General features: G+C 54.4%; 3 protein-coding genes across 8 annotated transcripts; 1 reads left to right on the top strand and 2 right to left on the bottom strand.

The window, feature by feature from the left end:
• Window positions 1–40,036: 40,036 nt before the first annotated feature.
• On the bottom strand, window positions 40,037–76,913 carry LRRC74A (leucine rich repeat containing 74A). The gene is given in 18 exon segments (XM_036017509.1): window positions 40,037–40,102; window positions 40,168–40,268; window positions 47,820–47,959; window positions 52,751–52,833; window positions 52,996–53,103; window positions 54,581–54,727; window positions 57,170–57,265; window positions 60,194–60,388; window positions 60,860–60,945; window positions 65,166–65,247; window positions 65,626–65,675; window positions 67,892–67,988; window positions 68,909–69,016; window positions 71,495–71,667; window positions 74,423–74,630; window positions 74,633–74,713; window positions 74,716–74,757; window positions 76,893–76,913. Coding segments are annotated over 18 exon segments (1,884 nt in total).
• Window positions 49,977–102,750, top strand: ANGEL1 (angel homolog 1). 6 transcript variants are annotated; one of them, XM_036012546.1, is made up of 11 exons: window positions 49,977–50,254; window positions 80,047–80,161; window positions 83,769–84,344; window positions 85,258–85,484; window positions 85,945–86,014; window positions 86,616–87,049; window positions 89,300–89,423; window positions 89,728–89,838; window positions 99,277–99,346; window positions 99,864–100,027; window positions 100,752–102,750. In XM_036012546.1, exons 2-11 carry the CDS (start codon window positions 80,059–80,061, stop codon window positions 100,907–100,909), a joined length of 2,037 nt encoding a protein of 678 aa, XP_035868439.1. In that variant the 5' UTR covers window positions 49,977–50,254; window positions 80,047–80,058; the 3' UTR covers window positions 100,910–102,750. The 6 variants fall into 6 exon arrangements, with proteins under 6 accessions (XP_035868439.1, XP_028363121.1, XP_028363119.1 ...); XM_028507320.2 differs by lacking the exons at window positions 49,977–50,254; window positions 80,047–80,161 and adding an exon at window positions 80,938–81,004; XM_028507318.2 differs by lacking the exons at window positions 49,977–50,254; window positions 80,047–80,161 and adding an exon at window positions 80,959–81,094.
• Window positions 102,751–108,367: 5,617 nt separating this feature from the next.
• VASH1 (vasohibin 1) lies at window positions 108,368–125,272 on the bottom strand. The gene is made up of 7 exons (XM_028506692.2): window positions 124,020–125,272; window positions 118,694–118,782; window positions 117,439–117,495; window positions 115,788–115,862; window positions 112,842–113,223; window positions 111,096–111,208; window positions 108,368–110,232 (listed from the first exon to the last, which is right to left on the bottom strand). Exons 1-7 carry the CDS (start codon window positions 124,314–124,316, stop codon window positions 110,160–110,162), a joined length of 1,086 nt encoding a protein of 361 aa, XP_028362493.1. The 5' UTR covers window positions 124,317–125,272; the 3' UTR covers window positions 108,368–110,159.
• Window positions 125,273–139,751: the final 14,479 nt, after the last annotated feature.

Raw genomic sequence — 139,751 nt, 5'->3', positions numbered from 1 at the left:
GGGCAGGTTCCCAGGTGACCAGGTCTAAGAAAGAATATGTAAGATCCTGTGAAATCTGCTTTGTTTAGAATGCTCTCAATTGAATGATAAAGGTCCAAGGAAAAAGTAAGTTTGTTCCTTAAAGTTTTTATAGCTCTTTGACCCTGACTCAAAATAGGCCCTCAGAGTTCCTTGTTATCTATTGTTTGATCCTTACTTCCTGGCAATGAGCAATGAGCTTTACCTGAATTCTTATGCAAACGAACCCAATAAAAGCCTGCTCAGGCCCTCTCCCTTAGGGGCACTCTCCACTAGAGAGAGTGGCCATTCTGTCCCTATTCCCCCACAGGACTCAATTGTCTCTGTGTATGTTTTTCTCATGTTTTGACGAGCCATCCGCAGTGTTCCGAGGTCACTGCCGGTCGGTGGTTGCATCACATCCTCTCACCAGGGCCTCGGGTGAGGTCGCACCTGGGGTGGGGAGGGCGGGAAGGGCCGTCCTCAGACCTGGTCCCTGGGTCTGGGCACACTAGGCGTCGCCTGAAGGAGTCCTCTGTGAAAGGGAACAACAGAGCAGTGGGCCTGGGGACAACGGGCAGGTGTGAAGTCGGTGGTTGGTTCGGTCCCCCGGGCCCCAGTTTTCTTCCTGTGTAACATGGGAATGACAGTCCCCCTTTGCAAGGGCACTGCTGTCAGGCCTGCACGACATGTGACCAGAAAGCGCTACTGACACGTGGAAGCTGTTCAGTAAATGTTAGCCAGGGCCACAGGGGTGCCTGTGGGGTACTGATGGGGCAAGGGTCTCCCGGAGTCTTGGTAGAAACAGCTGGAGAAAGCCATGCCCCACCCGCTCCCCAGCCTCCCCCAGGTCACTGCCAGGTGGCTGGAGTTCTTGTTACGGAGGTGTGCCCCCGCTTCTCTCTCTCTCCCCCCCACCCCAGGCCGGGGTGCTGGCCTACACCGAAGCTGGGGGTGCAAGGCCGACTAGAGGAGGGGCGGTTTCCAGATTACATGCCCCCATCACAGATCCCAGAAATCAGGGCCAGCAGAGGGGAGGGGGTAGCAGCTGGAGCGGGGAGGAATCGAGAGGGGAGGGGAGTAAATTCCGGAAAATTACCAGGATGACTTCCTGCCTGGGTGGGCCTGCTGTCTCTTCAGGTCCTTTCCTTCAAGCCCCCTTATAGGAAACAGCCCATCAGCCCCCAGGGGGTGGGCAGTCACCTGGAGCTGGAACTCAGGCAGAGAGGCCTGGGGGGTCCTTGGGGGGCCTCGGTTGTCCTGATGTTGAAGGAGCAGCAAGAGCATTCTGGCCACTGGCTACAGTTGGTGAGCCAGTCAACAAACAGCTCTGCTCCAGGTCAAACGAGCAGCAACTCTGGAAAACCGCGTGTAGAGGAGGAGGGGGTGGGCATGCCCAGGCCAGTCCTGGGTGAAGGCGATGGGGAGAGCCATCTGGGACCACCGATGTCCCCTCGGCATGGGACTTACGTCACTGAGAGGTGGAAAGGAGGCAGCAGCTGCCATGTCCCGGGAAGGCACTGACCTTTAGAACCAGAGACAGAAATAGCCCGGGGGGAGGGGAGAGAACCTGCGTGGGAGAGACATCCAGGCTGCGCAGGCCAGGCCCAAACGGGGGGGAGGGGGAGAGAACCCTGTCAGCACCAACGGCACCAGACACGCTTTCTCTCCCTCACACCCCACCTCCAGGAGGAAACCGAGGCTCAGAGAGGTGTGGCCTAGCTTGTAGTGGGCAGAGTTGGATGGGAGCCAGGCCTACCTGATCTGACAGTCCCTGCCACCCCATTGCCTGCGACGCCCCCGCCCCCACCTTGCCCAGTTACTGTGGCCGTCTCGGGGTGGGGCGACGTTCTCAGCTGAACCTGGCCTCGTGGCCGCTCAGATGTGGGCGAAGAGGAGAACCTCTCACTGCGCCCTGGAGGTGTAGAAAGGTGAACCTCAACTACTTCTATTTATTAAATGGTGCCTGAACCCCCGCATCTTGACAGCCTGTGACCAACTTGCCTTCTCTTCCTTGCTCACATAAAGGGGGGGGGGGGTAGTTCTGCTACCTCCCCCAAGTCGTGCTGGGCTCAGGGCTGGGCAGGCAGAGCCCCTGGAGACCCCTCCCTTGAGGCAGTGGCAAGGACGAACCTTCGGAAAAGGCCCTAGCTCAAGCTGAGGTCTGGGAAGGAGAGAATAACAGGCTCAAAATAACTGGATGACTGGCTGGCTGGCCCTCCCTCCTCCCTCCCCACTGACAGCTTCCCAGCCTGCAGCTCCCAGCTGTTTCTGCTTATCTGAAGCCAGGGAGCCTGGTTGCCTGGTTACCAGTGCTTCTGATTAGCACTTGGGTCCTTCTGGGGCTGGCGGGGCTGCTGCATCCCCAGCCAGCTGGGCGTGGCATGCCCAGGCCCTCCTGAACCGGCATGGGAAAGGTGGCACAGGAGGATTTGAGGGTAGGCCTGGGGAAGGCTTACAAAGGGACCCCCCTTGCCGGGAGCTGGCTCTTGGGGTGTTTTGGAGCCAGAGAATCTGGGCCCTTCCACTTGTTGGCTGGGTGACGGGTCACATTAATCTCCCCGAGCCTGTTTCTTTACACATGAAGGGGGACAACTATTTCCTGCCTCAGGGAGTAGTTGGAGAGTAGATGTGACAGTCACAGGAATACTCTACGTGTTTAACTCCTTGCCTTCGTCTGCCCCAGCGGGGTCTTTCTGGACCCTGCTGTCCCCGAGGCAGGCCACCTGGGCTGCCTCAGAGGAGCTGGTACCCCTCCTGCCTCCTTGCTCCAGGAGGAGGCCCTGCCACACCTGCCTGGTGCTCCCAGTGCTGAGTTAGGGCTGGGGAGGCAGCCCCAGGAGACAGGTTAGGGAAGACTGGGCAGGACAGCAGCTCAGGGAGCAGGCAAGCGGCCCAGTGCCGTGAGTAGCCCGTGCTGTGGGAGCCTGCCGGAAGCCCTGGGCCATCGGGGCAGAAACTTGACCAGAGTACGTGTTTTTCTGATCTCCTTGTGCCCAGTGGCCCCAAAAGGACCTTCTTCACTTGAAAGGCAGACTCCAGGGCTGTGAGCAGGACCAGAGAAACGCCAGTCCCCTCTGCAGGGAGGGCTTTCCCCGGACTCTCCTCTCAGCTCTCCTGAAGTCCTCTCCAGAGCCAGGCCTGGGGAGTAGGCACTGGTCTGGCTGAGAATGACCCCGGGGACCCTGGGAGATGCGAGTGGCTGCCACAGACCCTCTTCTTGACCCCCTTGACTTAAGAAAAGGGCAGAGAAGAAAAGGGACAGTGGGAGGAGCAGGGGGAGGACACCATTTCACCACGGCCTTGACTTTCTTACTCCTGAATGGAGCATGAGGTCAGCCTGTGCTTGTCGGTAGCAGAGAAGGGAACCCATGAATACTGCGGAGAGAAGCACAGGGCAGCTAGACATTGGCTGTTGCTACATCGAACCTGCGAATGGGCCTTGAGTACCAATGGAGGAGAGACTGGGGGCTGGGGTGCCAAGGGAAAACGTGCTCCCACCCTCGGGGCTCCAGGCAGAGTCCTTCTCTTGGGCCAGGTCCCCTCACCAACTTCCTGTGGCATCGGCGGCAGACCAGGCCCAGTTGCTGGGCCTCACCGCAGGCCTGGCCTTGCAGCTGGTTAAGGTGCCAGGAGGCAGTGCCCACTTGTCAATACCTTCCCAGAGGCACCATGGCCAGCAAGGAGGGCAGAAAGCAGGCTGGGAGATGGGCAGTGGGAGAGTCCGGAGTTGGGGGAGGGTACCCTTTCAGCAGCCTGGGGGCGGGGGCGTTCTAAAGGAGGGGTATTGCTTAAGAGTCAAAAGGAGAAAGCAAATGTCCTCAGGAGGAATTTGGAGTAGGTCTGGGAGGGAAAAGCACCCACGTCTCCACATGCCCAGAGCCATCGTGTGCTGGGAGGCCTCGGAGTTTCATCTCCGGACTTTTCTCCTGAGTTCTGTGGGAATCCATGGAGCATTCCAACAGCACAGAGGCAAGATCCGATGTGAGTGAGCTCTCCGCTCGGGCTGGGCACTGCAGGATGGCCAGGGCGTCTGGGAACATAGATAATGCTACTGCCATTGAGAGCAAGACGCTGTTGATTCCATACTCGCTTCCACGTCCAGACTTCGTGGTCATGCCATTTGGGAAAGAGGCACGCAGGGGCCAGGTGAGGGCTCGTCGGAGCGGTCCAGGGTGAGGCCGGAGAGGCAGGGGCCTGGGCCTGGGCCTGGGCCTGGGCTGAGGGTGGGCGCTGGGTGACTGGCTTGGTGGGGGTCAAAGGAGATCCCCTGGTTTCTGGCCTGGGTGACTGGGTGCTGGATGGAGGGGGTGGGCTGTCACCCAGAAGAGAAGTCCCGAGGCTTCGGAGCTGGGGGATGGAGGGAAGACACTATTTCTGAGAGACGACCAGTGGCCGCTGGAAAGTGGGTCAGAGGCCTGAGGCCAGGCCTGGAGGCTGCAATGGATGGACCCTGAGAGTGCGGACAGGCCTTCGGTGCTGCCGTCAGCCTCAGCCTCCCCTGAGCCCAAGAGGAAAGGGGCTGGGGAGGCTCTGTTACAGTCCTTCCAGCTGGGGCCTGGGGCTACGGGTAATTCTGTCCCCTAGCACAGCCTCTCTGCCCCCAGGGCACCCTCTGCTGCCTTTGCGTTTCCAACCTCTGAAGCCCAGGGCACCCCTGAGGCCCTTCTTCTCAGTGCCTGCCCCCCCTGCCGGGGCCTTGGGGCAGCCCTGTGAGACACGTTCCTGAAGGCAGCCCCCAGGAGAAAAGCGTCCTGCTCCCCACACCTCCTTCTCTGACAGAAAAAAGCCCTGAGGGCGTCCAGGTCCCTGGCAAGCCCCAGGGGTGCCCTGGGGTGTCATCTCGGGTGGTGGGGCTGAGCACCATCCTCGTCCCTCGGGATGAGTGTTTTCTGGCCTCCGTTGCCTCCCAGCCCCCAGGGGCTCCGGGGCACCCTCCTGCCGGCACCCAACTCCACACCCTTGTACCACAGAAGAGGGTTTCCCACAGTCACATCCCAAACCACGTGTGTGTGAACATAATCTAATTACAGGAGCCAGAGCAGCCCCAGAGAGAGCGACCACCCTGCCCTGCGTGCCCCAAGGGGGAAGGAAGGACACAAGTTCAGCTGAGATTGGGGGGCAGGGAGGCAGCAGACTCTTTGGAAAAGCCCAAAGAGTTTGAAAAAACTCTTTGGAAGAGCCTGCATTTTCCAAAGCAGACTCTTTGGAAAATGCAGGAAGAGGCCCAGAACGGTCGGGAGTCTGAAAAGAGGAGGCTCTGGGGCTGGCAGGAGACAGAGGGTCCTAGGGACCTGGAGAAGACCGGTGGGTGTCAAGCGAATGGGAAATAGAGGAATGTGGATAAAGCAGCCTCTGCAGGGAGTAGGACTAGAGTATCATGTATTCACACACACAGGCTTCATTTGTGTGCACACCTGCTGCGCCCCAGAGAAGCTCTGTGGATGATGCAGAAACAGGACACAGCCCTGGTCCGGGAGCAGCTCACCGCTGTGAGGGGCAGAGCCCCAGAAGACAGAGCTCTGTCCCAGGCTGGAAGGGTGTGAGGGCGGGGCTCCCTGTCCTGGAGGCAGTGGGCCCAGGTGAATCTTCCTCGAGGGAGAAGTAGCATGCCTCCGGGACAGGAGCAGCTGTGTGCAGGGCCCTGGGCAGCTGTGGTTAGGTCCTGGCCTGAGAACGGTTTGTGTGTGTACACATGTGCGTGTCTGTGTGCCTACAGGCACGGGACAGCACTGAAATGAGATGGGGCTGCACAAGTAGGTAAGAGTGGCCTTGCCAAGAGCCCCGTGTTTTCTGCTGCAGAGCTCAGCTTGAGTGCAATGGAGCACGTCTCGATAACACGGAGTAACAGGGTGAGGTCTGTGTTTTGAGGACAGATTGGGGTGCTAGAGGCGGGAGCTGAAGAGCAGCTGGTTGGGAGGCCCACGCAGGAGTCTGTGCCCGGAGCGATCCCGCACACGTCTCTGGGCTCCTCAGCATCGAGCGCTGTCCTCCTCTCCACAAAGAGGAGTTCGCTTAATCATCATGACATTTCTATCGAGTGGACGCTGCTATTATCCCCGCTCTGCAGGCCAGACAGCAGAAGCCCGGGCGGGGGGGGGGGTCAAGTAACGTTTTCAAGTTCTTGTGTCCAAGCAGGGAGGCCCGACTCAGTCTGTGCTGAGCGGAAAGGCCCTGGCGGCCAGGGTGGCGAAGGTGGCCCAGACGAGCAGGATGTCCAGGTGGGAAAGTCAGGCTAACCTGGAAGCTCCTTGGGGCTGGCAGGGGTGAGAGAGGGGGAGAAAAGACAGATGAGGGTGAGGGAGTCCACGGGGTCAGATACGACCCCCTCGAATTCATGTGCGCTGGGAACCTGTAATGGGACCTTCTTTGGAAGCAGGGCCTTTACAGATGTAATAAATTAAAATGAGGTCATCCCAGAGCAGAGTGGGCCCTAAGTCCAAAGACCTTATAAGAAGAAGGAAATTTGGACACAGGCACAGAGAGACATGGGGGGGAATAGGCCACGTGACCATGGAGGCTGAGATGAATCCATCTCCAAGGCCAAGGATTTCTGGCAGACATCAGAAGCTGGAAGAGGAAAGGAGGGATCCTTCCCTAGGGCCTCCAGGGGGAGCACAGCGCTGCCGTCACCGCGAGCTCAGACTTCCAGGCTCCGAAACTGGGGAGGAATAAATAAATGTCTGCCGTTTTCCGTCACCCAGTTTGCGGCCGTTTGTGCGGGTGGCCTTGGGAAACGATATTCTCCTCCCGTGTCACAGAAATAGACTCAGAGAAGAGGATGGGGGCATTTCTAACTTGGTCAGGTGACATTCAAAACATGGGGAAAGGCAGGCCCGGCCCTGGAGGGAGCCTTGACGGAAGAACGCAGTGACGCCCGGGAGGTTCTCGCCAGCCAGCGCGGTCCGACTGTGCAGCCATGAAAGGTCTGGATGAGAAGGAGACGGGGCGGAGCCTGAGAGATGAAGCGCGCGGGCGCGCTCAGACGGGAGAAGGACACGTTCAAAGCTGGAGGAAGGGCACAGCACCAAGGGCAAGAACACGGGAACCATGGAGACGGCCTGCAGCCCCCCACATGGGGCTGAGGCTTGTAGAAAGGGCCAAGAGCAAAACAGTCTTCTGGGAGGTGGGGGGTGGGGGGAAGCAGGGGCGTTTTAAAGTTTTGCTGGAATCTGAAAGACCTGCTTGGGGTGGGGGCTACGTTAGCCTTCATAGATGGCAGATGATACTTAGATGCTCTTTGTCATTGATTGTTTCTATCCGATAATGGACTGGGAAGCACCATTCTTTTCTTTCTTTCTTCCTTTTTTTTTTTTTAAATGGAAAGGGTAGCATTACTATTGGTAAGAGGGCATCAAAACCCAGGATTAAGGTGATGAAGTATGTATAAGGGAATGAGATCCCTGTCACAGGAGGCATTCAAACAGAAGGCAGGGGAACCTCTCATCAGGGATGGTACAGAGGTGGTTCCTCCGAGTCTGTAGAGTGGGCACAACCTACTATTCACTGGTGGGTCTTCTGATCCAGGGTTCTCCTCCGTCACAGCGAAGAGAAACCAGAGTGCCCGAGAAGTATTCCTGCTCCGCTCTGGTGAGGATGCAGCAGGCAGACAGCCTTGTTTCAGAGCCTCAGCTCAGACCGGGTGGACCGGGCAGATCACAGCCTTGTGACGTGGTGCTTTTCTTGCTGGGAGGGCTTTGTGACCTTAAAGGTAAAAACCGAACTTTTCAGCTTTTTAAAACCACCAGGCACTGAACGCAACACCCCGTCACGAAATCTCCTGACCTCTCCCCCATTTCATGCCCACCTCCCCACCTCTGGCTTCCCCCTCATCCCTGACCTTGCCTGTCCCCCTGTGTGTTCACAGGGCGTGGCGGGGGGCTTGCTGCAGAGGATCGCAGAGCAGCACGGCCCTCTCTGGGGCGGTGGCAGCAGCGGCAGCGGGAAGAGCAATCTCCCTTTCTCTTCCCGTCCCTCCCTCCTCTGCTTCTCCTCTTTGTTCTCCTCGGGTCCCTCTCTCTGCCTTTACAGCTGGCAAGATTAGCAGGCTGGGGATGAGCCAGGGCGAGCCTTCGCTTCCTCTGTCGTCTGTCTGTCCATCAAATGGGGAACATTAGCATGATCTCTCAGGCTCCCGAACCCCCTCAATCCAGGGGGTTTGGGTTTCCAAGGTGCCCGGCTCCACTCCTGGTGTGTTGACTGTTGACAGCAGGTGGGGGGAAGAACAGAGCAGTGTGCCCTTGACTGAGGACAAGAGCCTGCGTGACGTTTTCTTTGACCTTGAGCATGCCCTACATCTGCTTTTCCTCTCTGAGGAGACAGGGCGCTGGAACTTGCCTCTTTGGCCCTGGCAGCTTGTCTGTATGCGGCTTTTGCTTTCGAGAGTCCTCTAGCACAACTGAGTCCCAGACCCAGTCTGGGCCCTGAGAGACAGGGTGGGTGGGGGCGTGGGGCAAGGGGTGCCGGGGCGAGGCCTGGTGCCAGGGCGTGTCCTTGGGTCCCTCAGCACCGTCGTTGTCGCCTCAGTGTCCAGCAGAGGCCAGTCTCACTGTTAGCCTGCCTGACCTGGACTGTCAGCCTTTGTCTCCTGCTCTGACTCAAGGTCCCCGATGCCTGTTTCACGCCAGAGTGGAGAGCCAGCTCACCCCTCCGGGCCTCCGCGTGCGGCACGGGAGGCCAGGTCAGATGGTCACACCCCTCCTGCAGTGCTCAGGGGCAGGAGCCTCTGACTCGCTCTGCTCTGTGCTCCGGCCTCTTTTAAGTTCCCTTCCTTCCTTTTTCTTCTCTAAAAGCAAGCAACAGACATGTTCTTTATTCTTTTTATACATTTAATAGAGAAGAAGAGAAGCACACAGGCTGTGGTTACCGCCGCCACCTGAAAATCAATCACTATCACCACGCTGGTGGATATGATTTTTCCTCTCTCCCCGCCAGACACTGAGGACTCATCAGTGGCAAGTCAGGCGGGGTTCCTACCCCTCAGGCGTCTCCGTGTCAGTGGGGGAGGCCGCACGTGATCTACACAACAACTACTGACAAACAGGACGGCTCTCTCCGCGTGTCCTCGTGCCCCGTCTCCATCTCTGCTGCCATTGATTTCCTCCCCGAGAACCCTTCTTTTTCTTCTGCACACGCACACGCTGTGGCAGAAAAAGGCTGTGTCTGCAACTCAGAGGTGCTGGGCATGGCTTGGGGGGGGGGTGGAGAAGACAGCCCCCACCTGTGGGAGGCAGGGTTTGCTTGGGTCCCTGTCCAGAGTCCTCAAGGATGCTGGTGCCTCAGACCTTGTACCAGAAAAGCCACACCCCGCCATGTGAGAGGATGCACCCTCTCGGCCCTGAGAAAGGTCTGGGGACAGGGGCTGGCCCGCATGGCGATGGCCCACCCAGGGGGGCCAGGACCCAATTTGCTGTAGCCACAGTGCCCAGGGCCTCCCACTAGCCTTTCTTGCATCTCAAGTGAGATGCAGGGGGAAGGTGGGGGGTGGCGAGATGGTGAAGAAAGAAGGGAAAGTGAGAGGGGAGGAATGGGAGGGGAAGAGAACCAGCCTTGTTTCCGTAGCAACCACACATGTGAGCCAGCTGCTGTTGCCATAGAAACAAGGAGAGCCTGCTCTGAGGCTGCACTGTCTCAGGGGAGACACGATTTAAAAAAAAATAATAAAAATACCCTTTGATAAAAATAAAGAAAAAATAATGAAAGCCACCCTCTCTGGGATTCAGGGACACTGCTGAGTGAGGTGACAAAGGAGAGAAGGGGGCCGGGCTGGTGGCCAAGCGCTGCTGCCTGCCGCAGAGAAGTGCCGAGTCAGGGTTTCAGAGCCAAGGGCTCCCAGCTCACCCCCACTCGGTGGGCCAGGGAGGGAGCCCCCTCAGGGTCCCAGGACAGGCAGAAGCAGCTCCTGGAAACCCAGGGGCTCTCTGGAGAAGGGACAGGTTCTATGGGGTGGCTGAGTGCAGCCCGCGGGGGTCCTCATGAGCCAGTGCATGGAGATGGGGAAGGAAGGGAGAGACAAATGGCCAAGTTCAAGCCCCTTCAGCTGAATGAGGAGTGTCGCTGGTGCCTTTGCCTCTTTCTTCTCCTTTCACTGTCCCCCTCCCCCACTGTGCTCAGCTTCCCAGGTTTTGGCTGTCTCTCAGGGGACCGAGCCTAGATAAGTCCCAGCCAGCAGAGGTGGACAGAAGCCGTCAGCAGCACCCACGAGGCAGCCTCCCAGTTTAAACACAGGAGAGGGGAAAGGATGGGAAATGCCCGAAGGGAGCTGTGCCGTCTCTCCAGCAAAAGCCTCGCTGGCCTCACACATCAGTGTGGTGGAGGTGGGGCAGCGAGGCATGTTCATGGGCCGCTTGGTTTGAGACCGGGTACTTGACCAGGAGATGCTCTTGGTAGGGTCAAGTTCAGGGTAAATCAATCAAGAAGCGGTTCATACAGGAAGGTAAAGGCTTAAAATAACCAGGGCGTTAACCCAGGGTTTCTGAACTGCAGGGTTCCGGGCAGCATAGCCGGGCCCCTGGCCAGACAGGGGAGGCAAAGGGCGGCTTCTGAGTGGTCGCCGATGGGCATCTCCTGGGGAGCATCTCTGCCTTTACCGCTTCTGTGCGTTTCTTCTCTCACAGAGCACTTTCCCCAATGTCATCTCACTCGCGCTCCTCTCTGGCAACACTGAGAAACAGTGTAAGGATGAGGGCACAGTCTCAGGGAGGTCAAGGTCACACAGCTGGAAGCAGCCCAGCAACAATTCGAACCCTGGCTCCAGAACCGAGGCCAACCCGAGGCACAGAAGGGCAGACGCGATGCTGCCTCGGGGCCCATGGCAGCAACGCAGAGCCCTGCAGCTCAGGGACACGTTTTGGGAACGTGATCTTGCTGCTTTTGTCCTGGAGCCCCATCTCCTCTTCTCTTGGGGACTTTGTGGGGCCCCAGCCCAGGGCCCTGGAGGTGAGGGTGAATGGCAAGAGGGATGATGGGAGGCTGGGAGGATGGGGCTCTGCCCTCACCTTCCAGGAGTGCCTCGGACCTCCCATCAACTGCCCTTCACCGTTCCCCTCCTTTAGTTTCTGAGGCAGAGACCACGTGGGCCAGTTGCCATGGAAACTGCGGAGTTCTATTTGAAAGCAAGGCAGGGTGTAATCTGAGCTGGCTGGGGGAGGGGTGCTGGGGCTGGGTCTCGGAGGTGGGGCAACTACACCTGTTTGGCACAGGACCTCTGAGCTCGCCTCTTCCTGCCAGAGACCATCTTTCAAAAAAGCCTCACTGTCCTTCTTTCCAGAAATGACTTGCCTCCCTGGTCCCAGGGCCATTGCCCTCTTTTCCCCTGAACGCTCTGAAATCTCAGGCGGCGGCCACGCAGGCCCTGCCCTGATTCCCCAGAGGAGGAGTGGTTATCCCGTTATGCAACACAGGGCGGCGAAAACCCGCGAGGTCATCCGTGCCACACCGGGGGTAGGACAGGACCTCGGGGTTATCGGGGTTGCAGGCTGTGCATGCGGGGTGGGCGGGGACAGCTGTGGGACGTGGTGTTCCAGAGACCGGAGCCGGGAACCCCACCCCCTTCTCCCCACTACTGAGGCAGGGCCCAGCGCTGATGCAGGAAATGGGAAGGCTGAGTCTGTCCAGAGGGTGAGAGGAGGGTTTGCCTTGGCCTCCGTTAGAATTTCCCCACAGTGACACCGAGGTCCTCGCTGTCCGCTGCTCAGGCCTGGCGTAGGCGGCAGTCACTCTTGCTGTGATGCCCCGTCTTGTCCCAGCTGACGGCAGAGCAGTTATGAATTTTGCTTCTCCACTTAGCTGTGTGACTTGGGGCAAATCCATTAGCCTTGCTGAGCCTCAGCTGCTGCTTCCGTGAAACAAGAATAAGAAAATAACTGCCTCGAATCATGGAGAGAGCATGTGGATGGGTGCCGGGGGGAGGGGTGTGTGGGGGAATGGGTGAGGGGTAAAGGGATTAAGAAGTACAAATAGGTAGTTACAGAACAGCCATGGGGATGTAAAGTACAGCACAGGAAATGGAGCAGCCGAAGAACTTACACGCATGACCCACAGATGTGAACAGTGGTGTGGGGATGGCCTGGGGGAGTGGGGGTGCTGGGTGGAAGGGAGCAAAGTGAGAAAAATTGGGACAACTGTAATAGCATAATCAATAAAATATAATTAAAAGTAAATAAAAAAACTAAGTGTTAAACTGTGAAAAAAGAAACTAACTGTCTCGTATGGTTGCTGGAGGATTAAACGAGACAAGTATTCAAAGTGTTTAGCACAGCGCCTGGTGTCAACGAAAGCAGGAGTATGATTAGTATTATTGTCCATCCCCCAGTAAGCCCCTTCTTCTCCACAAAGCCTTCCTTTCTCTAGGAGGGAGGAGCGGGTACGCTGAGGACCAGTCACGGAGCGTGGTCTTCCATGCGTTTTCTCCTTGCCTTCCGGAGACAGCCCTGCCAGGGCTGCGCCCCTCCTCTCACCTCCAGTGCACAGGGGTGGGCGCTGAGGTGCAGCCAGTGTCTTGCTCCAGGCCACTGGCTAGTACATAAAAAGAGGGCCGAGACTCCAGCTCAGAGTTCAGCCGGTATTGTTCCAAAGCCCTGTGCTTTTCCTGCCACGGTGTGTACCTCGTATATGGGCGACCCCCCACCCCACCCCGCCATGTTCCTCCAAGTTGAAAGCAGCTCTTCTTGCCTCTGCTTCCTTTTTGCCTCCTCACACTGCTCCCTGTGCACCAAGGCAGAGACTGAGGAGATCAGCAGAACCAGGGAGGGTCGGACTCAGCCCCAGCCCCACGGGAGTTTTTATGCAGCAGAGGGCTGGCAGTCAAGTGGGGTGCTTGTAGGAGGCAGGTGATCTGGCACAGGAATCCCCAGGTAGGGAGCCGGTTTGGGGGCTGGTGAGAGTTCTCTGGATACTGACACAAATTCTCCCCAATGCACTCTCATTTTCTGCTTAGCTCTGACCTTGGACTCTGGATCCCAGCCTCCCCGACCAGGGCTGGTGAGACCTGGATGGATGACCTTGACCTAACTTGGTCTGTTTGGGGACTGGAAGTGTCTCCGGTAGGGGAAGAGGAGACAGCAAAGGCTGGGGAGAAGAGAGAGAAAGGAGAAACAGAAGGGAGGAAGGAGGAGGGACGGAAGCGGAGAAGGGGAGGGCGAGAGCCCGCTGGAGGAGAGGGCGGAGGGAAGGATGAGCAGGGGAGCTGGGGGAGGGAGAGATTGCGAAGTGTGATTCGGAGCTCTGAGGAAGAAGAAAGGATGAGAAAGCAAGAAATCGGCTTCAAGGGAAGGATGAAAGGGGGAGGGCACTGTAGCCGATGGGAGAAGGAGAGCAAGGAGAAGGGGCGGAAGGGAAGGAGGAGGGGAGAGAGAGCTGGGGAAAGGACATGAAAGGATGGGGAGAGCCAAGAGCAAGAGAAAGAGGAACAAAGGCAGAGACCCAGCAGCTGCCGAGTCTCCCCTTCTGCCAAGTGGAGGCCTCAGAGGGCCGCGCGGCTGAATGGACTGGGAGCCAGCCATGACTCAGTCTCAGGTCGCTCCCGCCTGCCTTCCTGGCTGGCGAGGCGGCTCCACAAGGGAGGGGACTCCGTCCTCCACCATCCGCCCCTTGTCTGGTTGGCATCCTCTCTGAAGCTCCAGGATACTCCCCTCTAGGGCCCTGTGGCTGGTGCCTGCCTGCAGAATTCTCCCAGGTGCACTGTTCCAGACAGCCCTTCTAGAACCTTCCAAAGGGGCAGAGACCAGTAGATATGTGCTTTGGGGGGCAGGTAGCAGATATGCATGTAGCCCAAGGAACTCCCCCTCCTCTCACTGCGTTGGGCTCCACCCTAGGAACTAAAATGCACCCAAAGCTTAGCAGGAGCTAAAGAGGGGACATGTTTCTCATTCCATCCTCACAGGGACCCTAAGAGGTTTGCACAATTGTTTCCATTTTCCAGAAGGGGAAGGAGAGCTCAGGCTATTTGTGGCGCTCACATGGCTACTAAGAGGAGGGCCTGGGCATCTTACTGGTGGGAACAGAGGTCTTGGCCCTAATGGGGTTTAAGCCCCGGGCACGGGCAGGGGCTGGAGGGTACAGGGGCGGAGGCTGGCAGCTCTGAGGCACCGTGGAGAGCTAATGAACTGTCATGGTTTGCGCAGGTCTCAGAGGTCTGTGCCTCAATCTCCCCATCTGACATCACTGTTGCTGTAGAAATGTGCCTGAGGGGGAGGTGACAGTGGAGCCGGGACACAAAGTCACTGAGGGTCCCTTTGAGGCTGGCGTCCACTTGGAGGGAGGAAGATCTGGGGGCATGGGAAGACACTGTGTAAATAGCATGCCCCTCCCACCAGCCCCAGCAGCATCTCCAGGGAAGGCCAGGTGGGGGTAATACCACCCTGCTTCCACTGGGCTTCCGAGGCCCTTTCTCTGGAGCACTTTCACACAGGGGCGCACTCACACACACCACTCTCGTCTGCACAGCTGCCGACCAAGGCACATCGCATTCTCCTGGCTTTACTGTAGACTGCAGGTGGAGGCCGAGGTGAGCAGGTTCTGCCTGGATGCGGGGGCAGTGAGGTCAAGGTCTGCCCTCTGGCACCTTGCAGGCTCTCAGGGAAATAGCAGGCACTCAGCACCCACTCTGCACCAAGGCCTCAGCCTGTCTCCCACCCTCACAACACCCAGGGGTCATCCTGAAGACCCTGAGGATGCCATTGCTCCCTTGGCACCGCCTGGCAGCCTCTCCGTCCCCCTCTGCAGCCCGAGTGAGGAGCTATGCCTGGCTCCCTCCCCACTCCAGGGCCCTGGTAGATTCCCTGTCACCTCCAATCGGGGTCCATGTTAGATCAAGGGTTTGGAAAAGGGCTTCCCCTCCTCCCCTACCACCCCCAGATGGCAGCTCCCCTTCCCTAGGGACCAGGGATGCGGCAGCTCCAATAGCCTGCAGTTGCCATGACAACGGCTGTGCTTGGGTTTCCGAGGTTGGAGGGGGTGTGTGTCAGGGAGGGGGTGTGTGCGTGCATGTTTCCGTTTTCAGCCCCAAGGGAAGGGGACTCAGGGAATGGGATCCCACCTTCCTCGGATGGGGTCAGCCCCTCCTTCCAGCTCCGTCCCAGGTATCTCAGCTGCACCCCAGAAGCAGGGAAGATTGCAAGATAGACAGGGACACCGGGCCGCAGAAAGATGCCCCAGATGGAACACAGGAGGGGGAGGGTGGAGACGGGCATCCACACTGCCGTCAAAGGAAGAAGGCCCGGATGTGTGCTGGGAGCCGTAGGAAGCAGGGAGCCAGGGCCACGAGCGGCTGCACTGAAGGATCCAGACATCCAGAGCCTCAGAAGGGGAGACCCAGGAAGGGGCAGGCCCCTTATTTCTGCCATCCTGCAACGCGGGGGGGGGGGGGGGGGGTTGGGGGGGCAGGGGGGGAGGGCGGGGGCAGCCTCCCGCTGTGCTTCCCCAGCAGAGAGAAGGCCCCTCTGCTCTTCCAACATGATCTGTAATTTCCGGCAGACATTTGAGGTCCCTGACATCTGCATAATGTGGGCCAGTCTCTTAGCAACGGGGAACAGCTGTCTGGCATTTCCAAGATTAAACTGTAACTATACACGGTCCTTGCCAGGGGGAGGGGGGAGGGGGAAAGGGATAAACACTGCCTCCTGGCATTTTCAAATTCATTTAGCTTTTATTCATTTCCTGCCTCCAGTAAAGAGGCCAGGGATTCAGCCCGGGCCAGGCTGCTGCTGTCCCTGCCTCCGCCGCTGCTGCTGAGGTTGCGTGTGGCTCCTCACCCAGATCCGTGTGCTTACGGGAGGAGAGAGGAGAGGGGGCAGCACCGGCCCTTTTTGTTTTTACCGTATTTATTGTTTGTAGGTGCCGTGACCCTGGCACACGGGGCAGGCGCAGGTGCCGCCCAGGAAGAAAGGCCGTGTGGCCCATCAGTTAAAGCTCCCAAGGTGGCTCCAACCCAGTTTAATTTCACCTAGCTCCCTGGCTAGTAGTTGTGTGACCTTGGGCTGAATCCCTCTACCTGTCTACGCCTCCATCTCCCCAGCTGCAAAAGGAGAGAGCTCTCCCGCCTCCGTGGGTTCCTGGGAAGATGAAATGAACACGCACTAGCTGCGCCCCTCTGTTCCTCCAGCCACGCCCCTGCCCCATCCTTTGTGTTAGCAGCCTCGGGCTCTGCTACTGGGCCACAGAGTCACAGCCTGTCTCCCTGTATCATTTCTCCAGGCAATGACACCTTTGCCCCATGGGACTTAAGCAGAGCTCAGCAGTCCCCAGCAGGGTCCCTTCTGCTGCCTGGCTGGAGGTGTGCTGCTCCCGTGGCCTGCTGGGGCCCGGGCAGCTCCCGTGTCCCAAACCCTCTGCTGCCAGCTCCTGCCATTTGGCTGCAGCTCCTGAACTGGTGAATGCGGTGTTTTGGTTTTGCAGCAAGAAGGAAAAATGAAAGGGCGGGGTGGTGTGGGGTGGGACGGGAGCGGGCGAGGGAGAGGGAGAGGGAGGAGGAGGGGAAAACCCTTTAGCCTCCTGTACTGGCCAGTTCCAGGAATGTGTTCTGGGACATCGGTGCCAAGGCAGTGACCCAGGCGAGGCGGCCAGGCCGGGAGGAGGGAGAGGCCGGCTCCGGGACGAGAGAGAGAGCTCTCCTCCTCCCGCGGCTGCCTCTGCTGACTCATCTCGGCTCCAGCTGGCAGAAGCCTCTTCTGGGGATGGCTGTTGCTAAGATTCCTCAGAGATGACTGATGGTGGCTCCTTGAGCTTGCTGAAAACATGTTTGTAGACGGCACGCAAACACACACACTCCTGCAGGCTCGCACGCCTCGCCCGGTGCCTACACACGCATGCTTGTGTGGGAGCGCACGGAGCAACAGAATGTGCATCCTGTTCCCATCGCTTGACGCGACACTTGGTCTCAGTGAACTAATGCGTGCACCCGTGTGAGGACCGGCACCGCCCCCACAGCAGGGCAGAGACGCGCCACCGGGTCCACGGGCAAGCAGCTCGGCAGAGGGAACCCCAGTGTCTGGGCCTGCTTCAGCCCGAAGGAGCCTGCAGGCTGCCCCGAAGCATTCTCGGCCTCTCCCTCCCCTGCTCCCTCGGGTTCTCCATTTCCTTCAGGTTTCTGGGTTGCCTTCATTCCGGTGTCATGATCTAACCTTCCCTTCCCCCTCAGCCTGCCAGGGTTTTTAAGTTTGTTTGTTTATTTATTGAGGGGAGGGAGGAGGGAGGGAGCAAGAGGGAGAGGAACATCGATGTGTGGCAGAGACTTCAACTGGTTGTCTTCATTTGCACCCTGACCAAGGACCGAACTTGCAACCCAGGCAGCTGCTCTGACCTCTGACTGGGCTCGGGGGTGGGGAGGGGGGCGGGAATCCAACCAGCGAGGTCTGGGTTTGCAGGACAATGCTCACCCGAGCCACACGGGCCAGGGCTGGCCAGCGTTTTGATGTCTGCTGTTGCAGACACTCAGCTGGGAGCTAGAGTCCTCTCGAACTGGATTCCTGGCCTGGACCCGATGGCCCCCGGAGGCAGGGGAGCTTTGGGGGAGCCTCAGTGCTTTTGTTTTCCATGGAGAGAGAGGGCTGCTGTGCCAACTTATGGGTGGAAAGTGCTGGGCCTGTTTCTGGACTCTGCTGCCGCCAGGACTCTGGAAATGCCTGTTCCTGCTCCGTGAGCGGCGGGCGGGGCAGGGCTTTGGCTGGGGTGAGCCTGAGCACTCTGTGCACAGCAGAGAGCCCTGGACTCCAGCCTCCGGGGCCCGGTTGCCAGTGCTGCGTGTGACCTTGGTCACATTGGGTTCTTGCTGCCTTGGTTTCCCCACCTGCTGGGCTGAAATTGGACTCCTTGCTGAGTCTGCCAGGGTTTTTAATGCGACAGGGCTTGGCAGGCGCTTGGGCACCAGACGAGGTTGTTTGTCACGGGTTCTCGAAGGGGCGGAGGGGCAGGTGGCCCGTGCCAGCGTGGCACCCACACTCCTCCTCTTACCAGCTCTTCCAGCTCAGGTTCAAGTGTGGCTGCTTAAAGGGACCCACCTCGGGCCTATCCCAGGAGTGCTCAGGCCGTGATTCAGCGGCGGTTGTTAAGGAAAGCCTAGTACCTGGCCTCAAGGGAGAGGCCACTGTGGCCAGCCTGGATTCAGCAAGCTCAGCAAGGCTCAAACCAGACAGAAGAAAAATACCCGTCTGTGCTCAGGGCTTTCATTCCTAAAATAAAGACAGGGCCGGCTCCCTGCTGGTTTTGACGCGCAACTGATGCACGCAGGCTGGGGGTGGGAATTAAGAGAGTGAAGCAAACGAGGAAAGTAAAAACGAGCTGCACAAACAAAAAACCCTTTGTGCGGAGTCAACAGCCTCCCGTGGGCTCTGGGTGTCAGGAGCTCTCCACAGGGTGTGCGTTCTGCGTAGCGCCACACGGACAAACGGTCCCAGGGCCGGCCAGCGCACCGCATGGTGTTCCGAGCATGCCAGCCGCCACGCTCAGGGCCCGGCATGTCCGGTGCCCGTGCACCCAGCCCACCACCCAAGCTCCCCACTCCAGCCATAGGACAAAGCTGGCACCAAACAGCTTGCTGGCTGTCCTATTTCCACCAGGAGGTAGCCAGAGCTTCTACATGACTTACCTGCTGGTCAGGCTTGGGAATGACAAGGTAAATCAGTAAAGAGCCTGTGAGCTGGAAGCCCAGAGGGGTGCACTCTGGGCCTTAGTAGCCCTGTCTAGCCGAGGTGGGAGGGCTAGGAAGCCAGCAGAGAGTCATCACAGTGATGCATCTTGATCTGGCTTTTGCTGCATGCCAGGGGGCTTTCTTCCTTTATCGCCTGTGTCCATCTGTCTCGTCTTCACAGTGGCCCCTGGATGAGGCAGCGTCCTCGTGCTCGTTTTCCAGATGTGGAAACTGAGGCCCACCGATGTTAAGAAGCACCTAGTAAGTAAATAGGGCCAGGATTCCAGCCATAGGCATTGGTTTCCAGAACCCAGCCCTTACCGCATTCCCTTCATTGTCTCCAGCTGATTGTCGGGCTCTAGTCTGCACAGCTGACACGGGGTCGCCACCTTCCCTCGTGCTGCCACAGGCCTGTGCTCTGATATTCCTCTGCCTCTGACCCTCGGGAGCTCCCACGCCAGCCAAGACCAGCCTTGTGGCCACTGTCATTAGCCTGTTCACTGCTGAGTGACGGAAGGCATAGGACTCCACCCCGTGGACCTTCTCTCCTTCCACACAGCATGAGGTCTAGGGGACCCCCGGGTTCCTTTGGTGCTGGGCCATGCAACAATTCTGAGAAACTCCTCTCTCCCAGGGCTCCCAAGCACAAACGTGCAGATGCTACTGACATTCCTACTTGTGCACACACATGCATGTGCACACAGACACATGCATGTGCACACACGCACACACACACGTGAGCACAACATCTTGAACAGGTCCCGGACACTCTGTGGAAATCGGGCAGAGCTTCCAGTAGTCTCATGGGTGTGTTTCCTAGTAGGAAAGACTGGGAGGCAGCTATGAGCGAACATGTGAGACTGAGGTCTCCCACGCTTGTACAGTTGTTGGTGGGCTCTCACAGCCGGCTGCTGACCCTTCTGTGGGGCAGGTGTTCAGGGCAGCCCCAGGCAGAGCCCCAGGAAGCTGAGCGGAGCTCATGGATGGGCTGTGCTGAGGGTGGAGGGAGCCTCCAGTGCCACCCAGTGGCTTTCTGGGAACGAAGGCGTGCCTCTGCAGACAGGCTGGGAACTGTTCTCCTCCTCATGCTCACCTCACTTCAGCCCGTGGATAGAGGACACCTCCGTCCCCAGGCTGGCAGACCCTGATGTGTGCCTGCGCAAGGGCTGTCCCGGTGGCCTTGAGGCTGGGGCCAGGGCCACTGCTCTGCTCTGCTCTACCGGGGTCCTGCCTTTGCCTCCCAGGGGAGTGCCAGTGCCGGAGAGAGCCTCTCGCCATCACCCCTCATCCCGCTGGTGACACAACGACACCTGGTGGGTCTTGGGCGCCATCACAAGGAGACCCCGGAGGCCCCGCGTGGGCTGAGCCCTGGTCCCAGCATTCAGCAGGACATCTGAGGGGGAGGGGTTGCTGCAAGCTCCTGGGCTGCTGTCTCAGTCCATCCCCTCAGGGGCTAAAACCCACCATTCCTCCCACTCCCCCCTTCTCCCCAGCGAAGCCAGAGTCCTGGGTCCTGGGGACCGCTGGGGACCGTAGGTTACTTTTGGGAAGATTTAATTCCCCATCACACAGGGACTTTTGGAGGCTTGGCCAGGTTGGGATGTTGTGGCATTTGGCCACTAGGGTGGGATGAACCTTCCAAAAAGGTCTGGGAGTGATGGGGCTTGGGGTGAGCCCTCACCTCCAACATTGGAGGTAGGGGGAGGTGTTTGGGCCCAAGGCAGATTCCGCTGCCCTCCTCAAGGTCGAGGTGGAATCCCTGGCAGCCCCTGACCCAGGCTGTACACGGAGGAGGACCCCCGGGGCGGACTCATTCCCCACGACTCTGCTCACACCGCCCACACTGGGGCCTGTGCCAGCCTGTTTTTAGAACCACAGAGCGACCGGGATTGGTCTGAGCAGCTTTGTCATCCACCTCTTATTTTCATGACGTGACTCAGGCCAGGTCACACCGCTCCTGAAGGGAACACGCAGGGCTGGGGTGACAGGCCGCTTGCCCCGGACTGCGAGAGCTGGGCAACCTGAGTCCATTCCACAGCGCAGCCTGGCAGGCGTCCTAGTGCCAGGCTGCCGGGCCCCGGCTCTGACTCGTGCTGGTTCTCCCAGGGATCCTGGGCAGTGTCTTCCTTCCTTCTCTTCTCCGTTTCTCCGAGTCGAGGACTGCTGGGTTTGGAGTTCAGTTGTGCAGTGTTGCTGTGTGACCCTGGCTCCTTCCTCACGCTCCCCGTGCCTCAGTTGGCTCATCTGTACAATGGTCCTACTGCTCTCTGCTTCGCAGGGTCATTATGAGGACCCCGTGAGCTAAGGCAGGGGAAGTGCTTAGAACGGTGTCCAGGAGGTGCGGACCGCCGAGAACTCTGGGCTAACCATGATTCTCCCACCCCCACAGAAGGGAGCACATGGGCCTTCCTGGGGCGGGTGGCAGGCAGTGCGACTTGGTCAGCTCAGGCTGTCGTAACACAATGCCACAGACTGGGAGGCTGAAACTACACACATTTATTTTCTCACAGTCCTGGAGGCTGCGAAGTTGGAGATCAGGGTGCTGGCAGGGGCAGGCCCTGGTGAGAGCCCTCCCCCTGGGGTGCAGACAGCCGCCTTCTGCTGTGCGCTCACAGGGCCCTCCCTCTGGGCCCGTGCCTGGAGAAATCTCTCTCTTTGCCTCCTCTGGTAAGGACACCGAGCCTGTCGGATTAGGGCCCCACCCTTTTGACCTCATTTAACCTTACCTGCCTCCTGAAGGCTCTATCTCCAAATGCACGTGGGGGTTTGGGGCTTCGGCGTGTGAATTTGGGAGAACACACTCAGCCCACAGCGCAGTGGAACGCTGCTCCGAGAGCCCGGATCCCGTGGGCACGCTGGGGCTGGCTTCCTGCTCAGCAGCTTGAGTCAGTGAGAAGGACAGTGCCACTTGCCAGGCATCGGCCTGGCCTGGTGGGCCATTCTTAGCCACGGGTCCCTGCAGCCCCAGGGCCAGCGGATGCTGACCTCCCACGATGAGGGCAAGTGTCAAGTGCACAGCCCATGCCCATGCACGCTACAGTCCCGAGAACCCCTGCTTCCCACCTCTGTGGAGAGCTTGCTGTGTGCTGTGCATGACAGACCCCACTTGCCTGTTTCTTGGGGCGCTATGTGGCCGGGGGCAAGGCCATCGTTTTTCAAGGCTGCCATCAAATTTGAGCTTAAAAAATGCGCATGGGGGCACTGGGCCATGGGTTAGGTTCGGAGAGTGCTGCACCACAGGCTGGAGCTAAGAGGCTGTCAAAGCCCATGGCAGGAGAGATGTGCCAGGGTTCTGGGGCATGCTGGCTCAAGCTGGAGGCATAAACCGGCAGATTCTACCCCACCATGGGCTCAACACCTTCCTCATAGCCCTCCTGCTGTTCCGTTGTAAGTTAAAGAAACCCACACCAAACATGCTTGAACAAAAAGGCAATCATTAATCCAGCAGATACCTGCAGGCACAGTTTGATCCAGGGGTTTAAACAATGCCATCAGGGCTTTATCTCCCTCTTGTCTCACTCTGTACACTGGCTTTATTCTGTAGACGATCTTTCTTCCTGTGCGAGGAAGACGACAGCCGGTAGCTTTAGACTCACATCTCTCCAGACTAAATAAGTCCCTGGAAATATTGTTTCTGTCTTTCGTACCTTTGGGTCTTAGGGAAGAGGCTTACCTGGCATGCTGGGGGCCAAGTCCATTAATGAAGCCATCAGCACAAGGGTCCTCTGAGTGGGAGGCTTGGCCCCCACCCCTGCATTCTTGGGAGCAGGCTGGGGCACCATGACTGGCAGCCACATCGGGACCACCTGGGGAGGGAGAGAAGCTCTGCAGGGAATCTAGAGGGTGGGGGAGGGGAGGGGAGTTGGGGGTGCAAAGCCATGGCTGCCACCCTCTCCTCAAAGGAGCTTGCCCAGGAGAACTTTCGTCTTCAAATCAGAGTGTCAGTTCAGGAATGTAAAGTGTATCACGTCTACCCAACTCACTTGACAAACGAGAGAGCTCAGGCCAAGGTAAGTGCTTTGCTCAAAGTCATCTTCTGTTCCCCTGCAGAGGCATGACATCATTCCTGGCTCCGTCTCTAATTATTCCAGGCAAGAGCCAAGTGCAGTGGCCAAAGGGTTGTCTGAGAATCCCCTCCTCCCCCAGAGGAGCTCAGCGGAGAGCCAGGAGGTGAGGAGGGTATTGGAGGAGGCTCCTTGCTGATCGGCCCGAGGCATTTGTCTCATTTGTCTCCCGGCTCTCCCCCCTTCTCAGGGTTGTAGGCCAGGAGCCCCCCACCCCTCTCTGCCTGCTGAGGCCAAGGAGACTGCAAATGGCTGTCAGGCTCTGAGAAGGTGTGGCTGCGAGACTGGCTAAGAACAAGGGGAGAGTATACAGCCGTGAGGTGGACCTCACGTGTGTCCGTGTGATTCATCGGAGCGTCTGGAAGTCATGCTAACTTCCCCACAGGGTGTGGGGTGGGCTTGGCACAGCCTGGTCCACTCTGGTCAAGTGGGATCGTCACCCACAGTCATCTCGGGGACGTCTTCCTCGGGGGTCCTCGCCCAGGGCAGGATGTGAAGTCAGGAGAGGGAGCAGGACGGGAGGCAGCTTCTCCCTCCTTCTTGCTGCATGATGTTAGCTTCTCTCCCAGTCCCTGTGCACTTGGCCACCTGGCCCCGCTTCCACATGCCTTGTGTGACCAGCCCACTTCCTGCCATACCCATGTCATTTGTGCACCTGTCCCCCCGAACCCGTCCCGCTTTTCCCTAGCCCTACCCGAGTCTCCAGACCTGGTTCAGGTACTGCCTTCACTAGAATTACTCGAACTCAGTGATTCTCTACTTCAGCATTGTCCTTCAGGGGACATTTAACAATGGCTGAGGCATTCGGTCTGTAACAAGGAGAGGGAATGCTACTAGCATCTCATGGGTGAGGATTACTGGCAGGGATGCTGCTAACCCTCTGACACCGCACAGGACAGACCCCTGGCAAAGGGTTGTCCAGCCCAGAACACGAGTAAGGCTGAGGTCCAGACGCACTGAAGGTTCAAGTGCCTGGGGCGGTGCTCCTCAGCTCTGACCCAACCCCTCAGCCTGAGCCTCCTTCCCAAGGGAAGCCAGTTTGCCTGGGGTTCAAATCCCAGCTCCCCTGCTCACTAGCTGTGTGACCTTAGGCAAGTATCTCAACCTCTCTGGGCTCCTGTTTCTCATCTGTAAGATGAGTCTCGTAAGAGTACCTACGTCATAGCATTGTGAAGATTAGATGTCTCTCTCTCTCTCTCTCTCTCTCTCTCTCTTTCTCTCCATATATATATATCAAGAGTTTAGGATGGTGCCTGGCTTGGAGAAGGCACTCACCGTGTGCCAGCTCTCATTCTTTCGATCAGTGGTTCTCAGGATCAGCCCTGCCCTGGGGAGGGTTTTGGAAATGTGTGTGTGTGCGCCTTCAGTGGTGGAGGAGTCCTGCCTGAGCATTTGCACATTGAAATACATGTTTTCCTGGCTGGCGTAGCTCAGTGGATTGAGCGCGGGCTGGGAACCAAAGTGTCCCAGGTTCGATTCCCAGCCAGGGTACGTTCCTGGGTTGCAGGCCATGACCCCCAGCAACCGCACATTGATGTTTCTCTCTCTCTCTGTCTCTTCCCCCTCCCTTCCCTCTCTAAAAATAAATAAATAAAATCTTAAAAAAAAGAAATACATGTTTTATTAGAAACTCTTTTTTCCCTTTATGACACAGTTAGGGTAATAGGTTGAGTAAAACATACTATGTCTGTAGGTAGGTTTTATGGTGGACAAATTTACCTTCAGGTTGTTCGATTATTACAAAATACTTAAAAATAAGTTTCAAAAGCAGTGCTGGGTCTTGGGGCTGAGAGCCGCAGTCCTAGGTGACTGAACTTACACCGCACTCTTGTTTTTGAGCCGGGGCATCCCATCTCCAAACTGCAGACTTGGCTCGAAGTTCCCCATTTGAGCAGCTCTCCCCAGCTCTCCCCACCTCGCCATGCGCACCCAGGATGATCCCAGTCCAGCTCTGCCCTCTCCCCAGCCCCCTCACCTGCTGCTGGTTGGAGCCCCCGCCATGCCAGTTCAGGCCCTGAAGAGTAGAAATCAATCAAGTGTCCATGCAGAGCTGGGCAGCGGGCACCCACAGCGGGGCCGGGCCCAGCCTCGCCTGCCTGATGCCAGATCTCAGAGTCTGATGTGTTGGATCTCAAAGAGTCTGATGTGCCTTGCAGAAGGAAGTAGCCTCCCTCCCCGCCCTCCAGCCTGCCGGGCCCCAGGGTCCAGCACTTCACAAGTGGGCCTCGATGCCAGCCCCTCCTCCGCAGAAACCCAGCCTGGTCTCTTTCTGTCAGTTCGTCTTTGCTACAAAGTGATTGTTGTAGGGAAAAGCAGACCAGCCACAGGAGAGAAAGCACACCTACTTCTGTTATCTGGAGAAAGTTGCTGCTAATACTTTGGGCTTTTTTCTTGGACATCATACTTCTGTATTTTATTTCATTTGATTTTATTATTTTACTTTATTTTTTAACAATTCATTTGCACATGCAGTTTAGTAACCTAGGCCCCGCTCCCCCGCCCGCTCCCTTGCCAATTATATGTCTTGAACATCTTTTCAGGTCATTAAATGTTCTCCTACCCAGCAACGTCCGCGGCAGCCCAGTGCTCCGTAAATAAGCCATGATTTGTTTAACCAGTCTATTGATCGCTGGACGTTCTGTGCTCACTCTTCACCTTGTCTGTTGCCAGCCCTCTCCTTAACAGCTGCGTGATATCCGGGAAGTCGCCTCCTCTTTCTGAGCCTGGGTTTGCTCGTCTGCCCATTGAATCCCCCAGTGCCCCACTCCCCTGGGCATCGCCTCAAAGGTCCCCAGTGGTGAGTGACGAGGGGCTTCGTACCCCCCACAGTGTTTCCTCCACGTGATCTTTACCCTTTTCTCTGCTACACCCTCTTCCCCTTGTTGCAGGAGCTCCCAGCTCATCTGGGCCACCCTGAAACATTGCCCCAGGGTCTTCCCGTGACTGTCTGCCTCCCGGCTGGCTGGCCAGGCTCCGGTCTGTCTTCTGGAGGCAGGAATGAGAGCTCATCATGGACTCTGGACCAGAAACTAGCACCCGGTGGGGACTGGACCAAGATGTCCGGGCCAGCCGTGTCCATGGCTGTGTTCGTATCTGGCCTGTCAGGCACCGGCCTGTCTGACCATCTGCCCCTTGTGCAGAGCTCCCTCCGAGTGGGATCAGATGCTCTGGCCTCCCCGTGATCGACACGATAAGCCAGGGACCCGAAGTGCCGGGAGAGGTGAGGAGGGGCCACAGGAGAGATGACCTGGACGGACGGGGAGGCAGGTGTGGCCTTGCAAAGGCCGCAGGTTGGAAGAGGGGCCTCCAGGTCATGGGAGGACCTCACCAGACGAGGTGCAAACATCCGTCCCCCAGCAAGTTCAGAAATAGTGCAGAATCAGTGTAGAAACCCTTCCTATCGAACTTGACTCAAGTAGGCAGGGCCGACGACGTGCCAGGCACTGTCAGAGGGGGCTGGAGCGAAGACATAGGCCCTGTGTCCATCCCCCTCCCAGGGCAGCGCTGTCACTCTTTGGGCGTACACTCCCCTACCCTCTCTCTGAGACAGGCCTTCTTAAGTGGCGTGGTCAGCACCACTCCTCGCCTCTTGGGGGGCAGGGGGGAGCCCATCAGCCTGGAGAAGGGGCAAGAGAGTGGGCCCGGGAAGCTGCGGGTCAGCCGGCAGCCCAGTGTGATTGGGGTGCACGCTCTGCTGTGAGCAGCTCCTCCTGCAGGGGCACCGGCAGACGCCGAGCTCCATCCCTTCACTACGGAGTCTACGCTCTTGTCCTTTTTTGCTTCTTGTGAATATTTTTTAACTGTTCCCCACTCTCTGGTTGTAGCACACTGATTCTACACCCAGGGTGATTTTGTCTGCCAGGGACATGTGGCAACGTTAGGGACATTTTTGGTGGACACCGTGGAGGGGCTGCTGCCGGCATCTGGTGGGTGGAGCGGTGCCGGGAAACACCCTGAAGTGCGCAGGACAGCTCCCGGCAGCAAAGGACTAACTGGCCCCAGATGTCATCACACTAAGGTGGGGAAACTCCCGTAGCTTCTCAGCTCTGGCTGCCACTGTTGTGGTTCCTCTGGTGGTGTCTCTTCCCATTTCTACCGTGGGCCGAGGAACCGGCTCATCGAGCTCCCAGGGCTGGTTCCCACATAAGAGAAAAGAGGTGCAGAATCCAGCCCCATGGGCTACCATGAGTCAAGTGCATGAGCTTTGTGAGCCTGACTCGGGCAGGGGTGGGGCTCAGTGTTTCTAACAAAGGCAGGGAGGAGCCAGAGACAGGGGTCCTGGGCCGCCCAGAGGGCGTCCAGACACCGAGAAGAGACTCTGGTGCCTGCAGGGCGGCGTCCTCCCTCTGCGCTGGACACTGGCCTGCTTCTCTTCTTTGGTTTCTGCCTCCTCTGTCTGGCCACTGGACCCTGGGATCTTTGGCTTTTGTTCCCCAATGTTCCAATGCACAGCCACCCCCAGGCCTTGCTTGCTGTGCTCTGAGATTTGGCTCCTCCTGGCCCTCGCCCCGCAGCCAGGCGGGTGGAACAATGGGCTTCTCTTCTCCTTCCAGGTTTTCCACAGCTGTGGGAAGGCAAGGGGGTCGCACTGGTGACCTTTGGGTCGGCAGGGCTTCACCATATTTGGTTTGGGAATGCTGCTGTACACATGACGTGCCAACACTCTGCTCTTGGCTCGGGCTTGCTCATTCCAAAATGTTAAGGACTTCTTTGGTTGTGAGTGATGGAAATGAACTCTGGCTGAGCTAAGCAAAACAGGAAATCTATTTCTATTGGAAAGACCCCAGAGGTATCTCAAGAATTCCAGGACGGGCTGTCACTGGGCCTCAAGGAGGCACTGAAACCAGGGACCGGGCCCCGTGGGAGCAGAGTCCTTCCTCGGCTTCCTCCTGCCCTCTGCTTTTTGCCTCCCCCCCCCCCCACCCCCCATCTGCAGCCCTGCTTTCTGGCACATACAGACCTTGGGGTAGAAAACCCAGTGAAAACAATAGCAGCTGGGTTTCCATGTCCTCCGTTCAAAGGAGCAACCAGGCCCTGCTCAGCTGGTTGAAGCGTTGTTGCATACACCAAGAGGTCATGGGTTCGATTCCCAGTCAGGGTACATACCTAGGTTGCAGGTTTGATCGCATGTTCAATCCCCAATTGGGCACTACGGGAGGCAACAGATGGATGTTTCTCTCTGTCTCCTCTCTCCTCTCTCTTCTAAAATCAATAAATACATCCCCCAGTGAGGATTAAAAAGAAAACATTCAAAGGCTCAAGTGGCTTAGGCTGAAACCTCTTGGTTCTGATTCAAAATTCCTGGGAAAGGACTCGGACTGTAAATCTGCAAGTAAAACACTGGCATCCACGGTGACGTTCATCTTCATGGCCAAGACGGGACACTGGAAGTGAGCTTGTCAGAGATGCAGAGGATGAGGCGCTGTCGAACGGCGGGGCTGGGTGGAAAGGAGAGCAGAGAGACTCTGTGGGGCGGGTCTGCCACGGAGGCGGCCTGGATCAACTCGCCTCAGTCCAACACCTTTTGGGAGAAACTCCTGTAGCTCCTGTCCCCAGGGAGTCCCCGCTCGGAGGAGGGAGCTGGACGGAACACTACAGCCTTAAGTCGGGATGTCCAGAACGGTGGTATGGACAGACTGCCCCGTGCATGGCAGGGAGACGGCGTGGCTGACTGCCAGGTCACAGTAGCTCAGGCACAGCCAGAGGAGGGGACAGCTTTTGAACAGAGCCTTGAAGGATGGAGGAGACATCTGGGTGGCTGTGCAGGGGAGGAGGACATGCCTGCCCTCACGGGGAGCCCTGGGAGTCTTGGGTAACTGCAGATACAACGGCCGTGGGAGGATGTCTCCTTCCCCTTTTCTCACAGCCCCCTCTCGGCACAGCTCCTCTCGTGGTTTCCTATCGCTGCTGCAACAAATTACCACCTGAATGGCTTCAAACGGCATGAATTTATTCTCTTATGGCTCCAGAGGCCAGAAGTCCAGAGTGGTAACCTGGAAAAGACACCGGAGTTGAGGCTGCCTGTCACCTACCAAACGCAATAAGCAGAGACAGGGATTGAATCTTTATGGGCACTTTATTCATATTCCTGGGGATCTGAGAAGATGGGGGATTCGTACCCTAACAGACCATCTTAAATTCCATTGTAAAATGGCCCTTTTTATAAGGAGAACAAAGTGTAGGTAAGGGGTTTGGAATTCAGGGGAAAGTTACTTGGATTCAGCATTCTCGCCCTGGGCGGTGGTCTTTAGCTGTGTCCTGGGCGGTGGGCATCTCACCCTGGAGCACAGTGGCTCAGATATCATCTTGAACTGCTTGCAGTCCTCCTGGGGCACACAGGTGGAACCTTCTCTGGTCTCCTGGAGTCAGGGTGGGTCACACCTTCAGTTCCTGGAACAAAAGCTGTTATGTGCATCGATTACTAAGCTTATTAACTATTACTTAAACTAAAAATTTCCAACTCTTAAGTCCCCTGTCAAAATGAGTCTAATCAATGGAGTGAACCCATTGGGCCCAAGGAGTGTCTGTTTCCTTGCCTCTCCAGCGTCTAGGGGCCACCTGCCTTCCTTGGCTCATGACTCCACCCTCCGTCTTCAAAGTGCATCACTCCAGTCTCTGCTTCCGTCACCTCATCTCCTCTGCTGTCTTTGACCTTCTTGTTTCCCTCTTATAAGGATGGCTGTGATTACACAGAGTCCCTGGGTCATCCAGGGTAATCTTCTTACCTCAAGATCCTTAATCACACCAGCAAAGTCTGTTTTGCCCTGTAAGGTAATAAATTCACTGGAAGGACAGTGCCCAGGGCAAGGGAGCTAACTAGCCCCATTGTCCTCCGTGCTGTGAAGACACAGTGGAGATCTGTGTTCCACTGGGGACTACATTTTAAAGGGGACATTATAGCAGATCCTGGGAGCGTTTTTCCAGGAGGGGAGGAGATGAGAAACTTGCCACATGATGATTAGCAATTACAGGAAGTAAGAGGAGAATTTACATTTGTTGAATATCTAAATGATAAGGTACTTTGCATGGAGGTGATCTAATCATTCCAGAAAAAGACATTCGTCCTCTTTAAACAAATGAACATACAGGAGGAGCTCAAAGAGCTTAAAGATGTCTCCTGAAGTCACGCAGGTAAGGAAGGAGTGGGGCTGGACGTGGAGTCTAGCTGACCCTTTCCCCTTCCTCCCCCACAGTCAAGGCTTCAGCCTTGCTACAATGCGGCCTCTCCATGTGAGAACTTTGGGGAAAGCTTTTGACACAACTGCTCCTTGCCTACCCAGTGCCCTTTTCTCTCTCTCTTTTAAACCGATAACACCATTGTTTTATTTGGGGCAGCAACGAGTCCAGATTTAAACACATAAATAATAGATGTACTTCTTTGCAACTAGTGGAGGTCATGAACACCATTCTGGCCCGTGTGACATAAACACAAGTCTGCTGGATATTTCTGGGGAAGTTTTGTTTGCTGGCGGCTTTCCTTTTTCTTCCTGCTCGGAGTGTGGATTGGAGTCTGGAGGAGGAGCAGCCACCTTGCAACTGTGAGGCAACCCTAAGGATGAAAGCTACCTGTTAAGGATGATGGAGCAGGAAGATAGAAAGGAACTGAGACATTGAAGACCTCATGCAGTGGTCACGCCAGCTCTGGGCTGCCCAGACCTGGCCTATTGTAAGGTCAAGATCTACCACTGCATTTGGTTAAGCCACTGAAGTCTGGTTTCTGATCCATGCACCTGAACTCAATCTCTAGTGATAAAAAGGGACATGACATCTCTCCTTAAAGGCCTGAAGGACCATCTTTTAAAGTGGGTTTGGACTTTTCCTATGTTGCTAGGGACTGGGGAAGCTTTGGGGAAACAGAAACTGGCTCGGTCAGATGGAGGAAGAACCTTCTAGCTATGCTGTTGGTTCTTAGCTCATTGGAGAAGCTGACAGCAAGCCGGGGTCAGTCCTCCCCCATGGGAGAGTTTGAGTAGAGACTGGGTGGCCCTCACTGAGGCTGGAGGGAGACAGTGTTTGGATCAGATAAAGGCTGAGCTAGATTGTTGGGAACTGCCCTGCCTGGTTTCAGAAGCTGTAACCCCTCCATGGCTAAGGCTGAGTGAGAGACCTTGGGACCCTAAATCACTAAGGAAGCAAAACTTATCTCCCTGGCAGGAGCACCGCCTCTGTCCACTTTACTTCACCCTGCCTGGCCCCCAGTGCTTGACCAGTTAGCCAATGACAGCTAAGATTCCTCAAGAAAAGTATGACCCAAGACAGGCACAGCCATGTGGGGGCCCTCAGGGAAGGACTTGGGGGGCTATGGAGAAAGGGGGTGATAAACCTTTGCCCCTCAGCTTTGACATGGCCTGAGTCCTCATTCTGTCTGTAAGAAGTCTCCTAATCTCTTGGCTGCCTTACTTCCCCTGACTGGCTTAAACCTGAAACAATGCTGGGGGTGGGTGTGGTGCTGTTCTGGAAAGGGCAGGTTCCCTAGGGTTATCAGGCCTAAGAAAGAATGCATAAAATCCTATGAAACCTACTTTGCTAATATCCTCAATTTAAATAATAAGGGTGTAAGCATGAAGTGAGTTTGTTTCCCCAAAGCTTTATGGCCCTTTAGCTATCTGACCCTGACTCTAAATAAGCCCTCACAGTTCTTTGAATGTTATCTATTGTGTAATCATTTCTGTCTGACAATGACTGATGAGCTTTACATATACACCCTGTATTCCTATGCAAATTAAACCCAAGAAAAGCCCATTGAGGAACAGGGTTCCAGGCCCTTCTCCTCTGAGCGATCGGCTACCTTTCCTCTCCAAGCAGGTCACATCTTGGTAGACTTATTCTCATCTGTGGCGGCTGGGGGGACCCTGTGGGTGGAGGCCCCCCCCCCACTAGATGACATGCACATATCTGAGCACAGGCGAGGCTCAGCTGTGTCATCATCACATGGCCTTTCCAGTTATGAGTCTGCAGGATTGTGCAACGGGACTTTCCCCAGATGCACGTTAAGGGAATAAGCCTCCTTTGATAAAACAATTACCAGCTCTAGGCTAGCCCTGGGAAGAGAATCCCAGAGGCTGAGAGGTCCTGGCTGGATCAGATAGCCTGACTGTCTGACCGTGTCTTCCACTTCCTCCATGTTTTCTCCAAGGACATGTGTCATTCAAAACTCCCTCAGTTATAAGTGGCACAAAACCCCCCAAAGGGAATTACTTGATTGAGTCAATGAACTAAAAATCTTAGGGTATTGTTTTCAGGTATGGCTGGATCCAGGTGCACAGAGAATGTCATCAGGAACCTCTTTCCTTCCATCTTTCTGTGCTGCGTTTCCCTGAGCAGATTTCATTCCCAGTCATGCTTTCACTGAATGGTGGCCAGATGGCTACCGGCAACTTTAGGCTTGCATCGCAGCAGTGAGGTGGCACTTTTTCTCCAGTTATTTAGCAGAAGTGCCCACTTCTCATCAAACGTGGTGGTCAAGGACACAGTGCTCACACCAGCGAGGCCTGGGTCATGTGCTCCCCCGTGGATCCTGGTGGAGGGGAGCCCTGCATGGACTCCAGGAAGCCTTCAGCTTGGATAATACTGCTTTCGTCCTCCAGGCTGCTACAGAAACTTGCCACAGTCCAAACCCTTCTGGAGCCTGCGGGTTGCCTGCCACCCTCTTCCTATGTGCAGGTGGGGGCACTCAGCCCCCACCCCCAAACGCTAGGAGTCCTGCCTCCAAGGAGGCGAGCGCTACATGTTGGTCCCGCCAACTGGCTCTTGACCCGTGGCAGTTCCCTGCTCTGCATAAGCCATCCCTGTCATCATAACTCTCCAAGATGCCCCTTCTCCCCATCCCCGCTGCCTTTGCCTTGGTTTAGGCCAAGACTCCTCCCTTCTGAGGTCCTCCTATACCTTCCTAACGGGTCTCTCGGCCTAGAGGCTAACCAGCCACGTATGGGAGCATTAACGCTTGTCTGCAGGTCATGGGCACTCCTCCTTCCAAAGGGGAGGCTGGTTCCTCTCCCCTGGAGTGCAGGCTGGACTTACGCTTCTAAGAGAGAGACTATGGTGGAAGTGACTGTGATTACGTCGTAAAAACATTGTGGCTTCTGGGGGATGGCAGCTCTGGCGTGGCTGCCATATTGTGACGGCCCTGAGGGGAGGCCCGTGTGGGGAGGAACTCCTGCTGCCCACAGCCCTGAGAGCCGTCTCGGAAGCAGATCGCCCAGCCCCAGTCAAGCCTTCAGACAGCTTGGCTGTGACCTCAGCAGAGTCCCCGAGCCAGAACCTTTCAGCCAGGCTGCTCCCAGACTCCTGACCCGCAGAAACCAGGTCGGGCCATAAATGTTCATTGTTTTAAGCTGCTGGGCTTCAGGGAATTTGTTATACAGCGATAAATAACATACATTAGTAACTAATACCCTCCAAACAACCGCCAAAGTAATCTTTCTAAAATGAAAATCCAGCCCCTGGCTGGCGTAGCTCAGTGGATTGAGCTCGGGCTATGAACCAAAGTGTCGCAGGTTCAATTCCCAGTCAGGGCACATGCCTGGGTTGCAGACCATGACCCCCAGCAACCACACACTGATGTTTCTCTCTCTCTCTCTCTTTCTCCCTCCCTTCCCTCTCTAAAAAACTAAATAAATAAAATCTTTAAAAAAAGAGGATAAAAAAAAAAGAAAATCCAATCACGGAATTTTCCTCCTAAAATCCTTCTGTGGCTACCTGCAACTTTCAAGGTGGAGCCCTAACTCCTTCGCTGAGCAGACGAGGCCCTCCATGTTCCATGTGGTCTCTCTGCGGGACGTGAGGTTTAGTTCCGGCAGCACCCTTCACACCCCTTCGTACGGAACTCCAGGCACTACCTTCCTTCACCAGGCATGCTCCCTCTGGCTCTTGTCCAAGTTGTTTGCTCTGCCTGGATTACCCCCCAGATTCCTCCTTTCTTTATCTAACCAACTAACCAACCAACCAACCAACCAACCAATTAACAAACAAGAATAGCTTAGGCTCTGGTGGATCCTGAGCCCTGCCAGCCCTTGGGGTCTAGGCAGACAGACTCTAGCTGCCCATTGACCCTCAGCTCCCGGTGCTCTACCAAAGAGAACATGGCCAAGGGTATGCGGGAGGGTAAGTGAGGGCACCTAGAAATGAATTCCTGCTCAGAACCCCTTTGTGGCTTGTCCCAGAGATAACCAAGAGAGGATGGCTGCTTCTGGCATACTGACACATCGCTCTCAAGTTGGCTCACGTCTGTGCATCTTTTTCCATAATACAAGCTCCATGGTGATATCTATTTATTTTATACTTCCCTCCTCTGCCACATCCACCCCGCCCTCCCCTCTTCCAATGGGCCTGGTGCCCGAGGCATGCTCACCCAGTGAATGCAGAGGTGGGGTTGAGTGGGGAGGAGGCCTGGGTGGTTTGCTGACTCAGGACGGGGAGCCACCACCTCTGCTCCCCTACCTCTCACACAGGGTCTTCACCCCCCACTGCTTTAGGTCAGGCTGCCTCGATGCAGAGTCTGAGGCCAGGATACCTGTGCAAGTATGTTTCTGAGGGAGGCTCTCAGGTGAACTGTTGGTTTTGAATGTCTTATCTTCTACATGGACGACTTAAAAAAATCAATATGTTTTAACACAAACAAAAAGAGCCCTGGTACTTGGAACTAACTGAATGTGGAAGAAAAGTTTCTGTGCCCTTCCCTTTCCCCACCCGCTGCTAAGCCCCCAGGCAGTCCCACTGCTGGGTCTGCTGGTGTATTTGTGCATCTGCCTCCCGCAGTCGCCCTGCGCTCAGCAGGGGGTGGGTGCTGAGAAGGGTGGGAGGTGGGTTCCGCGCCGGGGAGCCTCCAAGCTAAGTTTCACACACACCAGCAGTCGTGCGTCGGCAGCAGAGGCTGAGAGCAGCCGCAGAGGCCCGCTCGAGGACGTGCGTGTCTAATTCCGCAGCACAAAGCCTTGCACTCAGTCATTATTGCTTTTTAATTAGGTAAATGGCCACATGAGTGGTGGAGACAGAAAGTCCTATGGGTTTCGGGGGAGGGGAGGGGGTCGTGAGCAGGAAGGGGGAGGGAGCTGACTAGGTTCAGGAGTTGCTCGGGGAGGGTGTGGGATGGGGCCCTTCACACACCCCCTATCTCTGGCCTCCGCGCCCCCCATCCCCCTGAGCCGCACATGGTAACATGTTAACGTACTATGTTGACACAAAGGTCTGTCGGACTAAGATGGAAAGACATCTGGAGCTGAGCCTCTGCAGCTCTCTGTGGTCGAGGCCCCATTGTTTTCTTTTTAATTTCTAATTAATGACGAGCCATTTCTTTGGTAAAACATAACACAAACGAATGGCTGGGGGAAAAAATGAAAGGAACAAAGAGACATACAAAACACAAGCCAAATTTTTTGTTATTCGATTCAATGGACATAAAATGACTCTGTCGAATTGCTCTGAAAGGACCTGAATGCCTGCTGACAGTTTCCGTGCTGATCTCATCCTGGAGCCCAGGGAGGAGTTCTCCGAGGAGCCACACCACACTTTGAGGTGCCCCGCTCCGGGCAACCCTCAGACAGCGAGAGGGTGAGCTGTTCAGGGAAGGTGACCAAAGGCTGGGGCTCCAACACGTTGCTTCCCAGGCCGCCGCCCCTACCCACTCCTCGGCTTTGCCCCATCTCGGGATCTGATTAGACTTTTGCTGGGAGCACGCCCTGTGAGGCACGGGGACCAGGCTGGGACGTGGGGTGTCCCGGAATGTTCATAGTTCCGCATGCCTATGCATGGTGCTATTTCAGTCCTTGTTCAGCGTTTGTTTGGGGGTGGGGGGAGGGGGTGAGGTGGGGAGTTGGGGGAGGCCGAGCCCCGCGAGAGGGCCTGCCAGGTAGAGACCCACTGGCAGCCTCAGTTCCCCCCCAGCGGTCTGGCTCCGCCCCAAGTCGCTGGCCTCTTTCCACCAGCAGACGCCCTGCCGGTGAGCACGCGTGTTCCTCGGAAGGTGGTTTAGTCATCAGCTCCCTTGCTGAGCGGACTCCTTGGCGAGCGGCTGTCTCCACGAGGAGCAGCTCGTCAGAGCGGGTCCTCTTCTTGGGGAGAGGCTGGAGAACACGGCTGTCTCCGTCCTGTTCCGGGCACAGCGGCGTTTTAGCGCCCTGTGTTTGAGCCTCCCCCCGGGCGAGGGTCTGGCCCACTGCCCTGCAGGCCTCCCTTAAATGGCTCCGTTGGGGAGCCACTTACTGACTTGTTTCCTTGCAGGGATGGGGACAATGGTAATAAGAGGAAAAAGAGCTAGCCTCTCTGGACCCTGAGGCAGGCACTGCGCTCAGCCCCTGACACGCATTGTCTTGTCTAATCCCACAGCCCTAAGAGGGACGCGTGTGCCGCTCCCCTCTTACAGACAAGCAAACCGCAGCTCATAGTTTCAAGCAACCTGTGGAGGTCACATGGGTGGTCAGTGCAGAAGCAGGTAAAGCCGAGTCTCTGCAGCCCTAAGCTCGTGTTCTGGACCCGGGCATGGAGGCCTCTGGCGAGTGCGAGGAAGAGCCCGGAGCAGGAGCTGAGCAAGATTCTTGGAAGGAGCTGGGCCGGGACGGTACAGAAAGCCGGTGAACCCAAGGCTGAGTGGAGTGTGGCCATCACCTTCTCCATTTCCTTGGGAGAGGAAGGCGGAACCCTCAGCCTCTCCCTTTAGAGGCTCACACGTGGGTGCTGGGCCCCAGGTCGCAGCCGGTGGCGAGTCTGACAGCTCAGCGCAGGCTTCTGGGGCTGCTCAGCCCTCTCCCTGCGACTGTCAGCTGACGGCAGGTCCTAGCTGATGATTCAACCCTAGGACACTCCTCAGCCATCAGGTGGCAAGATGATGCATAAAGGTGTCAAGCTTGTGGCTTTTTCTTTCCTTTTTTTTTTAATTTAAAGTTAAATATGGAATGATTTGGGAGATACAAGTATAATCAGGCAAAACTAATTATCCCTCCCTTTTTTTTTGCCCTTTCCCCACCAACCCCAGGATGGAGATGGTCCCCAGGTCAGAGAGGAAGAAGGCTGGGGGGAGGTGGTGGGGGAGAACCTGGATACCTGGACCCTCTCACCTCCCCACTAGCTGGGCTGAATCCTCAGCGGGGCAGACACTGGAGGCCCCAGTGATGTTGGAATGACTGAGGGCAGAGGGACCAGGGCCCTGCCTTCTGGCTGTAGCTCCTGGAGGCCAGCTGGGAGGCCCCCAGGGAACGTGGGATTACAGAACCACGTCCCTGGGAAACCGAGGCCAGGCTGCCCTGGGAGTTTCTGCATTGCGGGTGCCAGCAGGCTGAGCTTTTCTGCCCATTCCAGGATGACCGTCCATGGTTCTCTTGAAGCAAAGGGGCCTTATGAGGCGACCAGCCAAGATTCACCCCGATGGTTCTTTCCTGAAAAGTACAGGGGGTCTTTATTGGGGAGGGAGAGTGAGCAAGACCACGGGGGACACTGCAATATGCACGCCCTTCAGGGACCCCGTTGCAGAGACAACACATGTTGAACACCCACTATGTGTCACGACTTTGTTAGACATGTACGCAGCTCTACACGCACAAATCGTGTATGCCACATACAGAGAAACGTTATTGAAGCCCAGCTGACAGATGACCACGCACAGCATTTACTCCTCACGCCCGCCTGCGAGGCCCACAGGTTGACATTTTACAGATGACGAACCGGAGACGCGGGGAGGTTAAGGTCAGGGAAGCCAGGGAGTGTCTGAGTCAGGGTTTGGACCCAGCCGTTGGAGGACAAAGCCCTCTGTCCTTCCTTAGCTCCCTCACCGAGGGTCCAGGTTTCCTGCCCAGTCCCTCTGTGCTCTCGTACTGAGTAGGGCCGGAGACCCGCCCCCTCCCAGGTGTGTGTGCTGTGCTGAATCACGGAGCCCCCAGCACATCTGGACGCTGATCCGGTTCCCACCTCACCCCAGCCTCGGGGCACCCTGCAGAGCCAGCGAGGTCTTACTCTCTACCCCCAAAGTCCAGCGTGAATGCTGTGACTGTGCAGAGGATGGGAACACCCATCTTATCACCCGTTTCCATGCTTAACACCACAGTCGCTACTGCGGGCCACAGGGAAAGGCAGGCCGGGGCTCGGGTCATCCACTGTTCTGGTGGCCTGGCCAGGCGTCAGGCTAGTCCATGTCATTTGGTTTTAATGTCCTCTCTTGCCCCCTCCCTTCCCCCATCGACACAAGCTGCCTCCCACACCTTCAGGCTGCAAAAGGAGGTGACCCTTGCCCCAGGGCAAATGCCTGATGGTCCCTGAGCTTATGGGGTCTGCAGCCTGTGCTCTGAGCCCTTCTGTGTCCTCAGGCCCCTCAACCACGGGCAATTCACAACAGCGTGGACCACAGGCCCTCTCGCGGCTGGAGTCCCCTGGTACGTGGAGCTCGTGGCTGGAGGTCAGGGCCAAGGGTCAGGCCTCAGGCAGGAACAGGTGAAAACAGGAGAGGGGAACAACGAGGATAAAAACTCTGCTCAGGGGAAAACCTGCTCAGGTGGGCAGAGAAGCAGCAGGTGGTGGCGGGGGCAGGTTACAGGGAAGATCAGCTGGTCTGGAGGGAGCGGCTGGCGGAGTTGCCTCCAGGGCAACCAGAAGGGCCCCTCCAAGGCCCCACAGAGGGAAAGGCTGTCCCAGGACCTTCTTATTCTTAAATGACACCATGAATGAAGATCTGTGTCCCGCCGTTTTGTAGATGTGGTAGACCTGGAGGTGGGTCAAGAGACTTTTGGGTTCCTTCTGCGATGGAAGGCAACTCAAACGGGGCCTTCAGAGTTCAGAGACAGTTCGCCGGGCCGGCCTTGGGACCAAGGAACGCAACGGAGGACAACTCTGGCTGCACCGTGTCAGGGGCCGGGGCTCCGGCGGGGGCCTGGGAAGCCAATCCAGGGTGTGCCCTGGTCCCTTCCAGCTCGAGAGCACCCTGAGCCCCAGAACTGGGCTTGGAATTGCCACTGAGCAGCGGGTACGTGGGGGTACAGCTCGGGTCAGGGTGGACAGTGTCAGCCGAGTGACAACTCTGAGCCAGGCGGGAAACAAGCCCCTCACAATCCCCAGTGAAGTCTGTGCTCAGTGACCCCGGGAGGGGACTCTCAGTTCCCCCTTTACAGTGAGAAGCCACAGCTGGGAGACGGCCAGGGTTTGGCCCAAGGCCCCGCGGCCAGTGAGTGGTGAGGCCAGGGTCCGACTGCAGAGCGCTGCCGCCCCATCCAGGGAGGACCTCTGGGGAGTTGGCAGCTCTGAAGCTGTTGCCACTGTCCCTGAGCTGTTGACCTCGCCTAACTTTTCTTAGCCTCGGTTTCCCTGTCCGCAGCAATGGGAGGGGGCAGGGAAGGGGAGTGGCAAAGCAGAGGCGGCCTTGGCAAACCTTTGAAACCGTGAGAGGCCTCAGAAGCATGCGAGGGCCGAGCCGGGAGTGGAAGGAAGGGGAAGAAGCGGGAGGGGGTAGCGGAGATTGGCACGTGGTTGTGAGCTGGGGCCATGGCAGGGAAGCCTGCCTGGGGACACATTTCGAAACTGCGAAGTTCATCCACTTTGCCCTTTGCCCACCTCTGTCCTCCCCAACAGAAGCAAGTCTTCCCAGCCAGTTTCACTGAATCCCCTCCCCCGCCCCTTTCTCTGCGTCTTCTGCAGGCTGGCCAGCCAGCCAGCCACTGACTTCCCACAATGTGAAGAATGAAAGCTGAAGGGATGCCCAGGGAGTGAGGCTCCGGGGAACATTTGCATTTCAGGCTGGAGTAGCAGGCCCGGAGCCTAGAAGACAGATGCGCAGGATGGAGTCTGCTGTGGCCAGGTCTCAGCCTCGGGCTCGGAAGGTGGGGGTGTTGAGACATGTCCGGCCCCGGGGGCTCCTGGCTGCTGCCTGGCCTGGCCAGTCTCTGCCAAGGAGGGTAGACTCTGCCAGGCCTGCTTTCTGAGAGCTGGCCAGACTCCAGGCTGGGCCCCAGGCAGACCCTCCCAAGGCTAAATTTCCCCTCTCCCCCCCACCCCGCCCCCACATAAGGTTAAGCCCCCCTCTCCATCCTCTTCCACGAAGCGCAGATCCTCCCCAGAGCTGGGTCCCCTCCTGCCAGCTCCTTTCCCAGCACTGTCTGACCCTGGACCAGCTGTGAGTGAGGGGGAGGAGCAGCTGGCCTGCAGCTGGGGGGTGGGGACCAGGAGTCTGCCTGGCCCCTGCAGGCTGGCTCAGGCTGGGGAACCAGGCCAGCAGGCCCCAGCAGCATCTGGAGAAATTTCTGAATTACCTCCTGGCTGGAGACCAGAGGCCAGAGCAGGCCTGGGCTGGCTGAGGCCCTGGAGGAGCCTTTCTCCTGGCTCTGAGGCCTCCCCACCTCCCCCATCCCCTCCCTCCTCCCTCTGCCCGCCAGCCTCATACCACAGCCTCCTCCAGCGGCGAGTTCCAGCTCCCCACGACCCCATCTGTGGAAGAGGCAGCCTGGGGCCCGAGGAGAAGAGGCATGTCCTCCTCTGGCCCCTGCCTTTCTTTCCTCCTGGCCTTACCTGCCGCCTGTGGAGGTCGGGGCTGTTCTTTCTCTTCCCCTGGAACCCCGGCTCCCCCTGGCTGAAGCCCAGGGAAGGCCTGTTCACCGTCAGGGCAGTCGCTGGGGGAAGAGGGTGTGTTGGCGCTCCAATGCCCGCCGACTCCGCTTCCCAGACAGGAAGGCCCTGTACGGATGCGTGTCCACACCCTCAGACAGGCCCAGCCGCACAGCCTGATAAAGGTTGTCACGAACTTTAGGATGGTGACAAGAGACCACGAAGCCCAGGCGCAGGCCCCTCTGTGTGGGGGTCCTGCATGACTGCACAGCCTGCGCCCACACCACCACCTTGCTCCCAGAACACCCTGGCGCTCCTCCGCCCCACCCGCCCCTCTCCTGGGCCACAGAGGGTCTTCGCGACTTTGGGTCGAGGGCGGGTCCGGGCAGACGTCCTCCCACTCTGCTCTCTCACGTCTCGCCCTGTCCCCAGTGGCCTGTGTCTGAGGCCTCACCCTGACCTTCCTCCCAGAGAAACTGAGGCAGCAGGGTAGCCTGGGGTCTCTCCATCCTGTGCAGTACCACCCATCCTAGACAACCAGGGCAGGGCCAGGGGTGGCCACGGGGCTCAGGGTCCCCCCAGCTGGCCACAGTGTGCTAACCCCGGTGCTCTGGGCGGGTGGCAGGTGGCGGGTGGTGGAGAAGTTCCTGCTCCGGCCTTCTGTTCCCCATTAGTGTTGTTCTTCCTGAGGGGAGGGAGAGGGGACGTTCCGGGCTGCTCTGCCAGCTCCAGACCAGGCTTCCATGCAGCCAAGTCCATGGCTTTGTTCTTTGTCTCTGCTGCCCAGCAGCTGGCTCTGCCCCGACCTGGCGGGGTGACCGCCTTGGGGCTGTTCAGTCCCCTGAGCCAGGGGAAGTGTTGGGGCCTGGGTCTAGGAATGACCTGGGAATTTTGCTCGATCCTGGCACTGGCAGCTGGGCCATCAGGGCCTGTCTAGGAACCAGAAATGATCCCTTCACTTGCTGGGCAATGCCAGGCCAGAGGGAAAGTAGGTCAGACAGGGGCCAGACAGAGAGTAGCCCCAGCTCGGCCCCAGCTGACCCCTCAGGCCACAGCTGGTGCAAGATACTCTTTCCGCAGCCACAGCATCGTCCCCAGGCTCCAGGCCTGCCACCAGCTTCAGGGACAGCAATGCCCACTGTCCCTCCCTCCTGGTCAGCAGCACTGGGGCAGGGCCTGGCCCGGGGCTGAGCGGTCTCTGTGCAGTGTCCCATTGGCTCTCACAAAGCCAGAGGCAGTGGAGCCTGTTATTACATAATGAGAGTCAGATTCACTGAGGAAAGTGGTTCCAGTCGGCGTGGCTGCCACGCTGTCCCCTGTGCTGTGCCCTTCCTTCTCAGAAATCGTTACAATGGCAATGTTTGCTTGGCTGTTTGTTGACTGTGTGCCTTAGGGCTTAAGGTCACATCTTGGAGTCAAGCTGCTCTGTGAATTCACCTCTGGCTGATTGCAATGCTCACGGCTGTAACCCTGGTGCTACACATAGTGCCTGGCATATAGTAGGTCCTCCATAAATAATATGGGAAGGAAGGGGAGGAGCAGGGGAAGAAGGGAAAGAGGGAGGGAGGAAGAACGAAGGTGGTTGGGCCAGGATTCGAACGCAGGGCAGCCTGACGCTGAGCCCATAGCCCTAACCACTGGACCACACTGCCTCCCCCGGGACAAACTGCTGCCAGACCAGGGCAGGTCCCTGCAGAGAACCCCAGTGGAGCTCTGCCCTCAGCCCAAGCTGAAAAGGGGGCAGAACAGGCCATGGCTTCATGGAAGGAGCTCAGGGAGAGGGGAACAAGGTCCTGCCACCCTCCCCACCCCGATTCGGGGTTCCCACCAGTGAGGTTTCATTTCAGGGAGCCCCCTCTTTCATGGCGACCCCGCTGGTCCAGTTGGGCCAAGGCTGACTTACTCCCTCCCCGCCCTGTATGGCAGGGGGCCCGGACGCTGGAAGGGCCTGTCCCCGTGTGGGTTGGGTAGCTGGAATGCGCCAACAGGAGGCCTTTTCTGGAAGAAAAACCTGCATTTACAGTGTGCTTCCATTCTGGCCCACGGAGGAATTCGGCCCTCAGCCTTCCCGGGGGGGAGGGGAGGGATAGAGCGCTTGCTTTCAGAGTTTGCTGGAGCCTTAGCCTCTGGTGCCTCAAGCATCTGTGGGCGTTCACCCCAGGTGTTTCTGCACCAGCGCTGCCCGGCTGCTGGGCGGTGTGTCTTCTGGAGTGGCTCTCAGGGGACCCCACAGTGGGGTTGCTGACAGCAGGGATTCACTCACTCTTTCTCCCCTCCTTGAAACGAACTCCCCCACATCTCTGAGCCCTACTCTGTCCCAGGTGTGCTGCTAAGCACGGAGATCCATGCATGGGAAGGCAGCCCCAGACTCACAGGGCTCACAGCCCAGTGGAGGAGGGCCACGTGCCACCAGACGGCAGACACACAGGGATGCCATGTGCCGGGAGCACAGGGAGGGTGGCTGCATCTCCAGGGCGCTCTGGGCTGCAAGTGACAGAGCGGCACCCTGTCGGGAGACCTGATAACTTAGTGGAACCAACCCGTCCCTTTCTTCCTCTGTCACCTTTGCCCCAGTCGCGCCTGTGTGCTGCTCTCCTCATCCTGTGCACACCTTCCGGGGGAAAGGCTTTGGGCGAGGCTTGTTTGCTTGGCCACGTTCCTCAGCTGCCTTCCAGAATCCTACCTTCTGGGGATGCTTCCTCCTCCCCAGCGGTCCCGCCTCGCCCGAGGTCCCCCAGGACTCAGGCCCCGGTCCTTCCCCACTCTGTCCACACTCAGACCCTCAGGGAACTCACTGGCCTCGTGGCATTAAGCACTACTTATGGGTCCGGTCTGCACCCAAACACATGTCCAGCCCAGACCCTCCCCTTAAGACCATGCTTGGCTTTCCAATGCCCACTTAGCTCTTCTCTACAAGGCAGAATAGACAGTCCTAAGTTAATTCCTGATTACCCCCTCACCCCTGACACCCAAACCTGCTCCACGGGGGTCTTCCCCATCTCTCTGATGGAGACTTCCTTCTTCCAGTTGCTCAGCCCCAACCTCGGGGTCATCCTTGATTCCTCTCTTTCCCAAACAGCCCGTATCCTACCTGTGGGGGAATATTGCCGGTGCCACCCTGAATTATACCCTGGGCCCACCTGCACCCACCGCTTCCCCCTTCAGCTCCTGCCTGGGCTGTTGCAATAGCCTCTCAAGCGGTCTTCCTGTTCTTCTCCCGAGTCCCTAAAGCCCGTTCTCAATGCAGCAGCCAGAGTTCCCTTTGAGAAGATGTTAGCATGTGCCACTCCTCTGCCCAGCCTCCTGTAAGGGCACCTGCCGGCTGGACCCCACGTTTTACGAAGGCCCTCAGGACTGAACCTCATCTGGCCTGCTACCTGTGAATGCCTGCCCCCTGCACTCTCCTCCCCTCACTCTGCTCCAGCCCCTGGCCGCTGTACTAATCCTCGGAGGCACCAGGCGGGCTCCCCTCAAGGCTCCGGGCCTTGTCTCAGCCCGGAGAGCCCTTCTGCCAGAGAGCCTTACTGCTCTCCCCGGCTGCCTTCAAGTTAATGGTCAAGTATCCCTTCCCACCTGTTTGAAATAACAGCCCCTCCCCGCTCTTGGCAATGACCTTCCTGAACCTCCTTCCCCAGCTCCGCTGTTCCCTAATAGCACTTCTTGTCTTCTAACCCGCTGTATGTGTGATTCACTCATTGAGAATACTTATCTGTGGTCAGTCTCTTCCTGCTAGAATGGAAACTCTGTGCAGGGGATGGGTTTTGTCAGTTTTGCTTACTCATGGATCCCAAACACCCACAGTAACGCTGGACACATACTGGGCCCTTGATAAATGTGTGTTGAATTTAATTGAAGTCACACTTTAGTATAAATAAGTGTACATGGCCTTTCTCTGTCTCTCTCTCTCTCTCTGACTTGCATGCTACAATTTCCCCCACTAATGGCAAGAAGGGACTAGTTCCTGTGTCACAATCACGGTACCCTGGGGAAAGGCATTCTGGGGGCTGTGAACTTTACAGTCTTGAAATAACATTAAGTGGATTGAGGACCTAGGGTGGAGCCAGGCCTCAAGGAAGGAGAAGACCTGAGAACTTTCTGGAGCCCCCCAAAAGGCAGACGGGACAGAGGCAGCAGCCCCTGGCATGGCAGCGGCGGAGGGATAGTGTCCCCACGTGTTCACAGCGTGGCTACGACGGGCTGCCTCCGGACGGCACTGGAGAGAGAAAAGTGGGCAAGCCGCTGCCATGGGCAGCACCCCCGCGGCTGAGTCCTCTCAGCCTGTTTTTGCAGCAGGACGGCTCAGGAAGCCACCTGGAGTCGCACTAGGAAGGTGTGCGGTTGCTGTGGGGTGGGGGAGGAGTAGGGGGAGGGGACGGAAGGGGGCGTGGCGATGCTGGCGGTGGGCTCGCCAAGCAGACAGGTTCCAGCTGCAGGGGCCTTCACTCAAAGACGCCCCTTCCCAGGCATCTCGATTAGGTCTGAGGTTTATGCCATCGTCAGCTTTTTAACCATGTATTTGTTCTGATGTTTTCCTCATTCTAAATGAACACGACTTTCTATGCCTAACACTGTAAACTTGTATTTTTCCAACAGGGGCCCCAAATTGCTGAGGCTCAGCCCCACAGAACCCGGGTCGGCCCCTGAGGAGAGAGACCTGCCCTCCAGGCCGGCTGAGATTTCTCACCCAGAGAGTTCTCCCCGGGTGTGATCTGTGTTGCCGAAGCCATTAGCATGGCTGCCTTTTACAGGCACGGAACAAGAATTTAATTTCCCGGAGCCAGCCTGGGGTTCCATTTTCTTGTTTTGAATTCCCCAAGCCTGCCTTGGACAGCCGGGGGCGCGCTGCGGGGTTGGAGGACTTGTGAGGTTGGAGCGCACTCTGCTGGGAAAACAGGGGTACGGCCAGGAGCGCGCCCAAGCCCGGAGTTAGGGCCGCCAGGCCCAGCTGTTAGGAAGCCCGCTGCCCTCTGGTTGGGCGTGGGTGTGTTTGAGCACACACGCCATGTGTCTCTAATTCAAGTGTGAGCACGTTTCTGCACAAACGCATTCCATTTCCACTGCGCCTGAGGTGACACCACCTGGGCTGCACTGCAGTTCAGCTCTCACGCTGACCACCCAGGATTAACGGCAGACTCCACAGGTTATGGGCTCAGTCCCGCACAGACTCCCCGCCCGCCCCACCCTCCCGTTTCAGACGCCAGAGGCGAGTGCGGCCCCTGGGACACCTGCACTTCTGACCAGCCCGCTCCAGACTAGGGGGCTCCCGTGACCTCCCTGGATGTCGCTAATTCTCTGGAATGACTCACAGAACTCGCGGGAAGTGCTGTGACTACAGTTTTATTATAAAGGATGTGACTCAGGAGCGGCCCAATGAAGAGGCCCGCAGGGAAGATCTGGCAGGAGTGCAGTTTCTCTGCGCCCCCTCCCGGGGGAGCTCAGGGCGCCGCCCTCCCAGCACACTGAGGTGCTCACTCCCGGGAAGCGCCACGAAGCAGCTGTGTCCGGAGTAAGGGGTGTGATTTGAACAGGGGCTGAATGACTGAACCCACTTTCCACCCCCCTCTCCTTCTGTTGGCTGAAAGTCTCAACCTCATTTCCTGTGGTTGGTATTTCTGGTGACCAGCCTTGTCCTGAGTCTATCTGCCCCACCCCCACCCCGTCACCTCATTAACATAACAGATACTAACCTCTCACTCAGGAAATTCCAAGGGGTTTTGAAGCTTGTGCCAGGAACTGGGGGAGTGGCGGGGATGCAGGGAAGGGGGGGAGCCCATTATGTTCCTGATCCTGCCACAACAACCTGCGCACGCACAGACCTGGAGCTCTGTCTCATTCATCCGGTCGCCGCTGCAGCAGCCAGCCCGCCCCACGCCGGTTCACCAAGGCCTCCCTAAAGTGGTGGCAAAACAACTCCTTAAAAGGCACCACAGGGCCCAAGGTGCCCCCCCACCGCCCCAGCCAGGATGTCTGCTTCCTGAAGGAAAACTGTTTCTTTTCTCTAGTTCAAGGCCACCGCCAGCAGCCAGTGTTTGAGACACAGGCTTCCCTTGCCAATCATTGTTTTCTTTTGTTTTGTTTTAAACAATCCCAAGCCCCCTGCTTGACAAGGCAGCCTGGATGCGGCAGCTCCCACCGTGGCCGCACAGCGGAGGCTGCGGCTTGCTCCGCTGACCCACTGACCCGCAGGCCCTGGACCTGAAGAAGCCCACCGGCGTGGCCACCTCCCCTGCTCCCAGGCTCCATCCCGCAGCAGGGACGCAGCTGCCGGAGGGGCTTCTCTGTGGCCTTGGTTCCCAGTGCGGCCCAGAGAGTCGGAGTCGTGTAGGCACGGTCCTGAGGCCCAGCTGCAATCACTGCTGCCCTCCTAGGGCCTGTAAGGGGAGGTTTCCCCAACCCAGGAAGGGGGTTCAGACCTCAGCAGCCAAGAAAAATGCCAGATGTCCCCTGTGTCCCCTGCATGTCCGCCCAGTGCTGCTGGTCCCTGGTCCTCCCACCTCCTTCCGATGCTAAGGATTCTGGGCAAACTCGTGCTTTTATGCAAGCCTCAGATCAAAGCCTGAGATTGGAACAATTCCCATTGTTTTCAAAGACCCTGAGGCTTGGGTGTTTCAAAGGTGGCTGGCTGCTGGGTTTGACCCTGAATGTGCCCTACTGGACTGACAGCTCCCTGCACCCCTCCCTGTGTCATGAGGTCATGCTTACATTAGGCACTTACTGTGTGCCAGGACTTGGGCTCAGGGTTTCACGTGCATGATTTCATTAAATCTTCATAGCAATCGTATTCGGGAGGGGGTGCCATTGTTTTCTCTATTGACAGATGAGGAGATTGAGATTCAGAGAGGCTGAGGGACTTGTTCAAGTCACAAAGCTGGTGATTGGGGAAGCCTGGCGGAATTTAAACCCAGAACTGTCAAATGCCAGAATTTGCATGCTTAACCTCTTTACGATTCTGGAACACAGAGATATTCCACACGCTTCCTTCTCTTCTCCCACCCCACCTCCCAGGTACAATTTCTGAGCAATGCCGGGGCCAGGGAGGGCATATCAGCCTGACCTTGAGAAATTGGCCACACTAGAGTATCACCATCTGCCTTCCCATTGGCCGGTCCAGCCTGGCCTGGAGATCATGCATGTTTATCAACCGAGTCACTCCTCACTTTGTTTCGGAAAGCGTGTAAACAGAGTACGTGCATTTAAATTTCCCCGCGTGGATATGAAGCTGTGTGAAAGCCACAGAGGGGCAGGGAAGTGCAGTGGTTAAGGCCTCAAGGAAAAAGAATCGTATTTCTAGAGTCTGAATCTCAGCCTTGCCGCTTGCTAACAGGAGACCTCGGTCAAGATGCTCGGTTTCTCCGTGCCTCCATTCTCCCAGCTGTGAAATGGGGATAACAGACTCCGTGGCACAGCACCACTGTGCGGATGTGGAGAGTGAGCACGGGAAGCCACCCTGAAGCTGGCACAGGAGAAGGGGCACACCCAGGGTGCCGTTTCCCAGGCTGCGGCCGGCCCCTTTCAGTGTGGGCATGTGAGCCAGCGCCTCTGGGCCACCTTTGGCCTGGTGGCCTCTCCTGCTGCTGCGAGGCCCCTCTACCAGCACCTCGGTCTTGAGCTCCTACCGGGGTCCTCCTGCCGCAGAGTCCTCCTCACCTGGCAGGCTGAGTAAGTGCACATTAGGCCATCGCCAGAGGGCGCTGCCTTGGGCAGTCCTCCCCACGTGGTCTCCTCTGTGGTCTTGCCCCGCTCCAGGGTGGGCTGACTGGGGGAGGGGAATGTTTATGGAGCTTTTACAGGGTGCCTGAGTCTCTTCCTTACAACAAAGGTGCAGGGTAGCTGTTAGTAAACTTGATCCACACTGAGCCTTGGAGAGGTCTGCCCAGGAGTCCGTCTGCTGGGCCCTTTGGGGCTTAGATTTCATGCCAGGCTCCTCAGGAGCAGAAGTTTGAGAGATCAGAGAAAGTGTATGGCACAGAGGGCAAAGCTGTCTGTGAGCTCAGAGCACAGCGCTCAAGGGGACTTTTGGAGCTGACCTGACACCTAGTGGCCACCAGTAGGAACTACTCCACCATTGGGAAGGCTCCAGGGCTGTTGCAGGCACACAGGTTTGGGGCCGGGCGGCCCTTTACTTACTTGGGCCTGGCAGTGTCAAGGGGTGGCCTGGGAAGTTGGGGCTAAGGGAGGCAGATTTTAGCTTCCTTGTATCTCCATAATTCCCCAATAGCTACTCGAGTGAAAAATAACATTTGCTTAAAAAATTGCCGCCTTTTAATTTCTGTGCAAAGGATGAATAAGAGCATCTTGAGAAAACTGCAGTTTGTATTGATCTACAAACACATTTCATAACAGATTTTGATACTCTCACAGTCTCCTTGTCCTCAGGGCTCTACCCAGACACCAGCAGTGACTGGACGCTCACTTACAGGTAGGAGGCTTGTTGGAAAGTGTTATGGATTATAACAGACTTAGAAGACGTGGCCCCTGACTTCAAGCAGATTGATTTACTGGGGGAGGGGGGCAAAGACTTCTCCACATTGTGACGGGCATGGCGGGCACAAGCTTCGGGCCTCAGACTCCTTATCGCCTTTCTTTCTCTTCCTCTCTTTCTTTCAAAAATATTTTATTAATTTTTGGATAGAGGGCAAAGGAGAGAGAATGAGAGGGAGACATACATCAATGTGTGGTTGCCTCCTGCACACCCCACACCTGGGAACCTGGCCTGCAACCCAGGCACGTGCCCTGACTGGGAATCGAACCAGCGACCCTTTGGTTCCCAGGCCAGAGCTCAATCCACTGAGCCACACCAGGCAGGGCTCTTTATTTTCTTTTCATCATCCTCATGTAGACTCTGAGCCTGTATAGCACCCACTCAATGGAAATTCAACTTCAGGCTGAGACCCGGAATAAAGAAGGAAAAGGGGGAAATATGCTGTGAGAAGGGGGACACACCTTATTTCAAGTAACGATTCTGCCACGTGTGCAGTGAGACCACAGCACCGCCCCCAGCCTTGGTGCTGCGGCGTGACGCTGATGGGCTGGTGACTTGATTCCTCCTACGTGCCACCCAGCACATCGTGGGTGCTCGAAGGGGTCAGTTCCTGGGTGCCCACCAACTTTCCCAGTTTTCCACCACCTGCCCACAACAATTGCCAGACGAATGTATGTGTTCATGCCACAGGTATTTATTGAGCATCTGCTATATGCCAGGCACCGAGAGGTGTTACAGAGATGTAGGAGACAGTCCTGCCCTTCTCCATCCACAGACACAGCTGAAGAGGTTAACCAAAACCCTTCCGCTTGTCCCACGCCCACTTCCCGCACTCTCTGTACGCTGTTCTTGGCTGTTCCTGCTCTTCTTTTGCTGAGCTCCGCCTGTATCCCCAGTTTTCCAAGGACTGTTAAAAAGCCATGTGGAATGGTAGGTCCCTACAACAGACTGGGAAGCCTTTACTGTGGCTGTCCCACTTTCAGGAGGGACATGAAGCTCCACGGTCAGGTGGCCAGGTGGTGCCGGGGCCTGGGGCAGAAGCCAGGTCTCCCTGTCCCCCTTCCTTGGTTCTCTTCCTGTGACCCCTCGGCATTTGCTTCTAAAGGCCCCTGACCTCATTTTGTGAACATCTGTTCCCTTTGCCACTGCCTCCTGCATCTCAAAATCTACCCCCTTGACACAGTTTACAATTACTATGACGACCGCTTTGTGCACTGACTTCCTCTCCACTGCTCTTTCCCTGCCGCCTAGCAACCCCACCGCATTTCCAATTTGTCTTCCTGGCTCTTAAAGAGGCCACCAAGAATGCACTCCCTGGTGGTCCCTAAAGCCAGAGGTGCTCCCCTGGTGAAGGGCACACCACCAGTAGCCCAGAGATGCTGAGACCAAGCCAGGCTTTATTGGCTCTCTTGTAGTCCTGACCTTGGTGGTGTCCACTGACGTTGCAACCAGCTCTTTGCTTCCTCCTTGCCACCGTCTGGCCTGCCAGGACTTTTCTGTCGCAGAGACTTCTTTCCAGGCCAGACTCGTTGCTATGGCTTCACCATTTACAAGAAGCTGGTGTGAAAGGTAAGGGGACAGTGTGAGCGCCAGTACAGCCTCATGGCCCATGGACAAGAGTGTTTAGACAGGCTCAACTCCAAGCGAAACCATTTGTGAATGCATCCCTCGGCCTGGCACAGCACTGACCGTGGGTAGGGTCTGCTGTCGGCCCGGAGAAGGAGCAGAGGGCTGGGCCACGTTGTGGTCAAGGGCTCGGTGGCAGGGCTAAGTTCAGAATGCGCACACCCTTCGGCCCGCAGTCACACTGGGTTTGCCCTGCCGAGCCCCTGTGAGAGAACACTCACGTGCAAACACTGTGTGCAAAAGGGTCTTGGCAGCAGGGTTATTTGTAGTAGCAAAATAGAATAAACATCCATCAAAATGAGATTAAAGTGCAAGACTCCTGTACTGTGAAATACCACGTGGCAGCTGAGAAGCCTGAGACGGCGCTAACCGTACTCACCTGGAAAGACCGCCAGGCACACTGCACGGCAAAGCGAGTTCAGAGGAACGTGGCAGTGTGACTCTATCTGTGATAAAGGAGCAATAGCGTGTGTGTCTGTGTGATACAACACGTGATAAAGTGTATGCATACTCTGTGATACAATATGTGATAAAATGCATGTGGTAACATGCCAGGGAAAGCTCGAAATGCTTTCGTAAGCATTAATTCATTTACTCCTCAATAATAACCTGTGTGCCGTGGGCACTGTTATTAGCACCACAATGCAGATGGGTAAACCCAGGCCCAGGGAGACTGGGTAACTAGCCTAAGTTTCCATAGGAGTGGAGCTGGGGTTGAACTCAGGTGGTTTGGCCCCAGAGCCCGTGTTTGTAACGATTATATCACACACACACACACACACACACACTCACATACGTGGTTGCAAGTATGTGGGAAAAGTTAGGGAAATATGCACTAAAGTAATCCATGAGGGCACTCTGGGAGCCGGGCGAACTGGGGGAGAGGGTGCGAAAAACACTACATTTTCTTCTTACTCTCCTTCTGTGGATGTAGAATTTTTATATGTAGGTGTCATTTGTAGCAGTAAGTGAAAATAAAAACTCATGCAACAATGGAAATCACAACTCTGCCCTTGAGGCAGAACCAACAGAGCCGCAGGGTGTGACCCCGGTACTGTCTCTTGATCCCCAGGTGACCTTGTCTACAAAGCTGGAGGGTTTACTGGATCCGGAACCTGGTCTCTTGACCTCTGCCTCGGGCGCTTCCCACCGGTGTCCCAAAGAACAGGAGGCTCCACTTCCGGGAGGGCGGGGTGGGGGGGAGGGGTTCAGGACAGAGGGACGGGTGGGGGATGGTGTACAGGCCTGAGCCATCCTTGAGGGCCCCCCTCGCTGCATGACAGCTCCTGATGTGCACAATCCCTACTCGATCTGTACAAAACCCTCTTGGATGCTGTGGCTACCGCCCCACTCTAAAGACTTGGAGACTGAGAGCCCCGCGAATGGCCACGCCCTTCCTAAGAGCAGGGTTTGCAGGTGGGCCACACTGCCCTCCCTGTCTGCACAGTGGCTCCTCCCCGTGGGCGGTGCTGACGGAGGCACAGGACAGGGGTATTGCGGACGTCTTTCCGGGCAGGACCAGAGGGGGCGCTCCTCTGATGGAGCTCCCTAAGGACATTGCGAGACACGAAGTGTGGGGCCCGGCGGGTGCCCCAACCCGCAGACCCGGCGGGGTGCTGTGGATTCAGCGGGGAGGTCTAGCGTGGCGGAGCACGTTCTGGCACCACACAGACCTGGGTTCCACGGCCACCGTGTCCTTTCCGGCGGTGAGCACTTCACTCCGGTGCTTTCCTTCTCTAAAGCTCGAGTTCATCACTTACAGCACAGGGCTGAGACCAGCACCGCCACTGGGTCCCGCGAGAGTCCAGCACCTGTGCCTGTTTGGCGACTGGCGGAGTCCTTGGCACGTGGTAAGGATTCACGGGTGTTGGATATCATTGTAATTATCATCATCATAGTCCTTTCCTACCTGCTTCGAGGACTTCAGCCTCATTCCCAAAGCCATTCCTAAAGCTACAGCAGCCGTCCCCAGTGTGCCGCGTGCGGCTCACATTTCAGGACTTGGTACTTGACATCCCTCTGCCCTCCCGTCTTTGTCTATGTGACATCCCCTGTCTGAGTGACACCTCCTCTTTGGGCTGCCGTGGTACCTTGTGCATACTCCCAAACCCCTTTCACCATGCCAGGGTGTAACTCTGTGCTCCTTTGTGTCACTTCCTATCTGCTGTGAGCACTGCGTCCCCAGAACCTGGCCGGCATCCCGCAGCATGCAGGGGAGGCTGACGCTGGGCTGAGTGAGCCAATGGAAGATGAGCAGGAGGGTAAACAGTGGGGCCAGCCCTGGGATGGGGCAAGGGCAGCCTGCTAGGCAAGGGACATAAAATGCAGACAGTGTGGCCCCAAGAGCTCGGGCCAACCCAGCCAAGGTGCCTTATAGAGAACCGAGGGCCTGCCCGGGACAGACGGTGGGTGGGGGTCGGCCACTGGGCCTGCGCTGACCTGAAGTCCACCATGCCTTTCTTGTTATCCAGCCGCTTTGTTAGCTCCCTGAGCTGGAACCGGTTTAGGGGGACCTTGTTCTGCTGCAGAGGTGAATGGAACAGGCGAGGTTAATGGGGGTCTCGGCCCACCTGCTCTCCGGGCAACCCCTGCCCCACCACACACATGCACACACACACACGCACACACACGCACACACTTGCACACACACGCAGAGTGCCCACGGCTGCTAGAGATCAGCACACCTGTATCATGACTTTCCAGAATTCGCCCATCGACATCCTTATGGTCCCAGTGGGGTTCAAGCTCTTGAAGAAGTCCAAGATCGTGATTTTGTTCTGGTCCGCATAGCTCTGAGAGAAGCAGGAGACACCAGGAGCAAACACTTGACCTCATAACCTGTGTAACAACTTTCCTTCCTCTCCCCTCCCACCAAAGGGCCACCTGGACCCAGACCTAGCGGGCCGGGGGTGAGTGTGACAAGGCGGACCCAGGAGCTAGAGTGTGCTGGGTGTTCAAGTCACTTAGGACCAAGAGTCCTTCCTATCCAGGCTGATGCTGTGAAGGTCCCCTGGCACGGAGGGCATCGGGCTGTGATCGTGATCACGTGTGTTATTTAGTTCTGACATTGCCTCTGCTAAGACCACGTGGATGGTGCACTGTGGGCGGAGCATCATGGACGGTGGGTGGGCTGTCCTTAGCTCCCAGTCCGGAAGACCAAACCGCAAACGTGTTGTGCAGTGGGCAGGACTGGCTCTCGGAATTCTTTGAATTCTCATCATTTCACACACTTATGGAGAAGTACCGTGTCAGAGTATTTTAAATATAATATGTCACTGTCTTCATTTCAAAAATATTACCCACTCACACTGTAAGGTAATTTCAGATTAGTAGAAAGAAGAAAATGAAAAGTAATCCATAAATCCGATCCCACCATCCAGAGGTAACACCTTTTTAAAAGAAAAAAAAATATTTATTTATTTTTAGAGAGAGGGGAAGGGAAGGAGAAAGAGAGGGAGAGAAACATCAGTGTGTGGTTGCCTCTCATGTACCCCCTACCTGGGACCTGGCCCACAACCCAGGCATGTGCCCAGACTGGGAATCAAACCGGTGACCCTTTGGTTCTCAGGGTGGCACTCAATCTGCTGAGCCACACCAGCTAGTGCTATTCATTTATTTTTAAAGAAGGGGGAAGGGAGGGAGAAAGAGAGGGAGAAAAACACCAATCTGTTGCCTCTTGTACCTACCCAAACCGGGAACTGAATCCCCAACCCAGGTACGTGTCCTGACCAGGAATCGAACCATCGACCTTTTGCCATGTTGGATGATACCCAACCAACTGAGCCACCTTAGGCTGAGGGTCCCTCTTTTGCTGAAACCACTAAAGAGCTGCCCTGTCCTGACCATAAGGGTGTCTTGCTTGGCATCCTTACCAGCTATTGGAAAGAGCCCACATTTATTGGGTGCTTGCTATATGCCAGGCATTGTTCTAATCAATGCATGCATGTTATAGAATTTATCTGCACAGCAGCCCATCTTCCAGGTGAAGAGGGTGAGGTACAGAAAGCTTCAGTAATTTGCCTTTGGTCCTACAACAGCAAGGGCTGGTAGGACCTTCCTGTTCCAAGCCCCTCCCACTCCAGCCAGTTCTGAGCTATTCCTTTCTGTGAGGAGTCCAAAATCCATGGGGAATATTCCATGTCCGAGCCATTCCTTGTCGGAGAGGGTTGTGCCCTTTGCGGGAGGGGAGACTCTGGGTTGCTGATGGGAGCCAGAGGGCGGCTGTCTGCAGGGGGCCCCCAGGGGTCTGAGAGGAAAGCAGGGGCTTACCTGGATCAGTTTCATGGGGTTCGTCTGCAGGAAGAAGGTGCTCTTGACAGAGAGGCCTTGGACTGCCTTGTAGGTCACGTCCAGCTGGGGGTGCACGGCGTACACCCCGTCCAATATTTTCACAAACTGCTCGGACACCATCACGTTCTGAGGCAGGGGCAGAGGGGACCCATCACGGTGGGGGCACCAGCACTGCCATCGCCCAGCCCACACGCTGTCCCCGCCCACATCAAAGCCCGAGGGTTCCGTCTTCTCCAGGTTGCCCTGCAGTGCTGCTCCCAGACTGGGGTGGCTCCCGCGTCTTAGAGCTCGTGGTTTAACCCGTGGGTTTCCCAGCTGATCCACCAGATGTTCTAGGTGAGTGCTGGGGACGTGTCACACGCTGTCACCTCAGCGCCGCCCCCTGATGGCAGGCGTCAGTCTCTGTTTGACAGATGAGATGTGGCGAGGGGGCCGCAGAGTGGCCCTGGGACCTGTCCCTGTCTCACCAGTGCTGGACTGCGGAGCGGGGGCCCTGGAAGAGAACCCCTGGCTCCCACCCTGGGCGCGGCTCGAAACGTGCTGGGAGCTCCCCCGAGGCAGTGCCCGCGGCGCTGGGTCACAGGCCACGGGAGAAAACGTGTGCCGTGAAATAGCGTTTGATCAAACCTGACCTCACAGCTTTGGTCGACCTGCTCCACTCCTCAGATGTGATTCTGAGTATTTCTCACCTTCCAAAGAGTTAAACCCATGCTTAAGGGCTGAAGACTTACCCCTCCCCTCTGTAGATATTCTAGAGAAAGTTCTAGAAGCACCTACAATGAAGGAATTCCAGCACCTCTTAGAGTTATGGCAGCATAACTGACAAAAGGCTAATTCCGACCCACTTGTTCTGGAAGGTTGTTAAGCAGCAATGCGATCCCCGCGCACGGGTGTGTATGCCACTGGGGCCTGGACAGCACCGTTTCCAACATGCCCTCGGACACACCAAGGCCGTGCCTGGGTCCATGCCTTCCATCCAGCTCTGTGGGAGGGCAAACTAAATACCCCCCAAACCTGGACCCGTGGCTGAGGCCCAGAGGCAGGGTGGGGAGGGAGCAAGGGGAGCATGGTGGTTGCAAGGGCAGAGCTGGGGGTGAGGCTGGAGAGAGACCTCGGAGGAGGATAAAGACTTGTGAGTACCAGGAGCCTGGGGCAGGGAGGGAGGGGTGAGGGGGACCCAGTGAAAAGAAAGTAGGTATTTACAATGTTTGATAATCTGTGGCAAACATGAAGTTGAAAATTTTCTTAGGCTTCGATTCCAAGGAGCTTGGGTTTAAATATTCAACAAACATCATCACTGATATCATCGCAAGGCATTGACATCTGAGCAACACATCACGTCGGCGTGGCGTTTGGAAACGTACCACCACGCCTTTTCAGAACTCTGGCGCGGGAGGCAGACGCCCTGGGTTTGCTGCTCGCTGTGGTGCTCACCGGCTGTGTGTGTGGTCCTGGGCCAGCGAGTGACCTAACCGACCTCTGTTTCAGCTTCATTATATGGACAATGGGAAAACGAGGAACAGTTCTGTTGTGGGTTGAACTGCGTCCCCACCCAAAACTGATGTTGCAGCGCTAACCCCCAGCACCTGTGAACCTGACCTTACTGGGAAACAGGGTCTCTGAGTCACGACGAGGTCTCTCGGGTGGGTCTGCTCCAATACGACTGGTGCCCTTATGAAAAGGGGACGTTTGGGTGTGGAGACAGACAGGCACACAGGGAGAACGCCAGGTGAGCTCAGAGGCGGAGACTGGGGTTGTCGCATCAGCAGCGGAGGAAGGCCAGCGTTGCCAACAGCCGCCAGACGTTAGCAGGGAGGCAGGGAGCAGATTCTCCCTCAGAACCCTCAGGAGCAGCCGACCCTGCCCACGCCTTCGCCTTGGACTTCTAGCTTCCAGAACGGTGAGACAATACATCCGTGTGTTTGACCCACCCAGTTCGTGGTACGCGGCTGCAGCAGCCGTGGGACCTGCCTCCCAGGGGTAGGAGCGAACGAGCCTGCAGGTGCAGTCACTTCAGGGGAGTGAAAGAGTATGAAAGGGCAGACGAGCACAGGGTAGAGTCATGATCAGTGCACCCTTCAGGATGATGCTGGTGAGGGTACCTGGCAGCCTGAAGTCACTTCCTCAGGGCTTTTTCATCCATCAAGGGATTTTTTTTTTTTTTTTTTACTCTCAAATACTGCTCCGAGTAGAGTAGGCTAGTTACGAAATGAAAACACAAGTTCATCCATGTTTTACTACTCAGATTCGAGAAGTCCTGTGATTCTGGGACCATTCTGGGGTCCAGGGCCATCCAGCAGCCAAGCTGACATGAGCGACTGTGTCCTGGGGTCCTCCTGCCTCTTCCCTGCGTTTCCCCCCACCCCTGCGCTCAGATCCCGGGTTCCCAGGACCTGGTCAGCGACTTCACGCTTCGCTGTACTGGCTGCAGGGCTACTCCTATGGAACGGGCCCCCGGAGGGGCAGAGCTGTACTCGGAAAGGAGTGACTTTTTCCTGGAGCATTTGCGTGAGGGCCTCTGAGGGTGGCCATGGCGACTGCGCGAACAGTCACCGTTCAGTTACTTACGGAAATGTCGAGCTTTTCCATCCTGGACCTGGGGTTCCTCTTGATGCACATGATGAGGATGATAGCCCCGTCTATGCTCATGGGGTTCAGGAACAGCTGTGGGAAGGGGAGCAAGACGGGGGGAGGCTGAGATGGGGACCGGGGAGGCTGGCTCGGGGCCCAGCTTCCATTTCTCTCCATCAAGTGACCACCTCTGTCCCCCACCCAGACTTCTTGGTAAGCACCTGGCTCCCTGTCTGTCTGTGGGCCTGTCCACCTTACTGTTCAGCCAGCCAGCCACCCACGCATCCATCAGCCCACTGCCTGCCTCACTGCCCATCCATCCATGCAACAAACATTTGCTGGGGCCTGCTGCGTGCCGGTTGCTGGGTCACATGCAGAGGGAGGCACAGGCAGAAATGAGAAGAAGGTCTCTGCCGTCGGGTTAGCTTGTGCTCTAGATGTGGACACCGGCGAGCGAGTAAATGGCATCAGAAGTATGGTGATGACAGGGGCGGGGTCCACACTGGTATTTGTAGGACCAGGAACAGGGCCTCTGGTACAGAGGGGAGGACAGCCGCACAGAGGCTTGCGGGACACATGGGGGTTGGGGAGGTACGAGGAAGGGGCGGGGGTGAGGGCAGGACCAGAGGAGAGAACAGGTTCAGCCCAGAAGACTGGGGTCCGCAAGCGCCAAGGAGCGGAGGCGTCTGGGCGGCAGCAAGTGTTCCTCGAGCAGGAGCTGAGAAAACGAGGCTGCAGAGCTGGCCAGACCCCAGAGGGCCCTGTGGGCCCCACTAAGGACGCAGGGCATTGTCCCAGTGGTGCCGGGAGCCACCGAGGGTGGTGTGGAGGCTGACAGCTGGGAACGTGGAGCCCGTGGCTCTGCTTACTAGCTTTCTGGCCTTGCATGAATTCCCCGACCACTGCACACCTATCGCCTCGGGCTGCTCTGAGGATTCAATAAATCAGTTCAAGCAGAGTGTTCAAAAGAGTGCATGGTGGATAGTAAGCAGCCAATGAACGTTAGTTGTTGTTATTGAAGGCTCTCAGTTGGGCGGTTTCATGATGAGACAGGCTGAAGCTTTTATGGAGGACCCACTACGTGTCAGCTGCTTCCCAGGCTCTGATGTGTTCCAGTGAGAAAAGACAGGCTTGCGCCCTGCCCTCACCGGGCTTAGCGCCTACAATCCTTTGCCTGCCTCACTTCCCCGGGGGGATTCTTTTCCCAAGATTAGGGAAAGGAGGGCAGGGGCGGCGTGTGGAGAGTCATCATTCCGGTGGCCAAATTGACATGGCTTCCACCTGTGATGCAGCTGAGTTATAATTTAAGCTCTTCTCTTTCTCACTTTTAAAAACATTTCAAACAATTAAAATGTATTTACTATGCTTGGTCATAGTAAATACCCACTGTAGAAAATGCCCACTGTAGAAAAAAATTGAAGTAGGCCAAAAAACATGTTAAACTTCCCTATGTCCTCATACCCGGGAACAGCCTTTGCGGCCCTTCTGCTGCGGTGACTTTTCAGTCTTTAAAATTCAGGGTCTCTGAACTTCCCTTGAGGGAAGCTTGCACTGAGGCGGGGTCCGTCTCTCTTCTCCGAGTTCCGCTGGGTCCCGGCCCTGCCAGGACGGAGCCTCTGCTGTCCCGGTCACTAGAGGGGCAGCTGGACTGGGCTGGGCTGGGCTCGGCTCCAGTCACCCGTTCCCTCTCCTGATCGGAGGCGGACTGACTTCCTCTGTCACCCGAGCAGCTCTAAGGAGGTTGGCCTCTCCGCTGGCAGCTCATCCTCACTGATTCCTGACGGCCATTCTTCTTACACCAGGGCCCTCCCTCGCCTCTGTGGTCGCTCTGAGCCACCCCCACGTCTCCCAGGAGTCGGAGTCGCCGTGGAAAGGCCAGGTTGCCCAGGCTTCCCTCTGCCCACGGTTGGCCGTGGGGCCCCAGCCAAGCACTGAGCCCCAGGCCTCCCTCCTGAGAAGTGGAGCCCACTCCGGGGGGTCAGGCTGGGAGGAAGGAGGCAAATCACCTGGCACAGGACCTGGCTCGTGGGGGCGGGGGGCAAAGGGGGGGCCTCCTCTTTCATCCGTTTTCCGACTTCCCAGAGGCTTCTATGTTATTAACTCACATTTATAAGCAAATTAATTTAAAATGAAATATGTATTCATTCATTTAACACAATTTCACTGGGCACCTACTATATGCCCAGCACTCTGCTGGGCACAAGGGGTGTGTGTGATAATGGGCAACACTCAGCACGGTCCCTGTCCTCACGACGCTCTCACCCTCGTCGGAGACAGACTGTCATTCACACGAGCACGTCAAGAGAAATTCTGGCCAGTTCCCCCTGGTGGGGTACACAAGGCTCTGTGGCTCCGGCAGGGGTCCCCGAGGAACTGCTGCTGGAGCTGCGCTGGGCGGCAGGGAGCAGTGACGGCCAATGGGGGACAGCAGCCAGGGGGACAGAGAGAGAGAGAGTGCCGCAGGTCCTCCGGGCAGGCGCGAGCAAGGCTCCGGCAGGACTGGACGAGGGGGGTGACAGGGGGCCCGGAGGCCTTGGGTGGAGAGAGGGGAAGCACGGGGTAAACTGAGGTCAGAGAAGCACACAGGGCTGAGGGCACTGGAGTTGGACAGCAGGCGCCCACGCGGGGAGGGTCTGAGCTGGAGGACAGTTGATGAGGGAAGGGGGGAAGTCAGGCTGATGCTCAAGGGCTTGAAGGAGACTCGGAGAGGAGGAGGGAGGACCAGTCAGTTTGAGATGACTGCTGTGCCTGCACCAGTGAGGGCAGAGGGCGGCGCTGGGTTCACAACACAAGACAGCCGAGACTACGTGTACAGGTGCAGCGCCAGGGGATTTTCCCGGTGATTTTCCTAGCCACACCCAGTGCCGCCATCACCCTGCTGCCGCCATCCCGACACACACACACACACACACACACACACACACACAATATGCACACACATGGACGCACACAGATGCACGGACACATACACTGATGCACATGCAAAACAAGCAGCCGTGCCCAGCTATGCGAAGACTTTACCTTCAGGACTTTGATGCTCTCATTCATCTCCAGCCCCCTGCCGATCTTGGAGATCCCCTCATTGCTGATGTTATTGGCACTGATGTCCACGTAGGCCAGGGAGCCGTTGAGTCTGAGGGCCTCCCCGAAGGCCGCAGCCCCCTCATTCCCAAAGCCATTCATGGAGAGGTCCAGGGTCTTCAGGGTCACGTTAGACTCCAGGGCGGGGGGAGAAGAGCACCAGCACCAAGGTTGCCTTCTCCCCCCTGCTGGCCTCCCAACTGGGAGCTCGGTGGTCCCCGGGAGAAGGGTCCTTGCTAGATCTGTCTGGATCCCTCTCAGCTGGGCTCAGAGGCTCAAGTATTCCTGAGACTCATTCTTTTTGGGGTCTAATCCTTCCTTACCCCATAATAAAATTTCTCTCTTGAGAGACCCCCAAAGATGCCACGTAGGACCCAGCAGGGTGAATTTTCCCAGATGGGATTTATACCAAAGAGTAACGAGCATCCAGGCATTGTGAGAGCGAGACCAGCTATGCGAGGAGCACTCGACGGGAGCTCAGTAACCACCCCCCAGTCAGTGGTGACCACCAGGGAGAGGTTGGAGAGGGCGGGGCAGGACCTCTCCCCGCACCCCCACCCCACCCCGCCCCGGGGCTCAGCAAGTCACTCCCGGGGAGCGCCTTACCCGGAGGCCGCTGCACAAGGCCACTGCTGCCCGTGAGCAGAAGTGATTCCAGCTCAGATCCAGCGACACGAGGCCTACGTTGAGGGCTGGGGGAGAAGCGGGGCCCACTGAGCCTCCCCTGCGACCCAGAAAACCCGCTCTCAGGGCTGGCGGAACCCACGCCACGGGGATGAGGGCCACTCAACGGTGCTCGGGAAGAGGGAAACACCGAGGTAACGCTCTTCACAAGCACAAAATCACTTACGTACAAGATCGTAAGGTGATTTCCAGGGATGGTGCCGATGAAGTAAAACAATCGCACTCGTGCATTGGAGGTGGCAAGCAAGTTAGTATTATTTATTTGGCAAAGATCATCTGGTCACAGGTACCTTCCTGTTAAAATTCGTGCGACCCTATCACACAGCGCTGTCAGCTCTGAGACTCTTCCTAAGGAGGCCGGACGTGAGAAGAGCTACGAGCTTGTAGACGTTTGCTGTGGCATCGCTTAGAAGAGTAAGGCTGCTGACTCACAGGGGACGGGTGAGGTGCTTTGTAAACAGCCACCGGGTGGAATGTTCTGCAACTATGAAAGTGGATGGAGGTGGCCTGGAAACAGGGGTTGTGTGGACCCAGGGAGGTTGTGACAGGCATAGCACCGGCGCCACCTGGTGGTGTTTCCATGGAGACCCATGGGAGCAGCGGTGGCTCCAGAATTTCTGTCCCGGAGAGCTTTAGGGATGCGATCCACTGGAAGTCGTGAGGCATCAGGCTTGCCTAGAAGCCAGGTCAGCAGAGACATTGCACTTTTAAAAAAACTTAAAGGTGCTTTTGTGTACATGCTGCATAGGGTTGGCCAAACATCCCATGGAAACAGATCGTTATTTTTGTCTGGCCAGGGCGGATGTGCTGAGGACACCACGGAAGCGGAGGCTAAACCACCACTGAAGCTTTGCTGAGTGGCAGGAGCTGCATCGGGCCTCAGGCCCAGGAAAACGCCTTGCTCTGTCTTGTTCTTGTTGTTGTTTTTTGTTTTGTTTTTAAGTGGACAATGCGTTGGGCACCGATTGGGTCTCTCTCTGCGTCGGCCACCAGGCCGTACTTTCAGTAAAACACACGGCACCTTGCACTATTTTGAGAACAAATTTCCTCCCTTTCTCTCTCTCTCTCATCTTCTTTTTTTCCCTTATTTCCTCTTCTCGGTCAATGCCCTCATTTAGTTATACCTTGCACACCTGCGTTTCTTAAATGGCCACAAAATGTACACTTTCATTCTGTTCTTACAACTCTCTTGCCGTGTGACCTCGGGCGGCTTGCTCGCCCTCCCTGACTTCTGTTGTCTTACTGGTGGCACGGAGGCGTTACCCCGCGCAAGCGTTGTCATGAGGACCGGTGTGCAATGCAGAGCATGATGCTTGTCACGTGGGAATTGCTTGCTACTTGGTAACTTTAATAATGATAATTTTAGAAGCTGTGTATACAGTGTGATGATTAGTGCTTAAAATAGAATGTCGTCTCCCTTTGATTTCATTTAAAAAATTAAGAGTTTTTAAATGTTCGAAAGTAAGTTTTCTGGCAGGGATGCAGACTGCCCACAACTCTTTTACACGTTGTTCTCCTCCTACATGCAGCTTTGTACCTGCTCGCCTCTCCTCACACCTGCCGGCCTGGGCCCCGCTCTCAGCTGGACACCTGGCCTCACTCTACAGGCAGCAGTGGGGCGGGAGAGCTGTGTGCTGCCCGCCTCTGCCCGCCAGCCGCGCGGGCACCCACTCTCAACCTCCTCCCTCCTTCGGTGGATAAGAGGTCCCTACTGCTCTCTGAAGCCATCTTATCCTGGGGGCCACGGTTTCCAGTCTTTTCAAGGACTTTGCTCCTGTAAGTGTCTCCTTCTTTGGCACCATCAGTTCCTTCTTTCCCTCTCACAGCATTTTCCATCCTTGAAAACTTTCCTGTGCTCCCTGTCACCTCATCCTTCTGTTCCAGCCTTGTCTCATCCAAGCTTCTGGAGTTGCTAATGTTGCTGCGCCCCCTTCTCCGCCTCCCGTTTGCAGCTCAGCCCACTTGGCCCACTTGGGTCGGGTCTCCATACTCACTCACGTCACCAGCACGGTGCTGGACCCCGCGGAGCACTTTCCCCTCCTTGAAATGCTCCCTTACGTGGCCCCTGCTACTCAACTGACCTCGCCTTCTCAGGCTCGTCCTTCCCTTCCGTAACACCTAAAAATGCGGGAGTGACCCGGAATCAGTGCGATGGCCACCTGCTCAGCTCCACCCACATGGCTGCCTAGACGCCCCCACCGTGCCCCATGGTTTTAAACACACCCATGTGCCTTTGGCTCCCAAATGTGTCTGTCCAGCCCTGGCTGGCCTCCAAACTCGCACAGCAAACCACCTACCCGACATCTCCACGCGTGTGTTCCACGGGCATCACACACACAACATGGCCCCTAAAAAACTCTCGGCCCCCAAATCCTGCTCCTCTGGACCCCTGACTCCCCGAGTTTTCCCCGTCTAAGTAAACGGCACCGCCATCCAATCAGGATCTGAAACAGGAGGACCACGAGTCTCTCCTTCTCTTCCGCTTCCCCTCACTCTTCACGTCAACAAGTCCTTTAGGGTTTACAGCGGTGCCTCGGAACTCGTCACTAAGGTGTTCCGGAGCTGGTGACGAGTGCCGAAACTGGCGAGTACCAAGGAGGCGACGAGTGATGAAGCATTTTCTCTCGTGGGCAGCGTCATGGCTCGTACAGGTCCTAGTGAGCTTGACAAGTCCCGAGCAAGCGCCGAGTGCTGAAACATTTTTTTTTTCTCATCAAAATGTGATGAGTGCAGGGTTTGATGAGCTCTGAAGCTGATGAGTGCTGAGGTATGAGTGCTTCCAAAACACGCTGTGAATCCACCCACTCTGCCCATTACCACTGCTCCCGTAGCCCGAGCTGTTATCTTGTCTTGCCTGGAACCTCCTAACTGGCCTCCTCCTTCCGTTTTCGTTCTCCTCAGTTGCATTCTTCAGGCAGAAGCTCTCGAGCTACAGACCAAACCATGTCACTTCCCACCTTCACAGCCTTCAACGACTCCTCACCACATGTAGAATACAACCCAGACTCTGTGCGTGTCCGAGTCCACAAAGACAGACATGACTGGCTGCAGGCCACCTCAATGACCTCTTTTTCGACTCTCCGCCCCTGTGCCCTCTGCTCCAGCCACACGGCTCCCGCCTCCCCGCCGGGCTCCTCACCCCTGCCAGCCTCCCCCTGCCAGCCTCTGTGCTTTCTGCCTGCAGTGTCGAGCTCCCGGGCCCTAGCACAGCTGTGTCTGCCGTCACAGTCAGGTTTCAAAAGAAAGCTGCCTCCCCGGGGGGGCTTTCTCTCACCACCCCGCCTCAGTTAGCACCTGCTCCCCACCACTAAGAATGTCCTTCCTTTGTTTACTTGTTTCTCCAGGCATGAACATTTAGGCTCTTTCTATTTTTCTTCTTTTATGATAAGTTTGCAATGAACCTCTTTAGACATCTGTGTGTGTGTGTGTGTGTGTGTGTGTGTGTGAGAGAGAGAGAGAGAGAGAGAGAGAGAGGGGCAGGCAGCATCTCTGAGACCTGCAGAGGTGAATTGCTGCATCCTAGAAAACATGCATGTTCAATTTCACTAAACACTGTCAAATCGCTCTCCAAAGTGCCTTTACCTAGCAGCTTCTGAATGTGATTTCTCCCCTGTGTTTACCGCACTGTATATTCTCTGGCTGGAAAATGTTACAGCTTTGGTAGGTGACAAGGGGGAATCTTTTTGTTGTTTTAGTAATGGCATTTTTCTAATTACTAATGAGATTGGGCATTTGACTTTTTTTTTTTTTCACTGTCCACATGCTTTGGCCATTGTGAGTTTTTGTTTAGTGTTTGTCATTGTCTGATTGATCTGGAGGATCTTTTATCAACATTCTGAACACTAATCTTTTATATTATACAAACGCTGCAAATATCTACCCCCCCCCCCCACTGTTGTCTTAACATCGCCACAAAATATCTTTTATTATCCTCAGTTTTAAACCCATTGTGGTCAAACACACGAATCGTTTTTGTTGCAGTTTATACTCATTGTGCCTGTGTAGTAACCATTAGCCTCCCTGAGGTCAGCAAATTATTTCGCTCTACATGGTCTCCTAATCATTTAAAAGTTTTACTCGCCACATTTAAAATGTATTTCGGGTGTAGTTTACATCACTTGCATAATTAGAACGCTCAATGACAATAAAAACAGGAGATGCAGCCCAACGATGGATCATTTGCCAAGTTCCCCTCCTTTGCCGGCCCCTTCCCTCCGTGGCCACTCACCCAGCATCTGTCCCAGGAACTCCCCTCCCTTGTCGGAGAACTGGTTGTGACTGAGGTCCATATCCCGAATTCGGTAATTGGCCTGAGGAAAAAAAAACCGGTGGGGAGAGAGGTGATGAGGGTCTTCCATGTGACTGCAAATGCTTCCATCAGCTCAGGTCAGTGTGATGGAGGGCTCCCATTCACCCAAAGTGCGGGCAGCTAGGGTTATTATCCTGCAGACAATTTCTTGTTTGTGTTCTGGTGACTGTTGCTGATACCTGGGAGACTGTATTGCCAGCCAAACAGCTCGACCATTTGCTGTGGCTTTGGCCGGGATCAGCAGAGTGCCAACACTCACCAGCTCCCAAAACCATGCAACTGGCCTCATTTCCCTCTAGCCAGCAGCACCCCCCGGGGCCCCGGGGTCTCCAGGGACACCTCCCATGTGGCTAGGCTGTACCCACGCCCTGCTTCTCACCGACAGGGCCGCGCACAGCAGTTCTGCCGATTCGTCCCTGAAGCCATTTCCTGTAACGGAGGAGGGCGTCAGGAATTCTCTCCAGGCCAGGGCTCCCTTGCCCTCTCATAGTCTAGCAGCGCCTGTCCCTTCCCTTCGGAACCATCAGACGTAGAAAAGGTGGCAAGTACTGAGAGCAAAAATGTGGACACAGAAGAGAACAGGAGGAAAAAGGGCAACTATTTACCAGCCCCTTGAAGGTCCCCTTCTTGCTCTGCTGTGGCTGTCCAGGGAGTTCCAGGAGTCGGTACCCTGGGCATTACTGGCAGCATCAGACCTCGGGCCTCGAGCCTAAAGCCCATGATCTTACAAAAATGCTATCGCAGTCTAAGCAGCAGAGGCGGACCAGAAGGGGACACGTGCCGTGCTCGCCTTTGTGTGCAAAAATCTAAGGGGTGCCGAAAAATCTCAATGAATAATATCCTAACATTTAAAAAATAAAAATCAATGCAAAACCATTTATGATGAATAGCATTTTCAAATTTTAAATAAGGGCAGGATCTGACCCTGCCCTTGCATAGCTCAGCCTCACTCACGTTACCCCAATCTGTCCCTTTCGGATCGTGCTTTTAAAGTGTTGATATTTTACTCCTTGCAGAGAATTTTTGTATCAATTTTAACTTTTAAAATATTGTGTCAAGATTTATTTTATTTAGCTACTGAGCTTTTGGGTGCCCCTGAAATTGTACAACTGAGGTGTGTGCCTCCCTCATCTTACCCCAGCCCTGGCCCTCCTGAGCCGTCTAAAAGCTTTCTGGGAAATTTGTGACACAGAGACTCATCGCCAAAATTCTCCTCTGAACCTTTAAAAACCTTTGTATCTCTAGTGTAAACAGGGCTTGGCACATAGCAGGTGCTCCATAAATGCTGAATGAATGAATGAATGAATGAATCAATATATCCACTGAAATACAAATACTTCTTTGGTCGTATCTAGTACCAGTGCAATAAAATGACATAAAAAGCTAGTCAATGTATAACATTAGGTAATTTTAGAATTCACTAATTCAGGAAACACATCAGCTGTAATTCGTTCAAATACCGTTGCTCAGTTGTTCTCTTCCCCTTCTGGAACTGTTATTAGCTACATGGAATCTATTCGTTCTTTTACATTCTTTTGTCTTTTATATTCTCTCTTTATCTTCTCTACTGAAAAATTAGATGAAACATCCTTTTACCTGTCTTCCAGGTCACTAATTTTATTTACCTACATCTAATATGCTGTTGAATTTATCCATTGAGTCTCTAATTTCAAGGGTTATATATTTTTCATTTCTGTAAGTATTATTTGGGGAGATCTTTTTAAAGAGTTATGTTTTTATTTGTGTTTTCTTAATCAGTTAAACGTAGTTTGTAGTTAAGTGCGAGGTATCTGTTGGCTTGCCGTTTAACCGAATGAAAAGTGTTCCTGTGCTGCTTGGGGATGAGGTATGTGGTCGCTCGACGTGGAGTGTGTGTATCTGATCATTTATTTCCTGAGGTCCTTGAGAGCCCGATGTTGTCACTTGAATCTGGTAACTCTCACGGTGTTCTGTTTCTCATTTTGCAATTTTGGACTGCGAGCCCATCCTTAGGACAGCGTTATCTGTGGGAATCCCCAGGAGCATGGAGCGTGGGTCCAGGGGTTGGGGGTGTTATGTTTGCTTCTGTTGCCTGCTTCCGGGTATTACCAGCAAAGGATCACTTACATGTTAATTTCTTGCCTTAGGGACTCCAGGGCCCTGCAGGTGGTGTAAACTGAAACCATAAGCCTGAGAGAGGGTGGGTCTGTGGATACTAGAAGTCTCAACTGACTTTCTGTTTTCTGTAAGACAGATAGTAAACTAACTAAAAATAGGTGTACAACAGGGGGTCAGGTAGAAATAAATGCCATTAAGGAAAACCAAGCAGGGAAACAGGACAGAGATGACATCTGAGCTGAGGCATGAGTGGGGAATCGCTGAGCCATGCAGAGATATCTGGGGGAGGAGACTTTAAAGCGGAAGAAGGAATGCTGCCACGTGGATCATGAGTGGATCTTGGAGGAAATCCAGGAGGCCAGGCTGGTGGTGGCGGAGCGGGGCGAGCGTGACTGGAAGGGCTCAGCAGGTGCAGGCGCAGTGTGCTGGTCTCTGATGTCAGAAGGGCCAGGTCTGGCTCAGCTCAACTTTGATTCTCTCTGCTCTTCACCTTCTGCTTGTCTCCTTTTCATTTCCAGCGTCCTCTCCCTCTTACTCCATAGGCTCACCTGAGAGTTGAAGGTTCAAGAGCGAAGAGGAATTTCTCTGGAGAAACCGTGAGATGATTCTGGCTCCCTCGAAACCAAGGTCATTGTTGGAAATATTCTAAGGGCAAGAAAAACAGTTATGTGTGTACAAATCCCAAAAAAGGGACTTCATTAACACATGACACCAGGGTGTGGCTGGCTGGAGACCCACACTAAGGCAGTGGGGTCTCAGTGGTGGGGGGGGTCCTCGGGTGAAAGGATGGGGAGGGTCAGTGTGGTCCAGAGGGAGATGAATGATAGGAACACGGCTGTTGCACCAGCTCGCTGCAAGGCCCTTGAGCTGGTCCTTGTTTCCTCTGAAGTTAGCTTCAATGATGCCCCACTTCCCCAGTTTAGCTCTGGTGCTTTAGATCAGCCCACCCTAACTCTTTCGAAACCCAGGTCAGCCATATTGGAAGAGTTTGGCATAAAACAAAAGTGAGTTTAGAGTAAATCAGCACTTGCAGATTCCATTCGCTGATTCAAGAAATGAATCACTGTGCTGGGAAGGCTAGTGGGAGGGACTTAATATAAAGCAGCCATTATTATCTTACTTTCTTATTGTGGTAAAATTGACACAGTACAACATTCACCACCATGACCATTTAAAATGTGCAGGTCAGTGGTCTTGAGCATATTCATGTCACGTGACCACCACCATCCTCTGTCTCCAGGCACATTGTACTTCATATAATTATTTCATGTGCTTATTTTTAAAATTTTACTTTAAGGCAACTGCAGAGAAGTAAGTTAATCAATTTCCGGGTTTATGAGGTCCAAGCAGAAGTGCTTTCTTAGGGTTCCCTGCAGCCACGGTGATCATGGCCCCCCTGGCCAGCCTCTGAGAAGTCAGTTCCAGAGGAGAGGGGTTCCTGGACTCATGGCAGAAAGCCTGGAGGCTGGCGGGGGCCCGGGCCTGGGCCAGGGCCTCTGGCTTGTCTCCAGTGGGCTCTGAGACCCCGGGTGTGGTGGCGGGAGCCAGTAGGGCAGGCACAGTACCAGCTCCTGGAGGTAGTAGTTCTCTTGTAGCATCTCCACCAGGCTCAGGACGCCCTCCTCCATGATACAATTGTCTTCCAGCTCCAGGGAGATCACAGTCGTGTTGGACTGCAGCCAAGAAATGGGGGTGGGGGGGGTGGGGGCGGAGAGAAAGACGGAGGTGGTTGGTGACTTAGTCAGTTCCCTGACCTGGCCCAGGACCTGTCTCCGCTCCTGATTATCCCAGCCATGTCAAGGGGTATGGAGATGCAGGCTAGCAGTTTCGGAGGAGTAGATAGGAACAGGAGAATGAGGAATGGGAGCTGAGCCATCCCACTGATGGCTAGGACAATACAGGGTGGGCAACACCAGGTTTCTGCTGTGAGTCCACAAAACACAGAGTTTATTCTTGCGTTATTATTATTTACTAATTATTATATTATTTATTTGTAGAGCATTACAACTGTGAACCTAACTTTGCCTACCCCTGTATGTTTATATTTTATATTTTATATTTTAGATGCATATTTTCTAGGGCAATACGCTTATCCTGGGCACTTCCCCCTAAGAGGGCTCTGCGGGGGAACTTAGGAGAGGGATATTCAAACAAAGCCCTGAAAGTAAGAGGTATGAGGGTGAGCAGAACATATTTTAATTATTTATTTAGCCTTGAGGAGAGAGGCCTGTGACCTACTCCGAGATTAAGGAGAACCTGACACATTTAATGAGAGTGTTTAAGCATAAGGCTTTAGACCTAAAGCATTCGCTGCGCCTGCTTCCGTCAGAAGCCCTTCTCCTAGTTTAGGCTTCAGGTGTATCAGGTACCCTCTTTTAGTTAGGACGTTGCCTCAGGTTGTTTGGAAGGAGCTGGACTTAGATCTTAACTATCTAGAGTCAAGCTCATCTGCCTTCCCACAGGGAGGACGTGGCTGGCCTTGAAGCCTGAGGGCCTGGGGTTAGCGCTAACCAGAACCTGTGTTCCTCCCTTCCCTGCTTTGCGCCCAGTGCAGAAGAGCATAGAGAACAGACACATGTTTGCATGTGAGCATTCTCAAAGCACACCATGCAGCGAGGGCAGTAGCCAGCAGTGAGGAGCCCCGGCGTCAGAAAAAGGGAGAATGCAATAGCGTGAGTTCCTGCAATGGGGGACGGTCTGCCCAGGGCCTTCATGGAATGTCTTCTGGCCTCAGCCATCTGGGATGGGCAGCATTCCACCGGCTCAAAGTCCAGGGAGATAACTCAGGTGGTCTCTAGACTAGGTGTCCAGAAATGGGTTAAATGACCACTCCCAGAGTCACTCTGGGGACCAAGCACAGCGTGTGGTGCATTAGGCAGCTAATCACAGAGTCCATCCACGTGCATCTCACACGGGCGAGTGTGTACTGGTCACCCTCTGTGCTGACTGTGGGGAAACAAGATGACCAGAGAACATCGCTGCTCTGCAGGGCCCTGCACTGCACCAAGTGCAAGGGCACGGAGACAGGCAGTTGAGGAATAGATGTGAAGATGCGTGAAATAAGATCCCTCCTTTCAGGGTGCTTTTCCTCTATGACAGGTAAATGCAACATGTGGAAAGTGAAACAGTACAAAAGATAAATAAAACTGAGTCCACCAGAATGTCATGGTAGTTCATCGTCAAACGAGTGATACAGAGAATCAAAGTAGAAAAACTCTCCCCAAACAGGAACTGCTGTTGCTAAGAAACACGTGGCCCACGTCCTGAGAGGATTTCATTATCATCCTTTTTATTCCATACAACTCCGGAGGTAATGGTGCATTCCTAATACTTCATTAATCAGTCTTTCAATGCTCAATAAATTTCAAGATGGCTTTGTTCTTTCTCTGCTCTTCCCTTCCTTTTCTCTCCCTCCCCAGAAAGCAGTGCGCTCTCAAATTTTATATAACTTCTTAATGGGGGTGAGCTAAATGCAAATGCTGTTATATTTTCAAAAATGAGCGAGTGCTTTTTTTTAAATTGAACTTTCTCTTTACTGTCCTAAGTGAAGAAAAAATGTAGTTCTGACATAAAATTGTTAAATTTTCTGTTTCCCTGGGATAGGAATCAGTTCTGTATATAATCAATTAGAATTGTATAAGGCTATGATGAATTCAAGGTCAAGTCCGTGTTCACTCATGCCAAGCCAAGAGAGAACATTATTCCTGTGGGAAAACATGATCCACTCTACAGTGTGATCCTTAAGAATTATAACTTTCCAAAAGGTAGACATTGAATGGAATGCTCAGTAGTGAACCCATTTACAGCAAAGGTGAGCTTTGGAATTGTGACCCAGGCTGACATTTTGTATTTTGCTCTTGATTTAACACATAGCCCAGCCACTTTTGGGAGGCCCACAGGCCGGTGCCTTTGTTTCCCGAAGAGAAAAGGGCATACACTTCCAAGGTCCAGGTCTCTAACAGCCTCTTTCCCAGGACCTAATGGGGGGCCCATGCCTGTTGGGGAAATTGGCAGTCAAGCAGAAGCCTATGGCAGGATGGGCATAAAGGATGCAATATAGGGTCCCATGGGGTCTCTCTGACTCTTGGGCCTACCACCCTGTCAACCCCCAGCCTCTGCCAGGCTTCATGTGCCTCCACTGGCATGCTCACCACCAGGGCTATAGCAATAGCCTTGGTACCGTTGGGGCCCAGACCATGGTGGTTGAGGTTCAGGAAGGCCTCCTCCATGTTCCGGAGGAAGTAGGACACGGGTACCACGCCCACCAGCTTGCAGGCCTCCGTGTACAGCTCCCTTTGTCCGGTGGTGAACAATCTCTCAGCATCTGCAGACAAAGAAGCAAATGGGTGGAGTGGGATTTCTCTTCTGCCTTTCCCTTATCTCTCTTCTAACCCAAGGCCCGTTCACTTCTGAGGATCTGTCCCTATGGGCGTGTGCTTAGGAGGCAACTCCAGTTGGAAAGTGAGCCAGCAGTGGGGAGGGAGACTCCAAGTCCAGAAAGCCTCCAGTGGGTGTCTTCCTTTGGGGAAGAGGCAAGGCCCCGGGGTTTAGGCTTCAAGAGAAGGAGCCCCCCACCCCTGTCACCCCCACAGCCCCCACCTTCCAAGGATGCGTGAAGGCCCAGGTCTCCTGCTCACCTGGGGGCAGCTCTGAGAAGCCAAACAGACACAGAGCTGGTGCTCTGTGGCTGGTGCTGATGGTTGAGGGAGTCTTCGTTTCAGTTTTAATTTTGCTACGACTGTTCAAGTGTGAGCCGTAACTGAAGCATTACTAAAGATTTAGAGAAGCGTGAAGAAGGAGAGGGTGGGCTTCTCAAGGTGGCAAATCAGTGCCAGCTGGAGACCCAAATCGGCCAGAAACAAAGAAACTCACGTGAGTGGGCTTCCTTCTTTCCAGGACTTGTGTGTCATTTTTTTCTCCAAGAAGGACCGTCATCTCTACCAATGACAAATCTAGCCCCAAATCACACACAGCGGATTGATGCTAGAGCCAGCGACAGAATTAGAGCCTTCACTTCTTGACTCCAACCTCTCGGAGCCTTTGTTTCGCAGGCTGTAGACCAGCCGGCCCGTCTGTGGCCAGGCAGCGGGCCGTGGGCCTGCCTGGATTCCGGATGGCCCCGCAGCTGTGTCTTCATGAGGCGAGGCCCATTGATGGCAAGCTTTCCCGTGGCCAGCTGGGGTCCAAGCCTGCATCTGTTTTCCTTTGGGCCCCGGAGCCTTGGGCCAAGCCACCCCAAACATTTCTGAGACAGACAATGGGACCTCTGTTGGTGACAGGACAACAGCTTGACAAGGAAGTTGATTTTGCCGGCACAGCTACCAACTGGCCTTCTCTTGGCGGCGGTTGTAGAGCAGGGTTTCTCACACTTGGCACTGCTGATTGACATTTGGTGTTGGACCATTCTCTGTTCTGAGGGGCTGTCAGGTACCACGTAGGGGAGTTAGCAGAATGCCTGGCCTCTGCCCATGAGACGCCAGTGGCAACCCCCACCCCAGTTTGCCAAATGGCCCCTGGGGTGCAAAATCACCTCTGAGTGAGAACCACGGTTGTGTTAGGAGAAGTAGCACGAGGTGGGTGAGCAACTTCTGCTCCCTTCTCTGCCTCTTTTGTACCCTCACACCAGCTTGCTATTCCTACCTGGGCTCAGGCCTCAGGCTGCCCCAAGAAGGTCTTCCTGCCCCCATCCCAGCATCTTGGCACCAATAGCAGGGGCACCAAGAGTGGAGATTCCCAAGTTTCTACCTCAGTGCAGAGTTGCCACCACATTTAATCACTAGAGGTTCTCGTTCGCCGAGGCAGCATAGGTAACCCCCAGCTGTGTCGTTGGCACTAATCAGCTGTTTAATTCTGCTGACCGCTCCTAGCTGCAGTCATTCAACTAGGGTTGCATTTCAGAGGCAGCTTGGAACACCGGTATCACTGGCAGGGAGTGGGGGATAAGGAGGGGAATGAATGGAATCAGGCATCTTGGACAAAACATTCAGGGTTGCTACCTGCTGCCTCTTCCAACCAGGTAAAATTCAGTGTTGAAAGCAACATTAGCAACAGATTTGAAGTGGAAAAGAAGTTGGAAAAAGAGCAAGAAGATGCCTAGGGGGCGGCGGGGAGGTCTGTGTGTGGGCGGAGTATGTTGACCGCAGCCAGTGTTAGGAACTGACTGTATAAAGACACTCGACAGTTGCATTTAGCAGAGCACCCTCCCCTGCATCTCCACAGCCTCTGCTTCCTGTCCACCACCCAGCTGTCAGAACACGGGAGAGGGAGGGTCACGAGGCTAGACTCAGCCCGGGAGGTCTGAGGCTGGCCCATCAGGCGTGGCCAGTGTTGTTCTTGCCTTGCGTCACAAGTGTTCTCTGTGGTGCTTCCCTCCTCGGGGAAGCTGGGAGGGAGAGGAGGGTGGAAGTGTTCGCAGTACGAGAGTCTTTGCTGCAGCTCAGACAGTCCCCCCGCCACCCCACGACCCCCCATACCCATGCACTTGGATTTATCATGAGGCTCTCAAGTAGCGGAACAAGAACTCTGATGGGGGTAGAGGAAAGTCTCCGGGGTGCAGGATGGGCCACAGACACTCCAGGGGCCCCTGGGACATGGAATGCAGGAGGGAGATCGGCGGGGCAAGGCAAACTTGGGATCAGCAAACACTGGGGAGCTCTTGGTGGACTTGGGCGACTCGTACAATGTCTTTGAGCCTCGGCTCCCTCCTCTGCTAAGGCGGGCAATAATGCCTACCCCCTGGGACTAGGGCGAAGGTGACGCAAGATGCCGCGTGTGGAAACACATGGAATGCCAGAAATCCCTGTTCATTTACTGGTTCAGCTTTCAACAAGCTGATGTGACAGCTCCGCTCATGAGCCAGGCCGCAAGCATGGGCCGCGGTCAGCACGGCCACCAGCAGCCCCTGCCTCCAGCCTTGAGGAGGACGTGGCACAAAATCGAGCACAGGCGTTTCTACCACCTGCCTCCTCCTGCACAACAACCTGCCAGGCAGAGCCGTGGCCAGCTGGGGAAACCGGGTGTCGGCAGCTTCTGAGGAAGGAGGCGAGCTGCCCCCTGCCCGTCCGCACGCCCACTCTCACCTTCGATCTCGAGGTCTGTTTCTGAGCTCTCCTGGGCCGGTTTCTCTTTATCAACAGGCGGGGGTGGTTCGGCCTCACAGTAGAGCATTTCTTCGCTGCTCTGTGGTCCTGGCTGGGCTCCATTCTCCTCTGCAAGGAAAACACATCTCCTTGATTCTGGAAATGAAACCTGCCAGCCTTTCAGGTGGACTCGCCACCGGCTTCCCTCTGCCCCTGTTCCCCTTCTCTGGGTCCCGGGTCCTGGCCGCAGCCTTTGCCCCCCAGCTTCACATGGCTCAGGGTGCCAGCCAGGGCACTCCATTCTGCAGGCCCTCCCTCCCCATCACTGCTGCCTCCTGGCCCAGTGGTCTGTGGGGTTCTGTGCTCCCCTCCCCTGCGTTCTCTGGGGACTTGCTGCCCCATTTACAGTTTGGGGCCTGCCTTGGACATTGGATTCTTGCTCCCTCTTTTCTTTCTTACTGGCTTGGGTGGGATTCAGAGTTGCTTTACTCTTTTGGGGAGAGGATGCGTGCCAATGCCTGGGCTCCCTCACTGGCAGGCACAATCGATGCTGGAGAGGGCAGGCAGGTGGCTCACCCAAATATAAAATCAACTGGTACAGGGGCCATCCCAGGAATCAAGAGGGCTAACTGGACTGCTAAGAATTTCATCTAGCGTCTCCTCCTTTTAAGCCAACATCTATTTGATGACCATGAAGAAGGAAGGGCTTGCAAAGTCTCTTTGGGGTTGAAATTCACTGCTCTGATTAAATACATGTGTCCTGAGCTGCCCTCACTCATTAGATGCGGCTTCTCTGCCACTGGGCCGCTGATCTGGGACCAGCTGCGGGCTCCCAAAAGCCACACACCAATGTCCAGAGCTCATCCTCCTACATCAGCAGGAAGCAGCGGTTGAGAAAAGACAGGCTGCACCGCCAGGGGGCCCGACAGAACTCGGCCAACTTATCCTGTGGGTGGGCTGAGCATTCATGGCAGGGGTCCTGAGTTTTGACCACCTAGGTTCTAAGACGGGGGGGTTCCTAATGAGACCACACAGATCTGTGTCTTTCTTAGTCCTTGTCCACAGACCCAGGCCCCAACATCTATTTTCCAGACTGTAAGACAAGGTCTGTGTGATACGGGGTGGAAACAGCCAGTGGCTTGACAGAAGACATGCAGCAGCTTATCCAGCAACTGGAGCTATGGAGAAACAATGACTTTCTGCGTCTTATTTCTTCCTTAGTCAAACAGTTTCAGAATTCCATCCAACCCTCATTACCAGTGGAATGCTGGTAAATGTTTAACTGGCTTTCCAGAAAAAAAAAAATCCTGCTGTGTCGTGGTAGTCAATTCCAGTGGTGTAAACGTTCCCAACACAGGAACATATCAAACTATCAACAGGACATCGACCAGATCAAAAAATGAAGTTCAAAGTCGGCTAGAGCTGGTAGGGGCCAGTGCCACCACCACATGCATTTAACTCTCTCACTCCCTGTCTGGCAAGCCCTGCAGCCAAGTCAACGCAACACGTCATCCTGAGTCTCGAGGGCTCTGGGTCCAGGGGCCCACTGTGTGTTACGCTGCGGCGGCCTGGAGGGGCCTGGGCGGTGAGAGATGGGATGCCTTTTCACCTGTTGTCTCAGACTCAAGATGTTCGTCATTGTCCATGGTGCCAGGGCCCTCTCAGGAGCTGCCGCCAGCTTCTCGCCACCTTTCCACGGCTTCTCTAAGAAGCACACCTGTCCATTCACCTCTGCCTCGGACTCTGTGCACTCTGCCCTCACATAGACAAATCTTGGGGTTGGAGAGGGGGCGGAATTATCCTTCTATGCCAGCAAGCCCTGGGGAGAGTGGCCTTTGGTGGGGACTGGACGTGTATGGATCTGACCCCGAGTCTGGGAGAGGTAGTTACTTCCCGGAATCATCAGGGAGAGCAGTACGGCTCAATTCCTAAGAGCTCTGTCGAAAGGGTGCCTACCCGCCTGCAACTTTATGACAACGGAGCCACTTTCATTTCATCTGCAACATTCCATGACCTCATGCAGACATTGTGATCCATGTGAGCGGACCTGGCAACAGCAAGCTTGCCACCCTTTTGGTGGCTCTGACAGTCATCTTTCTTCCTATGTCCGCTGTGGCCAAGCTAAGGCTTGGCCGGGATTACGCAGGTGCTGTTGGGGGTGCCTCTCAGTGGCGCTGTATTTCCCTTTGATTCAGGACCAAACCCAAGTCCCTTAATCAGGTGACTGTGAAGAGCCGCCACCATGTTCTTCTCTCAGGGTGGTTGTGCTTCAGGTACAAAACATTTCAGTGATGGGTGAAGTCCGTTTTCTTCTGTCCAGTTCTCCTTCTTTTTTTTCTTCCCCCGCTTGGGAGAGTAGCCTCAAGCTCGAGGCAGAAGATCAAAAGCAAAGCACAGCAAACATATGTTCTAGCACGACAGTTTGTTGCAGCCACACCATTGTTCAATCCAAACGACTGGGCTGCCTAACCTGAATCCACTCAACCGTCATTCCCACGCTTGGCTGTTTTCACATGTCTCGGAGGTGAAGTTCACTTGCAGTTTACTGTCAAGAGAACCTGGAGGCATGTTTGTTCCTTCTTGATAAGCTTTCAGCACATCAACGGTCAGGTCAGTGACTGGAGGGCTCGGGACATGACAATCCCTCTTTGCCACGCAGAAGAATGATGAAGGTCTAAGAATTTGTGCAGGGAAAACATGGAACCTTAGATAAAAAAATCTAAATTTGAGATGTTACTCATTTCTTCAGGCATTCATTCTGAAGAATATGTATAGAGTATCTATTACGTACAAGGCACTAAGATAGGCACCGTTGTTGGGAGGGGGTGCAGATGTGACCAAGGCAGGAATCTTTCTGGGCTGGCCACAGATAACAAGATAGAAATGGACAGGCCACCCCTACAATGTGGGGGTCCTAGGCAAATATTTTTGGTGGAGCTCCTGTTCATGTAAACAACTTGAGTCACCCTAAATCAGTGTGGTACCACCATTCTAGCGAATCCAATATCGTGTAGTTCCTTGAAAGAAATATCAAACTGGCCAAGGGAGTGATCAACTTTTGGCATAATCTGGTAGGCACATGTCCAGGAGACACTCCGATCATCTGGTCAACCACACATTGTTGCAGAGGATAAGAAATTGCCCTTAAAGGAGAGAAACAGGGACTAGAGAGTATATAGGTCTTGGTCTCGACTTTGGGTGCTCCTCCTGGTCAGGACCATGTGGTCTCAGGTACAACAGGTGAATTAGAAAATTCGGAGGAAGGTTCTCCAAACAGCTACTTGGCACGGGCACTGCATGTCTGGGTCTAAGGGCAGTGCTGCACATTGGTGAGGGTCATGAGGGAGATTCTCTGGGAGTTCAAGGGAAAGTGAGGTTTCTTTATATGGGGGAGCTTTCATAGACTCTGGGCAAGTAGAGTCTGGGGGAAAGACATTTCTGGGAATTCAGAATAAAAGAAGGCATCGGAGCCTGGGGTGGGTTTGGGGGAGTAAAGGCGTGCAAGTACTAGTGGGGAAATGGGAGGCCACAAGGACTGTGGTGATTTCAGGGACAGATTCAAATGCAATTAAATGGCAACAGCGGGCCACTGAAGATTTTTGAGTAGGTGTGTGACTTAATCAGAACTTTCCTTTACAATAATGGACAGCGATATTTTATTTTTCTGCATTAGTTAACGCTGGAGAAATAAAAACATTCAAGAACTATAATTTAAAATTTTTATATGTGATTAAAAGTCATAAAATGTAATATTTGCAACTTTTTAATATTATTATTTAGAAGTTTTTGCTGTTACTAAAGGGTATCTTTTAAAAAATATTTTTATTTTGAAATAATTTTTGATTACAGAACACTTGCAAAAATAGTCGAGTTCTTATATACTCTTCACCCAGCTTCCCCTTAGGATATCTTACATAACCACAGGCAAATGATCAAAATGAATGCCATTAATTGAAATACAAACTGTCTTTGTTTTTTACCAGTTTTCCCACTCACGTCTGTTCTTTGTTCCAGGACCCGGTCCAGGATCCCACATCTAACCCTGCCTCTGTTGGTCTCTTCTAATCTATCACACTTCTTCAGTCTTTGCCTTTCTCAACCCTGATGCTTTTGAAGAGCACTGGTCAGACAGTTTGTAAAATATCTCTGTCTGGGTTTGTCTGATTTTTTGTCATGATTATTAGGAAGAGCACCAGAGTTGATGGGCCCTTCTCGGTGCATATTGGGGATACATAATATCAATACATTTTTCATTGATGGCTTGGTCAAGGTGGTACCTGCCAGGTTTCTCTACTCTAAAGTCACTATTTTCCCCTTGGTAATTAATCTATATTTTGAGGAAGATGCTTTAAGACTATGCAAATATCCTATTTCTGCTTAAACTTTTGCCCACTAATTTTAGCCTCTATTTTGATGGATCTTGCCTCAATATTAAATTTGAGGGTGATTTTAAAATCCTCAACATATTGCAAAACTTCCCACTTGCTCCATTAGATAGGTCTGCACCCTCGAAACTACACGGTGGTGGTGGACACAGGTGTTTATCATTGCTTCCTTTACTATCACAGTGGGGGGTGAATTGAGGGGCTCATCCGGTCTCTCTTTTTAGACTGTTTCTGATATCACGAGGCTGCAGATGGTTCAGATTATACTTGTCATTTTCCTTTGACTGTGAAGGCCTGAGGCTACCCTTCTCCAGGCCAAGTCTCTTCGGAATCTGCAGTTACAGCTTGCTTAGCAATGCCACACTACAGTTTGAAGGGCCCTTATTTCTGCCAGGGATTGTAGAAGACGACCGACCCTACATTATCCATAGTCAGAACTGTTCTGAGCTTCAATTAAAAAAATGTAGTGGTAACCACCGAGAGCTTACCCTTGGCTAAGTGTGGTGAGGTAACTGAGGCTGCAAGAGGTTAGGTAACCTGAGAAGTTCCATGGGCAGAAAGTGGCAGAGCCAGGATCTGAACTGGGGTGATCTAACGCCAAAGCTTAGGATCCTCACATCATCCTACACTTTCCGACAGAGCGGATTATGGGCCAGGAAACAAAAAGAGGGCAGCCTCACTCACCTGGCCTCAGGAATGGCCTCCAAAAGAACATGACATCAGTTAGCCTGACATGTTTTACTCACACATGCAACAAATAGCCCAGTTGAGGCTAGGCCCTTCAGCAGAGGTTCCCAAGCTGTACGCCAGAGTAACTTGGCTTCCCACCCAGACCTGATAAATCAGAACCCTAGGAATAGGGCCTAGGAATTTTAATTTTTAAGACATTTTCCAAGTGAATAAGGAAACCCTAATTTCATAAAATGATTAAAACGGTCTCTATCTAAATACTTTCATTTAGGATCTGACTTGGAACTTGGGCCTCTGAGTAGCTATTCAGACAAAATGGGAGGAAGGTACAAGGAAGGTATATTTAAGCCACATCAAAGGAGTGGGCCTGACTTTGGGGGATCCTTAGGTAACACTTGTGCCCTTGTTTCCAAGCGGTTTCCCTGGGGCCTCTGCTTCATCTGAGGTCAAGGTCTGAGCACTGTTGCCGGAAGGCAGACCCTTCTCTACAGCTAAGGGAAAACAGCAGGCAGGCCATGGGACTGACTCCTTCCTTCTTTCTCCTTTTAGCCTTTCAGTGTTATGATGTATGCAGCTGGTCCTGGATCTGGTGACTCCCCAGAGGGCTTCCCTGAACAGCCGAGGCTCCAGCCACAAATTGGAAACTACACAGCACAGGCACTGGGTACTGAAACTGGTAGTATATGCAGCCCTTCCTTCCTTCCTCAGAGTGTGGTTGGGGCAGAAGGTTGCCGGTGTGGGATGGGGATAGGAGACTCAAAGAGGCCTTTGGGTAGCACAGATTGCTAAAGACCTGCCCTTCATTTAGTGACATATGTTTTGCTCAGTCAACATTTATTCAGACGTTGACACTGTTGCAGGCACTCGAGAAATACCTCAATGAAAACCAACTAACCGACCCGACTTGGTCCCTTTCCCCGTGGAAGTTTTTTTCCTTCTTTTCTTGACTCCCTTACCAGTGGGACACCTCCTTTTTTCTAGATTAGGTAAAAAGAAGGCCCATTTGGAACAGGATGACGAAGAAGACAAAGCTGTAGGCTCAATTAGTGACCTAGAATCTGAGATAAGGAAGACGGTACAGACAGGAAAAACAGAAAAATGGAGAACTTGCTCTCTCTGTCTCTGGACTGAGAAGGGTGAGATTATAGACACCAGGGCTGGGTGAGGCTTTAGGGAACGCCCAGCCCCTCATTTTACAGATGAGAAACTGAAGGGCGGAGACATTACAGAGGAGTTGGAATAAAACAGTGTTCCTCGTATTATACTACGGAGCCTCCAGCAAAGCGCGTAATTTCAAACTGCTGCGCTTCGAAGGCTTCAGGGAGCCAGGCCACGCTCATTGCCGTGGGAGCCAGTCCGCAGGCCCGCGGTGCTACGCTCCCAATAAAGTTGTTGTTGAGGCTCAGCGGGACCACGTGAGCCGCCCGGGGGGCGGAGCTGGAGGCGGGGCGAGCCCGGGGCGGGGCCGAGCTGAGGGCGATCCCGGGGGCTGCGGCGAAGAGGGGAGGTGAGCGCAGGCGCGGCCGGCCGGCCATGATCGCCTCGTGCCTGTGTTACCTGCTGCTGCCGGCCGCGCGCCTCTTCCGCGCCCTCGCAGGTACTGGCCCCGCGTCCTGACAGGCGGGAGCCAGGCCCGGGCCGGCCCCGCGGGGCTGGGGCGGCGTGCGGCGCGTCGAGCCTCACCACCACCTTCCCCTGGCAGTGCCAAGGTGTGAGGGGGCGGTCCTCGACCCCCGACGGGTCCTGGACTCTAGGAACTCCAGGAGGCCGGGGCCTGGCCGACCCTCGTGGGCCGCCCCCTGCCCCCGCCGCTGGCGTTGGGCCACAGCTAACGCGGAGGGGCCTGGGGAAGAGGCACAAGCTGCCTCTTGCCGGCCCCGGGGGTGCAGAGAGGGTCTGGAGCCCGCCGAGTCAGTGCCCGGCGTGGGGGTCAGAGAGGGTTGGCAGCTCCGGGCCAAGGCGAATGCCCGAATTCTCTGTGGGGAGGCCCTGGGGTCCATGGGCTGAAGACCTGGGCGTACCTGTCTTCCCTCGGGGTGAACGCCACACTCACCTTTCCCAGCCACCTCTCCTCTCTGCTCTCGCGGTGGAGGCTTGGGTTGAAAAGCAGGCTCAGGAGGGAGAGCCGCATTTAAACCTCAGCTTTGAAGCAGCCTCCCTTGCACTTAGAGATGTAGCGGGATGGAGCAGTGCCCAGCTGCTGCGTTAGAGCAGTGAGAGTTACTCTTGCACTTCACGACCCGCCTGCCCGTTTCATTCCTGGTGTCCCATTCCCGAGGCTCTCAGGAGACAGGTCTTATCAGATCCTGCGGAACTCCCCGACTTCCCTGCACTGTAGGGGCAGGACAGAGCCCCTTAGAAATAAGGGGTACAGCTGTGCATTCTGTGCTCTTCTTTTCTGGAACTTGACACAATGTGTGTGTGTGTACTTTATGCTTCTATATGTGCATTTCATATAAAGTGTTTGTTTCTGGCTGCTTCCAGAATGCAAGCTCCAGGAGGGCAGGGCCATGTCTGTTTTCTTGCTGTGTCTCTAGTGCTAGCACACTACTCAGAATGGAGGGGGCGCTCAATTCAGGAATGTGTGCACACTTCTGAGGAACGAGAAACTGCATAGAAGTCGTTGTTTTCAGAGAACTAAAGCATACTCCTTTATCCATGTTGCTCTTATGGCGTCTGGAATGGCGGCTGTAGTGATGAATACTAGTCTGGAGGTTTCTAGGCTAATGATTTTAGGGATCTCAGAGGAGGGACAATCTCCTGCCTGCCCCGCCCTGCCCCCACACCCATTAAAGTAGTCCTACTGGTATTAACTTTGTGTGTTTGGTGTCTACGGATTTTTTTTTAATAAAAGAAATCTGCTGCTGAAAAGCACACGATCACCACTGACAAATGCCTGTGAAATTTGGAAACTAGTAACAGCACACATGTAAGTCAAAGAACCTCTGCCGTCTGATATACAAAGAGGATGTTTCAAATGACGGCGAATTAGCAAGTCCCTGGACTGAAGCCAGCGACCCAGGGCACAAGTTTAAAGCAGGGTTTTCCCGTCTCGGCACGATTGACATTTGGGCCTGGATGATTTATTGTGGGACTGTCCTTTGCTCTGCAAGATGTTCAGCAGTATCCTTATCCTCTAACAAGTAGATGACAATGGCATTGCCACAGTTGTGACAACCAGTGTGTCCAGACAAGGCCAAATGTACCCTAAGAACAAAATCACTACTGGTTGAAAACCACTGTTAAACCCACATAGGCCATAAAATAGTGTCAACATTTGAATCATTCTGATGTTTCTCTTACCTTAAAAAAAACAGAGCTGATAAAATGAATCTGGTGACTCAGGACCAGCATCATGCATGCCACTGGTCTTGTGCCATAAGTAAGTGATGCAGTGTGTAGGGAGCGTTTGCATGCACCAAAGTACTAGGCATGGAGTTTGGGGGCTCCATTTGTGGAGTTTTCCCACCCGCTCTCTTGCCTGTCATTTGTGGCTGCTGTAGCATCAAATGACACCTGCCACTTGTCACTTTCTGATTAAAAGCCTCTGTTGTGTTATGGAATGAGCAAGCTAATAATGAAGTCTGTGAAGACTTAGGAGTAGCTTTGAGAAGAGAACCAAGGGCCTTTGTTAAGAAATAAATTGTATAGATTTTGAGACACCCTTCTCGTCTACCTTAGGACTTTTTCCTTTGGAAAGCATTCACAGATTAGGGGATTACAGAACTAGAAAAGTTCTTGGAGGCTATTCAATTCATATTTCCCTTGTCCCATTTTACAGTCAAGGATGAGTTCATCTCACTGGGGGCATTGTCCAAGGCCACATAGTTTGTTAATTTCAGTGCTCTGCGGTAACCCACAGTTCTAATTCATGGTCAGTTTCTGATTCCTATGTGGCACTTACCAGAAAGTTGATGTTTCATAGGAGTCCTAACCTCTAGATTAAAAGGTGTGGTTATATGTGACCACCTCTTTACTAGATTATGTGGGACAGTCATTCTTTTATTTCCACACAGAATATTTATCAGATCCCTACCATATAAATCACTTAACACTTGTAAAGCCCTTAAAACCGTGCCTGCCACATAGTGAGCCCTTTGCCCTAATGAGAAGACGTTCCAGGCACTAAAATGGGTCGGCTCAGTGAGGAGCAACGATGGGCAAGGTGAATGTGGTTCTTCCCTGTATGGGTTTCACATTCCAGGGGGGAGAAGAGTGTGGGCAGGGTGTCGCTGTCATCTTGTAACACGGTATTTTGGCTTTCTTGTTAGATGCCTTCTTCACATTTCGAAAAAATGCCCTCCTGGCGAAGAGCTCGTCCTCCCAGGTAGAGGGCGATTTTGCCATGGCTCCTCAGGGCGTGGACCAGGAAGAGTGCGAGGGCCTGCTGCAGCAGTGGCGAGAAGAAGGGTCGAGCCAGGTGCTTCCGGCTGTGAGCGAGGGACCCCTGTTAGATAAGGGACTAGCCCAGAGCAGCCTGGCCCTCCTGATGGATAATCCTGGAGAACAGGTTGCTGCCTCAGAGGACAAGTGGCCCGGCAGGCAGCTGAGTGACCTGCAGGCAGCAGAGAACGTGGAGGAACCTTCCTTTGAGGTCCTAGGAGAGGAGCCACCGCCAGAGGTCGAGGGCCCGATGTGGGCAGCTGTCCCCATGCAGACAGACCCTCAGTATGCAGACTGTGCTGTCCTCCCAGTGGGTGCCCTGGCTGCAGAGCAGTGGGAAGAGGACCCCACAGTGGTAGCCTGGAGCATGACACCTGAGCCTGTGCCCCAGGAAGAGGCTCCCCTCTGGTCCTTCGAGGGCCTGGGGCAGTTGCAGCCTCCCCCGATGGAAATTCCTTATCATGGTGAGTCTGACAACTGGCTGAGCAAGCCGGGGTGGCAGGTTGTCATGGGTGTGGGTAGAGCCATTGCTAAAGAAGGGAGCTGTGCTGCTGCATTCCGTCTTCCCGAGACTCTTGCAGTGCCAGATCTAGAGGGACCTTAGAAATGACCTCACCTAGCCCCATGGTCTTCAGATGAAATAGTCCCCATGCAGAGAGGTAGCGGGACATGCCTGAAGTCACACAGCTGGGTGGTGGCAAACTAAGCAGACCCTTGTTCTGATGCTGCGTGCTGTTGTTTCTCGGGAGGTGATCCAAGGGCCTCCTGGGAAGAGGGGTGAAGAGCCCTCGGGACCTCCACTCCGCCCCAACCAGAATAGCCCCAGTTTTATCTGTCATGCATACTGGGCTTCCACTAAATTGAAGAATGAATTCTGTGGCTCCAGTGGGTTTGAAGTCCAGTGTGCAGCTCCCTGCTTTAAGGGACATGGGGAACACGTGGTTTCCAGCCCTACAGACTTTTCCAGAGTTAGAGGTTAGAAAACACCCTGAGGCTGAGGTGAGATTACTCTAGAAGTCTCTTTGACCTCAGGTGACTGTTAAGCACATTCATCTGAGTGATTCCCCAGAGACCAGTGGATTTGTCAAGTGCCAAATTGTTAGCCTGCATTTATTGAGCATGTACTAGGTGCCAGGTACTTTGTTAGGTACTGGGCATATAGTGGTGAACAGGCTAAGATTGTCTCTGGCTTTGTGGAGCTTACTGTCTCATCCGAGAATGTCCTTGCAGTTCTGCTCAGGTTGCCACAGAGAGGGATGGGTGGCACGGACGGTGAAAAGGAACTTGAGACAACATCACTAAGTCAGGAGTGGAGATGGCGGGGCCCCTGGGTAACACGTGCTTGTCGTGGACCTCTTCTTCCCATCCCCTCTGCAGAAATCCTGTGGCGAGAGTGGGAGGACCTCTCCTCTCAGCTGGACACTCAGGGCCTGGAGGCAGGCGATGGCCCTCAGTTCCAGTTCACCCTGATGTCCTATAACATCCTGGCCCAGGACCTGATGCAGCAGAGCTCCGAGCTCTATCTGCATTGCCACCCGGACATCCTCAGCTGGAACTATCGCTTTGCGAATCTCATGCAGGAGTTCCAGCACTGGGACCCTGATGTGAGTGAAGGGGGTGGGGATGGGCAGTGCTATCTTGCATTTGCTTGGGTCCCGGCTGTTTCCCAGTGCTCTTAGAAAATTAGTTTGTTCCCATAGCCATTTGTATGATTGGAGTCCTTCCTGGGGCTGGAGCCTGCCTGCTGAAGTAAATGAGTTTGGGCAGATGCTGAGAAGACTCTCCCTAGGTGTACTTGCACATCTTTACGCAGGGAGGGTGACTGGAGGGACTCACGGAGCGGGAAAACCTGGTGTATGTGTCTGGTCTTTTCAGCTTAACTCTGGGCCCGTTCTTGCCGGGGCTGACCATCTGGGAAGAGTCAGCCCTGTGGGAAGTTTCCGTGTGACCCTGCCTGAGGCCCACAGCAGCTCCCCACCTGGCCACAGTGCCTGCTCCTGGGGTGGGATCACAGTCAGCGCTGTGGGCACTCTGGGGTGATTGGTTTCCCTGTCCATTTCCCAGATCCTGTGTCTCCAGGAAGTCCAGGAAGACCATTACTGGGAGCAGCTGGAGCCCTCTCTGCGAATGATGGGTAATGCAGCTCCCCGGCATCCGTGCCAGTCTTTGTTCCTGCAGCCCTGTCTGCTGTCTCCTAAAGACACCATCTTTTTCTTCTGTCTCAGTAAACCCCAGCTCACCTGTGGGCTAGCTCCTTCTTTACGTGGGTGAGCAAGAAAGTAGAGTTCTGCAGTTGTAAAGTGCTGGTGACATATGTTGCCATTTAACCCTTCAGGTAACCAACTCTATGAGGCTGAGAATTACTATGCCCAGTTTGTAATGAAGAAACTGAATTTCTCAAAATTTCTGTGACTTGCTCGGGGTCACAAAGCTACCAAGCTGGTAGGCTGTGGAGCTAGGATTCCCAACTTGTCTGACCGGATTCCGTGCTTTTCCAGTCGATTTATATGGCTTCACTCCCGTCTCTCCTTCCTTCCCCTCAGAGCCCCTTAGTCACCCGGTTGAAACTGTAAGGGAACCACTGCAGAACCAGGGACTTGGCGAGGGCAAGGACTCCCATCGCCGAGCAGCAGGAGCAATGCCTTATGCATACGCGCTGGGGTTACTGCCGCTGGTTGGGTGAATTCAGGGTTCAGGGACCCTGATCCATCTCCTTGGCGGGGTGTTTTTTGCAGGCTTTACCTGTTTCTACAAGAGGAGGACCGGGTGTAAGACGGATGGCTGTGCTGTCTGCTACAAGCCCACGAGATTTCGTCTGCTCTGTGCCAGCCCTGTGGAGTACTTCCGGCCTGGCTTGGAGCTCCTCAATCGGGATAACGTGGGCTTAGTGTTGCTGCTGCAGCCACTGCTTCCAGAAGGCCTGGGGCAAGTCTCGGTGGCCCCTTTATGTGTGGCAAATACCCACGTCCTGTACAATCCACGCCGGGGTGATATCAAGCTGGCCCAAATGGCCATTCTCTTGGCTGAAGTGGACAAGGTGGCTAGGTTGTCAGATGGCAGCCACTGTCCCATCATCTTGTGTGGGGACCTGAACTCCGTCCCTGACTCCCCTCTCTACAACTTCATCAGGGACGGAGAGCTCCAGTACCACGGGATGCCGGCCTGGAAGGTGAACTGGGGCGGCTGCTGCAGGGTGGGGCCTGGCCTGGGGAGCGCAGTGGGCTCCGGCGCCCAGCGCCGTTCCTGGGGCAGGGCCTCAGTCACACCTCTTCCGGCTCCCTCCCGCTTTCTGGTACCCAAAGCCTGGGAGTTCGGTACTCTTGAATGCCTCTCACATGCTGGAATTCTTTCAGCTTTTATCATTAATTATTTAATTTATAAATAACCCAGAAGCACATCCTTGTACAGGAATTCAAATATCAGAAAGGGGCCAAAGACCCTTTTATTACCTACATTCCCTACCTCTCCCCTGAAACGAATAACTGCTTGAAGTTTGGTGGTATTTTTCCAGATCGCTTTCTGTGCATTTATAGTGATATCAATGTTCCTGTGATAATGTAATCATCACCTACATTTATTAAGCAATTACGGTGTGCCAGGTGCTATTTTAAGCACTTTACATGTATTCGCTCATTAATTTTCACAATTTCTATCATCGCCTCTGCTTTATACATAAGGAAACCGAGGCACAGAGGAATTAGTGATTTGCTCACTCTGCAGCCTCTGCGGGTCGGTAGCGGTGGAGCCAGGATTTGTAACCGGGGGGCCTGGCCCCAGAGCTCTTGCCCTTGATACTCCGCTGTGGTTGCTTCTAACAGCTGATACGTAATCTATCGTGTGTGTGTGTGTGTGTTTATAAACACAATGTATCCCTGTGTGTTTCATTTTGTAGTGTGCTTTTTTTAACTCAACACTGTATATATGAATCTCTCATTTCATTTAACTGCTGAATGTTAACAGTATAGAAATCTCAGTATATCATAGTTTATTTAGCTGCGCTGATGGGCATTCAGCTTGTGCTAATGTTTTATAAGTCACTTAATCTCCCTGTTCCTTGGTTTTGCTTCTACTGATCCATCCAACTTATTGCTTAACTTCTGGCAAGGCACTGTGGAGAAAGGACACAGAGTGACTGAATTATTGTTGAGCACTTTGGGCTTTTGTCTTAATGAGGTTACTCAAGGGCCAGCAATGTCCTAGTTGCCATGTGTGCAGAGAAAGGCAGCATCCTGCCAAAAAGTTGCTGTGATCAAGGAGCTCAGGAAGTAGGCGAAAGAATTTACTAAGTACGACCTTCTGAAAGGCCCCATTAGCATAGTGATTAAGAGCAAGCATTTCGAAGCCAGACAGACTTGAGTTCAAATCCCTGCTCTGCCACCTTGGGCAAGTCCTTAGGCTCCCTTTGCCTCATCTGTACACTGAGGACATAGTGGGACCTGCTTTACAGGGTTTTTGTTTGTTTGTTTGTTTGTTTAGTGCATTAAATCAAATTATGCACATAAAGTGTTTTCTAGTTCCTCCTTCCAAGGAAGCAGTCAGTAATTTGGTAGTGGTTATTATTAATCAAGATTCTTAATTCTATGTGGTGTTGTTATTCCATTTTATAGTAGAGGATATTGAACCCAAGAGAGTTAACTAACTTGTCCCAAGTCACACAGCTGGCAGATGGCTATTAAATTTCAGGTCTGTTTTCTTTCAGATGGCATGTCGGAAATTTCTGTCCTCTCAGGGCAGGGAGTGTGCCTACCACTGCTCTCTTCCCGGCACTCAGCTAGTGCCTCGCACACAGTGGCATTCAAATGTTTGTTGTTAAATGAAATAAAGGGAACTTTGCTGTATATGTTGGAGATATGCAGATGACTGATGTTACCAAATGTTTCCCCTACTACGTGCTGTCCGTTCCCAGGCTGCTCATTGGCTTTGACTGAGGATGGTGACGTAGATACATGCGGTAAAGCGCTTTGGTGCATTTCCCATTTGCTTCAACTCTGTGGTTTCCCGATAATAGGCTTCAGACGCTCGACCTTGCTCCAGCAGATGCAAAGATTAGGACAAACCTTTCCCAGTGCCCGCTAAAGCCTCTGAGAGTTGATAGTCTCTGTGGACAGTTGTGAAGATTTGTCTGAGGGGAAAGTTAGAGGGTCACAAGTTCGTGCAGTTCTGTTCTCTTTGACTCACACACCTCACTCTCTTACCCTGCATTCCTGTCTCACGGGCGTTTCAGTGCTTCTAGTAAAAAAAAAAAAAAGGTCTTAATTAGCTCCTTGTTTTTAACCTTCCCCTAAGACTTACATGTTCTCCTTCTATTATGTATATAGTGTATGATAGTATGTGTGTATGTTTGTCTGCATGACCTCCAAAACGGGTGTTTCCTTTTTCTGCCTTGGTTTTCTCAGTTGCGTCTGCTCTTTCCTTGTAGGTGTCTGGACAGGAAGACTTCTCCCATCAGCTCTACCAGAAGAAGCTGCAGGCCCCGCTGTGGCCCAGCACCCTGGGCATCACTGACTGCTGTCAATATGTCACCTGTCATCCCAAGAGATCAGGTGAGCCTGTGTCACGTTCTCGGTCGCCTGTGCCTCCATGCCCATTTTGGGAGAAAGCTGGCACCTCAGTGGCGGGAAAGTGTAATCCCCTCAATTCCCTTGGCAAGTTCCTTTGATTTTCTCACTGTCCTCACGGGCATCCAGTGATAAGGAAAACTGTAAATCATAGCTGTCGGAGAAGCTCCTTGTCCTCTGAACCAGACTTCCGCTATGTCCCTACGCTGGAAACTTCTTGATATTAAGGAGGTCTTGGCATGTGGCTCCTCTTCCTTTCTCTCACTGTATGGCTTTTGCTGGTTTACAGAGAGACGTAAGTACAGCCGAGACTTCCTGCTACGTTTCCGCTTCTGCAGCGTGGCCTGTCAGCGACCAGCAGGACTGGTTCTTATGGAAGGAGTGACAGATGGCGAGCCAGGTAATGGGACCTGAGCTTGTTTTCTTGGTCTTTTGTGCCTTTTTGTTTAGCCCCGATGTTTGTCAGTTATTTGATTTCTTAGTGTCTCCTAGGTGTGATTCTTAGAGGTCACCTGCTGGTCATAAGTGTGCTTAGAAGGGTTAGCGGCCGCATGCATGCATGGATGAGCAGTGCTGTGAGAACAGGGACCAGAAATCGAGACCTGGGTTCTAATGGCTCTGAGACCTTGAATAAGCCATTTAACATTTTTAGGTTTAAGTTGCTACTAACTAGCATGTAGACAGCATATAAGGGAGAGAAGTTACACACGATAGGGCTTTGAAGCTCAAAAGGTGTCAGTGGGCCTGGTTGTAATAAAAGAAGTCCTGCTGAGAACTTCCAGAACGAGTATGGCAGAGAGTACTTGACCTTGTACCCTTCTTGTCTCTGAAACCACTCCGAAGCAACAAGAGAAATGGAAAAAAGATGTAAAGTTCAATTTGGAGAAAACAGGAGTCTAAAGATTTCCGAAACCATAAACCACAACTCAAGCGGAGTGGCTGTGAGAAGCACCGGAGATCGTGTGAGGGTGCTGGCAGGAGCCTTGAGGCCGTGCGCATCTCTAAAAGGGCCAGCCGGGGCCGCTCCTTCAAGGTGGCACTGAAGCAAAAACCTGGTTTCATCAGTAAGAAAAGGTTGTGATAAGACATTGTCTCAACCTGTTTTAGTCTTAGAGGCAGTGGATGAAAGACTGAGCCAGGAATCAAGCTGTATTTGCGTTCAGCATTCTCAGTGGCCGGGAGAGCAGCATATGAAGAGCAGCATGCACTTTGGCTGGGAGAAGTAAAGATGAAAAGGACTCATGCAGACCCTGTGTCATAAGGAAAATTTTTGTTACTTGGAATGCATATTTGATTCTTCTCTTATGTAAACTTTGTACAAATAACTGGTAGAGAAACCTCAACTAATTCGAAGCTGAGCTACCCCAAAGAAACCAGCAGGAGATCTGCCCTAAAGTACTGAAGAAAAGAAGGTGTCAGGGACAGGAGAAATAAAAGGCAGATAAAGAACACTTACTTCAAAGATAAAAATTCTTGCATATGGAAATCACAATGGTTTTCCCATGAATAAAAAAAATGAAGCAACTGCCTTTATAAAATAAGAGCACAAAAATAAAATCACTGCCTTTTAAAAATAAGTTCAGGCACATGGCAAGACATCAGAAGATGGAATGTAAGCTGCAGAGCTGAGGCAAGAAATGGAATAAAACCTTTAAAAATCCCACAAAATGAAGACAAGATTGGATACAGCACAGGAAAGAATAGATACTGCTGAAAGCCAGGGACAGACCAAGGAGGGAAAAGAGCGAAATGAAAAAGAAGTGAAAGGCTAAAAGGGCAAGAGAGAAAACGACAGACGTGGGCGACGAGGTGATCCAGCACGTAACTGGAGCCCTCAGAAGAGAAGACCACTCCAACGGCACGAAAGAAATGTTTAAAGGGATGTTTCAGGGACGATTTCCCGAAGGTGGAAAGGTCGGAATCCTCAGATTGAGAGGCTGTGCCACGTCTCAGTAAAAACAGTGTCGGAGAAGCGACACCAGGACATCCTAGTGAAGTTACTAGGAGTCGAAGGTAGAAGAATCCTTTGGGCGGTTGAACCAAAAAGATCAGGCTGCTCCTAGGGGTAGAAATAATCAGGTTGGCGTCAGACTTCTTCACACCAGCGTTCAGCTCTGGGAGACGTGGGGGCACGGCTTTAAGGAGAGGAGGTAGGGCGCGAGAAGTTTACACTCCACCAGAAGCCTTTCTTGAAGAGATGCTGGAAGACTGAGTTAAGAGAACTAAGCAGTGACTGGAAAAGACTATAGACCAAGGACTGGTGGTAAGCAATGAATTTGTTTTTTTCTTGTAGGAATGTAATTTAAATTGGCATTTTGGACAAGGCAGCGAGCATTTCAATGGCTCGGGTTTTTTAATTGTGAAGGGAAATGTGTTACTGTAACTGTGGCAATAATAATAATAATAATAATAATAATAACAACGGTGGTGGCTACCATGCGTTGAGCGACTAGCACGTGCCTGGACCAGGGGTGGTGCTGGTATCCGTTGGGCTCAGGCAGGGGAGCAGTGGCTCAGCGTCTTAAGATTGTAAAAGCCCAGAGTTAAACACCAGTGAGATCCCACCGAGGCAATTTCATGTTAAGAATAGGTTATTTTTTAAAAAATCAGTGCTGTACTTGAAACATAAAATTAGCACTTCAGTTTAATAATAAAATTAAACCCAAGAACCTTTAAACTACACAGACAGTCACTTTGTAAGTAGAACCATTATATTGGGGAAAGTGCCCTGTTCACTAACAATTCGAAATAATAGCAGTGTTTTCAAAACGGAAATCAGACTTGAGTAAACACACCCATTCACTACATGCTGTGAACATGCCCTTCTGCCTGTTCAGTGCTCCCCATCTAGGGCTGAACAGACTCCTGACGAGTCACCTGTAAATACTCGGAATCTAAAACGCTGCCATCACCTGGAGACTGCGAGCAGAAAGACTTGAGTGCAATATGATGAGATCACAGTGTGGGGCCTTTTTCCTGGAGGATACGTTTAGGTGTGCTACCAAGTAGTATTTCCAGTCCTGTACCAGACTCAGCCAACCCGCCGTACACACCAAAACTTGTGACCTTGGTCCTGGCCGGGTGGCTCGGTCGGTTGGAACATCATCTCATGCATCAAAAGGTTGTGGGTCTGATCCCCAGTCAGGGCACACACCGAGGTTGTAGGTTCCGTTCCCTGTTGGCCAACCTACAGGGGGCAACCCATCAGTGATGGATGCTTCTCACATCAGTGTGTTTTCTTCTTTCTCTCTGTCAAATCAATAATAAGCATATCCTTGGGTGAGGATTTAAAAAATAATAAAAATAAAAACTCGTCAACTTGACCGTGGCCCTGACTTGAGTGTGAAGCCTCTGAGTCGCACGCGGAGCTGCGGGGCTGGCCGGGAGGTGGCAGTGCGGCTCTCCCACGAGCTGGCACCGCGTTGCACTCAGTGCTCTGTGTCGCCCCGGCTGCATGTCACCAAGCATCGTGGCTCCCCTTCTCCCCAGCCCCCTTTTGAGGGGGTAATTCACAAGAAGGAAACCCAAATTTTAACTCCCCCCGTGTATTTTTTCAGTTATTAATTATTTATCTTTCCAGTATGGTTCATACAGACACCGAGAGGGGTTACTGTGTTTTCTTTCTCATGAGCGCTTGCATGTGTACATGAACTCTGGAGCTTTGAACTTACATCGAACTCTTCAACTCTTTTAACACTTCACCACAAACTATGGGCCCAATTAAGTGCATTACAGGAAAAAACAATCGCTAATAGTTGATTTTTATAAGCCACTATTTACAAACCAACCAGATGGCCATAGAGCAAAGGCTGTCCTATCAGTTTTCTCACGAGGCAAGTTCTTTTTTTTCTTTTTTTAAAATATATTTTATTGATTATGCTATTACAGTTGTCCCATTTCCCCCCTTCACTTCCCTCTACCCTGTACACCCTCTCCTACCCATATTCCCCCCCTTTAGTTCATGTCCATGTGTCATAAGTTCTTTAGCTTCTACATTTCCCATACTATTATTGCCTTCCCCCTGTCTATTTTCTACCTACCATCTATGCTACTTATTCTCTGTACCTTTTCCCCCTTTCTCCTCCTCCCACTCCCCTGTTGCTAACCCTCCATATGATTTCCATTTCTGTGGTTCTGTTCCTGTTCTAGTTGTTTGCTTAGGTTCTTTTGGCTTTGTTTTAGGTGTGGTTGTTAATAATGTGAGTTTGCTGTCATTTTACCATACATGTTTTTTATCTTCTTTTTCTTAGATAAGTCCCTTTAACATTTCATAAAGTAAGGGCTTGGTGATGATGAACTCCTTTAACTTGACCTTATCTGAGAAGCACTTTATCTGTCCTTCCATTCTAAATGAAAGCTTTGCTGGATAGAGCAATCTGGGATGTAGGTCCTTGCCTTTCATGACTTGGAATACTTCTTTCCAGCCCATTCTTGCCTGTAAGGTCTCTTTTGAGAAATCAGCTGACAGTCTGATGGGAACTCCTTTGCAGGTAACTGTGTCCTTATCTCTTGCTGCTTCTAGGATTCTCTCCTTCATTTTTACCTTGGCTAATGTAATTCTGATGTGCCTTAATGTGTTCCTTCTTGGGTCCAACTCCTTTGGGACTCTCTGAGCTTCCTGGACTTCCTGGAAGTCTATTTCCTTTGCCAGATTGGGGAAGTTCTCCTTTATTATTTGTTCAAATAACTTTTCCACTTGTTGCTCTTCCTCTTCTCCTTCTGGTATCTGTAAAATTCGGATGTTGGAACGTTTAAAGATGTCCTGGGGGTTCCTAAGGTTCTCCTTATTTTTTAAAATTCTTATTTCTCCATTCTTTTTGGTTTGGTTATTTCTTTCTTCCTTCTGGTCCACTCTTTTGTTTTGAGTCCCAGTTTCCTTCACATCACTATTGGTTTCCTGTTCATTTTCCTTCATTTCTTTTATTGTAGCCTGCATTTGTTCATCTAATTTGCAACCAAAATCAATCAATTCTGTGAGCTTCCTGATCACCAGTGTTTTGAACTGTGCACCTGATAGGTTAGCTATCACTCGGTCACTTAAAAGGATGGGTTCTAGGGCTTTGATTTGTTCGTCTGTTTGAGCCATCTCTCTCTCTCTCTCTCTTTTTTTTTTTTTGGTCTGGTTGCGCCTGTTACAGTAAGGGGTGGAGCCTTAGGTGTTCACCAGGGCGGGGCACCCCAGTCGCTGGGTTGTGACGTTGTATGTGGGGGCGGGGTTGAGAGGGAACAATGGCGCTTGCTCTGTTCTCCATGGGACCTCAGTCCCTTCTGCTGCTTCCCCCCGAGCAAACTGGGCCCCTCTGGTGCCAATTCCCGTGTGGGTGGGCTTGTGCACGCCGTGGGACCCTCCAAGGACCTCTCCTGTGAGGCTGGGTGTCTCTCCGTGCACCTCAACTCCCACAGGTGACCTCAATCAGTGTCCTGAGGCTCTATTTCCCAGCGCTGGGATCCTGGGTTGTGCGCACTGCCTTGCTTTATGATCGCTGCCTCACTGGGTCTGCCAGCTGCTGCTTGCACACTCAAGGTCCACCCGCTGCAGTCTTGCTCCTCCCAGATGCTTTGCGTATCCCCGGATGCCTTACGTGCTGGGTTCCAACTCTCTCTGCTCTCCGTGCTGTGACCCGTGCCTGGCTGTCCGACTCTGCCCCTCCTACTGGTCTGGATGAACGGGTATATTTCAACTTCTTGGTTGTCTGACTTCCATTTAGATCAATTTTCTGTCAGTTCTGGATGTTATTCTGTTTCTAAATTGTTGTTGTCCCTCTTGGCTGTGCAAGGAGGCACGGTGAGTCCACCTATGCCTCCATCTTGACAAGGAAAGTTCTGAATCCAGCTTCTCCTCTGGTCCATGCATGACACCACTTATTCTTTTGACACTACCCTTTTTTTTGACACCACCCTTCCCCAGTGCTTGCAGAAGAGCTGGACTTGCTTGGCTTCCACTTGCTTACTTGGGTGCCGAATGGGCCCAGAAGAGGTTGCCGCTCAGGCAGAGGCAGCTGTCGCCCATGTACTGGTGCTGTCTGTATACAGTGGTGTCTATACACGGCGGGCATGGGCAGAACCTGGGATTGAGGGGAGCCATTTTTAATGTCCTGCTGGTGGTCACTGTGGTTTTTCTGGCATATAATAATGGTAAAGGATGTGACTCAAAATATAGATATGAATGTTCATGCTCCAAGTAACATTACATCAACCATCACAAAGTGAAACTTCAGGATTAACAAGGAATAATAGTCAGAAAGTAACTAATGGCAGAAGGTTTTAATTCACCTTTCTTACTCTGCAACAGTTCAAGCAGGTAAAAGATAACTAAGAATGTAGAAGACTTAAGTAATATAAGGTAAACAGATTGATACATGTGAAACTCTGAACACTGAAAGCAGAACAAAGACATCTTTTTAAGTGTCCATAGGAGATTCTTAAGCATTAACCAGATATTAGACCACCTAAAAAAACTCAATAAATTTTAAACAGTAGAAGTAGTATTGTCAACTTTCTCTGATCACACATGCAATAAGATAGAAATTAAAAACAAAACACTGCCCTGGCCAGCGTGGCTCAGTTGGTTTGAGCATCATCCTGTAACTGCAAGGTTGCCGGTTCGATTCCCCATCAGGACACGTGCCCAGGTTGCCAGCTCGATCCCCCACTGGGGCACGTGCAGGAGGAGGCAGCAGATCAGTGTTTCTGTCTTACATTGATGTTTCTCACTCTCTCTCCCTCTTCCCCTCTTTCTAGAATGAGAATACAATAACCCTTAAAAACAAACACAAAAGTCCCCAAATTAAAATATCCTCACTTGGACATTTAAAAAAATCTCTAACAACTTCTGGGTCAAAGGTGAAATTTAAACTGAAACTGCAGAATATCTAAAAAATAACAATAAAGAAAATACCATTGTTAGTGGGATAAAAGTTAAAACAGTATTCAGTGAAAAAAAATCGGCATTATATAGGCTATTTAGAATCATAGAATTGTATTAATAAAAAAGGTGAAAGTAAGTACATTAGGCATCCAAATTAAGTTAGAGAAAAGAACAAACTGAAAAAGCAAAAGGAAAGAAGATGAAAATAATTTAGAAAATAGACTATTGGTAGAACTGATAAACTCTAATAAGAGTCGGTGGTTTGGGTGAAAAAGCAGCTGTCAGTTAGAAAACCCCATTCACTAATTTAAGGAGTAAGCAAAAGGATTCAGATGCACAAGAATGTGCAAAGAAATTGAAAACTTAGTTGCATATATTAATTTTAGAAAATGTAATTTACTAAAAATGATTGCAGAAGAAAGAGGTAATCTAAAGAGACTACCATAGGGGGAAATATTTTAAAAGTTCCCAGCGATGCAGTCCCAGATAAACACCAGGCTCAGGTTGGTGGGAGGATGTCATCAAACCTCGTAAAGAACTTTTGTAATGCCACGACTATTTAAATTGTTACAGAGCACAGAGGAAGAATGGGGCCAGGTCATTTTTATGCAACAAGTATTTTGACACCAACAGCTGACACAGAAAAGAAAGCTGCAGACTAGCATTCTCCCTTATGATATTAATGCAAAAAATTTTACATAGAAGGTTAGCAAACAGGACGTAGCAGCACATTAAAGAGCAGTATACCATGACCAGATGGAGTTGATCAGAAACATAAAGATAGTTTGATATTGCAAAATCTGTGAATATAACTTGTCATGCATATATATATATATATATGAAATGTATTTAAAATATGAGAAGCATCCTATAGATGTTGGCATGTATCCTTGCATTGTTCGAATACATTTCTCTTCGCCGGAACACGGGTGGGTGGCAGCGCGCCCTGGGGCTAGGGCCTGCAGCTGCTCGGAGTGAGAGGAGGGTGAGGGTCTGCCACGAGCCTGGAAAAAAGTTCATCTCAGCTCCAGAAATCAAGGTCTTGCTTAAAGAAAACACTTGAGTAGCAGAGTCCACAACCAGGCAAGGATGATCACTCTCATTATTCAGCAGAGCTCAGAGATGCCAGCCAACATGATCAGAAGTAGAAATATAGGTAGGCAGGTAGACGTGAAAGATGGAAAGGAGGGGGTAAATTATTACTTGCTGTTAATGTTGTTATGTAACTGGTGATCCAAGAGATTGAATTAACAACTGTCATAAGTGCTAAGATAATTCTGGAAAGTAGCTGGGTACAGTTACTACACAGAAAGCCATAGTATTCATATATAAAAATAATGACACATTTATTAAGAGATATAATGAGCCCTACACAGTGTGGCACAGTTGGTTGGGTGTCATCCCATGAATGGAAAGGGGACAGGTTTGATTCCCGGTTGGGGCACGTGCCTGGGTTATGGGCTCTGTCCTCCATCCCCAGTTGGGCAAATGTCAACCAGTTGACATTTCTCTCTTACATCCATGTTTCACTCCCTTTCTTTCTCCCTCCCTTCTCTCTCTAAAGTAAACATTTTAAAAAAAGATATAATGAAAAAAAAACCTCCAACAGCAACAAATATAAGACAAATTAATTGAATAGGGAAAATGTATGGTATATAAAGGAATATTTCATTTCATCTAAATTATCAAATTTATTGGTATGAAGTTATAGCATTCCTTTATCCTTTTTAAAAAGAGCTGTATTGAGATGAAATTCACATACCGTAAAATCCACCCACTCGAAGTGTACAAGTCAGTGACTGTTAGTGTACTAAAGCTGTGTGACCGTCACCATAACCATCGCCCCCAAAAGCAACCCAGGACCCAGTAGCAGTCATTTTCCACTCACCCCTTCCCTCATGAAAAGTCAGTTGACCACAGACATAGGTTCAGGCTCTTAATCATATTTCAGCCACCCGTATGTCTGTCCTTAGGCCGGCACCACACTGTCTGGATTATTGTAGCTTTTTGTAAGTTTGAAATGGGGAAGTGTAAGAGTTGTAACTTAGTTGCTGTTTTTACCATTAAGTATGACATGTGCTCTCTGGGATCCCTTTCACAGGGCATCAGTTGCATTCATGAGGCTCTGCCCTCATGACCTGATGACCTCCCAAAGGTCCCCCCCCCCCCCCGCCCCCGCCATTCCATCCCGTCGACAGGTTAGGTTTCGACATAATTTGGAGAAAAACATGCAGTCTCTAACACCCATTGATGTCAGCGGGATCTGTAATAATATTCCCTCTCTCCTGATAGCGGTGGTGTATATCTTTTTTCTTTGCACGTGTGTACGTGTGTGTGCACACACGTAGAATGGTGTGTGATGGGAAATCTCTGGAGGAACATACACCAGAAACTTGCTACCCTCAGTTGCCTCTGGAATTGTGTTGCAAGGGACCTGGAGGGGGAGGGAGACTTCTCACTGATATTTTTCTCTACAGTTTGATTTTTGTACCATGTGACTGTATGACTTTTTAAAAATAAATTTAGGTTTTAACGGAAGGTGCTGAGTCACAGAAGATCATGTCTATGTTAGAGACCTCTGTCTGCCTGCCTTCCCGAGGTTCTTGACTTTGGTCCCTTGTTTTCTTTTTTTTTTTAATATTTTATTTATTTATATTTATTTTTAGAGAGGGAAGGGAGAGAGATAGAGAGAGAGAGAGAAGCATCAATGTGCGGTTGCTGGGGGTTATGGCCTGCAACCCAGGCATGTACCCTGGCTGGGAATCGAACCTGGGATACTTTGGTTCCCAGCCCGCGCTCAATCCACTGAGCTACGCCATCCAGGGCTGGTCCCTTGTGTTCTTCCTTCCCTCCTCTTCTTCCTCCTTCCCGCCTGGAGCAACCTGCGGGCCTGAGGAGGATTCTGGCGTGTGGTGCTGAGCCTCCTTCCCCGTCCGCGAAGGTAAAGTGTCTCTCTCCCGTCTTCTGCAGAACGACCTGCCGGCTGGGCCGAGCCTGTTCCGGAGGAAGATAGCTCTGAGCCGGAGCCTGTCGGCCCCAGGTAACTGTGCTTCCAGCCTGTCTAGGTGTGTGAGAGAGGTTCCTGTGGGCTCTCCTGAGGCTGATTTGGGGGAACATGTTTTGCTGAGCTCTCCCTCCCCTGCAAACCTGCTGAGCTCCCGGAGGGGCACACAGGTGTGCAGAGGCCAGAGGGCCCACCCAGGTTCCTGCAGAGGAAGAGCCCATGCGCGGTTCCTTGTGGGAGTCCGGCCTCACAGGAGAGCTTGCCGACCCGTAGACAGGGGTCTGTTAGGTGTGCCTCGTCAGCTGGCGGGGGAGGGTGGGGGTGAGGAGCGCCAGGGGATTGAGTATAAACGTGTCCGTTTCTCGGCGAACCTTAGCTGAGACCGTCAGCCTCTTGTTGGCATGGGGAGGAATTTTTGTTGAGACTCAGTTATTTGGGCTCATCCATGAGAAATACTTCAAAAACCCTCAGAGAAAGTAGCCGTGAGACCAGCTCAGTGGTGTTTGCTGACCGAAGCCATTCCGCCCCCCCCCCCCCACCTCTGTCCCTGCAGGGCCGCCGGCGCCATCCAGCACTGCCTCCACCTGACCTCCGTGTACACTCACTTCCTGCCCCAGCATGGCTGCCCGGAGGTCACCACGATGCCGTTGGGTCTGGGAACGACGGTGGACTACATCTTCTTCTCAGCTGAGTCCGGCCAGAGTGGGGACAGGACTGGTAAGCCTGGTGGGTCCTGGGCCCTGGAAGCCACCCCCATGAGTCCCTAACAGCTGAGGGTTGTCAGGCGTCTGGTGGCTTGGCTTGGGCTGCTGGGGCTTTCATGCCTACCCAGCAGTGGTCATTCTCGTCGGACTTCCCGTAGGCCCCCTGTTCACCTCTTTTTACCCTTGTAGCATCAGAGAGAAGTGGACAGAGCAAGCCCTCCCCACCCCATTTTAGAGGTGAATTAGAGCGTTCCGAGGTTGTTGGATTTGTTTGGCAGCGGCTGGTTAGTGAGGAGCTTGATTAGGTTGGAGACCCCGTTTCCCATCTCCTCACCCTGCACTGGTGCTCACAGTGTAGTGGTCTGTCAGCCCCTGTCTGTGTGTTTAAAGCAAGTCTTTTAAACGTTTAAGTTGATTGCCTATGTTTAAAACTCAAGTTTTTTATAGAAAATCTGGATTCCCAGTTTCTCTTAGAAAGTCAGCAGATCTTGTAATGCTGGGCCCGGGCACACACGCTCCTCTTTGCCACAGTCCCCCGGAGCCCTCGGCCTCATCCACTGATTGATGTGTCACGGAGTCTCTGAGGAAGCGAGGCTTCACCTAGAAGCAGCAGGAGGAGCTAAGGCGGGTGGGCGGCCAAGGGGTGCAGCCTCCAGAGGGCACAGCTCCCACAGGCCCCGCCCATCCCTGCAGTGGGGCTGACTGCCTTACCTGCTGGCTTCTGCTTTGTGCCCCAGGCCGCAGGCATCAGGATGGAACGCTCACGCTCCTGGGCCGCCTCTCCCTCCTCTCCGAAGAGATCCTCTGGGCTGCCAACGGCTTGCCCAACCCCTTCTGCTCTTCAGACCACCTCTGCCTGCTGGCCAGCTTCGGGATGCAGGTCACCGCCCCGTGACAGGGCTCCCAGGGGAAGAGAGCGTCGCTTCTGGAAGAGCTCACAGGACCAGAGACTGTGGAAACTTAGATCCAACTCACGCACATCCCCTGCCCTCCCCCGCCTCGTTCCCTCCCTCCCACGGTTAGGTTTTCTCTGGGCCTGTCCTGGTTCTCTGCCTATGGCCCCTTCCCTGCCCCAGCCTCTTCCTAACCCTGGGCCACGTACTTGGTGGCCCTGGGAGAGGTGGACGAGTGGTTCCCCTTCCCGCCATGTACCCAGCGCTCCCCCTTGATTTTTGATTACCAGGGTTGTGGGAGCTATTGATCTCAATGGTTATTTGCTTTCAGGCTATTTCTTGGTGGTGCCTTCTGATCCGACCTCCTCCCTGCCTTTACAACTTCTGGGCCCGGACCTCTTGCCAGGCACACACGTGTGAGATGCGTGTAGTATGTGTGCATCCTGTCAGGGCGGGACTGCTCTGCGTGGCCACACCTGTGCCTGGTCAGCCTGCTTTCTGCCCTGGGGCTGTTGGCTGAGGGCAGGCTGAGAGCATGGCCCGCATGTGTGTGCTGCCACGCAGCAGCAGGGGCCTGGGCCCTCCTCCTTTCACCCCCCCCCCCCATTGAGTCCCATTAGGCAGTCACCATGCCAGCCGGGCACACGCACCCTCTGACCTCTGGGAGCCAACGGGCCCCTCAGCCTGGAGCAGCGCATTTGGGGATGCACCACCGGAGCCTCTGACCCGAACTCCCCACGGGCCCGGCGTGCGCTGTCTGGGCTGGCCCCTTTCCCCAGGCTGCCCGAGGAGAGCAAAAGTTTGTGTGGGGTCAGTGGGCTGGGAGAGCGGTTTGAGGTCTAAAGCTCTGTGAGGGGGAGGAGAGAGAACCTTCAGGAAACAGTTGTCTCACTGCACTCTACAGCCCGCAGAACAGGGGTGAGGGGGGAGCCCAGCAGGGGAGGAGCAGGCAGGCTCTGCAGCTGCCGCAGCTGGGACTCGGAACCTCAGGGATTATTTGTTCTCTTTTCCCCACCACTTTTTGCCGTTTGCTGCCTCCCTCGTTCCCTTCCGTTTTCTCCCTAGGAAAGCCTGCTGTTTAGCTGAGGCCAAACCTTCTCAGCACAAAGGTAACCTTGGGCAGAAGTGCCCGAGGAGCTGCTCAGACCAGCAGGGCCCCAGCTGCTGGGCGCCTCTGCGTCCCTCTCCTAGCGCAGGGGCTCCCGTGCCCTCACGCGTCACCTGCACGCCTTAATCCTCTGCTGCTGGTGTGACCTCAGGTGTTCCCGGGCCAGCTGCTCCTCAGACCCCTTGCTCGGAGTACCTGCTGGCCCTGCCTGATTTCACTTGCTGTTGCCCGCCCCTCTCGGCCGCCATCACAGAGCTGGAGGAGTAGCCGAGGGGCTGGAGAAACAGCCTGAGGTTAATGGTCTCTCCCTGTATGTATTTGAAAGCCAAAGACCCAGTTGAACTCGTCTGTGTTCGTGGTTATAGACTTTCCACACCTACGTTCCGGGGAACTTATCTATGTGTGTGTGTTTTTAAACATTGTTTCCTGGGTCCTGGGCGTGCCTGGCTGAGCCCCAGGCCTGTCCGTGCCCCGCCGCTCCTTCTGTTTGCCTCTCTCCGGGCACCTCCTGAGATGAACGCAAGACAGCGCCCGACTGTTTTCTAAGACTGTGGCCCGTCACTGTGCTCCTTTGCTGGGAAATGCATTGAAACATGGCTGAAGGTGGCAGAGGGCAGATAGCCTGATAATCTTATTTTGTTTTGTTTTCTTACTTGTTTCTGTTTTGGAAATGAAATGGGGGTTTTAAGTGGACATTTAAAGTCCCTCTTCCAAATAAAGGTTTACTGTCCCCCTTCCTACTGCTGGTCATTTTATTAGGATTCTGAAGGGCGTGGGGGAGAGGAGCCCTGGAGAATGAGGTGGGCGGAGAGGAAGGGACTGGTCCGGTGCTGGGGCCTCACGTCCTAAACCTAGACCAGGGAAAAGCGTTGGGATCAGCCCTCTGGTCACGGAGGCAGGTCCCCACTGTGCTGCAGCCTGGGGTAGTAGAGCTTGGGCAAAGCCTTGTGCCCTGACTTTTGTTGGCGGCAGCTCTTCTCCATCCTCGCCAAGCTAGAGGGGAACAGTCCTCTCAGCTGCTTTTGTCCTTGCTCCATCTGCTGCCCCTCCCCCCAGCCCACACTGCATTTCGGGAGGGTCTGTGTGGAACGTGGGATGTGATGCGTTTTCCTGGTCAAAGCTTGCATGAGGCAATGGTGTGTGCAGCAGATGCCTCTTGCCGAGCGTCTATTTCTGATCATCTCGTTTGCATTCTGGAGCCAGCGCTGAGCTGTGAGCCATCTGTTGCTGGAAAGGTTTCTCTTCTTCCCGGGCCTCACACTGCTGGCACTTTTTTTGTCTTCTAGCCTCCTTGAGCAGCACGTCCACCAAGCCCACAGGGCCACGGGAAGCTCTGAAACCAGGGGCAGGCGCTCTGTCTCACCGAACGGAACCCCAAGCCCCACACCTTTGGGTCGGTCTCTGAGATGGAGCTGCGTGCAAGCTCCCTGGGTGCTTCCGGTGCCCCCCCCCCCCGCCCCCCGGGTTGGCATTCAGTGGAGAGAGAGGAGCCGGGAGTAGGACCACCACTCATTTGTCTTCTTGGCCTAGTCACGTGGTGACAGTGGGTGAGTTAACTGTTGTGTTTCATTTCACAAAGCTTGGTGAGATGGAAACTAAAGTAGTAATCTTTTCCACTTGTGAGGGATTTTCGGATCCGAAATTGTACCGTGTGAGCTTGGGCAAGCACAGGCTGCTAAGAATTACAGAGCGTTGGTGGGAGTCCAGGGTGGGTAGTTGTCCCCAGCCTGGCTGGACGATTGGCCCTTGGGCTGGGGATTATTTTGCAGCTCCTGAGCTTTGAGGTGTATGCCCAGAGACCCCCCTCCTAGCCCGGAGGGTTTCCTGCTAGTCGCCTGAGTTAGGTAACGTTTGTACAGCAAAAGTTCACGCAGTGTCCGCTGCCACTGTGAGTATATAACAACCCTGTGGTGGGCAAGTTCAGCTTTCATAGATTACACCTGAGGAGACAGGAATCCCAAAGAGGCGAACTGAGAATCTCCTCTGGTTTGTTTCTTGCTGCCCCACACTGCGTAGAATATGGCCCTCCCAGGGGCACAGACAGGTGGTCTCACGGGGTAGCACTACTGGCCGGGAGAAGGGAGACCTCCGGCCAGGCTGCTGCTGGGTTTTCTTTTTAAACTTTCATGTTCTCTCTAGTCCTTGTCCCAGGGCAGCTACTAGAGGAGTTTTTTGAGTGGTTACATAATCAATGCAACCCCAGGTGTAGGAGGGGCCCACCTGTTCTCCGTCCCACCAGGGGCAGAGCTGACCTGTAGCCCTTCACTGTCTAGACTCCTCCCAGTGCACCTCCTCTCCATTTCGCCCCTGAGCAAACGTCAGAACAACTGTTCCAGGCAAGGGCCAGCCAGGCGAGAGCTTGCAGGTGCAGGCCTCGCCTGGGCTGGAAGAATGTAAACCTAATGTGTTCTGAAGGGAACTCTGTCTTCTGCCCCTGTCTCTACCCAGTTCCTGTGCTCTTAAGGCCTGAGGCGTCACCCCGTTGCCGGAGAGGAGTGGAGTCTCTATACTTACATCCCTGGAGGTTCGGTCTTTCCCAGGACCAAGTTCTTTCTGGCTGCAGGTGGCAGAGGGCACATTCCCAAGTGGGCTGGCCTCAGAGGGCTGCCACTGCCACCGCCCAGAGGTGGCCCAACTCTGCCACCTGCCAGGCCTTAGCAGCACGTCCTCTCACCCCCTTGGCACACACTCAGGATCACCAGGCAGCCTGCATCCGGGCCAGTCTTTGGTGTGATGACCACTGCCCGTCACCACTGCCACTGACGTGTCGGTCAGGATGTCAGATCTTGGCCAGGTGGGGTGGCAGAGCTTCAGCCTCGTGGTATTCCTGGGCTCTGAGAAGTGCTACCTGCACCCAGAGGTCCAACCCAAATCAGTCACATGCCTACATTAGGCAGGCATGTGCGGTGAGCCCGAAAGGGCCAGGGCAGCAGGAGATGAGGCGACCCCCAGCAAGTCGGGCCCCGGTCCTCCCAGAGTCCACTGTGGCACGCACCCCACATCCAGCTGGAGGAAGTGGTCAAGCGTGTCCACGATGGCCTGCTTGACTCAGAGAGCTTCTCGCCCCAGCTCTCACCCAGCTTCCCATGTGCAAGAGGGCAGCCCAGGGGCCCACTGAGTCCACCTCGCTGAAGCCCACCCACAAGGCCTTTACTTGGTATTTTAGCTGGATTTGAATGTGTAAGTCATACAATATCTTTGTGTAAAGGTGTGTAATTCCAGTTAGTCCCATATTCTGGTTACCTCTATTGAAAGGGCCCTTTTTGGTACTAGCTTGGATTGAAATGAGCCCACAAGCAACGAAACTGCCTCTGCTGGATGGTGCGGTGTCCGAGACACCCGTGGATTCCAGTGTGCTGCCTCTCCTCTCCCCAGCTGCCGCAGCGTCCCCACGCACTGGGAGTGAGGAGCCCCACCGTGCTGGACTGCACTTCCTGTTAGGACTGCCGTGGGGACGGGCTGGGAGAGAAGGAGGAAATCTCCTAGCTCCTCTGACAAGGCTAGGTTTTACTCTCACGCTGAGTGGAAGGAGAGCAGGAAGGGGGGAGGAGGGGTTAAAGGTGAAAAGTGCTTTTGGGTCTAAAAGCTGTTTCTGTGCAAGCCGCATCCAACTGTTTGGGCTGATCTTCAAGCCCGGGCGGAGGCCCAGAGCTGGAGGAACGAAGCAGAGGAGCAGGTGGCAGATGGACCCAGAGAGGGTTCCCAGAGCCACGGCTTCACCTACAGGTCGAGTCTGCTCGGCAACTGAGATGCGAAGGGACTTCAGGTCCCCGCTGCTGTGGTTTCCTGACATAATCTCATCTCCCAAGAGAACGCTCACCCTTCCTGCCCTGTTCCGGAAGGACCGCTGGGAACGAGGGTAGGAAAAGCAGGGCCTTGGAATGTTTCATATCCTGGGAGCAGACTCGGGCCTCCCTGGGGGGGCCAAACTGGCTGTGAGGGTGCAGGGGGTTCGGTCACGGTCGGCAGGAAAGATCTCCCAGGTTCACAAGGGCTGTGTGGCCGCAGCAGGCCGAGGGTGGCAGACTGGGAACCAGAGGTTTCGTCACGACTGCAGGGGCTGCAGGGTTTCTCATGGACTGGTGTGGGGCCCCCTCACCCCTGGTCAGGCTCTTCCTGAGACACGGCCGGGGACACCGCGGCTGACAGGGGTGGCCGGGGTGGGCTCCAGCCCCAGCTCCTGGGGGAAAGGAGACAAGGCTGCGTGTGTCGTGGTTTCTGCCCAGCCCGTACGACCCGAGCTGGGGAGACTTTATTGGTTTGGGAGGGGGGCTGAGAACAGGAACGAGACGAAGTGTAAAAGTGGAAGGGGAGGCGCAATACTGTGTGAAAAGAGGAAGAACAAATCGAGTACAACACGCAGGCCAACGCAAACTCAAGGAGCGGGGCAGCCACCATGGCCGCCTGGGGCCGAGCACACCCCGTCTCTTCTTTTGTCAGATTTGAAGAAAAGGGGAAACTCGGACTCTGGAGCGCTGAGACGAGCGAGGGGGCTGACACTGACGGGCTGCCAGCTAGCACTGCCGCAGCCCTGCCCGGCCTGGGGCAGACCTCCCCGCGCCCACCCTGCACTCATTGGGGCGGGGGACCACCCTGCCCTTCCCTTGGGCCTCTCCCTGGCAGGGAAGGCGGGAAGTGGAATGGTCAGCTGTGGGCAGCTCTGACACGAGGACTGCAGTCAGCAGGCTGACCCAGCTCTCCCCGCCCTGTGCCCCGAGGCCACAGGTGGGCCGGGGGGTAGGGGGGGTGGGGGAGTGCGATGCTCCTGCAGCAATGCCCGACAACCGCCCAGACACCAGGCCCGGGCGCCCACGGGCCGCTGGTCTGGCTACTGCCCAGAATCAGACCCAGCCCAGAGACCCAGAGACCCAGAGGACAGGCAGTCAAGCCCCAGCTGGAGGGTGTGGGGTGTGAGATGTCAGGACTGAAGCCAGACGCGGCCCCTCTGGGCTCTGCTCCTCAGAACTCTGGCCCTAGGCCTCCCCGTCAGACCCAGGGCTGGGGCTACTGCTGTCCTCACTCAGCCAGGCCCAGGAAGGGTGGGGTGGGTGGCTGGTGGGATGGGTGAAGGTGACTCTGTTGAGGACAGGGGAGGGAGGGGACTGTCAGCAAGGCGGGTGGGTTGGCTAGCTGAGCCCGGTTTCCTTGCGCCAAGCACACGGAGCCCGGCTTTGGGGAGCAGTCACCCAGCCCCACCCCATCCACCTTCATCTGGCAGCTTTCTCCAACCTCACCTCGACCCCGCCTCAGCCAGCAGCCCGCACTCTGGGGGTAGCAGAACCCAGGCTGAGGGCCGAAAGGCAGTCCTGAGTCAGGAGGAGGAGCCCGGCTCCCTGCTCCTCACAGGCAGTGCGATGAGGTGTGACACTGAGGACGGTAACTAAGGCCCTGAAGTCCCTGCCTCTGCCTCCCCAGAACTCTGCAGCCAGGCCAGCCCCGGGGAGCAGAGCCTGTGTAAACACGCCGGGGGCGGCGGGGTTGCTACATAAGAGAAACAGTTAAAAATAAATTAAAAAGCACCGCTGTATCCTGTGGTGGTCTCCACAGGCCCAAGGTCTCAGCTAGGAAGGGGGAGAGCTCAGGGGTTACCGGCGTGGGGTGGTCAGCTCCCTGCTCCCCAGAGGCTGAGGGTTGGAGCATCTTTCTAGGCTCCTGTGCTGGGAGCAGCTCCCCTGTGCCCCTGACCTGAGCTCCCAGCTCCCTCTCACTCTCTTGCCCTCAAGCCCTGTGGTCCAACGGGGCCTCCAGGGCCATGTCCTCTGATGAGCAGCCTGCACAGGCACTCAGACACAGGCCCAGGAAGAGCCTCGTTGTTGGCCTCATGCCTCCCCAAAGTGAGCCACATCTGCCTCAGATGAATATGGCAATACTGGGACCACCACCCCAGTCGCCGAAAACTGGGATGGATGGTGAGTCAGCGGTCACAATGGCCGAGGTGTAGCCCAAGGGGGCAGGTTTAAATACCTCCCCAGGGAGCCATGAGGAGCCCAAGGGACTGGCCAGCTGGCCCCCTTGCTGAGCCAGACTCAGGGCTGGCAGCTGCTGGTTTGCAGAGCTGCCAGCCCCTGGTGCCTTCCCTGACGAGCACTCGCATCAGCAAAGGAAGTCTGTCTCCCTCCCTCCTCTCTCCTTGCTTCCAGGGCACCGTCCATGCCCCAGGCGGGCCGAGAGCTGCATTCTCTCCACTCCACTCCACCCCCTCTGGTGACAGGGCAGCCATGGGGTCTCCGGTGTGTCTCTGGTCTGCAGGGAGTGAGATGGAAGGACATGGGTGGCTGCCCACTCTGGGAGCCTCAGCAGCAAGGCCCTGCCCTGGCCCAGCCTGCCCTGGCCCAGCCTGCCCCACCCCAGCCTGCCCTGGCAAGCCTGGAACTTCCATACCTCCCATTCCCCAGCACAACTCTGTGCTGCAGAGATTACAGACCCACATGCTCCTTCATGTTGGTTTTTTAAATTTCCTGAACTGACTGCCAACGTTTAAAAATCAGGGTATCTCACAGAAAAATTCAGAGTTCTGGCCTCTAAAAAATCAGAACATCTGGCAATGCAGGGCCTGCACTCTGAGAAAAACTGAGCAGCTGTAGCTGCTTTAATGGGGTTAATGCCCTCTGTAGTTTGCCGCAGTCCTCACCCAGCCCTGCAGTCCTCCTTTTAATCACCTGCCCGGCTCTGTAAGGCATTTCAGTTTCTAACTGTAGTTCTGACCTTCCCTTCCCAGGCTCCCAGCCCCCTTGCAGCCTTACTGCCCCTGGCTGAATCATAGCCTCTCAGTAAAAAGGAACCATCCAGCTACACTTCCATAACCCGACTCCTCTCAACAGCTTCCTGACAAGCAGCCATCTAGTCGTCACTTGAATACCTCCAGCAACAGGAACTCACTCCTTCCCAAGGCAGCCGACTCTAAACTCCCCCCACATCCTTTTCTCACTTACCCCTCCCAGCTCTCAGGCTCTGCCCTCCTCGGGGGCCACGCTGTCTCCTTACCCTGCTCCTCCTCCTCCTCATTGCCCCATCAACCGCTTCCCACAACCTCTCACCTGCCTGCCAGTTCCCTCGTGCCAGACAGGAAGGCTGCACAGACGCTGGCTGTTCAGGTTCGTCCCTGACAGCAGGCCTGATGGTCACTGGGACCCCCAGACCGAAACAGGCTGCTGACTGAGGGGAGGTGGGCCTGGGCACAAGCATTCTGGTCTGGTCATCATTCACCCAGCAAGGGCTGAGGCGATAGAAAGCCAGGTGGCAGGGCCCACCTGCTGGGGTCAGACCCAGGCCTGAGCGCACCACCCTGTCTCCGGCCACTGTTCCTGGACCCACCCACTCTGCTCAGTCCCCACAATCACACTGAGCCCAGTGCAAGGCGGAGCCCTCAGCAAAGCCTAGCGCTTCTGCAGGGAGCCCCAGGTTCAGCAGCAGGCAGAGCTGGCCTGAGCGGAAAGGGCTGGGCACCCGGAACTCTACCCACCGTGGTTCTCTCCTGGGCGCTCCGGCAGCCCCCAGCACGGGGCGTGCCAGTGGGCAGTGTCTACATGGTGGTACCGTCCGTCCACGGGGCTTCCTGGGCCACGGCCTTCCACACTTGGGAGAGGTGTCACCTGTGCCACCCCACGTGGGCCACGCAGACCTCTCCCAGGATGCTTTCTACCCTGCTTCGTCTTCCCTGGGTCGAGATGCTGCCAGGGCAGATGCAAGCCGAGGAACACCCCCATTGCTTTGTGCCCCGCCACAGGCGCAGCGGGCTGGGAGAGCTCCTGCACAGCGATGGGCCCAAATCCCAGACAGTCGCCAGGGGCAGGGGGACCCGCAGAGCCAAAGGCCCTCCCTGCCCAGCCCGGGGGCAGTTAGAATCTCCTAAACACTGGCCTGCCAGCCATCGGCAGATCTATTCCATTTTGAGTTTTTCTCCAAAAACCGTAAACTTTAGTTGTCAAGTTAAAAACTCTAAATAAAATACTAACTGCTTCTCGGCCGAAGCTATGAGGCCTGGCCCAGCGGGAGGGGCAGCAGCTCGGGTGCCTGAGCTAGAACACGCTCTTCCTGCAGCCTCTCACTGGCCCCGCCACCAGCCCTCCCGTCCACGGGCCAGGCTGGCTCTGACAGGTGATCCTGGCCCCAGGAGTGGGTGAGGCCGGGGTGCTGCCACCGCCTCACACCCGGATCTGGTACCCGTTGAGGTCCGGCATGGCTTTGGGCTCCGGAGGCTTCTTCTCCCCCGAAGGCCTGCAGGGGGGAGAGAGCAGAAGAGGGAGAAGGGTGAGTGGCCCCTGAGGGAGGTGGGGGAGGGGGGAGCAGTGGTGGCTGCCCTGGGTGTCTGTCCCTCCTCCACTCTCCAAGGGGCCCGGATGCGGCAGCAGAGTCTGAGAGGAAGGGCCCGCCTGCCTGTGCGGTCCTGAGGGTGGCCCAGCGCTCTCTTACAGGCTCCTGCTCTTTGCCCGGGGTCAGCTAGTCGGGGCACAGTTGGCCGTAAGGGGGACCTGCTCTCTACAAAGTTCTCCTAGATGAGTGACTGACGCTGGATACTGGAGGCCTGCATGGAGTCCCTGAATCATACCACACAGGCGGCTGCTGGATGCCAATGACGCTGAAAGCAAGAACCAGACCGACAGGTAGAAGACAGATCGGAGGTGGTGGCGTGGCGTTTTAATGGGATGTGTCTGCCATCTAGATAGAGGCAAAAACCACAGACTCGCAGGGGGAAAAGTTATGTCTAAAGCTGTCTACCAGCTGCCATGTGATGTTCACATCGTTCCCAATGATATTCCTGGGAGAACTCACCCTTTGGCAGGGGCCCACCCTCCGCGGTCTCCCTCCCACACACACGCTGGCCCCAGACCTCTTGCCCAGCACCAGGGTAACCGGTGGGCAATTTAAGTGTTGCCTTCTCTGGGGAAACGGGACCACCTTGCTGCTGGAAGGCGGGAACACGCAAACACGCAAACCCATCATCTCATACCACCTCCCTCCAGCAGGGGCGAAAGAGAACAGGGGGAACGAGAACAGTGGGGTGAAAAACAACAGCGACCTAGAAGATGAGAGAAGGAGCGAGCCTTTCCCCAGCCTCCCAGGCTGGACCGGTCACTCACCGCCTTTCACTGCGGCTGTTCCTGCGGTGGGGGCTGGACTGGCCCCGCTGTGGGGAGGACACGTCCTTCTTCCGGTCCTTGGTCGGGGAGGGCGGGCCGGTCCCTTTGCCGATCTTGGTGGGGAGGAAGAAACGAAGAAAGGGTCGCTGCAGGGCTGCCCCAGGGCCCATCCTGCTGCAGGACCCCAGGGCTGCACCAGGCAGGACCCAGGAAGCTCAAGCAGCTGCCCTGCCCCGTCTCCAGGTTCTCCTCACCCTGTTTTCTAGGCACCGAAGCTGCCGGGGCAGGGGTTCCTCAGCAGGCTGCTCAATCCCACCTGGCCCCTGGAAACAGGGTGGACGTGGGGGCAAGTCCCTGAGCTTCCATGACACTGTAAGAGGTCCTTGAGAAAAGGGCCATTTACCCCTGCCAGACAGACGTGCCTGCTGGAGAGGCAGCCCGCCCATTTCTGGGAGTTGGGCTGGGCTGCTCCCAGCCCCACAGATGATACTGGTTATCTCTAGCCAATCAGAAGCTCAGACTGGTAGCTATTAAGAAACAGTTGAGAAAAGAAAATGAAGTACCCTTTATGTAGCACAGTCAGCTTGATCTGAAATTTGAAAACATGGGGTACACTGTGGGGATGCTGAGGAGTGGCAAATAATATGGGGAGTCCTTAGCACCCAACAGATTGGGAATCACAACACTAAAGAAAGACCAGGTGTCCACTGGTCTCAACTCAAGGTCCAACCTGCTCCCTCGAAGATGCAAAATACTCCAGGTGCAGGAGCCCCGGAGCTGGCCAATCAGAGCCACAATGGGAGGGTCAGCTCAGGGCAGAGAAGGGAGGCCCCTGAAAATGGCAGGTGGGCTGCAGCTGGCTTCTCCCTGGGGGAAGGTTGCTCTCACCCCATAGAGTCATGGTCTAAGGGCTGGCAGGGCAGGGCCTCCTGGGGCGGGGGCCGTGGGAGCCTCAGTGGATGTGAAAGTGCCACGGTCTGGTTTCGGCACCAGGCTGTTGGGAGGGGCAGAGTCCCTGCACAGCAGTGACTGAGAAATGGGGAGGGACTGAGCGTCCAGGGAGGGCCTGGCCAGCCCCAAGGGAGGCACCCTCAGTCCAGGGGGACCTTGGGAGAGGCTAAGATTCCACATACTGTGAAGGTGGAGGGGGAAACTCCTCAACAGCTCAGCCCACCTGCTCAGGGGACAACAGCCCCTCCCCCTCCTGCTCTTTGGGGTAGGAAAGCAGGAGAAGGAACTAGTGTCTCATTGTCTTCCCGTGGTCTTCCTTCCTTCCTTCTTTTTCTGACTTCCTCCTAGTTTTTCATTGCAGGGGGTGGCGTGTTCAGAGGTCAGGAGTCAGGATACCCAGAGGGAGGTGGAGGCCATCTCTACCCAAGCCACCACTCCCCGCAGACCCCGTGACTTCCCGCCGATGGATCTCTGCTCACAGACCTTTACCTCCCCCTGGAGTGCGGCACCCCTGCGCTTCCCAATGTCCCAGGCCTGCCCACTCCCCAAACCCAGCTCACCTGCCGCCTCCTTCTGGAGCCTTCCCTGGCCCGCCCACCTGAGGGGACTGTTTCGACACAGTGACCTCTGAGCGAAGACACTGCTGAAATTTCCCACCCCCTGTCTCCGGTGCAGTAGCAGTGAGGGTGGGGCGAGGGGGGCATGGTATCCCCCCCTAGGAAGCGGCAGCGCGTCCCATTCCACCCCGCGGCACAGCGCCTTTTGCGCATGGGCAGAGCCGGCACTGACACTGACCTTGAGCCGCATGTCGCGGGCGTGCCGCTCCAGCTCCTTGCGGAAGTCCTCGCGGCCCAGCTTCTCCACGTCCAGAACGGAGTGCTTCCACTCGATCTGCTCCACGCTGTGCGGGTCGTGCGACACGCACTGGCCCAGCTTCACCTTCTTCAGCACGTGCCAGCACCGCCCGTAGGCGGCCTCGTAGTCCAGCACCAGCTCGCTGAGCGTGCGGAAGGCGGGCGGCTTGTACATCAGGTCCTCGCGCCGGCTCATGCCCAGCGCCCCGTAGCGGCCCCCGAAGTTCACCCCCAGCACAATGTGGCGGAAGTAGTTCCCTGAGAAGTGGGTCTTGAAGCTGATGGGGAAGCGTTCCAGGGTCGGCATGCTGTTGGTGAGGTAACTGGCATTGGCAGCTAAGGATCCAACCAGGGAGAGGCGCCGGGCTGTCACGCAGGGGCAGAACTGGGACCCCACGACCCCCACCCCAGGGCACAGCCCGTGTGAGTGGCCCCTAGGTCCCTGGCTTCTGCTCACCTCCATTCTCTGTTGTCTAGCCTTGAGCCTGGCATACAGTAGGTGCTCAATACACCAAATCTCTAGGGGGCAGGGTCTCAGTGGTTAGTGGCTGCCACTATGCCACCACGCACAGCTCACAAAGTAACAGCTAATAGTGAGTCCCTCACTCCAAACTGCGGGCTCTCCGAAGTCCCTGCGGCTGAAGGAGGCAGGAGAAGCCTGCTGGCTGCCACCCCGCCTCCCTCTCTCCTTCTGTGGGTCACACACACACTCCTCACCCCCACGTTCTCTCTCGGGCACGTTCTCACATTTCCTCTCTCTCACGCACACATGTGTGCTCACAGATGCAAGCAATTCTGTTCTCTTCCGCCCCCTCCCCGCTCCCCTCACACATTTACCGAGCACTGCCCTCAGATAAAGCCTGGCCCACGCTCACTCCGACTCCTCCCCTCACTCGCAGTCCACCCGGATTTCCCCGAGGACCTTCCGCACCAGCTTTCCCCAGAAGGCTGCCCGCCGCCCCCCACCAGCTGTCGACCGACCGCTCCTTCTCATGCTGTAGGTGTGGCGTCACCACTGACCTCCCTTTCTACAGCAACTCTGCGCTACTCATCTTCCCCACGCACACTCGACACGATCTGTAGTTACTTGTTTACTTTCTGTCACCCCGCTGCAATATACACTTGAGAATGGGGGCCTTGTCCGTCACATCCTTTGCTGTATCTCTGGGGCCCAGCCTGGAGGCAGGGACATAACAGTTCCTCGATTAAAAACTCCTCTTGAATGGGTGGGTGGAAGATGAACGAGATACAGGCTCGGAACAGATTTTGTGTACAGACACTGTGGCCAGTGTCCTGTATGTACCCACTCACTCCGTTGTCCTGGCAACCTGTGCGACAGGTGCAATGCTGCCGAGGCTCAGAGATGTTAAGGAACTTGCTGGGGGTCGCACAGTCAGTAGGTGGCAGAACTGGGACTCAGGGCCCCAAGGTCTCTGCCCTCGGTCATTACCACCCTCCCTGAGCCCCGACTCCTTGCATGGGACTGAGGACATGGAGGGGAGGAGGCGCAGCCCGGGGTGCAGAGGATGAGTCACAGGGGCAGACTCGGCACGGTGGCCAGCACGTGTGCAGCGGGGGTCCTGTGGGGGCCCTTCCTCCGGATGGGGGCTGTCCTGTTTTCTTCCCACCCACGAGACACCAGGTAGCCCCCGAAAGGCCTCTGAGATGACGTGACCCTGCGTGATCCTTCTGTGTGTCTGGGGGGAGGGGAGCAGCCTCCCTCCTCGTGTGTGTGGGAGCCCCAAGTTGGTGTGTGACCCCTGGAGGAGAAGCAATGTGGGGTCATGGAGGGGGTGCGGGCAGTGGCCCGAAGTGCTGAGGCTGGCCTCATGCTTGACCCGTAAAGAACCCTTCAGATGGGGCAACACTTGTCAGGCTCTTGGAAATGGGAAATGACGGGCACCGGAGACTGAGCTCCGGGGACCCCTGGGAAGGGGCACGGGCCCCTCCCACCTCCACAGTCTCTTGGTATAACTTAAGGCAGCTCGGTCTGCGGGAAGGGGGGGTGGCCCCCATGGGTCGCAGTCTTCCTCTGAAAGGCTGTGCTCCTCCCGTCTGACCAGCTCCCTCTCCTGGATCTGTTCTAGTGAGGATAACTTGTGCTTCGGGCCCCCTCCCCTCATCCTCTGCACAGAGCCTGGCGCCTGCCCCCCAGGTGGCAGGCAGAATATTGAAAAGCCAGTGGCACTAGGGGAAAGGGGGAGATGGGAGGGACACACATAGATGAATCAAGACTGGCCTCGAATGGGTAAAACTGAGTGCTGGGCACACGGAATTCATCACATTGGTCTACGTTCACGCAAGCTTCACATTTTCTCTAGTAAAACAAAACGAAAAAGGGCAGGGCTCTGGCGTGAACCAATTAAGTCAGAGAGCTGGTCATACACACCGGCTGCACTGCCCTGCCCTAACTGGGGGCTCATCTGCCCGCCTCTTGGCCCAGCTGGAGGTTCCAGTCCTGCCTTCTGGGTGAAGGTGACGGAGAAACCCTATTTGTCTTTTCTTTCACAGCAGGCAGTTGTTTCAAAGATTCCATCCAACAGCTCCACAAATCAACATGTTCTGGAAATGCCAACCTTTGGGCATAGAACCTGCTTTCCCCAGACTGTCTGGTTCTCGGAAATGGCACAATAGCCTTTGTGGGATGATGTGTCCTGATTTGGGGTTCAGAGAACAGGGTCGCTGTGTCCACATGACTCAAAAAGGAGCTGGCAGTGAGCCCAGGAAGCTAGCCTCTGAGGCACGGGGGACTGGGACCCCCTCAAGCCCCTCCACTTTGGAGCCAAGTTCATGACTTCTGGGAGACAGCGCCGGGGGAGCCCTGGAGCCCATCGGCCCTCCCCTTCCAGAGGAGGAAGCTGGGGCCCAGGGGGCTAAGGAAGGATACATTCCCAAGATCACAGCTTCCAGGCATTTGATTGGCAGAGCCTCTTTGGTCATTTCCTTGGCCAGGTCCATCAGCCTGGGGGGCAGGAAGGCAGAGACATGAGTGCGGAGCCCCTGGCACTGTCCAGTGAGGGGGCAGGTGGACTAGAAATGCCAGCCCAGAGACCCCAGGCCCCTTCCAAGCTGCCTTAGCTCAGGCCCAGCACCTCCATCCCCTCCCCGATGTCCATCCAGAGCCAGAGAGGGTGGGGGAAGAGGCAGTCACTGAAGATAAGGAAGGAGGCCCCTTCCCTTCCCTCCTTTCACTTCCTCCCCCCAGCCCAGGCTCCAGCTCCAAAGACCTCTGGGGGCGGGGAGTGTGAATGGAGGACGTGCAGTCACAGGCAGCACTTGGACAGCCCTGGGCCAGGGGCCTTCTGCAGTGGTGGTGTGGGGCCATGGGAAAGCATGCCACAGATGCTGGGAGCCTCGGCATTGCTGTCGTCCCTTCTGGAGCATAGGGGACACCCCTGATTCAACCGTGGCATCCCCAAAGAGCCTGTAATTGATCACTACTGCTCCCCCACAGCTGGCCAGCTGCCCGGCTCCAAGACATGGCATCTCAGGCAGTTAGCCGGGTGACTCCCCAGCCTGCGCCTGAACTTGGAATTCAGGCCACTTGAAGACAGCCTGTTCCCAAGGCCTCCTTCCTCCCTCCTCACTGACTGCTGTCTCCAGGCCTAGGAATGCAGCCTGGCCACTGGCTTCACCCAGGAGGGTGCTGGACTCCTCCACACCTCGGAGGGTAGAGCTAGGCCCCGGCACACAGCAGCCAGAGGACAAGAGCAAAACTTTTGGGGTGAGGGAGGCTGGATTCTGCCCAGGGGTTTGAAAGGGACAGGGGTAATTAAGTTATGTAGCTAATAAACCACCTGGAGAATTTTTTGTGAGAAGGGGAACATGGACAGATTGCGTGGAGCAAGATGTAAACTTCACGTCAATTGTTAAAACATGGGGTTTCGAGCCCGTGGATGGCTTTGGGCTGAGCCCCCAGGCCCAGGGAGGAAGTGGCACTCGCTCCTCACTCTCCTCTGCCCTCGGGCCTTCTGCGGGGGAACCCAGCCAGGGGTCTAGCTGGGCAGTGGATTAGGAAGTGAGAGCTGCACCGGGGTCCCTGTGGCTCAGACACTGGGCCTTGTACTAAGTGACCAGAGGAGAGTCCAGGAAGGCAACTGGGGTGACTCACAGGTTCCCTGCAATGGACAGCACTCTCTCTTGCTAGGCCCACATCTCATTTAAAAAAAAAAAATAAGGCTTATATACAGACATCTACCTGGGACCACCCTCTGTCATTGCCAAGGCAAGCTGGGGGCTGCCTGTCCTTCTCCCAGCGCAACATGGGTGTTGAAGCTCCCTGTTCGTCATGGGAGCCCTTTTCTCCCTCTCGGCCACAGCTCCCGCTTTCTGGCACCCTTAGGGCCCCCATGGTGTGCAGAGGAGGAGACGGGCAGTGCAGCGGGACAGCTGCCCCCGCTGGCATGCTCCCTTGGGAGAGGCCCTGCCTGCCTCACGAGCTCCCACCCACAGGCCCCCCCGAAGGGCTCCAACCTGCCGAGGGGCACTTGGTGCAGAGGGGCACCTGGTGCGGAGGGGCAGGGCGTGCCCACACTTACCCTGTGAGGGGCCTGCTCTTCTTAATTTCAAAGAACTGGGTCCCTGTGTGATTGTATCTGCAGTGCTGGTTAAGGGCTTCCTGGCTCCGTGTGGAAGAGGTGCGTCCCACTCCCCGAATCTGTCTCCCAGACCCAGGGGTCCAGCACTTCCCAGAGAGGGGGGGGGCAGCCTCCTAGGGGCACCGGGAGGATGCTTGTCCAGACCTGACGTCTGGAGGGGAGAGCAGGGCACAGCTCGTGCGTGTCTCCTTCCCCACACAGGCCCTCCCTGTCTCTCCAACCCTCTCTGGCTTGCACCCCTGCTCTCCCCTGGCCTTCCCTCCCAGGACGGGGCCGTGCAGCAGGCAGCCAGGCCACCCGGCGCTGGGAAAGTGGCGGGGCTCTGGACAGCTCCGAGAGGCAGCATGAACCCAGAGAAGGTGGGGTGGGGAGGGTGTCCAGCCAGGCTAAACTGCTGGGTGCTGCCCCCAAACCGAACCCCTCCCCTCTCCAGGCCAATATGTCCCCACTGACAAAAGAGGGGCTGGATCCGACTTTCAATAATCAGCCTGGCTCTTCTCTGGCGCATGACTGATCCTTCCACTGCTGCCTTCCCTTCAGCTGGAACAGGCTGTGGGAGAGGCCCAAGGATGTACAGGGCGGAGAGCAGAGGGTGCAGGGGCCCACAGCAGGGACACCGTGGCGTCTGGGGCTCAGGGGTCCAGCTCTTTCCATGCTGGGCAACGGCCCCCTGCCAGGTGAGAAAGGCAAAAAACTGGGAGAACATTCCAAGATGTGGACGTTACCTCCCAGAGCATAAAATCCTTTTCCTCTGCCATCTGCACCCCACCCTCGACCCCCCACTGCCTTTAAAACCACTAGTTTTCAAACGTCCCCAAGGGAGCCCCCCTCTCTTTCCGCTGGGCTGGATGGACGGCAGGCAAGGTCTGGGCTGGTGGACCTAGACGTGGCCACGCACCAGCAGGTCACTCAGGAGACATTCGCCCGTCGCACCGAGGAGAGGAAGTGGTGGCAGACGGTGGGTCTGGCACTCATCCAAGTCCCTCCTACACCCGCGTGCACTGGCGCTGGGCTGGCATGGCTCCGGGGGCGCAGAGGTTCCCTGTGCACGGCGGCCCCGGAGCTGTGGCGTGAGGCCGCTCTGCTGCCACCTCTCCAGCCCAGTCTGAAAACCAGCCCCACTCAGCCTGTGGCCCAGCATGCCAGCCAGCCAGCCAGCCAGCCTGTGACGGTGACCCCGGACCTGGGAGGATACTGCAGCTCCCTGATGTAGCGCTGCACGGCTTCCAGGCGCTCAGGAACGGGTGTGGAGGGCTGGAACGTAGGCACAGTCGGTATGGGGATCTAGGGACGGAGAAAGAGCCCCGGTCAGTTACCCCAGAGCAGCCGCGTGCGAGGGGGTGTCCCCGCTTCCCTCCTACCCTGAGCCTCTCTCTCTCCTTGGCCACCTTCGGGGAGGCTCCCGTCAGACGCCCCCAGGGCCAGTCCTCTCCTGCCCGGCCCTGGACAGCCCTCCTCATTTGGAGCTTATGCTGATGTTCCAATTTGTGTTTCTTAAATAATTTTAGAAAAACACAGGTTGACTCCCTGACTGTTTTGAATTTCAAATATTCATTAACTTTAAAGGCTTAACAAGAATGTCAATATTGCAGTTAAGTTCATTTGGAAGAATTTCCCCTGGGCTACAGAACAGACTTCTTTGGGCAGAAGAACCAGATCTCCAGGAACAAGCCCCACTCCTCCGGGGTCCCCCTTGGCTTCCAGCACTGCCAGCTGTCAGGTGGCCTTAAGCTGCTCACATGGAGAGGTCCCACCCCCTGGTCTGGCTCCCCCTCCCACGGAGCCCACTCAGCAGGCTGGGGCCGTAAAGAGTCCAAGTCTGGTGGGTAGGGTGGGTGTGAAGGGAAGGGGTAAACAGGAGCCCCATGGGAGCTTGGGCTAGGGCTGGGGTGGGAGAGGCCCTCCCTGTAGTGAGATGCTGCACCCGCTGGGCACAGCCTTTTAAATAGCGCGGCTGCAGTGGCCAGGGCTCCGACACGCAGGGAGTGACACACAGTGACCACTGCACACTTCCGTCTGCGGTGCTGCTGACGGCCAGGGGCTCAGGACAGCCTGTGAGAGACACCTGCTCCCTCCCAAGGGCTCAGATGCAGGAGGGAAGGCCCAGAAGGGACAGCTCTGTAGGCACTTCCTCTCCCCCACCCCCTCCTTGTCCTCTCCTCCCCGTCTGGGCAGTCCCCCCTGGCGGACACCTCTGTCTGTAAGGAGCCATTTCCCCTTTCACATCATCACAGCTGCCCAAACTGGTGCTACCACTTAGTCACTAGGAGATAAAAGTCCCAGGATAACAGGGAAGTTCCCTTTTCCTGCCTGACCACCCTGTGCCAAAAGGGCACCAGAACTCTCCAAGGGCCTGGCCTGACCTCCCCCGTGTGAGGACATGGGGCGGGGGAGGGAGAGGAATTACTTGCACTTTACTACAAACAGCGTGGCATGTGACCTCCTCGAGTGGAAGGTCCCTGAGAGACCACCCTCCACTTCTCCAGTGAGGAGAAGGCGTCCAGTGGTTTCCAGGAGCTCTGGCTACAGACTAAGGGCACCCTCCCTTGAGGCCCTCCAAACAAGGAGGGAGCTGCAGTCCAAGGGTTCCCTGCCTGAGCTCACCCCAGCCCTGGGCCAGGGCCGGGCAGCACTCATGAAGACATCCCCTGACGTCCAGATAGAGGGCCCGGGCACTGGCTGCTCTGGGAAGAGGGAATGACTTCAAAAGAGTTAAAAAAAAAAAAAGATCACTGAGGCCCATCTGGAAGGAGCCTTCCGGCCAGCTCCATGACTCAGGCCGGCTCCCACTGCAGACAGCGCGGACAGCGATCTTCCGAACGCTCGTGCGAGCATGCGCTTACTTGCTCAGAAACAAGTGACTTTCTGTACGTCCAGGTAACCTCCCACTAGCAGGACTGGTAGCCTGGATTTGCCCTGACCCCTTCCTCCAAACCAGGAGCCAGGAAATGCTTCCTCACTGTCGAGGGTCAGAGTACAGTGGGGGTGAATGATATTGGCTTCCCAGGTCTCTTTAGGGACAAATTCTTCTCCACTACCAAGGCCAAGGGTTACCCTTGCCGCAGGAGCTGCTGAAGTCCTGAGTGCTGTTCAGTCATTCTACCTGGTGGAGTCTGTTTCAGGCCAGCACAGCAGGGAGGCTGGGGGAAGGCGGGACGGGCCACAGCTGAGTGTGTGGGTGAGAAGCATACAGCCCAGAGGTGGGGAGAGCGGCTCCAGAACCAGACCATCAGTGTCGAAATCCCAGCCCCGCCATTCACTGTCTGCATCGCTCCTTAATATCTCTGTGACTCAGACGCCTCCTTTGTAAAAGGAGCATCACAGCAGAACCACCCTCACGGTGTAAACGAGGCAGGGCCAGGCAAAGCTCAGCTCCTGCTTGCTGTCACTGTTACTCCAGTGCGTGCCAAAGCTGCTGGTCAGCACACGCGGCTCCGACGTCCAAATTCATATTCTGTAGTAGCCTCCTGGCCAGGGCCACAACCAGAAGGTCTTCAGCAGCCGGATCTGGGATGCGCGGCCCCTGAACTTTTAAAGGGGGTGGAAGCTTGGGACATCAGGGTGAGAGTCTTATGAGGGACCATAAACTCTTCCTGGGCCTGGGATCCACTTAGAATCAGCTGTCCTTTAATATACTGGCACCAGCCTTCTAGGGGATGTTTCCCCAGAGCACCCGTGGAGTGGATGCAGCCTCAGTTCTTGCTCCGTTTGTTGGGTATGAATTACATGCTCATCTGTTTCATACACTTTTACTTCGTCAGTTCCTCCCAACATCCTTGGAAACGGATCTTGCCATTATCCCCATTTTGCAGCTGTGAAAACTGAGGCACAGGGAGCCTGCAGGAGTCATCACACAAGTCATCGTGGGAGAACCGGGGGGTTTTAACATGGCGGAGCTGACTGCAGACCTCTTGCTGTACCACGCGGCACAGCAGGGATCCCAGACTCAACCAGCTGCAGGGGCCACGCAGGGTACCGGATGGAACGGGGGAGTCAGGCTGGAGTGAGAGTGGAGATGGTCGCCAGCTGGGGGAGGGTGCCGCTCCTCAGCTCCAGCTGCCGCCGCCACATGGGAGCACAGACTCTCGAGCTCAGATCTTCCCATTTTCCGAAGAGGTGCCAAAACCCTGGATCTTCATGTGAAATCTCCCAATTTAAAATTTGCAAGTGGTCTTCCTAAACATTGTGCTGTCCCAATAAAACACCTCTCGGGCCCACCTTGGTGTGACCCCTGCAGAGAATGCCTCTGTCCCAGCTGCAAGGGCACGGCCACTCGGGGAGGGCCCCGTCCAGGGGTCAGTCCACTCTGCTGCTGGCACTCTGGGACCCAACCACGGATGTCTCTGGGGCTCTGGGGCTGCTTCCCACTCTGGGCCAAGGTCAAGGAGGAACCCCACACAAACTTGGGTGCATTTTCTCTCTGTGACACTCTTTCCTGTGGTTTGAAGGGAGGAGGTTCCAAATCTCCCCAATCTCCTTGCATAATTCCTTCAACACTACTACACTCCCACCAGTCATGATACACGCTCCCCCAAACAACAGCTTCAATCCCTCATTGGTGTGTCTCCTATACATGAAGGTTGAGGATGGCAAGATGACATTATAGGCCAGCTGCTAATAAATTCATTGCTTTATTTTATTAATTTTTTTTAGTTTCCAGGAGAACCATTCACACCGTCCCACAGCCTGGTTTAGACGAAAGCAAGATGGCGGGAGAGCTGCCTGCTAACACCAACTTGGTCCCGGGGGAGACGCTGCAGAGAAGCGTGCGGCCCTGGCCCCACTGGCACGCGTGCCGAGTGTGATCTAGCCTCCCTTCCCGACCAAGGGCGAGAAAAAGGAAAGGAACACCCAGTAGCCAGTCTCGGCTTGAGGCTTCAGTGTATCAAATGTTCTAACGTATTATACCCTCTCATGTAATCTTCTCCACAATCAACCCCACATATGGGCAAACTGCGGCTCAAACAGGTTCGAGGGACCTGCTCGAGGTCAGATACGTGAGCAGTCTGGTCCCAATGGTCGCATCCTTTGACTCATGCTTTCTGCTCTAGGAATTTATCCCAAGGAAATAACCAGAGACAGATCCCAAAATTTACATTTTAAAATGTTCCCATGGTATTCATTTTTAAGAATATATTCCTGAAAAAATGTCCATCCATAGTGATATGCTAAATAAATTCTAAATTAGTACAGAGGGCAAATGTGTGAGCTTCACAATCAATCCACTTTTGCTCTGGCCTGTGTGCCTCAGTTGTTTGGAGCGTCGTCCCATAAACTGACAGGTTGTGGGTTCAATCCCTGGTCCGAGTACCTACCTAGGTTGCTGGTTCGGCCCCTGGTTGGAGCAAGTACAAGAGGTAAACGACTGATGTTTCTCTCCCTTCCCCTCTCTCTATAGCCAATAAGCATGTCTTCAGTTGAGAATAAAACAATAAATACCAAAATCAATCCACATTTTATTTCCTCTGGAAACGTTAAGCAGTTATTCAAATTTCAACCTCCAAATTCCCTTTTCCCAGAAGACGGCTCCTCGTGGCTATTTCACAAATAACGTGGTAAAAGCAAAACAGAACACTCTTCTCGCATCCACTTTAACTGTCACTCTTTCCAGCCCCCTTCCTGCTCACCTGAGCAGCGAGGACCAAGCGCTGGGCTCCTGACCTCTGTCTGAAGGGCTTTTCTTTCTGGGGATGTCAGGCCTCTGCGTTTGGCTTAACCGTAAGTTAACCAACTGCATCAGTTAACCATGAATGTTAGAGGGGAAAAATCAGGCATGCATTTCCACAGTACAGCACAGAAAGCCTCACGCACCCTTTCCCTGAGCAAACGCAGGAGGCCTCAGAAAGACAGAGATGAATGAGCCGGGCTGGAGAGAGCTGTCCCGGAGGAGTTCCGGCTGTGCACAGAAAACTCATCGGACTTCACCCCTCTCCACAGGCCCTCTTCTAACTGTCCCGAGCCAGTGTCCAGCAGAACAGATGCCCTGGGTCCCAAAGACTCTGCACTGGGTCCCAGTTCCACCACTTATTAGTTATTTGACCCTGAGCACGGGTTTGAGTTGTCCTGCTTCCCATTTGGAAAAGGGGTTCCCAAACTGGATTTACTTCCCAAGGCTGTTGGGGAATGCAGTGAGATAAGACCCCCAAAATAATTTCTCAATGCATGAAGCCCCTGTAGCCTCCTTAGTCATGCAGAATCTCAGCCCACAGTTCTCTGGCTTAGCAAATGAGATGTCAAGCCACATTAGTGTACTTGTTAGTATGCTGCCCCGCTCACAAAGCGTGGGTATTTTAAAAGAGATGAAGGAGGGCCTCTTGGAAAAAGGGCATGTGGACCTCACAGAACCACCTCAGGTGCAGATGGGAGAAAGTTCTTCTGGACAGGTGCAGAAGAACTTTTAGAAGATCCCACTAAGCCAGTGGTCCCCTACTTCACCAACAAAAGTGCTCTCCCAAACTCAAGATCATAAAAACCCTGGATTCCCCCCACCCCCCGGCCCCCAACACACACCAGCTACTCACCTTGGGCAGGTCCGTGGCTCCACGGATCCGCTGGGCCACCTTTTCTCCATCGGGGTGGATCTTGGCCACGTGCTTCCACATCCTTTCCCAGGTGGCCTCGTCCACGGGCAGCCCACCCCGGTTAACAAAGAAGGGGACACCTCCATCTCGCAGGTCCTCTTCCCCTTCTTCCTCTGGCTCGTCATCTCTCTGGACCGAAGCTCCTTCGTTGGTCTCCAAATGCCTGACCCCAGAGGAGGCTGCAGCGGCAGTAGTGGGGGCAGCAGCGCCCCCCACCACCTTCTTCCCTCCTGGCATCCCCGAATCCTTGACGGGGGGTGGAAGGAAGTATGGGAGGCAGGAAAAAATAGGTGGCTCACAGGAGGCCTCCCACACACCAGCTGCAGAGATAACACATGGCCAAACAGAGTGCAAGGCGCCTTTAAGAAACCAGGGCGTGGCTCCAGTACAATAAAATACTATTCGATAAGAAAAAAAAAAAAAAATCAGTGCCTCAATGGGAAGTGGAAGGGCAGAGGGGGTTGGTGGTCTGGGGTAAGCCTTAGAGGCCTTGTATCCTTTGAAAAACGGGATAAAGAGAACACACCCCAACTTGGCGGCCTTCAGAAAGCACCCCCATTTGACAGGGAGAACAATAACCGGGCAGCAGTCTGGGTTTGCAAAGAGGAGGAAAGTCAGGGCGCGGGGCGGGCAACTGAGGTCAGAGAGCTCAGACCCGTGGCCACAGAGAGGGTCAAGGCACCGGTGCCTACTCGGGGCTGCCCAGGTCCTAGTTTTGGAGAGAACAAATTCCTCTACAAATACCGCACACTCACACCTGAGCGCTTAGGAGGGGAGGGGGTACCGAGGGGGCTTCAGGTCGCATCAGCTCTGAGCCTGGACCACCCCGACCCGGGGCGGCGAGGGGACGCGATTTCTTCACCGCGGCCAGTCCCGGAGCCAGGACTTGCATCTGGCGGGGTGCGGAGAGGGGGCACGCGCCGACGCGCGCATTCCTCGCCCGCGGCCAACTCCCCGCACAAAGTGGGCTTTGTCTCTGCCCCCTATCCCCTCGCTCCCAGGAAGCTGCAGCAGAGCCCCTAGAAGGGGGAAGGGTGCGGCGTGGAGAGCCTCGGCTCCGCCGGTGCCCTGCCGGGCGCGTCTCAGCGGGCGGAAAGCGGGCACCCAGCGCGGCGCTGCGTCAGCCGAGCCATCACCGGGCGCGGGTCCCTCTCTGCGGCCCGGGGCTCAGCGGGGTCGCCCCGGGATGCAAGCAAGGGGCTAGTCTGAGGTCAGCGAGCGGCTGGCTTCGGCTGCGGGGTCGCCGCCCCAGACAAGCTGTAGCATGGGCGGTGGCGCGGCGGAGGCGGGCGAAGGATGCTTCGCGGCTGCTCGCTCGGGCTCCAGCGGCCGGGGCTAAGGGGGTGGAGGAAGGATCGGCGGGGAGGGGAAGTCCGGGGGCTCGCTCAGTCCGGGCCCCACGGACAGTGCTGGATGCGAGTGATAAAGCCTCGGCGAGCGCGAGCTGCGCTAGTCCCCGGAGAGCAGCCCGCAGAGCGCGGGGTGCACACGCAGGTCGCGGCTTCCGCGACTAGGCAAAGCTGGGGTCGCCACCGTCCCAGTCACCCCCGGGCCCAGCCGCTGCCGGCGGCGTCCCTTGCCCTCCCGCCGCCCACCCGGCTGGGCTCAGCCCCGCGCGCGCATGCGCTCTGTCCCCCCCTTTAAAGGGCCAGTGCGTTCCCGGCTGGTCCTCCGCCTCTTACTGCCAGCCCTCTGCTCCAAGTTGCCTCTAGGATGCGGGTGGGCGTTCTCTCGCCTCTTACCCCTCTCTCCCGGTGCGGTGAAGCTGGTGCGGAGCCGCGGAAGAAGTTTACAGTATGCCAAACTGTGCGCAAACTCCGGGGAGATTCCGGGCTCAGGGGACACGCGGTGGGGAGTTTCCTAAGGGGAGTATCTCGCAGGGACCCTCAGGGTGTAGAAGCGAGAGCATGGTCTGAAAGGCCGGGGTTCTGGACGGATTCGGGGTCTGTTTTCCTGTGGGCCATCTAACAGGTCACTTTCCTCTGCGGGCCTCAGTTTGCCAGCCAGTCATCCGAGGTCGTCAAACTGGGTGCGCGTGTAGAGCCCTTCCGGCCTGCTCTTTCCTAAAAGGTAGATATCTGGGGGTTATGGTAACTATCTCTGGAAGTGAAAGTGTTAAAAATCACTCTGTTCCACTTCAAGACCTGCAGCAATAGGAGCAGGGTGCATAGGGTTCGACCTTAGTCCGCCTGGACGCGGCTCTGGGGCCCCGCGCCCCGGCAGGGAGCAAGCTGCGTGCGCCCCAGTGTCTTGAGATGCAAGGCGATGGTAGGGACGGTCAGCCTGCCCGGAAGAGGGTGACATTACCACCCATTGTAGTGAGTGAGCCAGGGACGGTAGAGGCCCAGGGCCACCTCCCCCTCCTCAAAACTGTAAGACAGTAAAAGCTGAAACAGGGAGTCTAAGTGAGGAACGCCTCTAAATTGACAGACAGCCCGAGGGCTTTAAAACTCCTCCCCTTTCTCACGCTAGGAGTTAGTGTGAGTAACAGTCTCGTGGGGTACATGTGGACTCTGGGCCCCGGCGGGCAGATTCAGCTTCCTTAGGTCTGTGATGGGGGCATTTCTCACCGTCCACTTCTCTGACAAGCTAAGGTTACAGCCTTGGGCTGGGGCAGGGAAGGCCTTGGAGAATCTGAAGACCTCAGTAGTTCACTGTTTCTTAAAGTGGTTCCTGGTGTCTGAGCTTCATAGGTGCTGTGAGCTTCAATAGCAAGCCCTGCTCCTCCAGGGTCAGAGACCAAGGGTGATCAGTGAGGGGAAGGGTCACAGGACTTCAGGAAAGCTAGTTACCAGGGGGCCCTCTGAAGCTCACTGAGGCAAGAAGACTCCAAGTGGGTAAAAACCACCGGGGACCCACGGCTGCAACCTGTTCATCGTGTAGATGGGGAACCCGAGCGTCGGAGAGTGATTTCCTCTACATCACACAGCTAGTTATTTGAACCGAAGTCTTCACTTCTTTAGGCACCAAGCTATCACCCTCACCTTACCTCTTATGCTAGCAAAGTGGTTGTGGTGGTTCGAAATTCTTTGCAAGTTCTTTACCACTTCTCCTTTCAGAAGATGGAGTTCTGATTCCTCCCCCGAGTGTGGGCTGGACTTAGCAACTGGCTTCTAACAAATAGAATGTGGTGGGAGTGATGTAATGTTGTACCCCAGAAGCCTGAGTCATAAGAAGTAGACATTCCTCCTGTCACATTCTTACTTCCTCAGGACACCTACCCTGGGGACCCACCCACCGTGCTGTGAGGAAGCCCAAGCCACACGGAGAGGTGACGGGAGGTGTCCTGGCTGGGCTCTCAGCTGACGGCCGGCATCAGTCACCAGATGGGTGGGGACCTGAGAGGAGTCCAGCCCCCAGCCTTTGAGTCTTTTCAGCTGAGGATCCTCACGTGGAGCAGAGGCAAGCCCAGCTTTCTCTCTGAATTTCTCTCCCATGAAAATTAAGGGATAATGTTGTTTTGAGTCAGTAAATATGGGGGTACTTTGTTATACAGCAGTAGATAACTAATACTGAGGGTTTCCTGCAATGACAAACAATAAAGTAGATTTGGGATAGTCACTGAAACAGTAAGCTCTTCTTGAGCACCTTGAGTACGTTTGACGTGCCTGGCTCTGTACCAGCACTGGGGATGCAGTGGTGAATGTGGGGGGTGCGCTCTTTGTCCTACTAGGGCTTACGTCCGCCAGTGCAGGAGATGGCTAAACATCAGTCCGATACGGTGCTTTGCCAGAGGCTCGGTACATGGAGCTATGGGAGCATTTACCCAGGGAAACTCCCTGGTCAGGCAGCCTGCTGGGGAAAGAAGAAATGAGTGGTGTGCAACGCCAGCACAGTCTGGGCTGGAGAGTTTTCTGGGATGAGTGCATGGAAGCGGGTGTGGAGGACTGTCAAGCCAGGCGGGACCGTCATGCAAATAGATTAGAACATGGTGAAACCGGGAAGGAGTGTGTCTAACTCAATCTCCTTTAAGCCGAAAGCCCAGAAAAGACTAGTGTCTTGCTTGGTGTCCCACAACTTGGTGTCACACAGACATGGGGTCCTGTGCCACATTCCCCCACAATTCCCCCACCCCTGTACCCAGAGAACAACACCTCTAACAGAGACTTGGATAACTCCTTGTCGGCTCAAAGCTCTCGCCACCATTACCTGTCCTCACAAAAACTCTGGGAAAAGTTAGGATAAGTCACTTCCCATTTTACAGACGAAGAAACGGTGCACAGGAAGCTAGGCAGCTTATGTAGAAGCTAGGGAGCTGGCACCGTAGAGCTGTGAGGTGCAAGTCACTTTGACGATGACAGCGATAGTGATGGCAGTGATGCCTAGCGGACATCGCCTGTCACTGCTGCTGTCCTCACGCGCTGCGCTGGCGTTCTGGAAATACACACAGGGCCTCAGGGTGCCGACAGTGGTGTTGATCTGCTCCAACTCACTTTCTCTCCTTGTGACACTGAAACTGGAGTCTTCTCCCAGAAAGGGGAGGCTGGTTGACTTGGCTCGGGTCTTTGGCTGGAGAAGGGAAAGGTGATTTTATTAACCCCCTGCCCCCCCAAAGACTATGGACAGTTGGAGCAAGGGGCTTTCTTAAATGAAAATGGGCGCTGTTAGTAAAAGAGGGACGTGGGGGTGCACAGGTATAGACGCGCTGATAAAGGGGAGACCCTATGTCTGCTCTGTCCAGTATGGTGGCCAGGATCATAGGTGGCTATTCAACTTTAATTAACATGAAAAAAATTAAGAATTCAGTTCCTCAATCACACTAGCTACATTTCAAGTGCTCAGGAATTACATGTGGCTTAGGGCTACAGCATAGATTATATGTACTGGACAGCATGGGTTATAGAACATTCCCATCATTGCAGAAATTTCTCTTGGACGGCGCTACTGTGGGATTCTTACTTAGAATTTCACTCTGACTTTTCTTCTCTTACCCCATACTTGTGAATGTGGAAATAGCAAACGAGTTGAGTCAGAATCTTTATTCATTTAGTTAACACACCTGTAAGTGTCTGCTCTGAATCATACATTGTGGCAGGCACCAGGATGCCTGGGAGGGATCTTGGAGACCTTCTATTCGGTGCATCTCACATTGGAATCACCTAGGGAGCTCTTCAAAGTACTGGTACCCAGGCCACCCCCAGCAGAAATTCTGGTGAAATTGGGTTGGGGTGGGGCTTGTACGCACATGGGTTGGAAAAGCCCCCAGGGGCTGCTGATGTGCAGCTGGGGCTGGAAACCACGGCAGTCTGGGCTGGCAGTGACGTGATTTGCCTCAGATAACCCGGGGACCTGAAGCTGCACGGGGCTGACCTCTAGTCTGGAGTTCTTACAGCAAAATCAGAGTTCTCCATGGAGTCAGCCTCAATGTGAACAGGCTGCAAAATTCCTAGAGGAGAACATGTCTATTCCTTAATCCAGAGGGGGTCCGATTTACTAAGCATAAAGTGCCAAAAGAACTTCTGGTTTAGAACTGCACCTTTCTCAAACTGTTCGTGTGTTTCGTGCCTGGAACTTCACTATTCAGCCAAGTGGGCGAAATGCCTGTAAAAACAGGACCCTTTTCTGAGCACCTAGTGCAGGTCAGGCGCTTCACACACAGTTTGGTTTCACGCCCAGGACACTCTTATAAGATGAGTATTGCTGACACTAGCTTACCGATGAACAGACTGAGGTGCAGAGAGGTTAAGGATTCTAAATTTGTCCAGGTTGGCACTGCTGGGGTTCCGACTGCAGAGCTCATGTTCTTTCTTCTTCACTACCCTGTGCTGACCCCTTAGTGGAGAGCGAGGGGCCGCTGGCAGGCAGCCGTGTTGCGCTCTGGATCACACAGGAGAGAGCGCTCTGTGAAGGTCAGTGTCAGGGGAAGCCCCAGAGCTGGTATGACCTGGGCACTGTGCTCAGTGATAGTGCTGGGGGTCTGGAGGGAAGGGGGTATAAGACAGGTGAGGGGATTTGGGGTGGGGTTCTTTTAGTTCCTGGTGGTGCCCAGATTCCTTTTTTTTCAGGGATTTGGAGGAAGTGGCCGAGAGCAATGTTGTGCCTGGAGCAGTCAGCTCTTAGACACCTAGCAATTATGGTGCATGCTCGGTGTAAGCATTGTCTATTCTTGGCCAGGATTCCCGCAGGCTGGCAGAGTGTCTGTGCCGCCATGTATCTCTGCAATCTGAGTCCCCACCTGATACTTCCTGGGCAGCCTGGCCTGGCCTTGGCGGGCTGAGAAGGGCAGGACTCTTTGTGTTCATCCCGGAGAACTTTAACAGTCGGGGAGGTATCTGTCCCCTGCCGTTCTCTGGGGGCCACCTCATAGCGTAACAGGAGATCCAGGCCTTGGAGAGCATAAGGGCTGGACTCGGAATGGATCAGGGCTTGTCTGTGTGACATTCAGCAGGTCTTTGTGGGAGCGAAGCCACAACTGGCCATAAAGGAACACAGACTGTCCCAGCTTGAGGGACCCTTCTTGTCCAGGTTTCACTCCACGGGTGGGATACTAAGGCTCGGAGAGGTGATGGACTTTCTTGAAATTGCTCAGCCGGTTAGAGGCCGGCATCACCCCTGCTCACGGGCCTCCCTGCTGGCCCAGTGTGCTTCTCTGGCACCTTCTCTGGTGGGGAGAGGCGGGCAGCAGACATGCCCCTGAAGGCTTTGCAGGGTTAGTTCCAGGGCCTGGCCACGCTGTGTGTGTCAGTGGGGGTGTGTGTATGGGGTGTGCATTTAGGAAGGTTCCATTCCATCTGGAGGACTAGGTGATGTCCCCTCTTCTTTTCCAGGTGAATCACACTCATGCAGCCTTGCATTCCCCCTGTTAGGAAACTGGCATTTCCATTGCCTTTGTCCTCCATGCACAGTAGCAGGTGTTTCGCTAGTGGCGGGTTGTCCAGTCAGTTGGCCAGGAGTGGTCCAGGCTGCAATAGATATTCTTAAGCAGTGGCCAAGGCTCTGGCAAGCCCAGAACTAACCAAAAGGCCAATCCCAGTCTTCCTGCTCCTGGAAGGGCCCTAGACTTGGAGGCAGGGAGAAGGAGAGGCTGTGCTGAGGTTGGTTTATCCTGAAGACTGGATCAAAACCATTTAAAGTTGTAGGACTGGAGGTCTGTGAAGTGGGCTGGATTTATTTCTTAAGCCCTGGATTCCCAGAAAGACTTCACTTTAGTTCAACAACAGCTTCTGACTGCCTCCTATGTGCACGGAGGAGCCTAAAATGCTGCAGCTGGTGCAAAGGTATGCGAGACATTACTGCGGACTTCCGGGCTGCATCCTATCCGCCAAGACACGTCCCTGTAACTTACTGAGTACTTACCACGTGCCAGGTGCTCTGTGCAGAGTACTGGACGCAATCCTTACCATGACCTTGTAAACAGGGATTCTCATTTCCACTTTTCAGATGAGGAAGAGGTCTCCGAGAAGCTAAGTGACTGTTTCTGGGTCCTAGCTTTCCAGGATCGTTTAGCTTTCCCAGTCCTGGCTGAGCCGGGATTCAGAGCCCTGTGCCTTTGCTGCTATCCCAGGAGGCTACCAGCTAACAGCAGCACCGGGCAGAGCCAGGCCAGTGCCCCAGCACTGGCCCAAACAAGGTGTCTGAAGAACGTACAGGAGGAAGAGGTTTGTGGTCACCCAAGCCACGATGTTTGGCTTTTGGCACTGTTGATATTGGGGGTCACGCAATTGTTTGTCAATGGGGCCTGTCCTCTGCACTGTAGGCTGTTGAGTAGCATCTAGGCCGCTACGCACTGGATACTCGTAGTTAAGACCCCCATTGTGACCATCACTCCCAGTTGGGAAACACCGACTCCAGGTCAGAAGTAGTCAAGGAACTTACAGACCAGACAAGGATTTTGGTAATTGAAGAAAGGAGGAAGAAATTCATTTGTTTAGTGTTTTTCCACTTGACAAAGAGCTTTCACTCAGATTTTCCAGGACTGGTCTTTCTGCTGGCCCTGGGGCTCGTGTCCCCACACAAGGCCCATGACAGCCACACAGAGTTGCCATGGGCCTGTGGTGCCTTGCAGGGGGCTTCTCACTGAGTATGAAGTTCCCTGTAACCCGCTCCTTCCTGGCCTCTTAGCTCAGCTGGCACTTGATAGCTGCGTTCATCCTTCAGCCCCTGTTCCCCTTCCAGGGGGCTTTCAGGGAATCTGTTTCATCGTCAACCACCAGCACCAAGTACAAACGCCCAGTACTTCCTGGGGGAGAGGCTCTCTGTGAAGGGCTGTAGTTATAACCATGAACTCATTTAGTCCTCACAGCTCCCCTAGAGGTGCTATCATGCCCGTTCTGTGGGGGACGTGGGCCCTAGAAGAAGGGAGGCAACACACCCAAGTCCGCTCCCCTGCTAAGCGGTAGAGTGCTGAGTGCTGAGTCTCCCCTCGATCATTGTGCTCTCTGGTCTCCCAAGGGTGCCCCACCCTCATTGTGCTGCCCACTCTGCTTCATGCATCCCTGCGATGTGTTCCCAGGAGAGTGACGTGCAGCGGCCGGCTTTGCAGGGGTGGGGGTGGGATGGGGGACGTTAGGCTGTGGAAGTGAGGGACGGCTGGAATGCCCTGCCCATCCTCTCAGTTGTGGGGCAGGAGGGAAGGCAGTGTTTCTGGTGGATCCTCCCTGGTCGAGGGCAGTTGTCAGGCTCGTGTGGTGCTTGGCTATCGGGGGGGCTTCCTGCGACAGGGCAGGGTGCCCAGTCAGGCTGCAGGACAAATGGGTGACATACGTGCTCCAGATCAGTGCACAATGGGCTTGTTATTTTGCATCTGCTAGCAATGAAATAACACTCTATTATTGCAGGAGGCACAGAATAAATAAACACAACATTTGGGGGCTGGGTGCTATGGTCCTTTTTTTCTCTGTCCTCACTTCTCTCTGGGGTCATGGCCCCTTTGGGACCATTGATTCTGAGGCTCGGGGTTTTGGTTTCATGGAGTCAGACTAGCAGGTGCAATGGGCCCTAGATGAGCCCCCTCAAGGATATCTTGACTTTCATGTTCTGTGCTGCTCACAGAGGACCCTTGTTCCATCCCTTCGCTCCACACGGAGAGACAGAGAGTGGGTGATGGGACAGCTGAGACGTCTCTGGAGATGAGAGGGGAGGGTGGCCTGGGCTGTTCTCATCCATTAGACAGGCTGTGTTAGAGACCACATGGGTGGTCGGGTTCCAAGGTTTCAACAAAAGTCAGGAATAAAGCAGCATCTTGACAGCGTTTGATGGCTGGGCTAAAGCAGTGCTTCTCAAGCTTCAGTGTGCTTGGGAACCTGGGGGCTGCTTACAGCACGAAGGGCTGGGCCCGGGCCCAGAGCTTCCGATTCTGCGGACCTGGGTGAGGTCCGAGAACCTGCATCTCCGACAAGGTCCCAGGATGATGCTGCAGCTGGTGGAGGACTTCACTGTGAGAACCACCACGCTAGGGTATACTTTTCAAAGAGGTAAAATTATGGCTTGCATATGTATTATATAAAGTGAATTTGTATTAATGATTGCATTCATTCAGCATCTTAATTACCTGAGGGAACCAGAAAGTTGTTAAAACCAGTTATGGGGACACTGTGAACAGACATATCTAATCAGTAACACTGGAATGAATCTGTCAGTGGGTATGAAGCTGGTTAATACCCTATAAGGCAACTGAACTGAAATGGGGTTATCTTTTCTAAAAGACCAAGTGCATCTGTCCTGGAAAAATTCACTTGCATGTCTACAGACAAGAAAAATTTGCATTACCTTCCGTTCTTCTACAACTAAACTTCCATCCTTACAGGGATGTGAAATAGGCTAGTCCTGCAGAAAGACAACCATGGCGTGCCTGCCTGTGCAGTCAGACGGTCCCCAGCGAGGGCTTGGAAACCATGGGTTCCTGGGCCCCACCCTCAGAGTTTCTGCCACGGTTGAGCGGGGGAGGATCCCAATTTCTTAAATGGGCTGTCAGACAATCTTCCTGTGCTTTGTCCCACCTTTACCCTTGCATCCAAAGGTGTCTGGTGGTTAACGTGTGGAGTAAGTTCCATTTCTTCTCGGCTGTCCCCAGCATTGTTTTAGTATTTCCCTTTCTCTTCTAACTAAGCCGCTGGTTAGCTGGCCAGTCTCTTTGCTGGAGTCCCACATTTGGTTGCTCTCATTTCCTGTCCTGTTGCTTTGTCGTCATGGGTTTACACCACTCCCTCAAAAACCCTCTTTCAGAGGCTCGGCACACACTCTCAAGGCGAGGAGACTTCTCGCCTTTGAGCCCAGAGCAGCGCCCTGAGGCACGTTGTGGCCTGATGACCATCGTGCCTGTTTTATTCGCGAGGAAACAGACTCAGAAAATCTACTAGACCAAGAATCTACTTTTTCAGATCCCATTTCATTTTCCAGGCTCTTTCCACAAGAAAATAGTTCTAGCACGTTCTGGTGTTCCAAAGTACTTTCATGTGTATCTCTCATTGACTCCTCATCACCGTCCAATGAGGCAGGCAGGGCTGGTGTTGGTGTCTCTGTTTTACGACTATGAAGACCGAGATGGGGAGGGGAAGGGACTTTCCCAAGGTCACACAGGCTAGTGGGCTTAGAACCCACTATTTCTAAGCGCAGGGTCGGGACTCTTTCTCCTGCTGACTCTGGAATAGCTTTATAGGCATCTCCAGGTGATAAAACATCCAATTACTCAACAAATATTGTGTGCCTGCTGTGTACCTGACACCCCACTAGGTGCTGGGCAGGTAACAAAGAACAAGGTGATTGTGACCAGCAGATGCCACCAGTGCCACCTGCATCCCTGTGATCCATCCCAGAGGCCACCTGCTCTGGGGTACTACCCCTTTCCACCTAAGGTGCCAGGGGGTGAAGACCCTACGAGTGACCCTCTACTAATGAGGGATGGGAGCTGGTGGGGAAACCCCTGAGCTTCCTTGCCCTTCAGTGGGACACTTTTGAGGCACATTATGTACAGTCTCTTGAGGGTCCCCCCAAGATCTGAGCCTTAGTTGCCCATAGGGGTAATCCTCTCGTGAGTGAACTGTTGCTGACTTCCCTCCTTCCCTGTCACTTCCCCGCTTGCTCACCTCTGTCCTGGGACCACTCAATAAATGACTCAATAAGCAACTGACTTTCAAATTCTCCTAGTGTCTGCTTTTGGAGGAACTCAAACTAAGACCCTGGGCCTCTAAAATCCTTTTGATTTACAACTGATGGTCCTGTTCCCTGACCCTTTTTTGCATTCCCTGGGGGCATGCTTACCTCTCCTGCCAACAATGTCAGCTCTGGGAAGGAAGGGATTTTTATTGTGCTGTTCATTGCGTATCTCAGGTGCTTAAAGTATTTGTTGATTCACGGTAAGTGCTCAGCAAGGATTTCTTTTTTTTCAAGCTTTATTTTTTTAAATATATTTAATTGATTATGCTATTGCAGTTGTCCCATTTTTCCCCTTCACTCCCCTCCACCCTGCACACCCCCTCCCACCCACATCCCCCCTTTAGTCATGTCCATGTGTCATACTTATAAGTTCTTTAGTTTCTACATTTCCCATACTATTCTTACCCTCCCCCTTCCTATTTTCTACCTACCATCTATGCTACTTATTCTCTGTACCTTTTCCCCCTCTCTCCTCCTCCCACTCCCCTGTTGCTAACCTTCCATGTGATCTCCATTTCTGTGGTTCTGTTCCTGTTCTAGTTGTTTGCTTAGTTTGTTTTTGTTTTAGGTGTGGTTGTTAATAATTGTGAGTTTTCTGTCATTTTACTATACATGTTTTTTATCTTCTTTTTCTTAGATAAGTCCCTTCAACATTTCATATAATAAGGGCTTGGTGATGATGAACTTTAACTTGACCTTATCTGAGAAGCACTTTATCTGCCCTTCCATTCTAAATGATAGTTTTACTGGATAGAGCAATCTAGGATGTAGGTTCTTGCCTTTCATGACTTGGAATACTTCTTTCCAGCCCCTTCTTGCCTGTAAGATCTCTTTTGAGAAATCACCTGACAGTCTGATGGTGTAACAGGGTGCAGCCAAGAGGGTAGCCTCAAATAGGGATCTGTAATAAGATCCAGAAGAGCCTGGAGATAATTGGCTCCACACCACAGGGCCACACCTGCCCGGAATCTGGCAGCTGTAGCCAATTGTGAGAGGAGCTGGAAATGGGGCTTCAGAGGAAGATTGGCGCCGGTTTTTAAACCGAGACACAGCAGCCATTTGGGGGGGGAGGGGGGAGGGGGGAGGGGGGAGGGGGGAGGGGGGAGGGGGGGAGGGGGGAGGGGGGAGGGGGGAGGGGAGGGAGAGGGGAGAGGGGAGAGCCATGCGCAGCCCTGCAAGAGAGGAACCCCACAGCTTTGGCAGATTGAAGACTCCCTTGGCCCTGAGAGGAGAAGGAGAAGCACGCGGACTTGATGGAGTGTAGGCTCCTGCAGCCCTGAGGAGAGAACCACGCGGCCTGGCAGAGTGGGGGCCCCCACAGCTTTAGAAGGGGGAACCACCACCTGGTTTTAGCAGAGATCCCGGTGACTCAGCCGAGGGTGCTGGGAACCCAGGGAGGTCTCCCAGTCGAGAGGGAGTACTAACTGAGAAGAACCAGAGGACTACCTAAGCCATGGACTTCTATTTCCTTCCCTGAGATACGGTACTCTGGACTGGGCAAAGGGGGAAGGAAGGAAGGACTGTGTGTTTGTGGGTGTTTTAAGGGACTTTGGGATTTTGGTGAAGACATTAGGTCACTACTTTAAGTTTGTATAGCATTAAATAAACATTTCCTTTCCTTTTCACGAATCTCTGGCATTGAGAGACGTCTTTCCTCTGGCGGCGGACATAACGGACCCGGGGCCTTCTTTCAATAATAGTACATCATCCCAGGCCCCCCTTGTTGTGTGTTCTGTAACAATGGGAACTCCTTTGTAGGTAACTGTGTCCTTATCTCTTGCTGCTTCTAGGATTCTCTCCTTCATTTTTACCTTGGCTAATGTAATTATGATGTGCCTTGGTGTGTTTCTTCTTGGGTCCAACTTCTTTGGGACTCTCTGAGCTTTCTAGACTTCCTGGAAGTCTATTTCCTTTGCCAGATTGGGGAAGTTCTCCTTTATTATTTGTTCAAATAACTTTTCCACTTGTTGCTCTTCCTCTTCTCCTTCTGGTACCTGTATAATTCAGATGTTGGAACATTTAAAGATGTCCTGGAGGTTCCTAAGCCTCTCTTCATTTTTTTGAATTCTTGTTTCTTCCTTCTTTTCTGTTTGGTTGTTTCTTTTTTCCTTCTGGTCCACTCCATTGATTTGAGTCCCAGTTTCCTGCCCATTACTATTGGTTCCTTGCACATTTTCTTTTATTTCACTTAGCATGGCCTTTAATTTTTCATCCAATTTGCAACCAAATTCAACCAATTCTGTGAGCATCCTAATCACCAGTGCTTTGAACTATGCATCTGGTAGGTTGGCTATCTCTTCGTTGCTTAGTTGTATTTTTTCTGGAGCTTTGATCTGTTCTTTCGTTTGGCCATTTTTTGTTGTTGTTGTTGTTGTCTTGGTGCTCCTGTTATGTAGTGAGGGGCGGAGCCTTCAGTGTTCACCAAGGCAGGTCAGCCCAGTAGCTGGGTGACTCAGCCCAGTCTATGGGGGCAGGGTCTGAGAGAGAACAATCGCACTTGCTCTGCTCTCTGCTGGATTTCAGTCCCCTCCCCTGCTTCCCACAAGCAAACTGGGTGCTTCTGGTGCTGATTCCCGTGTAGGTGGGCTTGTGCGCATTCTAGGACCCTGTGGGTCTCTCCAGTGAACTCTCCTGTGAGGCTGGGAGTCTCTCTCGGCACCTCAACCCCCACAGGTGTTTTCAATCAGTGTTTTGAGGCTTTATTTCCTCACGTTGGGACCCTGGGTTATGTGGTCTGTCTCACTCCCCAGTTCCACCTGGTTTATCTGTGCACAAATGTGGGACTGCAAGGTCTGCCAGCCGCTTGGTGCACTGTGCCCTTCCATGATCCAACACCTCACCTTGCTAGGGTCTGCCAGCTGCTGCTTTTTTGCCATGACCCCTCTCTGCCAGACTGCCGCCGGACTCCACCTCTCCTACCAGTTTGGATGAATGTGTCCACTTTAACTCCTTGGTTGTTGGACTTCCATACAGTTCAATTTTCTGTCAGTACTGGTTGTTTTTTGTTTCTAAATTATTGTTGTCCTTCTTTTGGTTGTGTGAGGAGGCACGGTGTGTCTACCTATGACACCATCTTGGCCAGAAGTCCCCGCAAGTATTTGTTGATTTGATGAACAATGGTTATCACTGCACTGACCAAGAGACTGGAATGGAGTCATGTGGGGTACAGCAGTCTTTCTCCTTATCTGGTGTGTGTTTTATAAGTAATCTTGGTGTCCCAAACACTTCATCCCTGGTCATTTTCTGGTCGAGACTGGTGAAAAGAGGAAGGAGGTGGGAGCTGGGGCTGTGTCTGTGGCCGGCAGGACGTGGCAGGTGGAGGAGGCTGCCTGTGAGGTGGGCTCCGAAAAGGTGGTGTGAGTCCCGGGTTCAGACTCAGAGGCGGCTGCGAGCCAGAGCATCAGTATGGCCAGGGACAGTCCCCAAGGAGATGCCGGGTCTGGCCTGGGTCTGTTGCACAGAGGAGAATTCCCATGGAGACTGGGGGAGGGCAGAGAGGCTGAAGTGTAACCTCAGCCCCACTGAGGTCCGGGCTAATTTTCATCAACATTTTCAGGAGCTCAAGGACTGAACAAGAACCTGTATCAAGTTTATCAAGTCCCTGAGTTTTGATTGAATGATGTGCTGCTTGAGATCTTTTCTTCCCTGGAGGCGGCCATCTGGTGGCTGTTGGGTAAAATTCAAACTAGAGTGAGAACTTGTTTTTTTCTTAGAGTTTATTTGAGGCCAGTGACTTTCTTCTTGACCTCTGATGTGAGTGCTTTGGCTGTCCTGGTTGTGTTGCTTCAGTGTCTCAGTTAATTAATCGCTGCTGGGAAAGATGCTTTCAGAATGTGCAGACTGGCTTTCTGAAATGACGTGTTCGGTGGTGTGGGTGAGAAAGAAGATCTCAGATTTGTGTGAAGTTTTTACATGTTGTAAAGTGCTTCCCCAGGATGCAACTTCATTGAATTAATATCTTTACTGTTTGCCTATTGGGATCACCAAAAACCATCACATATCTGGGAATAAGTTTAACACAACATGTGCAAGGCCTCTTCACTGGAAACAGCGCATCAGTATTGAAAGAAATGAAAGAAAACCTGAATAGACAGAGGACTAGCCCACATTCGTAGATTTGAAACTTAAGTTCTGCAACAGGTGTCGTTTTTCCTCAAAGTAATTTTTAGATTTGGTACAATGCATGTCAAAATACGAGCAGATTTTACTTTGTGGAAAGTGACAAATGGTTTCTAAAAGTCCTATGGAAATTCAAAAGGCCGGGAAGAGTAAAGATCATCTGGAAGAAGAAAAAGAAAGCTGGGAGATGCATGCCTGAAGGAGCAGGATGTATTCTAAATCTGTAGTGCTGAGAACAGATGGCATTCCTCCTTCGGCCCCCTTTTACACTATTTTACTTGTCCGTATGTCTCTGAAGGCTGGGTCGGAGAGTCTAGGAAGCAGAGAGGTCCCAGTGCACACCTCTGCTTTCTTACAGTTGTCTGAAGCAGGCTGGGGTAAGGCTTGCCACAGGGTCTATGCTACACAATAGCCATCCCCAGTGGCTCAGGGCCAGTGCTGGAGTGTCAGGCCATCCAG

This window comes from Phyllostomus discolor, chromosome 1 (assembly GCF_004126475.2).
Source record: "Phyllostomus discolor isolate MPI-MPIP mPhyDis1 chromosome 1, mPhyDis1.pri.v3, whole genome shotgun sequence".
In the NCBI taxonomy this organism is placed as follows: domain Eukaryota; kingdom Metazoa; phylum Chordata; class Mammalia; order Chiroptera; family Phyllostomidae; genus Phyllostomus; species Phyllostomus discolor.
The sequence above is the reverse complement of the archived record's forward strand: the minus strand, read 5'-3'. Positions and strand labels throughout refer to the sequence as shown.

Coding starts and splice junctions, on each gene's coding strand:
- ANGEL1 (XM_036012546.1), top strand. CDS start 80,059: ATGATGTATGCAGCTGGTCCTGGATCTGGTGACTCCCCAGAGGGCTTC. Junction 84,345..85,257: donor GATGGAAATTCCTTATCATG/GTGAGTCTGACA, acceptor TCCCCTCTGCAG/AAATCCTGTGGCGAGAGTGG. Junction 86,015..86,615: donor GCCCTCTCTGCGAATGATGG/GTAATGCAGCTC, acceptor TGTTTTTTGCAG/GCTTTACCTGTTTCTACAAG.
- VASH1 (XM_028506692.2), bottom strand. CDS start 124,316: ATGCCAGGAGGGAAGAAGGTGGTGGGGGGCGCTGCTGCCCCCACTACT. Junction 111,209..112,841: donor CCCGCGACATGCGGCTCAAG/GTCAGTGTCAGT, acceptor CTCCCCACCAAG/ATCGGCAAAGGGACCGGCCC. Junction 110,233..111,095: donor AACAGCCGCAGTGAAAGGCG/GTGAGTGACCGG, acceptor TCCCCCCTGCAG/GCCTTCGGGGGAGAAGAAGC.